Source organism: Engystomops pustulosus, chromosome 4 (genome assembly GCF_040894005.1).
Source record: "Engystomops pustulosus chromosome 4, aEngPut4.maternal, whole genome shotgun sequence".
Taxonomy (NCBI): Eukaryota; Metazoa; Chordata; class Amphibia; order Anura; family Leptodactylidae; genus Engystomops; species Engystomops pustulosus.
Window position 1 is genome coordinate 822753 of NC_092414.1, and position 144179 is coordinate 966931.

At 52.7% G+C, this 144179-nt stretch overlaps 1 protein-coding gene across 2 annotated transcripts; it reads right to left on the reverse strand.

The window, feature by feature from the left end:
• Positions 1 to 7789: 7789 nt before the first annotated feature.
• On the reverse strand, positions 7790 to 71530 carry LOC140125885 (solute carrier organic anion transporter family member 1B3-like). 2 transcript variants are annotated; one of them, XM_072144770.1, is made up of 16 exons: positions 71472 to 71530; positions 60414 to 60487; positions 46222 to 46349; positions 39334 to 39475; positions 39128 to 39260; positions 38931 to 39046; positions 38471 to 38617; positions 38235 to 38333; positions 37852 to 38067; positions 37549 to 37713; positions 33639 to 33834; positions 33402 to 33567; positions 23954 to 24138; positions 22470 to 22534; positions 22204 to 22321; positions 7790 to 8044 (listed from the first exon to the last, which is right to left on the reverse strand). In XM_072144770.1, exons 3-16 carry the CDS (start codon positions 46333 to 46335, stop codon positions 7855 to 7857), a joined length of 2052 nt encoding a protein of 683 aa, XP_072000871.1. In that variant the 5' UTR covers positions 46336 to 46349; positions 60414 to 60487; positions 71472 to 71530; the 3' UTR covers positions 7790 to 7854. The 2 variants fall into 2 exon arrangements, with proteins under 2 accessions (XP_072000871.1, XP_072000870.1); XM_072144769.1 differs by lacking the exon at positions 71472 to 71530 and adding an exon at positions 67587 to 67709.
• Positions 71531 to 144179: the final 72649 nt, after the last annotated feature.

The window sequence follows — 144179 nt, forward strand, 5'->3', positions numbered from 1 at the left end:
ATGCTCGTTCCCGCGAGTTGCTACCTTTGGGATTCTGGGCCTGATCCCGATTTCGCTAGATGATAGATTAAAAAGTGACTTGGCCCTGAAGACTATTTTCCTCGCAAGACTAGTATTAGTGAAACATTGGCTAGATGAGAAGCCCCCTTCTGTGAATGAATGGTGCAATTTAGTTAAGCGTATAAAATCATACGAATGTGCGTTTGAGAAACGTTATAGGAAGGGCAACAGACTTAAGGATATGTGGTCTCAGTGGAGCTTATAGAGGGCTCTCTGTAGGCCATTGTGTACGGTTTGTGTCCATTCAGCGTCTTCAGCATCGGTAGAGGGTGGGGAGGGAGGGGGGTTTGGGGGGGGATTATTCGTATTTATATTTGGACATGTCTTTTTTTTTTTTTTTTGCGACAAGATGTTAACTGTTTGTGGAAGGGAGCCTATGTACAGGATGTTACTTACACCATGTCATGTAATGTAGGAATGTACTATGGACTGTATGTCGCAAAAAATCTCTTGTAATATTTAAAAAAAAAAAATAAAAAAAAAAAATAAAAAATAAAAAAAAAATGATATTGTATCACAGGGGTCCAGGGGGAGGAGCAATGACTGTAACACTGTGTATGATATTGTATCACAGGGGTCCAGGGGGAGGAGCAATGACTGTAACACTGTGTATGATATTGTATCACAGGGGTCCAGGGGGAGGAGCAATGACTGTAACACTGTGTATGATATTGTATCACAGGGGTCCAGGGGGAGGAGCAATGACTGTAACACTGTGTATGATATTGTATCACAGGGGTCCAGGGGGAGGATCAATGACTGTAACACTGTGTATGATATTGTATCACAGGGGTCCAGGGGGAGGAGCAATGACTGTAACACTGTGTATGATATTGTATCACAGGGGTCCAGGGGGAGGAGCAATGACTGTAACACTGTGTATGATATTGTATCACAGGGGTCCAGGGGGAGGATCAATGACTGTAACACTGTGTATGATATTGTATCACAGGGGTCCAGGGGGAGGAGCAATGACTGTAACACTGTGTATGATATTGTATCACAGGGGTCCAGGGGGAGGAGCAATGACTGTAACACTGTGTATGATATTGTATCACAGGGGTCCAGGGGGAGGAGCAATGACTGTAACACTGTGTATGATATTGTATCACAGGGGTCCAGGGGGAGGAGCAATGACTGTAACACTGTGTATGATATTGTATCACAGGGGTCCAGGGGGAGGAGCAATGACTGTAACACTGTGTATGATATTGTATCACAGGGCAGCCCAGCGAGGGGCTCAGAGGCTGTCAAGGGGTTAAATGTGAATGAAGCAAAATCAATGGCACCTGAAGGTCCAGTGTGTTCTGTTCAGGCCCAGAGTGAAGGAGTGACTGTGTCTGCTCCAGAGAGTAAAGTGTTAATGACTCCTGCGGTACACGCCTGTTCACACCTGACCCCAGTGACTGTGGAGAGAGCAGAGACTGCAGTGACCCCAGGAATAGAGCCTGAGACTACATGTAATAGACCTCAAGTGGACTTGCAGTTGTCTGTAGACCAGGAGGATGATATGGAGGTCACAGATCCAACAGAGGTCGCTAGTGCCAGTATACAGCCACCGGTAGAGGATGAGGGCCCTAGGCACTAGTTCCGGCACACAGGCTCCAGCAGGGGGCACTAGTTCGAGCATACAGGCTCCAGCAGGGGGCACTAGCTCCGGCACACAGGCTCCAGCAGGGGGCACTAGTTCCGGCACACAGGCTCCAGCAGGGGGCACTAGTTCCGGCACACAGGCTCCAGCAGGGGGCACTAGTTCCGGCACACAGGCTCCAGCAGGGGGCACTAGTTCCGGCACACAGGCTCCAGCAGGGGGCACTAGTTCCGGCACACAGGCTCCAGCAGGGGGCACTAGTTCCGGCACACAGGCTCCAGCAGGGGGCACCAGTTGCGGCACACAGGCTCCAGCAGGGGGCACCAGTTCCGGCACACAGGCTCCAGCAGGGGGCACCAGTTCCGGCACACAGGCTCCAGCAGGGGGCACCAGTTCCGGCACACAGGCTCCAGCAGGGGGCACCAGTTCCGGCACACAGGCTCCAGCAGGGGGCACCAATCCCGGCATGGAGAATCTAGCTGGGGGAGCGGTTTCTGGTGCGCAATTGTCGTGGTCACGGAGATCAAGTGCCCAGAGCACCATAGACTCTAATAGTGGAAGACCGCAGAGAAGACTATTCTCAAGTGTGACAAATGCCGCCCCCCAGAGGAGGAATGCCGTGCGGATTAAATACATCGGTCCTGAGGAGGGGATCCCAACACGACAGTTTATTGGGAAAGATCTTCTGAAAGGATTTATGAAGTTCGATGCATTAGAGGTCTATGCGCTGATCCATGTGCCAACCACGAGGATCTATGACATCAGCTTCAAGCTGCCACGAAGCCTCGACCAATTCTGGGAGATCTATAACGCCACAAGAGACAACAGTATCTGGAAGTATCTCCAGGTCATCCAGCTGTCCAAGCCTCTGACCGTGGTGGTGACCATCCTTCTCCAGTCTGAGGTGGTGGCTCTGGGGGACGTGCTGCACTGGTGGTGGCTCTGGGGGACGTGCTGCACTGGTGGTGGCTCTGGGGGACGTGCTGCACTGGTGGTGGCTCTGGGGGACGTGCTGCACTGGTGGTGGCTCTGGGGGACGTGCTGCACTGGTGGTGGCTCTGGGGGACGTGCTGCACTGGTGGTGGCTCTGGGGGACGTGCTGCACTGGTGGTGGCTCTGGGGGACGTGCTGCACTGGTGGTGGCTCTGGAGGACGTGCTGCTCTGGTGGTGGCTCTGGGGGACGTGCTGCTCTGGTGGTGGCTCTGGGGGACGTGCTGCTCTGGTGGTGCCTCTGGGTGACGTGCTGCTCTGGTGGTGCCTCTGGGTGACGTGCTGCTCTGGCGGTGGCTCTGGGTGACGTGCTGCTCTGGCGGTGGCTCTGGGTGACGTGCTGCACTGGCGGTGGCTCTGGGTGACGTGCTGCACTGGTGGTGGCTCTGGGGGACGTGCTGCACTGGTGGTGGCTCTGGGTGACGTGCTGCACTGGCGGTGGCTCTGGGTGACGTGCTGCACTGGTGGTGGCTCTGGGTGACGTGCTGCACTGGTGGTGGCTCTGGGGGACGTGCTGCTCTGGGGGACGTGCTGCTCTGGTGGTGGCTCTGGGGGACGTGCTGCTCTGGTGGTGGCTCTGGGGGACGTGCTGCACTGGTGGTGGCTCTGGGGGACGTGCTGCACTGGTGGTGGCTCTGGGGGACGTGCTGCACTGGTGGTGGCTCTGGGGGACGTGCTGCTCTGGTGGTGGCTCTGGGGGACGTGCTGCACTGGTGGTGGCTCTGGGGGACGTGCTGCTCTGGTGGTGGCTCTGGGGGACGTGCTGCTCTGGTGGTGGCTCTGGGGGACGTGCTGCTCTGGTGGTGCCTCTGGGTGACGTGCTGCTCTGGTGGTGGCTCTGGGTGACGTGCTGCTCTGGCGGTGGCTCTGGGTGACGTGCTGCTCTGGCGGTGGCTCTGGGTGACGTGCTGCACTGGCGGTGGCTCTGGGTGACGTGCTGCACTGGTGGTGGCTCTGGGGGACGTGCTGCACTGGTGGTGGCTCTGGGTGACGTGCTGCACTGGCGGTGGCTCTGGGTGACGTGCTGCACTGGCGGTGGCTCTGGGTGACGTGCTGCACTGGTGGTGGCTCTGGGGGACGTGCTGCTCTGGGGGACGTGCTGCTCTGGTGGTGGCTCTGGGGGACGTGCTGCTCTGGTGGTGGCTCTGGTGGACGTGCTGCTCTGGTGATGGCTCTGGGGGACGTGCTGCACTGGTGGTGGCTCTGGGGGACGTGCTGCTCTGGTGGTGGCTCTGGGTGACGTGCTGCACTGGTGGTGGCTCTGGGTGACGTGCTGCACTGGTGGTGGCTCTGGGTGACGTGCTGCTCTGGTGGTGGCTCTGGGTGACGTGCTGCTCTGGCGGTGGCTCTGGGTGACGTGCTGCACTGGCGGTGGCTCTGGGTGACGTGCTGCACTGGCGGTGGCTCTGGGTGACGTGCTGCACTGGCGGTGGCTCTGGGTGACGTGCTGCACTGGCGGTGGCTCTGGGTGACGTGCTGCACTGGCGGTGGCTCTGGGTGACGTGCTGCACTGGCGGTGGCTCTGGGTGACGTGCTGCACTGGCGGTGGCTCTGGGTGACGTGCTGCACTGGCGGTGGCTCTGGGTGACGTGCTGCACTGGCGGTGGCTCTGGGTGACGTGCTGCACTGGCGGTGGCTCTGGGTGACGTGCTGCACTGGCGGTGGCTCTGGGTGACGTGCTGCACCGGCGGTGGCTCTGGGTGACGTGCTGCACCGGCGGTGGCTCTGGGTGACGTGCTGCTCTGGCGGTGCCTCTGGGTGACGTGCTGCTCTGGTGGTGGCTCTGGGTGACGTGCTGCTCTGGCGGTGGCTCTGGGTGACGTGCTGCTCTGGCGGTGGCTCTGGGTGACGTGCTGCACTGGCGGTGGCTCTGGGGGACGTGCTGCACTGGTGGTGGCTCTGGGGGACGTGCTGCACTGGTGGTGGCTCTGGGTGACGTGCTGCACTGGCGGTGGCTCTGGGTGACGTGCTGCACTGGCGGTGGCTCTGGGTGACGTGCTGCACTGGTGGTGGCTCTGGGGGACGTGCTGCACCGGCGGTGGCTCTGGGTGACGTGCTGGGCTCGCTTTATGGACATACTTTTCTGGATTGTCCAGACGCTCAGCATAATAAGACCTGTGAGCCGCCAGGTGAGGAGACGGCAAAGGAAGGAAGAGGAGAAGGAGGAGGAGGAGGAGGAGATATACCTGCAGAAGAAGACCTCACACAGGATATACAGGCAGGGGGCGGGGCTGTGACTACCTCTCACACAGGATATACAGGCAGGGGGCGGGGCTGTGTCTACCATCACACAGGAAATACAGGCAGGGGGCGGGGCTGTGTCTACCATCACACAGGATACACAGGCAGGGGGCGGGGCTGTGACTACCTCTCACACAGGATATACAGGCAGGGGGCGGGGCTGTGACTACCTCTCACACAGGATATACAGGCAGGGGGCGGGGCTGTGACTACCATCACACAGGATATACAGGCAGGGGGCGGGGCTGTGACTACCTCTCACACAGGATATACAGGCAGGGGGCGGGGCTGTGTCTACCATCACACAGGATACACAGGCAGGGGGCGGGGCTGTGTCTACCATCACACAGGATATACAGGCAGGGGGCGGGGCTGTGACTACCTCTCACACAGGATATACAGGCAGGGGGCGGGGCTGTGACTACCTCTCACACAGGATATACAGGCAGGGGGCGGGGCTGTGACTACCATCACACAGGATATACAGGCAGGGGGCGGGGCTGTGACTACCTCTCACACAGGATATACAGGCAGGGGGCGGGGCTGTGACTACCTCTCACACAGGATATACAGGCAGGGGGCGGGGCTGTGTCTACCATCACACAGGATACACAGGCAGGGGGCGGGGCTGTGACTACCATCACACAGGATATACAGGCAGGGGGCGGGGCTGTGACTACCACTCACACAGGATATACAGGCAGGGGGCGGGGCTGTGTCTACCATCACACAGGATATACAGGCAGGGGGCGGGGCTGTGACTACCATCACACAGGATATACAGGCAGGGGGCGGGGCTGTGACTACCTCTCACACAGGATATACAGGCAGGGGGCGGGGCTGTGACTACCATCACACAGGATATACAGGCAGGGGGCGGGGCTGTGACTACCTCTCACACAGGATATACAGGCAGGGGGCGGGGCTGTGACTACCTCTCACACAGGATATACAGGCAGGGGGCGGGGCTGTGACTACCTCTCACACAGGATATACAGGCAGGGGCGGGGCTGTGACTACCTCTCACACAGGATATACAGGCAGGGGGCGGGGCTGTGACCACCTCTCACACAGGATATACAGGCAGGGGGCGGGGCTGTGACTACCTCTCACACAGGATATACAGGCAGGGGGCGGGGCTGTGACTACCTCTCACACAGGATATACAGGCAGGGGGCGGGGCTGTGACTACCTCTCACACAGGATATACAGGCAGGGGGCGGGGCTGTGACTACCTCTCACACAGGATATACAGGCAGGGGGCGGGGCTGTGACTACCTCTCACACAGGATATACAGGCAGGGGCGGGGCTGTGACTACCTCTCACACAGGATATACAGGCAGGGGGCGGGGCTGTGACTACCTCTCACACAGGATATACAGGCAGGGGGCGGGGCTGTGACTACCTCTCACACAGGATATACAGGGGGCGGGGCTGTGACTACCTCTCACACAGGATATACAGGCAGGGGGCGGGGCTGTGACTACCTCTCACACAGGATATACAGGCAGGGGGCGGGGCTGTGACTACCCATCACACAGGATATACAGGCAGGGGGCAGGGCTGTGACTACCTCTCACACAGGATATACAGGCAGGGGGCGGGGCTGTGACTACCTTTAACACAGGATATACAGGCAGGGGGCGGAGCTGTGACTACCTCTCACACAGGATATACAGGCAGGGGGCGGGGCTGTGACTACCTCTCACACAGGATATACAGGCAGGGGGCGGGGCTGTGACTACCTCTCACACAGGATATACAGGCAGGGGCGGGGCTGTGACTACCTCTCACACAGGATATACAGGCAGGGGGCGGGGCTGTGGCTACCTCTCACACAGGATATACAGGCAGGGGGCGGGGCTGTGACTACCTCTCACACAGGATATACAGGCAGAGGGCGGGGCTGTGGCTACCTCTCACACAGGATATACAGGCAGGGGGCGGGGCTGTGGCTACCTCTCACACAGGATATACAGGCAGGGGGCGGGGCTGTGACTACCTCTCACACAGGATATACAGGCAGGGGGCGGGGCTGTGACTACCTCTCACACAGGATATACAGGCAGGGGGCGGGGCTGTGGCTACCTCTCACACAGGATATACAGGCAGGGGGCGGGGCTGTGACTACCTCTCACACAGGATATACAGGCAGGGGGCGGGGCTGTGACTACCTCTCACACAGGATATACAGGCAGGGGGCAGGGCTGTGACTACCTCTCACACAGGATATACAGGCAGGGGGCAGGGCTGTGACTACCTCTCACACAGGATATACAGGCAGGGGGCGGGGCTGTGACTACCTCTCACACAGGATATACAGGCAGGGGGCGGGGCTGTGGCTACCTCTCACACAGGATATACAGGCAGGGGGCGGGGCTGTGGCTACCTCTCACACAGGATATACAGGCAGGGGGCGGGGCTGTGACTACCTCTCACACAGGATATACAGGCAGGGGGCGGGGCTGTGACTACCTCTCACACAGGATATACAGGCAGGGGGCGGGGCTGTGACTACCTCTCACACAGGATATACAGGCAGGGGGCGGGGCTGTGACTACCTCTCACACAGGATATACAGGCAGGGGGCGGAGCTGTGACTGCCTCTCACACAGGATATACAGGCAGGGGGCGGGGCTGTGACTACCTCTCACACAGGATATACAGGCAGGGGGCGGGGCTGTGACTACCTCTCACACAGGATATACAGGCAGGGGGCGGGGCTGTGACTACCTCTCACACAGGATATACAGGCAGGGGGCGGGGCTGTGACTACCATCACACAGGATATACAGGCAGGGGGCGGGGCTGTGACTACCTCTCACACAGGATATACAGGCAGGACTTATAGAGACGTGAGGCAGCTGTGGATATATTTTATTAGATCTGTACATTGTGTGAGCAGTCATGTGACCAGAACCTATCAGGATCCTTGTACCAGGACTTCTCATGATTTTTGGGTGGGGGTCACTATATAAAAGTCTGTTTCTCTATTTCGGGGGCATCGCTCGCCCCTTTCCCACCATCTTCGGAGGGCTCCGGTCTCTTGGCCTCGTTCCCTTTCTTCGCTGGATACTTCTTCTTCACCATAAATATAAAGCAGAGGAATAAGAGGAAGGACGGGGCCCGGATCCCAACAGTGAGGCCCAGGAAGGTGTTCCTGCAGGAGAGGAGGAATCACGTCATATTATGAACAGTTTGTATCCCCACTTCAATCAGGATTAAATTATAACACATTGGGGAACATTTAATAAGAGCAGTGCAGAGTGTACTAAGTTCAAGGGGTGTACTATGTACTATGGATGTATCAGTGACTATGGATGTATCGGTGACTATGGATGTATCGGTGACTATGGATGTATCAGTGACTATGGATGTATCAGTGACTATGGATGTATCGGTGACTATGGATGTATCAGTGACTATGGATGTATCGGTGACTATGGATGTATCGGTGACTATGGATGTATCAGTGACTATGGATGTATCAGTGACTATGGATGTATCGGTGACTATGGATGTATCAGTGACTATGGATGTATCGGTGACTATGGATGTATCAGTGACTATGGATGTATCGGTGACTATGGATGTATCAGTGGCTATGGATGTATCAGTGGCTATGGATGTATCAGTGACTATGGATGTATCGGTGGCTATGGCTGTATCGGTGACTATGGATGTATCAGTGACTATGGATGTATCAGTGACTATGGCTGTATCAGTGGCTATGGATGTATCAGTGGCTATGGATGTATCGGTGACTATGGATGTATCGGTGACTATGGATGTATCGGTGACTATGGATGTATCAGTGACTATGGATGTATCAGTGACTATGGATGTATCGGTGGCTATGGATGTATCGGTGACTATGGATGTATCAGTGGCTATGGATGTATCAGTGACTATGGATGTATCAGTGACTATGGATGTATCGGTGGCTATGGATGTATCGGTGACTATGGATGTATCGGTGACTATGGCTGTATCGGTGACTATGGATGTATCGGTGACTATGGATGTATCGGTGGCTATGGATGTATCGGTGGCTATGGATGTATCGGTGGCTATGGATGTATCGGTGACTATGGATGTATCGGTGACTATGGCTGTATCGGTGACTATGGATGTATCGGTGACTATGGCTGTATCGGTGACTATGGATGTATCAGTGACTATGGATGTATCAGTGACTATGGATGTATCGGTGGCTATGGATGTATCGGTGACTATGGCTGTATCGGTGACTATGGATGTATCAGTGACTATGGATGTATCGGTGACTATGGATGTATCAGTGACTATGGATGTATCAGTGGCTATGGATGTATCAGTGACTATGGATGTATCAGTGACTATGGATGTATCGGTGACTATAGATGTATCAGTGGCTATGGATGTATCAGTGACTATGGATGTATCAGTGACTATGAATGTATCGGTGGCTATGGATGTATCGGTGGCTATGGATGTATCAGTGACTATGGATGTATCAGTGACTATGAATGTATCGGTGACTATGGATGTATCAGTGACTATGGATGTATCAGTGACTATGGATGTATCAGTGGCTATGGATGTATCGGTGACTATGGATGTATCGGTGACTATGGATGTATCAGTGGCTATGGCTGTATCAGTGACTATGGATGTATCGGTGACTATGGATGTATCAGTGACTATGGATGTATCAGTGGCTATGGCTGTATCAGTGACTATGGATGTATCAGTGACTATGGATGTATCGGTGACTATGGATGTATCGGTGACTATGGATGTATCGGTGACTATGGATGTATCGGTGACTATGGATGTATCAGTGGCTATGGCTGTATCAGTGACTATGGATGTATCGGTGACTATGGATGTATCAGTGACTATGGATGTATCAGTGGCTATGGCTGTATCAGTGACTATGGATGTATCAGTGACTATGGATGTATCGGTGACTATGGATGTATCGGTGACTATGGATGTATCGGTGGCTATGGATGTATCGGTGTCTATGGATGTATCGGTGTCTATGGATGTATCAGTGGCTATGGATGTATCAGTGACTATGGATGTATCGGTGACTATGGATGTATCGGTGTCTATGGATGTATCAGTGACTATGGATGTATCGGTGGCTATGGATGTATCGGTGGCTATTGATGTATCGGTGGCTATGGATGTATCGGTGGCTATGGATGTATCGGTGACTATGGATGTATCGGTGACTATGGATGTATCGGTGGCTATGGATGTATCAGTGGCTATGGATGTATCGGTGACTATGGATGTATCGGTGGCTATGGATGTATCAGTGACTATGGATGTATCGGTGGCTATGGATGTATCAGTGGCTATGGATGTATCAGTGACTATGGATGTATCAGTGACTATGGATGTATCAGTGACTATGGATGTATCGGTGGCTATGGATGTATCGGTGGCTATGGATGTATCGGTGACTATGGATGTATCGGTGGCTATCCCTGTATCGGTGACTATGGATGTATCGGTGGCTATCCCTGTATCGGTGGTAGAGATGAGCGAACATACTCGTCCGAGCTTGATGCTGGTTGGAGCATTAGCGTACTCGAAACTGCTCGTTGCTCGGACGAATACTTCGCCCGCTCGAGAAAATGGCAGCTCCCGCCGTTTTGCTTTTTGGCGGCCAGAAACAGAGCCAATCACAAGCCAGGAGCCTCTGCACTCCACCCAGCATGACGTGGTACCCTTACACGTGGATAGCAGTGGTTGGCTGGCCAGATCAGGTGACCCTGGGATAGACTAGCCGCTGGCCGCGCTGCTCGGATCATTCTGTGTCTGGATGCCGCTAGGGAGAGAGCTGCTGCTGGTCAGGGAAAGCGTTAGGGTGTTCTATTAGAATAGTGTTAGGCAGGAGTGATTCTACAAGAACCCAACAGCCCTTCTTAGGGCTACAATAACGTTATACTTTTTTTTTTTTTTATTTGCTTGTGGCTGGGCTTGCTGGCACTAGTAGTGCAGCTAGTACTATATTGTGAGGAATTAGCAGGGGGACTTGCTACCGTTGTGTTTAGCTCTTAGTGACACACATATCCACCTCAAACACCGAAGTGGGACAATTTATTAGGGGTTGGATTTCAATTAGGCAGAGTCTGCCAGTTTCTTTTTATTTTACGTTTATTTTGTTTAATAACTCAGCGTCATCTCATCTGGCATAGTAGTGTGCTTTCATACTTGGCTAGAAAATAGCCATAGCAATAGGATAGCATCGTTTGGTTTTAAAAACTAAAAAACACAAAAAAACACAAAAAAAAGTTAAAAAAAAATTAAAGTTATAACTTTCATTTTCAAAATGTTTAACCCGAGGGCTAGGGGTAGAGGACGAGGGCGGGGACGTGGGCGTCCAACTACTGCAGGGGTCAGAGGCCGTGGTCCTGGGCGGGGTGAGACACCACCTGCTGATGAGGGAGCAGGGGAACGCCGCAGAGCTACACTCCCTAGGTTCATGCCTGAAGTTACTGGGACTCGTGGTAGAGCACTGTTGAGGCCAGAACAGTGCGAACAGGTGATGTCGTGGATTGCCGACAATGCTTCGAGCAATTTGTCCACCAGTCAGTCTTCCACGCAGTCCACCCATGTCACCGAAATCGGCACTCCTCCAGCTCCTGCACCTCAGCCTCCTCCCCCCCAGTCTGCCCCCTCCCAGGAAAATTTGGCATTTGAACCGGCATACTCTGAGGAACTGTTTTCTGGACCCTTCCCACAGTCACAAACCACTTGTCCGGTTGCTGCTGAGCAATTTTCCGATGCCCAGGTTTTCCACAGTCGCAGTCTGTGGGTGATGATGACCTTCTTGACGTAGTGGAAGTGTGTAAAGAGGTGTCCGACGATGAGGAGACACGGTTGTCAGACAGTGGGGAAGTTGTTGTCAGGGCAGGAAGTCCGAGGGGGGAGCAGACTGAGGGATCGGAGGATGATGAGGTGACAGACCCAAGCTGGGTTGATAGGCCGGGTGAACACAGTGCTTCTGAGACAGAGGCGAGTCCTATAGCAGAACAGGTTGGAAGAGGCAGTGGTGGGGCCAGACGGAGAGGCAGGGCCAGAGCTGGTGCATCAGCGCCAAATGTGTCACGTAGTGAAGCTCCCGTGGCGAGGGCTCCCGCGGCGAGGGCTAGATTTTCAGAAGTCTGGAGGTTCTTTAAGGAAACACCGGATGACCGACAGACTGTGGTGTGCCACATTTGCCAAACCAGGATCAGCAGGGGTTCCACCACTACTAGCTTAACTACCACCAGTATGCGCAGGCATATGAATGCTAAACACCCCACTCAGTGGCACCAAGCCCGTTCACCTCCGGCCGTGCACACCACTGCTCCTTCCCCTGTGTCAGCTGATAGTCAGCCCCCTGCCCAGGACCCTGCTACAAAAACCCCATCGTCGCCTCCACGATCCTCCACAGCATCCACCAGCGTTCAGCTCTCCATACCCCAGACGCTGGAGCGGAAACGGAAATATAGTGCAACCCACCCGCACGCCCAAGCCCTTAATGTCCACATCTCCAGATTGCTTAGCCTGGAGATGCTGCCCTATAGGCTAGTAGAGACTGAGGCCTTTCGCAACCTCATGGCGGCGGCCGCCCCTCGGTATTCGGTCCCCAGCCGCCACTACTTTTCCCGATGTGCCGTCCCAGCCCTGCACCAGCACGTGTCAGACAACATCATCCGTGCCCTGACCAACGCCGTTTCTGACAAGGTCCACCTGACCATGGACACAAGGACGAGTGCTGCCGGGCAGGGCCACTATATATCGCTGACGGCACATTGGGTTAACTTGGTGGAGGCTGGGACCGAGTCTGACCCTGCGGCTGGTCATATACTGCCGACGCCGAGGATTGCGGGGCCTACCTCAGTCCAGGTCTTTCAGGCCTACTATACCTCCTCCTCCTCCCACCCCTCCTCCACCTCCTCCTCCGAACTACCATCCGTGGGCATGGCGCCATCAGTCGCTAGCTTTAGCAGCACAGCAGCAGTGCCGTCGCTAAGCGACAGCAGGCGGTGCTCAAACTGCTGAGCCTAGGCGATAAAAGGCACACCGCCCAAGAACTATTACAGGGCATCACGGCGCAGACTGATCTGTGGCTGGCACCGCTGAACCTGAAGCCAGGCATGGTTGTGTGTGACAACGGCCGTAACCTGGTGGCGGCTCTGCAACTCGGCAGACTGACACATGTGCCATGCCTGGCCCATGTGTTAAATCTCATAGTTCAGCGTTTCCTCAAGACATTCCCCAATCTGTCTGATTTGCTCACGAAGGTGCGCCGCATCTGTGCGCATTTCAGGAAGTCCAGCACAGATGCTGCCACTCTCAGGGCAGCGCAGCGCCGCCTCCAACTGCCCGCTCACCGACTGTTGTGCGACGTGCCCACGAGGTGGAATTCAACATTAACCATGTTATCCAGAGTTTACCAGCAGCGCAGGGCGATTGTAGACTGCCAGATGTCAACTTCCACCAGAACTGGTAGTCAGGTCAGTCAGCTTCCTCAAGTCTACAATGAGGAGTGGACGTGGATGTCTGATATCTGTCAGGTGCTGAGTAACTTTGAGGAGTCAACACAGATGGTCAGTGGCGATGCCGCCATTCTCAGCCTCACCATCCCGCTGCTTGGCCTGTTGAAAAACTCTCTGGTCAGCATGAAGTCGGAAGCTTTGTGCTCGTCACAAGAGACGGGGGAAGAAGATTCCCTTGTTGATAGCCAAAGCACCCTCAGGTCTGTTTCTCAGCGCATATCGGTGGAGGTGGAGGAGGAGGAAGAGGAGAATGTTGGCGAGACAGAAGAGGGGACCATTGTTCAGTCCTTCACTGTTCAGCGTGTATGGGCAGAAGAAGAGGAGTTGAAGGAGTTGGAGGAGGAGGAAATGGACAGTCAGGCCAGTGAGGGGAGTGAATTCTTGCGCGTTGGGACTCTGGCGCATATGGCAGATTTCATGCTAGGCTGCCTATCCCGTGACCCTCGCGTTCAAAGAATTTATTCCAGCACCGATTACTGGGTATTCACTCTCCTGGACCCACGGTACAAGCAAAATCTTTCCACTCTCATCCCTGCAGAGGAAAGGAGTGTGAGAATGCATGAATACCAGCAGGCCCTGGTGCACAAGCTGAAACAGTATTTCCCTTCTGACAGCGCTAGCGGCAGAGTGCGTAGTTCTGCGGGACAAGTAGCGAGGGAGAGTAGGCGAGCAGGCAGCTTGTCCAGCACTGGCAGGGGTACGCTTTACAAGGCTTTTGCCAGCTTTATGTCACCCCAGCAAGACACTGTCACCTGTCCCCAGTCTCGGCAGAGTAGGGCTGATCTTTACAGAAAGATGGTGAGGGAGTACGTAGCTGACCATACCATCGTCCTAAATGATCACACAGCTCCCTACAACTACTGGGTTTCAAAGCTGGACATTTGGCACGAACTGGCGCTGTACGCCTTGGAGGTTCTTGCCTGCCCTGCCGCTAGCGTCTTGTCCGAGCGGGTTTTCAGTGCAGCTGGTGGCATCATCACCGATAAGCGTACATGCCTGTCGACTGACAGCGCTGACAGGCTGAGGCTTATCAAGATGAATAAAGCCTGGATTTCTCAGGATTTCCATTCTCCACCAGGTGAAAGAAGCTCAACCTGAATAATGTATGCACTCCTCCTCCTCATTTTCCTCCTCCTCCTCCTCTTTGTACACTAAAGCAGAGGAAACTGGCTATTTTTTGCCAGGGCCAACTGGCTCTAGCTATAGTACTTTATGCATTTAATTTTTCTGGAGGGCCACCTACCTGCTCCTCTGGTTTGAAAACTTTTTTGGACTGCCACATACAGGCACTATCCAAATTAAATTGTCTCCATAGCAGCCTCCACACGTTGTCTCCATTGCTACCTCCAAAAGTCGTCCATATAGCTGCCTCCATACATCGTCCCCTTATCAAACGAGGTGTGTCAGGCAGAAATTTGGGTTGTTTTCATGGATTCCACATCAAAGTTGTTAACTTTGTCGCCACCCAGCTGTGTTATCCACAAAATATACTGGCAAACTTTTACCATTTATGGATATTATTTCAGCGCTTCTTGCGCATCTGTTTACATTCCCCTCACCCGCCATATCCCAAACTTATAAGAACGCTACTACACTTAACTTGGTGCAGGCTGGGACCGAGTCTGACCCTGGGGCTGGTCATATACTGCCGACGCAGAGGATTGCGGGGCCTACCTCGGTCCAGGTCTCAAAGGCCTACTATGCCTCCTCCTCCTCCCACCCCTCCTCCACCTCCTCCTCCTCCGAATTACCATCCGTGGGCATGGCGCCATCAGTCACTAGCTCTAGGCACAGCAGCAGTGCCGTCGCTAAGCGACAGCAGGCGGTGCTCAAACTGCTGAGCCTAGGCGATAAAAGGCACACTGCCCAAGAGCTATTACAGGGCATTCCACATCAAACTTGTTAACTTTGTCGCCACCCTGCTGTGTAATCCACAAAATATACTTGCAAACTTTTACCATTTAGGGATATTATTTCAGCGCTTCTTGCGCATCTGTTTACATTCCCCTCACCCGCCATATCCTAAACTTATAAGAACGCTACTACACTTGATCTTATACAAAAGGTTCTTAGAAGTGCTGTTTGGGGAGTAGCCTAGAGACAGGGGCTTGGATTGGCGAAAGCTCGCCTGGCAGCGGAGCGCCAGCTCCATCCCAAGATCCAACTAACATAGTTTTAACTGCAGCACCTTTAATCTACTACTAGTTCACTGCCTCCATAATAATAATAATAATCTTTATTTATATAGCGTCATCATATTCTGTAGCGCTTTACAAATCATAGGAAACAAATACAAATGTAATGTAACAGAGCACAACATTTGTATGGAACAACAGGAGTGAGGTCCCTGCTCGCCAGAGCTTACGGTTTATGAAGATGATGGGGTAACACGAGGTAAAAGAATTTTTAATGGTCAAGCCATTCTTCTTAGGGAATAGAACAAAATATAATAAATGGAATTGCTGTCGCTTGAACCACTCAGCCGTCATCTTATATACCAGGTCCAGGGTGAATGGGACTGCAGAGAAGTCTGGTGCCTGTTGGTTGCTGGATAACAGATGGGAGGACGACACAGGACGGGTTAGTAGAAGAGTTAAAACTTCATGCAGTTAATGAGTGTTATAGGCTTGCCTAAAGAAATGGGTTTTAAGAGCACGTTTGAAACTTTGGAGGTTAGGAATTAGTCTGATAGTCCAGGGCAGAGCATTCCATAGAATTGGTGCAGCTCTAGAGAAGTCTTGGAGACGCGAGTGGGAGGTCCGCACTAGGGTAGAGGTTAATCTAAGATCACTGGCGGATCTAAGAGCACGGGTTGGGCGATAGACTGAGATAAGAGAGGAGAGGTAGGGGGGTGCAGCATTATACAGAGCTTTATGGATGAGGGTTATTATTTTAAACTATTCGAAAGGAGACTGGCAGCCAGTGCAGCTACTGGCATGAACTGTAAGCATACATGGTCCCCTTATCAAACGAGCTGTGTCAGGCAGAATTTTGGGTTGTTTTCATGGCTTCCACAACAAACTTGTTAACTTTGTCGCCACCCAGCTGTGTAATCCACAAAATATACTGGCAAACTTTTATCATTTACCGATATTATTTCAGCGCTTCTTGCGCATCTGTTTACATTCCCCTCACCCGGCATATCCTAAACTTATAAGAACGCTACTACACTTGATCTTATACAATAGGTTCTTAGAAGTGCTGTTTGGGGAGTAGCCTAGAGACAGGGGCTTGGATTGGCGAAAGCTCGCCTGGCAGCGGAGCGCCAGCTCCATGCCAAGATCCAACTAACATAGTTTTAACTGCAGCACCTTTAATCTACTACTAGTTCACTGCCTCCATACATGGTCCCCTTATCAAACGAGCTGTGTCAGGCAGAATTTTCAGGTGTTTCACCAGATACATAGTGGAACTCGGCCCATCTGTCGCCGCCATGCTGGAGACCTGAAGTTGCAATCATAGCAGCGCAATATGGATGCCCCATACTGTCGCTCTTAATCATGGAACCATTTCCGTAAAAACAATTAAAAATAGAACCACTATGCTATTCCATTATTCCTAGGTGAAATATTCAAACGACCCGGCCTGCTTTGAAAATTATAATTTTTACAAAGTAAACGCTTCTGGCCCCCAGGCCCATTTTGGGTGGGGAGGAGCCGAGAGACAGGGGCTTGGACAGGCGAAAGCTCGCCTGGCAGTGGACCGCCAGCTCCATCCCAAGATTAGGCAGCCTCAGAGGCATCCATGCATGCTGCCCCTGCTGTTTTCTGTCCATTTTGCCTCCTCGATCCTCCACAGTGTCCACCAATGTCTCATTTCAACTCTCTATACCCCAGACGCTGGAGCAAGAGAGGATATGCAGCACATCATCCCCTTATCAAACGAGCTGTGTCAGGCAGAATTTTCAGGTGTTTCACCAGATACATAGTGGAACTCGGCGCGTCTGTCGCCGCCATGCTGGAGACCTGAAGTTGCAATCATAGCAGCGCAATATGAATGCCCCATACTGTCGCTCTTAATCATGGACGTCGTCTCCATGGCTGCCTCCACATGTCGTCCCCTTATCAAAAGAGCTGTGTCAGGCTCATTTTTCGGGTGTTTCACCAGATACGTTATGGAACTTGGTCACTATGTCGCCACCATGCTGTGTTATCGACTAAATATACCGTCAACCTTTTGTTCACATAGGAAATCATTTCACCTCCTTTGGTGAAGCCTGAGTCCATTTGGGGTATGTCGCCATGCCACTCTCTAGCCTGCTGCCGCTGCCTCTGCATGCCGTCCCCTATAGTGTCAGGGTCAATTATTGGATGTTTTAGATGCTATCTAGCCTCATTCTGTCACTCTGTCATGGCCATGCTGTTGCCCATAATTTTGGCATAATGGTGCGATTAAGCAGCCTCAGAGGCATCCATGCATGCTGCCCCTGCTGTTTCCTGTCCATTTCCGTGGTGGTTCCATCCTTTTCTGAGGTTCCCAGGTGTTTGGCCAAGCTCTTCCCTGTGCAGAGCCTTGGTCCCCTTGAAAAATCCTCGAGTCTCCCATTGACTTCAATGGGGCTCGTTATTCGAGACGAGCACTCGAGCATCGGGAAAAGTTCGTCTCGAATAACGAGTACCCGAGCATTTTAGTGCTCGCTCATCTCTAATCGGTGGCTATCCCTGTATCATGTATCGGTGACTATGGATGTATCGGTGACTATGGATGTATCGGTGACTATGGATGTATCGGTGACTATGGATGTATCGGTGGCTATCCCTGTATCATGTATCGGTGGCTATGGATGTATGGGTGGCTATGGATGTATCGGTGACTATGGCTGTATCGGTGACTATGGATGTATCGGTGGCTATCCCTGTATCGGTGACTATGGATGTATCGCTGGCTATGGATGTGTCAGTGACTATGGATGTGTCAGTGACTATGGATGTATCGGTGACTATGGATGTATCGGCGACTATGGATGTATCGGTGGCTATCCCTGTATCATGTATCGTGGCTATGGAGGTATCGGTGGCTATGGATGTATCGGTGGCTATCCCTGTATCATGTATCGGTGGCTATGGATGTATCGGTGGCTATGGATGTATCGGTGGCTATGGATGTATCGGTGGCTATGGATGTATCGGTGGCTATGGATGTATCGGTGGCTATGGCTGTATCGGTGGCTATCCCTGTATCATGTATCGGTGACTATGGATGTATCGGTGACTATGGATGTATCGGTGACTATGGATGTATCGGTGGCTATCCCTGTATCGGTTACTATGGATGTATCGGTGACTATGGATGTATCGGTGGCTATCCCTGTATCATGTATCGGTGGCTATGGATGTATCGGTGGCTATGGATGTATCAGTGACTATGGATGTATCAGTGGCTATGGATGTATCGGTGGCTATGGATGTATCGGTGACTATGGATGTATCAGTGACTATGGATGTATCAGTGGCTATGGATGTATCGGTGACTATGGATGTATCGGTGGCTATGGATGTATCGGTGGCTATGGATGTATCAGTGACTATGGATGTATCGGTGACTATGGATGTATCGGTGACTATGGATGTATCGGTGACTATGGATGTATCAGTGACTATGGATGTATCGGTGACTATGGATGTATCGGTGGCTATCCCTGTATCGGTTACTATGGATGTATCGGTGACTATGGATGTATCGGTGGCTATCCCTGTATCATGTATCGGTGGCTATGGATGTATCGGTGGCTATGGATGTATCAGTGACTATGGATGTATCAGTGGCTATGGATGTATCGGTGGCTATGGATGTATCGGTGACTATGGATGTATCAGTGACTATGGATGTATCAGTGGCTATGGATGTATCGGTGACTATGGATGTATCGGTGGCTATGGATGTATCGGTGGCTATGGATGTATCGGTGGCTATGGATGTATCGGTGGCTATGGATGTATCGGTGGCTATGGATGTATCGGTGGCTATGGATGTATCGGTGACTATGGATGTATCGGTGGCTATCCCTGTATCGGTGACTATGGATGTATCAGTGACTATGGATGTATCAGTGGCTATGGCTGTATCAGTGACTATGGATGTATCAGTGACTATGGATGTATCAGTGACTATGGATGTATCAGTGACTATGGATGTATCAGTGGCTATGGATGTATCGGTGACTATGGATGTATCGGTGACTATGGATGTATCAGTGGCTATGGCTGTATCAGTGGCTATGGATGTATCAGTGGCTATGGATGTATCGGTGACTATGGATGTATCAGTGACTATGGATGTATCGGTGACTATGGATGTATCAGTGACTATGGATGTATCGGTGACTATGGATGTATCGGTGACTATGGATGTATCGGTGACTATGGATGTATCGGTGGCTATCCCTGTATCAGTGACTATGGATGTATCAGTGACTATGGATGTATCGGTGGCTATCCCTGTATCGGTGACTATGGATGTATCGGTGGCTATCCCTGTATCATGTATCGGTGACTATGGATGTATCGGTGACTATGGATGTATCAGTGACTATGGATGTATCGGTGACTATGGATGTATCGGTGACTATGGATGTATCGGTGGCTATGGAGGTATCGGTGACTATGGAGGTATCGGTGGCTATGGCTGTATCAGTGGCTATGGCTGTATCAGTGGCTATGGATGTATCAGTGGCTATGGATGTATCAGTGACTATGGGTGTATCAGTGACTATGGGTGTATCGGTGACTATGGATGTATCGGTGGCTATCCCTGTATCGGTGACTATGGATGTATCGGTGACTATCCCTGTGTCATGTATTGGTGGCTATGGATGTATCAGTGGCTATGGATGTATCGGTGACTATGGATGTATCGGTGGCTATCCCTGTATCGGTGACTATGGATGTATCGGTGGCTATCCCTGTATCATGTATCGGTGACTATGGATGTATCGGTGACTATGGATGTATCGGTGACTATCCCTGTATCGGTGACTATGGATGTATCGGTGGCTATCCCTGTATCGGTGACTATGGATGTATCGGTGACTATGGATGTATCGGTGGCTATCCCTGTATCGGTGACTATGGATGTATCGGTGACTATGGATGTATCGGTGACTATCCCTGTATCATGTATCGGTGGCTATGGATGTATCAGTGGCTATGGATGTATCGGTGACTATGGATGTATCGGTGGCTATCCCTGTATCGGTGACTATGGATGTATCGGTGGCTATCCCTGTATCATGTATCGGTGACTATGGATGTATCGGTGACTATGGATGTATCAGTGACTATGGATGTATCGGTGGCTATGGATGTATCGGTGACTATGGATGTATCGGTGACTATGGATGTATCAGTGACTATGGATGTATCGGTGGCTATGGATGTATCAGTGACTATGGATGTATCAGTGACTATGGATGTATCAGTGACTATGGATGTATCAGTGACTATGGATGTATCAGTGACTATGGATGTATCAGTGACTATGGATGTATCGGTGACTATGGATGTATCAGTGACTATGGATGTATCAGTGACTATGGATGTATCGGTGGCTATGGATGTATCGGTGGCTATGGATGTATCGGTGACTATGGATGTATCAGTGGCTATGGGTGTATCAGTGACTATGGGTGTATCGGTGACTATGGATGTATCGGTGACTATAGATGTATCAGTGACTATGGATGTATCGGTGACTATGGATGTATCGGTGACTATGGATGTATCAGTGACTATGGATGTATCGGTGACTATGGATGTATCGGTGACTATGGATGTATCAGTGACTATGGATGTATCAGTGACTATGGATGTATCGGTGACTATGGATGTATCAGTGGCTATGGATGTATCAGTGGCTATGGATGTATCGGTGACTATGGATGTATCAGTGACTATGGATGTATCGGTGGCTATCCCTGTATCATGTATCGGTAGCTATCCCTGTATCATGTATCGGTGGCTATCCGTTTATCATGTATCGGTGGCTATGGATGTATCAGTGGCTATGGATGTATCAGTGGCTATGGATGTATCGGTGACTATGGATGTATCGGTGGCTATCCCTGTATCGGTGACTATGGATGTATCGGTGGCTATCCCTGTATCATGTATCGGTGACTATGGATGTATCGGTGACTATGGATGTATCAGTGACTATGGATGTATCGGTGGCTATGGATGTATCAGTGGCTATGGATGTATCAGTGACTATGGATGTATCGGTGACTATGGATGTATCAGTGGCTATGGATGTATCAGTGACTATGGATGTATCAGTGGCTATGGATGTATCGGTGGCTATGGATGTATCGGTGGCTATGGATGTATCGGTGGCTATGGATGTATCGGTGGCTATGGATGTATCGGTGACTATGGATGTATCAGTGACTATGGATGTATCGGTGGCTATCCATGTATCATGTATCGGTAGCTATCCCTGTATCATGTATCGGTGGCTATCCGTTTATCATGTATCGGTGGCTATCCGTTTATCATGTATCGGTGGCTATGGCCGTATCGGTGGCTATCCGTTTATCATGTATCGGTGGCTATGGCCGTATCGGTGGCTATCCATGTATCATGTATCGGTGGCTACGGCCGCATGGCTGGTGAATACACACAGTTTTACTGCACATCTCTGTTAATGCGCCTCACCTCCTGAGCTCTGCTCCCCTTTGCTCCCCATCTGGAGTTGCAGATAGGACAGTCTCCTTGTGTGGAGAGCCCCCCCCCCCCCCATGGCTGTGGTCAGATCCATCACTCGGGGGTCTCAGACTTACCTGAGGGAGTGGGTGTCATACAAGCGACAAGCCCCCCGCCCTCCGCAGAGCCTTGTCCCCCACATCAGGCAGGTTCTGTCGATTAGAGCCCCAAAGTAAATCGGAGCCGGGATTCCAGCTGAGGAAGAACAGGACACGGGGTTAAAATGAAGGTAACCCCTCCTATTACAGGGTCACACCCCCTACAAAATATCGAGGGGCTGTCCCTGGGGACTCCACTGTTATGGGGGCTTTGGAGCTTTCAGTTTTTTCGGGTCCCTCCTCACCTGTCACTCTTATGAGTAACATGTAGACACCGACCCCCAGCGCCTTCAGCTCCGGAGAGACGCACCTGCAGGGGGACAGAGACAAAAAACAGTCACTAGTCATCCGTGTCCTCCTCCTCCTCAGTCCCGCTGCCTTCTCCCTCCTCCTCCTCCTCAGTCCCGCTGCCTTCTTCCTCTTCTTCCTCTTCCTCCTCCTCTTCTTCCTCTTCCTCTTCCTCTTCTTCCTCTTCCTCCTCCTCCGTCCCGCTGTCTTCTCTCTCCTCCTTCTCCCTCCTCCTCCTCAGTCCCGCTGTCTTCTCCCTCCTCCTCCTCCTCCTCCTCTGCCTCAGTCCCGCTGTCTCCTCCCTCCTCCTTCTCCCTCCTCCTCCTCCTCCTCCGCCTCAGTCCCGCTGTCTCCTCCCTCCTCCTTCTCCCTCCTCCTCCTCCTCCGCCTCAGTCCCGCTGTCTCCTCCCTCCTCCTTCTCCCTCCTCCTTCTCCCTCCTCCTCCTCCCTCCTCCTCCTCCCTCCTCCTCCTCCCTCCTCCTCCTCCTCCTCCGCCTCAGTCCCGCTGTCTCCTCCCTCCTCCTTCTCCCTCCTCCTCCTCCTCCTCCGCCTCAGTCCCGCTGTCTCCTCCCTCCTCCTTCTCCCTCCTCCTCCTCCTCCTCCGCCTCAGTCCCGCTGTCTCCTCCCTCCTCCTTCTCCCTCCTCCTCCTCCTCCTCCGCCTCAGTCCCGCTGTCTCCTCCCTCCTCCTTCTCCCTCCTCCTCCTCCTCCTCCGCCTCAGTCCCGCTGTCTCCTCCCTCCTCCTTCTCCCTCCTCCTCCGCCTCAGTCCCACTGTCTCCTCCTTCTCCCTCCTCCTTCTCCCTCCTCCTTCTCCCTCCTCCTTCTCCCTCCTCCTTCTCCCTCCTCCTTCTCCCTCCTCCTTCTCCCTCCTCCTCCTCCTCCTCCTCCTCCGCCTCAGTCCCGCTGTCTTCTCCCTCCTCCTTCTCCCTGATAATCCCTGATGCCTTCAGCTGACAGGATGGAGGGGACACATTGTCATTCTGTACCATGAAACACAGTTCTGCTGTCATTTTAAAGAGGAGATTGTCTTTCTAAGGGCAACACATCCCTACAGAGCTCCTACTGGGATCTTACTATGAAAACCACTCTCCAGCCCAACGTCATCCGTGGATAAAACCAGTTCTGTGGCATCCAAATACACAATCCAGGAGATTCTCCTGTTTAAAATGACACCAGAACTCTGTATTTCGGTGACACATTTTAGTTTATATAGCCGTGTGCTATCCAGTATCTGACCATCTAGTGATGACCTTGATATGAGATTCTGTCACAGGTCAATACTAAGGCAACAGCATTAATGTAAAAAACACAAAAGGAATGATTTCAACACTAATTGACAATTTTATGAAAATAATGACATTTGAAAGAAGCCGAAGGATCACATCTCCACAGCACAAGAGGATTGTGGGTACGTCCGGAGCTTGGACACAATGAGACTCACCACAAGACTATGACGTACGCAGCCGACCCCCCGATGGCAAAGATAAAAGTGGTAAAGATTTGGGAGATGACGTAGATGAGGAACATCCGCTCACAGCCGTCACTGCGAGGACACAAGCCGAGGACCACGGAGGAATTTACTGAGGGGAAACCCATGGACTCAATGCAGGAGCAGCTCTGATAAACCTGTAATAACCCAGAGACATCACTGATTATAATGTACAAGACCCTGATTATTACACATCCCACTGCAGAGTGAGCAGTAAGAGGGGAAGACTGTACAGAGAGCAGGCAGAGGAGAGAGACAGTACATAGAAGTGTCCTGTGTAGCAGGATAGAAGAGCAGGGAGAGGGGGAGAGACAGTACAGAGAAGTGTCCTGTGTAGCAGGATAGAAGAGCAGAGAGAGGGGGAGAGACAGTACAGAGAAGTGTCCTGTGTAGCAGGATAGAAGAGCAGGGAGAGGGGGAGAGACAGTACAGAGAAGTGTCCCGTGTAGCAGGATAGAAGAGCAGGGAGAGGGGGAGAGACAGTACAGAGAAGTGTACCTGTGTAGCAGGATAGAGCAGGCAGAGGGGGAGAGTAAGTATAGATAAGTGTGCCCATGTAGCAGGCTAGAAGCTCAGGCAGAGGGGAGAGACAGTACAGAGAAGTGTCCTGTGTAGCAGGATAGAAGAGCAGGGAGAAGGGGAGAGACAGTACAGAGAAGTGTCCCTGTGTAGCAGGATAGAAGAGCAGGGAGAGGGGGAGAGACAGTACAGAGAAGTGTCCCTGTGTAGCAGGATAGAAGAGCAGGGAGAGGGGGAGAGACAGTACAGAGAAGTGTCCTGTGTAGCAGGATAGAAGAGCAGGGAGAGGGGAGAGACAGTACAGAGAAGTGTCCCTGTGTAGCAGGATAGAAGAGCAGGGAGAGGGGGAGAGACAGTACAGAGAAGTGTCCTGTGTAGCAGGATATAAGAGCAGGGAAAGGGGGAGAGACAGTACAGAGAAGTGTCCTGTGTAGCAGGATAGAAGAGCAGGGAGAGGGGGAGAGACAGTACAGAGAAGTGTCCTGTGTAGCAGGATAGAAGAGCAGGGAGAGGGGGAGAGACAGTACAGAGAAGTGCCCTGTGTAGCAGGATAGAAGATCAGGGAGAGGGGGAGAGACAGTACAGAGAAGTTTCCTGTGTAGCAGGATAGAAGAGCGGGGGGAGGCGGAGAGACAGTACAGCGAAGTGTCCTGTGTAGCAGGATAGAAGAGCAGGGACAGGGGGAGAAACAGGACCGAGAATTGTCCTGCGTATCAGGATAGAAGAGCAGAAAGATGGGGTAGAGACAGTACAGTGAAGTGTCCTGCGTATCAGCATAGAAGAGCAGTGAGAGGAGAGAGACAGTACAGAGAAGTGTCCCCCTGTAGTAGGCTTAAAGAGAAGGGAGAGGGGGAGAATAAGTATAGATAAGTGTCCCCATGTAACAGGATAGAAGCTCAGGCAGAGGGGAGAGACAGTACAGAGAAGTGTCCCATGCAGCAGGATAGAAGAGTATAGAGAGGGGGAGAAACAGATCAGATAATTGTCCTGTGTAGCAGGATAATAGAGGAGGGAGAGGGGAGAGATAGTTCAGAGAAATGTCCTGTGTAGCAGGATTGAAGAGCAGAGAGAGGGAGAGGGACAGTACAAACAAGTGTCTCGTGTAGTAGGATAGAAGAGCAGGGGGAGGTGGAGAGACAGTACAGAGAAGTGTCCTGTGTAGCAGAATAGAACAGCAGAGAGAGTGGGAAGACAGTACAGAAAAGTGTCCTGTGTAGCAGGATAGAAGAGCAGGGAGAGACGGTACAGAGAAGTGTCCCATGTAGCAGGATAGAAGAGCAGTGAGAGAGGAGAGACAGTACAGAGAAGTGTCCTGTGTAGCAGCATAGAAGAGCAGTGAGAGGAGGAGAGACAGTACAGAGAAGTGTCCTGTGTAGCAGGATAGAAGAGCAGGGAGAGGGGGAGAGACAGTACAGAGAAGTGTCCCCATGTAGCAGGATAGAAGATCAGGGAGAGGTGGAGAGACCGTACAGAGAAGTGTCCCCCTGTAGTAGGCTTAAAGAGCAGGGAGAGGGGGAGGGTAAGTATAGATAAGTGTCCCCATGTAACAGGATAGAAGCTCAGGCAGAGGGGAGAGACAGTACAGAGAAGTGTCTTGTATAGCAGGATAGAAGAGCAGGGAGAGGGGGAGAGACAGTACAGAGAAGTGTCCTCTGTAGCAGGATAGAAGAGCAGGGAGAGATGGTACAGAGAAGTGTCCCATGTAGCAGGATAGAAGAGGAGGGAGAGGGGGAGAGACAGTACAGAGAAGTGTCCTGTGTAGCAGGATAGAAGAGCAGGGAGAGAGGGAAAGACAGTACAGAGAAGTGTCCTGTGTAGCAGGATAGAAGAGCAGGGAGAGGGGGAGAGACAGAACAGATAATTGTCCTGTGTAGCAGGATAATAGAGGAGGAAGAGGGGAGAGATAGTTCAGAGAAATGTCCTGTGTAGCAGGATAGAAGAGCAGAGAGAGGGAGAGGGACAGTACAAACAAGTGTCTCGTGTAGTAGGATAGAAATGCAGGGGTGAGGGGAGTGACAGTACAGAGAAGTGTCCTGTGTAGCAGTATAGAAGAGCAGGGAGAGGGGAGACAGTACAGAGAAGTGTCCCTGTGTAGCAGGATAGAAAAACAGGTAGAGGGGGAGAGACAGTACAGAGAAGTGTCCTGTGTAGCAGGATAGAAGAGCAGGGAGAGGGGAGAGACAATACAGAGAAGTGTCCTGTGTAGCAGGATAGAAGAGCAGGGAGAGGAGGAGAGACAGTACAGAGAAGTGTCCTGTGTAGCAGGATAGAAGAGCAGGGAGAGGGAGGAGAGACAGTACAGAGAAATGTCCTGTGTAGCAGGATAGAAGAGCAGGGAGAGGGGGAGAGACAGTACAGAGAAATGTCCTGTGTAGCAGGATAGAACAGCAGAGAGAGGGGGAGAGACAGTAGAGAGAAGTGTCCCATGTAGCAGGATAGAAGAGCAGGGAGAGACAGTACAGAGAAGTGTCCCCATGTAGCAGGATAGAAGCTCAGGCAGAGGGGAGAGACAGTACAGAGAAGTGTCCTGTGTAGCAGCATAGAAGAGCAGGGAGAGAGGGAGAGACAGTACAGAGAAGTGTCCCTGTGTAGCAGCATAGAAGAGCAGGGAGAGAGGGAGAGACAGTACAGAGAAGTGTCCCAGTGTAGCATGATAGAAGAGCAGGGAGAGACAGTACAAAGAAGTGTCCCAGTGTAGCAGGATAGAAGAGCAGGGAAAGGGGGAGAGACAGTACAGAGAAGTGTGCCTGTGTAGCAGGATAGAAGAGCAGGGAAAGACAGTACAGAGAAGTGTCCCAATGTAGCAGGATAGAAGAGCAGAGAGAGGGGGAGAGACAGTACAAAGAAGTGTCCTATGTAGCAGGATAGAAGACCAGTGAGAGGGTGCAGACAGGACAGAGAAGTGTCCCAGTGTAGCAGGATAGAAGAGCAGGGGTAGGTGGAGAGACAGTACAGAGAAGTGTCCCTGTTTAGCAGGATAGAAGAGCAGGGAAAGACAATACAAAGAAAAGTCCCATGTAGCAGGATAGAAGAGCAGGGAGAGGGAGAGAGACATTACAGAGAAATGTCTTGTGTAGCTGGATATAAAAGCAGAGAGAGGGCGAAAGACAGTACAGAGAAGTGTCGTTATGTATCAGGATAGAAAAGCAGGGAGAGGGGGAGATACAGTACAGAGAAGTGTCCTGTGTAGCAGGATAGTAGAGCAGGGACAGGGGAGAGACAGTACAGAGAAGTGTCCTGTGTAGCCAGATAGAAGAGCAGGGAGAGGAGGAGAGACAGTACAGAGAAGTGTCCCGTGTATCAGGATAGAAGAGCAGGGAGAGGGGGAGAGACAGTACAGAGAAGTGTCCTGTGTAGGAGGATAGAAGAGCAGGGGGAGGGGGAGAGACAGTACAGAGAAGTGTCCCGTGTATCAGGATAGAAGAGCAGGGAGAGGGGGAGAGGCAGTACAGAGAAGTGTCCCGTGTATCAGGATAGAAGAGCAGGGGGAGGGGGAGAGACAGTACAGAGAAGTGTCCTGTGTAGCAGTATAGAAGAGCAGGGGGATGGGGGAGAGACAGTACAGAGAAGTTTCCTGTGTATCAGGATAGAAGAGCAAGGAGAGGGTGAGAGACAGTACAGAGAAGTGTCCCCATGTACCAGGTTAGAAGTGGAGGGAGAGGTACAGAGTCAGTACAGAGAAGTGTCCCGTGTATCAGGATAGAAGAGCAGGGAGAGGGGGAGAGGCAGTACAGAGAAGTGTCCCGTGTATCAGGATAGAAGAGCAGGGGGAGGGGGAGAGACAGTACAGAGAAGTGTCCTGTGTAGCAGTATAGAAGAGCAAGGAGAGGGGGGAGACAGTACAGAGAAGTGTCCTGTGTATCAGGATAGAAGAGCAAGGAGAGGGTGAGAGACAGTACAGAGAAGTGTCCCCATGTACCAGGTTAGAAGTGGAGGGAGAGGTACAGAGTCAGTACAGAGAAGTGTCCCCATGTACTAGGACAAAAGTGGAGGGAGAGGTGCAGAGACTATACACAATTGTCCGCATGTTGTGGGATAAAGGAACAGGGAAAGGAGGAGGAACATTACATAGTAGTGTCCCTGTGAAGCAGAAAGAAGAGCAGGGAGAAGGGGAAAGATATTACAGAGAAGTGTCCCCATATAACAAATTGAAGAGCAGATAGAGCGGCTGGGACAGCACAGAAAAACTGTCCCGTTGAGCAGGATAGAAGAGCAGGAGGAAAGATAGAACAGAAAAGTGTCCCTGTGTACATGAATAGAAAAGCAGGGAGAGGGGTAGAAACAGTACAGAAAAGTCTCCCTATGTCACAGGATAAAAAACAGGGATACTGGGACGGACAGAACAGAGAAGAGAAGTGTCCTTTGTAAAAGAATAGAAGAGGAGAGACAGTACAGAGAAGTGTCCTCATGTGGGAGGATAGAAGAGCAGGGAGATGGGGGAGAGACAGCACTGAGAAGTGTCGTCATTTAGCAGGAGAGAAGAGCAGGGAGAAGGGGAGAGACAGTACAGAGAAGTGTCCCTGTGTAGCAGGAGAGAAGAGCATGGACAGGTGGAGAGACAGTACCGAGAAGTCACCCCCTGTAGAAGGAATGAGGAGCAGAGAGAGAGGGAAGGAAAGTACAGAGAAAAGTCCCTGTCTAGCAGGATTGAAGAGCAGAAGGAAAGACAGTACAGAAAAGGTCCCTGTGTACCTGGATAGAAAATCAGGAAGTGGGCTAGAGAAAGTACAAACAAGTCTCTCTATGCCGCAGGATAAAAGAGAAGGGATACTGGGATGGACAGTACAGAGAAGTGTCAGAGGATAGGAGGACAGGGAGAGACAGTAGAGAGAATTGTCCCTGTGTCAAGGAATGAAAGATAGAAGAAAAGACGAAGGGGGAGAGACAGTACAGAAAAGTGTCCCCATGTAGCAGGATAGAAGGGTAGGGAGAGAGGGAGAGACAGTACAGAGAAGTGTCCCCATGCAGCAGGATAGAAGCTCAGGGAGAGACAATGCACAATTGTCTGCGTGTCTCGTATAGAGTAGGGACAGGAGGAGGGACAGTACAGAATAGTGTACTATGTAGCAAGATAGAAGAGCAGAGAGAGGGGGAGAGACAGTACAGATAAGTGTCCCCATGTAGCAGGATAGAGGAGCAGGGAGGGGAGAAGGAAAAGAACAGAGAAGTGTCTGCATGTTACAGGATTGAAGTGACAGAGAGACAGTACAAAGAAATTTCCCTGTGTATCAGGATGGAAGAGAAGGGAGAGAGGAAGGGACAGTACAGAGAAGTGTCCTGTGTAGCAGGATAGAAGAGCAGGGAGAGGGGGAGAGACAGTACAGAGAAGTGTTCATGGTACAGGATAGAAGAGCAGGGAGAGGGAGAGAGACAGTACAGAGAAGTGTCCCTGTGTAGCAGTATAGAAGAGCAGAGAGAGGAGGGGAGACAGAACAGAGAAGTGTCCTGTGTAGCAGGATAGAAGAGCAGGGAGAGGGAGAGAGACAGTACAGAGAAGTGTCCCCGTGAAGCAGGATAGAAGAGCAGGGAGAGGGGGAGAGACAGTACAGAGAAGTGTCCCCGTGAAGCAGGATAGAAGAGCAAGGAGAGGAGGAGAATCAACACACAATTGTCCAGATGTCACTTTACAGAGGATCAGGGAAAGGAGGAGGGACAGTACAGAGAAGATTCCGTTTATAGTAGTATAAAAGACCAGAGAGAAGAGAGACAATTGAGAAAAGTGTCCCAGGTAAGCAGGATAAAAGCAGAGAAAGGGGAGAGACAGTGTAGAGAAGTGTCCCAATGTAGCAGGATAGAAGAGGAGGGACAGGGGGAGTGACAGAACAGAGAGATGTTTTCACTTACAGTAGTATAAAAGACCAGGGAGCGGAGGAAAGACAGTACAGAGAAGTGTCCCCATGTTACAGCAAAGAAGCGCATAAGTTTCCCCATGTAGCAGGATAGAAGCACAGGGAGAGGGGGAGAGACAATACACAATTGTCTGCGTGTCTCGTATAGAGTAGAGACAGGAGGAGGGACAGTACAGATAAGTATCCCCGTGTAGCAGGATAGAAGAGCAGTGGGAGGGGGAGAGACAGTAATAAATATTTACACAATAAATACACAATTGTCCACATGTCACTTTACAGAGGATCAGGGAAAGGGGGAGGGACAGTACAGAGAAGATTCCGTTTATAGTAGTAAAAAAGACCAGAGAGAAGAGGAGAGACAATATATAGAAGTGTCCCAGTATACCAGGATAAAAGAGCAGGGAAAGGGGAGAGACAGTACAGAGAAGGGTCCTGTGTAGCAGGATAGAAGAGCAGAGAGAGGGGGAGAGACAGTACAGAGAAGTGTCCCCATGTAGAAGGATAGAAGAGGAGGGACAGGGGGAGACAGTGCTGGGAAGTGTCTTGTGTAGGAGGATAGAAGAGCAGGGAGAGGGCGAAAGACAGTACAGAGAAGTGTCTTCGAGATACAGGATAGAAGAGAAGACAAAGCGGGAGAGACAGTACAGAGAAGTGTACTGTGTAGCAGGATAGAAGAGAAGACAAAGGGGGAGAGACAGGACAGAGAAGTGTCCCCATGTAGCAGGATAGAAGAGCAGGGAGAGGGGGAGAGACAGTGCAGAGAAGTGTACTGTGTAGCAGGATAGAAGAGAAGACAAAGGGGGAGAGACAGTACTAAAAAGTGTCCCCATGTAGCAGGATAGAAGAGCAGGGAGAGGGGGATAGACAGTACAGAGAAGTATCCCTGTGTACCATGATAGAAGAGTTGGGAGAAGCGAAAGACAGTACAGAGAAGTGTCTTTGTGATACAGGATAGAAGAGAAGACAAAGCGGGAGAGACAGTACAGAGAAGTGTCGTGTGTAGCAGGATAGAAGAGAAGACAAAGGGGGAGAGACAGTACAGAAAAGTGTCCCCATGTAGCAGGATAGAAGAGCAGGGAGAGAGACAGTACAGAAAAGTGTCCCCATGTAGCAGGATAGAAGAGCAGGGAGAGAGACAGTACAGAGAAGTGTCCCCGTGTAGCAGGATACAAGTGTAGTGAGAGAAGGAGAGACAGTACGGGGAAGTCTTCCCGTGTAGCAGGATAGAAGAGCAGGGAGAGAGGCTGAGAGAGACAGTACAGAGAAGTGTCCCGTGTAGCAGGATAGAAGAGGAGGGACAGGGGGAGACAGTGCAGGGAAGTGTCCTGTGTAGGAGGATAGAAGAGCAGGGAGAGGAGGAGAGACAGGACAGAGGAGTATATCTGTGTAGCAGGATAGAAGAGCAGGGAGAGGGCGAAAGACAGCACAGAGATGTGTCCTGTGTAGCAGGACAGTAGACCAGGGTGATGGGGAGAGACAGTGCAGAGAAGTGTCCCCGTGTAGCAGAATAGTAGAGCAGGGAGAGGCAGTACAGAGAAATGCCCTGTGTAGCACGATAGAATAGAAGACAAAGGGGGAGAGACAGTACAGAGAAGTGTCCCTGTGTAGCAACATAAAAGACCAAGCATAGTGGAAGAAACAGTACAGAGAAGTGTCCTGTGTAGCAGGATACAAGAGTAGTGAGAGAAGGAGAGACAGTACGGAGAAGTCTCCCCGTGGAGCAGGATAGAAGAGCAGGGAGAGGGAGAGAGACAGTACAGAAAAGTGTCCTCATGTAGCAGGATACAAGAGTAGTGAGAGAATGAGAGATAGTATGGAGAAGTCTCCCTGTGTAGCAGGATAGAAGAGCAGGGAGAGGAGGAGAATAAATACACAACTGTCCAGATGTCACTTTACAGAGGATCAGGGAAAGTGGGAGGGACAGTACAGAGAAGACTCAGTTTATAGTAGTAAAAAAGACCAGAGAGAAGAGGAGAGACAATATATAGAAGTGCCCCATAGAAGTGCAGGATAAAAGAGCAGGGAGCAGGAGAGAGACAGTACAGAGAAGTGTCCCCATGTAGATGGATAGAAGAGGAGGGACAGGGGGAGACAGTGCAGGGAAGTGTGCTGTGTAGGAGGATAGAAGAGCAGGGAGAGGGGGAGAGACAGTACAGATAAGTGTCCTGTGTAGCAGGATTGAAGAGAAGACAAAGGGGAGAGACAGTACAGAAAAGTTTCCCCATATAGCAGGATAGAAGAGCAGAGAGAGGGAGAGAGACAGTACAGAGAAGTGTCCCAGTGTAGCATTATAAAAGACTAGGCATAGTGGAAGAAACAATACAGAGAAGTGTGCCCATGTAGCAGGAGAAGAGAGGGGGAGAGGGGTTGACAACACAGAGAAGTGTCCCTGTGTTACACGATAGTAGAGCATGGAGAGGTGGAGAGACAGTACAGAGAAGTGTCCTGTGTAGCAGGATAGAAGAGAAGGGAGAGAGTACAGAGAAGTCTCCCCATGTAGCAGGATAAAAGAGTAGTGAGAGAAGGAGAGACAGTACGGAGAAGGTTCCCCGTGTATCAGGATAGAGGAGCAGGGAGAGGGAGAGAGACAGTACAGAGAAGTGTCCCCGTGTAGCATTATAAAAGACCAGGCATAGTGGAAGAAACAGTACAGAGAAGTGTGCCCATGTAGCAGGATAAGAGAGGGGGAGAAGGGTTGACAGCACAGAGAAGTGTTCCTTTGATACACGTTAGTAGAGTATGGAGAGGTGGAGAGACAGTTCAAAGAGTGTCCTGTGTAGCAGGATAGAAGAGAAGGAAGAGGAGGAGAGAGTACAGAGAAGTGTCTCCGTGTAGCAGGATACAAGAGTAGTGAGAGAAGGAGAGACAATACGGAGAAGTCTCCCAGTGTAGCAGGATAGAAGAGCAGGGAGAGGGAGAGAGACATTACAGAGAAGTGTTCCCGTGTAGCAGGATACAAGTGTAGTGAGAGAAGGAGAGACAGTACGGAGAAGTCTTCCCGTGTAGCAGGATGTTCTCCCCCTCTCACTCACAATGTGCTTTCCGGATCCTGTGGAGGACTTGCAGCCGGCCAGACACGCGGACAAGTAGGTGATGTTATTGGCTCCGCACACGGGATCCCACTGCTGGGAGGAGCAGCTGCAGTCGGCGTTACAGGAGGAGAGGAGCTGCTGCTTTCCCCAGGTCTCCACTTTGCTCCTGTGATAGAATACAACTCAGCGACCCCTCATTATCTGCCCCCTCATGTATATAATAACCCCAGGACTCACCCGTTATAAGACACCGTGATCCCCGCCACATCACCGTTCTCACAGCCCAACATGAAGACGGACATATTCATGATGAAGGCCACAAAGGACGAAATGAAGACCAACTTAGATGCCGACAGTAGCCCCATCTTGTACCTCTTCATCAGGAGACCCCCCAGGAACATCCCCAGAGCTGCTGCTGGGAGGGTTGAAGCTCCTGCACATAGTAACATTAGTATTTAAAGGGATTTTAGTCTCTTATCTTTTCTAGATTTGTGGAGCCTAAATTTGTTTGTGGGTTTGTTTAGGGCTGATTTCCTTTTAAGGTTTGGTCTGGAGACTAAATTTATTCATGGGTCCGTTTTGGGTGTTGAATATCTGTTTTGGGTGTTGAATATCTTTATACTGCCTTTCTCTTAAAAATACGCCCTAGTTGCATATGGCTATATCTTCTAAAGCACACGTGGTACCACCAGGTCGTTCCTCAGATGCGAATTGTCCGCGATGGCCACCAAGGTTGTGGTACAAAATCGAAAGGCAATCTCATGGTCGGGGACAGGCAGATGGTCAAGGCAGGCGGCAACAATTGAGGGTCAGGGAGCAGAGGGTCAGGGCAGGCAGCGGAGGAGCGAAAAATGGGAACAGGTCCAGGGTCACAACAGGGAATCCAATTACAAGCACTAGGCACAGGACAAAGCTTTTTTGACGGCATATAGCATGAAGATCCGGCAGGAAATGCTGGGACACTTCGAGCTTTATCCATTTCCTGAAAAGGGCCAACACCAATTAGCGGTGCCCTGGCCCTTTAAATCTTCTGAAGCTGGCGCACACACCGTGGGAGACGGGGATGCAGGAGCACAGCCGCCGGAAGGGAATCAGGAACGGGGAGAGGTAAGACACAGTGGAGGGGCGCAGGGGCACACTCAGGATCACGGGTGAGCCCACGACTTGAAATTTGGGTCACGGGAGCACCCAAGACAGTACCCCCCTTTGGCCTCCCCTCTTCTTTGGCTGGAAGAACCTCTGCAGGAGACTGCAGTCCAGAATGTTATCCTTAGCTTCCCAGGATCTCTCCTCCAGCCCGAACCCCTCCCAGTCAACCAAGAAGAACCGCTTCCCTTTCACCGTGTTCATATCTAGGACCTCCCTTATCTCAAAGACGTAGGTGGAATCAGCCTCAGGAGCAGGAGGAGACACTTGCCGGGAGAAGCAGTTCAGGATCACTGGATTGAGTAAAGAGACATGGAAGAAGTTCAGGATGCGCATGGTGGGAGGAAGGCGCAACTGGATTGTAGGCCACTGGATTGATGTGAGTGAGCCCCCCGAAGGGACCTAGGAAACTAGGGCCAAGTATATAGTCAGGGATCTTTAGTCAGACATACCTGGAGGACAACCAGACTTTGTCACCTAGAGAAAAGACAGGAGGAGACCTGCGTTTCTGCTCCCAAATGGACTTTAGATCCTGTACCAATTCTTAAACCACAGAGACATCTGAGGACACAGATAGAGGAAGAGGAGGGCATGGATGCAGTCTATAGATGATGAAAGGTGTTGAGCCGACAGATGCAGAATCCAGGGAGTTCTAGGAAAACTCTGCCCATGGCAACAGAGAGGAACAGTCGTCCTGATGGGCTGAAACAAAATGGCGAAGATACCAGCCCAGAGTCTGGTTCACTCATTCCACCTGACCATTAGACTGTGGGTGATGGGTGGAAGAGAATTCCAACTTTACTTGTAGCTGGTTACACAGAGAACGGCAGAATTTGGAGACTAATTGAACCCCTCAATCAGAAACAATGTGCTGGGGAAGTCCATGGAGCCGGAAGATGTGATGGAAGAAGAGACTGGCAAGACGTGGAGAAGACGTCTGACCTGGGAGAGGGACAAAATGGGACATTTTGGAAAAATAGTCTGTTACCACCCAGATGACAGCATTGCCTGAGGAAGGCGGAAGGTCCATGATGAAGTCCATAGCCACGTGAGACCACGGGCATCTTGGTATTGGCAATGGCAGAAGGAGACCAGCAAGCTTGAGACGCGATGGCTTATTCCGGGCACAGGAAGTGCAGGAAGCCACATAGTCCTGAACATTCTTGACCAGAACTGGCCACCAGTAGGATCGGGACACGAGGGCGACAGAACGCTGCACCCCAGGGAGCCCAGCCACATTTGAGCAATGTCCCCACATCAGAATTTTCTTCCGTAGAGATGGTCTGACATAGATCTTGCCAGGAGGTAGTTGACAAAGATCCACTGGAGCAGCAACAACCAGCTTTTCAGGAGAAATAATGTGCCAAGGAGCTGGTTCCCCTCCTATGACATCAGAGGCACAGGAAAGGGCATCAGCCTTGATATTCTTCTCAGCAGGACAGAAGTGAATCAGGAGTTTGAAGTGAGAGAAGAAGACAGACCAACGGGCTTGCCTAGGGTTGAGACATTGAGCTGTCTGGAGATACAGGAGATTTTTATTGTCTGTATATACGCAGACCAGATGGTGAGCTCCCTCCAGAAGATATTGCCATTCTTCCAGGGCAAGATTGATGGCCAAAAGTTCTCTGTCACCTATGGAGTAATTCCTCTCAGCAGCGGTGAAAGTGTGCGTTCGGCCTTTAGGCTCTTTCTGGGTGAGCACCGCCCTGCACCCACAGAGGGTGCATCAACTTCCAGATGAAAAGGCTTTTCTGTACTAGGCCTAGTGAGAAGTGGGGATGAGGCAAAGGCGGATTTCAACCTTGAGAAGGCTTCCTCAGCCGCCGAAGACCATAGGCGGGGATTAGCACCCTTCTTGGTGAGCACCACAATGGGGGATACAAGAGTGGAGAAATGCGGGATAAACGGACGGTAATAGTTCACAAAACCCAGAAACCTCTGTATGCCAGAGGCATCTAAAGAGATTACTGGTGGGATGGTTGAGTCTAACCTGGACCCGAATCCAAGCTTCTGACTGAAGTCGAGATCACTCAACACTTTCTGGGATCCAAAATAACAATAGCGGTCTGGGGTCTGTATTAGTCTTGAGGTATGGGAGTTTAGTAACTTTTGGGATCAGGTTTGTGGTCTGTATTAATCTTGTGGTATGGAGTCTTAGTAAGTGTATGGTATAATCTGGGGTCTTAGTAACTTTAAGGGTCTGTTCTGGGGTCTGTATTGGTCTTGAGGTGTGGGGTCCTAGTAAGTTTATGGTCTGGTCTGGGGTCTGTATTAGTCTTGAGGTATCGCGTCTTAGTAAGTTTTGGGGTCTGGTCTATGACTTGCATTAGTCTTGAGGTCTGGGGTCTTAGTAAGTTTAGGGATCTGGTCTGGGGTCTGTATTAGTCTTGAGCTATGGGGTCTTAGTTTAGGAGTCTGGTCTATGGTCTGAATTAGTCCTGAAGTGTGGGGTCTTAGAAAGTTTTTGGTCTGGTCTGGGGTCTGCATTAGTCTTGAGGTATGAGGTCTTAGTAGGTTTAGGGATCTGGTCTGGGGTCTGTATTAGTCTTGAGCTATGGGATCTTACTTTAGGAATCTAGTCCCATTTAGGAGTCTGGTCTATGGTCTGCATTAGTCCTGAAGTGTGGGGACTTGGTAAGTTTATGGTCTGGGGTCTGTATTAGTCTTGAGCTATGGGGTTAAGAGTCTGGTAAAGTTTAGGAGTCTGGTCTATGGTCTGCATTAGTCTTGAGGTGTGGGGTCTTAGGAAGTTTATGGTCTGGGGTACTTGTTAGTCTTGAGGTGTGGGGTCTTCGTAAGTTTAGGGGTATCATCTGGGGTGTTGATCTATTAAGGTATCTGGTTTGCTTTGGTTGCGGTTCTGAAACTAACATTTTACCATCTTTGTGACGTTGTACTATAGATTACTTTTTCTTACTTCCCCACTTAAACCCCAAACCCAGATAAATGAATCTTCCCATGACACAAGGTTAAAGTCATGTGACCTGCATTGACCACTCACCGGTGATGAAGTTGGACTTGGCGATGGACTGGCCGTACTGCTGCTCCATGTATTTAGGTTTGTAAGTTATGAACCCCAGGAAGCTGTTCATTTGTAGAATAGTGATGACCATCAATATGAAGTAGAGGCGGTTACAGGCCAGAGACTTGAGGGCGAGGAAGAAGCCTGCGGGAGAGGGGAGAGTCATTATCTCCCTTGTACAGACACAAGACATTAATCTGTGGATCATGGACTACAACCCTCAGTGGTGGCAGCCAGTCCATGCTAGGGGCTGTGATCTACAGTCCTCTAGGACAGTCTCACCTTTAACCGTGACTTTGTTTTGAGGCTCTTTGAGTGACGTCTCCATCTCTTTAAGCTTCTGTTCATCGGGGGAGCTCTGCACCTCTTTCCTCTTCATTGCCTTAGGCATGAAGCAGAATGGGATCCCCGAAATCAGTGTGACGGCTCCAGCCAACAGGAACCCGAGCCACCAGGCACCCACCCAACGGGTGTCTTGTGGTGTAATAGTCACAGTGTCTACAGGAGAAGAACGCATGGTCATGGGACTGGAGAATGACGAGAAAGGCAGTGGGACATCCAGAAGCCTCTCCCTCCCCTGAGTATTATGTTGTATACAACGTCCTGAGGATCATTATGATGTGGCTTCTGCTCCATCTCACTACCAGTGACAAATATGAACTCACCCAAATCCACAAATCCAATATCAACGTAAAGCCTCGCGAAAAATGAACCAAGCATAAAGCCGGCCATCGGACCAAGCAATGCCACAGTGTGCAGAAAAGCTGCGGAGAGAGGAGAGCCACAAGGGTTAATTCCATCAATGCACTACAGACTACATTGTTATTAACCAGCTCCTCGGGGGCAGGCCCAAGTGTATTAGCCAGTTATGCCACGCCCACTCCTGATATCCACTTATTACCTATATACAATGGAGTGCTCCCTGGCTCAGCAAAGTCATCGATATAGGAGACCCCCAGAGGAGTGATGGGCGTCTCTCCAATTCCTCGTAGCATATTCCCAACCATGACGTAAACCCACATGTGTGAGCTTGTCTCCTTCACACACCCTGAAAATACAAAAAAGTTACTTCTAGCTGATGAGTCACCTTTGGAGGAGATAAGACTGCACGGGGCATCTTCCTGGTGTTCAATGTTCTTGTTCTGAAGGAATTAGTAACCCACCCAGTCTGACAGACATTGCTTGGTGGGAAATCATGAAAATGAACCTTCATCCAGGAGAGGGATGACAATAGTAGGTGACAGCATGAAGACCAGAGGTCACAGAAGGATCTGGTGGAGCTACCAGTAATGCACATATGTAAGAGCCTGGTGAAGTTGATAAAAAATGGAATTTCCCTTACACTTGCTCCATTTTCTTACCCGGTCTGATGTCCTCGGTCAGTGTCCTGTTGGCCAGACATGGAGAGATGCTGTCGGCGGAGCCTGTTAGATTGTTGTGCAGAGCTACATGTGATCTCACTGTTTCATATTTATAACTGTGAATAGACAATCATGGGGTGAGGACCACACTGGGGACGTGGTCAGGATATTACGGAGTGCGATGGCGCGGTACATACGGCCCCATGAAGAAGTGCGGCATGGCCGAAAGGAAACTGCCTAACGCCATCACAAAGCAGCCGGCTGCGATAATCCGTGGTCTGTGAAGCTTCGCCCCAAAGTAACTGACAAAGACGATGACCAGAAGGTTTCCTGTGTGCAGAAAAAAGTGTGAAAAAACGTAAAACGCAAAAAAAAACTAAAAATGAGGGGAAGTCATATTCACCGAGCTCGAAGCTTCCATCCACCAAACCAACCGTAGAAGAGGAAAGGTCAAAGCGTCGCTCAATCTGCGTGATGGAGCTCTTCATGTAACTCCCCGAGAATGCCTTGGCGAAGTAAGAGAAGCAGAGGGCCACAAGGAAGGTCTGTGGAGAAGAAAGAGGAGGATGAGGAGGAAGAAGACGAAGAGGAGGAAGACGAAGAGGATGATGAGGAGAAGGAAGATAAAGAGAAGGATGAGAAGGTTGAAGATGAAGCGGAGGATGAGGAGGAAGAAGATGAAGAGGAGGACGACAAAGAGAAGAATGATAAGGAGAAGGAAGACTAAGAGGAGGATGAGAAGTAAGAAGATGAAGAAGAGGATGAGGAGGAGGAAGACGAAGAGGAGGATGAGAAGGAAGAAGATGAAGAAGAGGATGAGGAGGAGGAAGACGAAGAGGAGGATGAGGAGTGGGAAGACGAAGAGGAGAATGAGGGGAAAGAAGATGAAGAGGAGGAGGACGACGATGAAGAAGAGGATGATAAGGAGAAGGAAGACAAAGAGAAGGATGAGAAGGAAGAAGATGAAGAGGAGAACGAAGACTAAGAGGAGGAGGACGACGATGAAGAAGAGGATGATAAGGAGAAGGAAGACAAAGAGAAGGATGAGAAGGAAGAAGATGAAGAAGAGGATGAGGAGGAGGAAGACAAAGAGGAGGATAATAAGGAGAAGGAAGACAAAGAGGAGGATGAGGAGGAAGAAGAGGAGGAGGAGGACGATAAGGAGAAGAAAGACGAAGAGGAGGATGAGAAGGAAGAAGATGAAGAAGAGGATGAGGAGGAGGAAGACGAAGAGGAGGATGAGGAGTGGGAAGACGAAGAGGAGAATGAGGGGAAAGAAGATGAAGAGGAGGACGACAACGATGAAGAAGAGGATGATAAGGAGAAGGAAGACAAAGAGAAGGATGAGAAGGAAGAAGATGAAGAGGAGGATGAGGAGAACGAAGACTAAGAGGAGGAGGACGACGACAAAGAGGAAGATAAGGAGAAGGAAGACCAAGAGGAGGATGATGAGGAAGAAGATGAAGAGGAGGATGAGGAGGAAGAATTACATTGGAGGATGATAAGGAGAAGAAAGATAAAGAGGAGGATGAGGAGGAAGAAGATGAAGAGCCGATCATGTATTTTCCCAGATTAAAGTGTATTATAAGAGGTTATGTGACTTCGTGGTGATCTCCTGCAAGCAGCCAGACTGAACGTGTTGGACCTTATTAAGGGTTTAATAAATGTAGTAGGTTCTGGAAGGTAGAAGAAACAGGAAGGGCCTTACAACACATAAGAAAGAAAACTCTGGCAGACAGTGACACAGCTACAGAAGGACAACCCCACACCACCAGGGGGTGCACAGAGCTGCACAGAGGAAACCCCATACAATCAGGGGGTGCACAGAGCTGCACAGCTACAGAGAGACAACCCCACACCACCAGGGGGTGCACAGAGCTGCACAGAGGAGACCCCACACCACCAGGGGGGCACAGAGCTGCACAGAGGAAACCCCACACCACCAGGGGGTGCACAGAGCTGCACAGAGGAAACCCCACACCACCAGGGGGTGCACAGAGCTACACAGCTACAGAGAGACAACCCCACACCACCAGGGGGTGCACAGAGCTGCACAGCTACAGAAGGACAACCCCACACCACCAGGGGGGCACAGAGCTGCACAGAGGAAACCCCACACCACCAGGGGGTGCACAGAGCTACACAGCTACAGAGAGACAACCCCACACCACCAGGGGGTGCACAGAGCTGCACAGCTACAGAAGGACAACCCCACACCACCAGGGGGTGCACAGAGCTGCACAGAGGAAACCCCACACCACCAGGGGGGCACAGAGCTGCACAGAGGAAACCCCATACAACCAGGGGGTGCACAGAGCTGCACAGAGGAAACCCCACACCACCAGGGGGTGCACAGAGCTGCACAGAGGAAACCCCATACAACCAGGGGATGCACAGAGCTGCACAGAGGAAACCCCACACCACCAGGGGGTGCACAGAGCTGCACAGAGGAAACCCCACACCACCAGGGGGTGCACAGAGCTGCACAGAGGAAACCCCATACCACCAGGGGGTGCACAGAGCTGCACAGAGGAAACCCCACACCACCAGGGGGTGCACAGAGCTGCACAGAGGAAACCCCACACCACCAGGGGGTGCACAGAGCTGCACAGAGGAAACCCCACACCACCAGGGGGTGCACAGAGCTGCACAGAGGAAACCCCACACCACCAGGGGGTGCACAGAGCTGCACAGAGGAAACCCCACACCACCAGGGGGTGCACAGAGCTGCACAAAGGAGACCCCACACCACCAGGGGGTGCACAGAGCTGCACAGAGGAAACCCCACACCACCAGGGGGTGCACAGAGCTGCACAGAGGAAACCCCATACCACCAGGGGGTGCACAGAGCTGCACAGAGGAAACCCCACACCACCAGGGGGTGCACAGAGCTGCACAGAGGAAACCCCACACCACCAGGGGGTGCACAGAGCTGCACAGAGGAAACCCCATACAACCAGGGGATGCACAGAGCTGCACAGAGGAAACCCCACACCACCAGGGGGTGCACAGAGCTGCACAGAGGAAACCCCACACCACCAGGGGGTGCACAGAGCTGCACAGAGGAAACCCCATACCACCAGGGGGTGCACAGAGCTGCACAGAGGAAACCCCACACCACCAGGGGGTGCACAGAGCTGCACAGAGGAAACCCCACACCACCAGGGGGTGCACAGAGCTGCACAGAGGAAACCCCACACCACCAGGGGGTGCACAGAGCTGCACAGAGGAAACCCCACACCACCAGGGGGTGCACAGAGCTGCACAGAGGAAACCCCACACCACCAGGGGGTGCACAGAGCTGCACAGCTACAGAGAGACAACCCCACACCACCAGGGGGTGCACAGAGCTGCACAGAGGAAACCCCACACCACCAGGGGGTGCACAGAGCTGCACAGAGGAAACCCCATACCACCAGGGGGTGCACAGAGCTGCACAGAGGAAACCCCACACCACCAGGGGGTGCACAGAGCTGCACAGAGGAAACCCCACACCACCAGGGGGTGCACAGAGCTGCACAGAGGAAACCCCACACCACCAGGGGGTGCACAGAGCTACACAGAGGAAACCCCACACCACCAGGGGGTGCACAGAGCTGCACAGAGGAGACCCCACACCACCAGGGGGTGCACAGAGCTGCACAGAGGAAACCCCACACCACCAGGGGGTGCACAGAGCTGCACAGAGGAAACCCCATACCACCAGGGGGTGCACAGAGCTGCACAGAGGAAACCCCACACCACCAGGGGGTGCACAGAGCTGCACAGAGGAAACCCCACACCACCAGGGGGTGCACAGAGCTGCACAGAGGAAACCCCACACCATCAGGGGGTGCACAGAGCTGCACAGAGGAGACCCCACACCACCAGGGGGTGCACAGAGCTGCACAGAGGAAACCCCATACCACCAGGGGGTGCACAGAGCTGCACAGAGGAAACCCCACACCACCGGGGGGGGCACAGAGCTGCACAGGGGAAACCCCACACCACCAGGGGGTGCACAGAGCTGCACAGAGGAAACCCCATACCACCAGGGGGTGCACAGAGCTGCACAGAGGAAACCCCACACCACCAGGGGGTGCACAGAGCTGCACAGAGGAAACCCCACACCACCAGGGGGTGCACAGAGCTGCACAGAGGAAACCCCACAACACCAGGGGGTGCACAGAGCTGCACAGAGAAAACCCCACACCACCAGGGGGTGCACAGAGCTGCACAGAGGAAACCCCACACCACCAGTCGGTGCACAGAGCTGCACAGAGGAAACCCCACACCACCAGGGGGTGCACAGAGCTGCACAGAGGAAACCCCACACCACCAGGGGGTGCACAGAGCTGCACAGAGGAGACCCCACACCACCAGGGGGTGCACAGAGCTGCACAGAGGAAACCCCACACCACCAGGGGGGCACAGAGCTGCACAGAGGAAACCCCACACCACCAGTCGGTGCACAGAGCTGCACAGAGGAAACCCCACACCACCAGGGGGTGCACAGAGCTGCACAGAGGAAACCCCACACCACCAGGGGGTGCACAGAGCTGCACAGAGGAAACCCCACACCACCAGGGGGTGCACAGAGCTGCACAGCTACAGAGAGACAACCCCACACCACCAGTCGGTGCACAGAGCTGCACAGAGGAAACCCCACACCACCAGGGGGTGCACAGAGCTGCATAGAGGAAACTCCACACCACCAGGGGGTGCACAGAGCTGCACAGAGGAAACCCCACACCACCAGGGGGTGCACAGAGCTGCACAGAGGAAACCCCACACCACCAGGGGGTGCACAGAGCTGCACAGAGGAAACCCCACACCACCAGTCGGTGCAGAGAGCTGCACAGAGGAAACCCCACACCACCAGGGGGTGCACAGAGCTGCACAGAGGAAACCCCACACCACCAGGGGGTGCACAGAGCTGCACAGAGGAAACCCCACACCACCAGGGGGTGCACAGAGCTGCACAGAGGAAACCCCACACCACCAGGGGGTGCACAGAGCTGCACAGAGGAAACCCCACACCACCAGGGGGTGCACAGAGCTGCACAGAGGAAACCCCACACCACCAGGGGGTGCACAGAGCTGCACAGAGGAAACCCCACACCACCAGGGGGTGCACAGAGCTGCACAGCTACAGAGAGACAACCCCACACCACCAGGGGGTGCACAGAGCTGCACAGAGGAAACCCCACACCACCAGGGGGTGCACAGAGCTGCACAGAGGAAACCCCATACCACCAGGGGGTGCACAGAGCTGCACAGAGGAAACCCCACACCACCAGGGGGTGCACAGAGCTGCACAGAGGAAACCCCACACCACCAGGGGGTGCACAGAGCTGCACAGAGGAAACCCCACACCACCAGGGGGTGCACAGAGCTACACAGAGGAAACCCCACACCACCAGGGGGTGCACAGAGCTGCACAGAGGAGACCCCACACCACCAGGGGGTGCACAGAGCTGCACAGAGGAAACCCCACACCACCAGGGGGTGCACAGAGCTGCACAGAGGAAACCCCATACCACCAGGGGGTGCACAGAGCTGCACAGAGGAAACCCCACACCACCAGGGGGTGCACAGAGCTGCACAGAGGAAACCCCACACCACCAGGGGGTGCACAGAGCTGCACAGAGGAAACCCCACACCATCAGGGGGTGCACAGAGCTGCACAGAGGAGACCCCACACCACCAGGGGGTGCACAGAGCTGCACAGAGGAAACCCCATACCACCAGGGGGTGCACAGAGCTGCACAGAGGAAACCCCACACCACCGGGGGGGGCACAGAGCTGCACAGGGGAAACCCCACACCACCAGGGGGTGCACAGAGCTGCACAGAGGAAACCCCACAACACCAGGGGGTGCACAGAGCTGCACAGAGAAAACCCCACACCACCAGGGGGTGCACAGAGCTGCACAGAGGAAACCCCACACCACCAGTCGGTGCACAGAGCTGCACAGAGGAAACCCCACACCACCAGGGGGTGCACAGAGCTGCACAGAGGAAACCCCACACCACCAGGGGGTGCACAGAGCTGCACAGAGGAGACCCCACACCACCAGGGGGTGCACAGAGCTGCACAGAGGAAACCCCACACCACCAGGGGGGCACAGAGCTGCACAGAGGAAACCCCACACCACCAGTCGGTGCACAGAGCTGCACAGAGGAAACCCCACACCACCAGGGGGTGCACAGAGCTGCACAGAGGAAACCCCACACCACCAGGGGGTGCACAGAGCTGCACAGCTACAGAGAGACAACCCCACACCACCAGTCGGTGCACAGAGCTGCACAGAGGAAACCCCACACCACCAGGGGGTGCACAGAGCTGCATAGAGGAAACCCCACACCACCAGGGGGTGCACAGAGCTGCACAGAGGAAACCCCACACCACCAGGGGGTGCACAGAGCTGCACAGAGGAAACCCCACACCACCAGGGGGTGCACAGAGCTGCACAGAGGAAACCCCACACCACCAGTCGGTGCAGAGAGCTGCACAGAGGAAACCCCACACCACCAGGGGGTGCACAGAGCTGCACAGAGGAGACCCCACACCACCAGGGGGTGCACAGAGCTGCACAGAGGAAACCCCACACCACCAGGGGGTGCACAGAGCTGCATAGAGGAAACCCCACACCACCAGGGGGTGCACAGAGCTGCACAGAGGAAACCCCACACCACCAGGGGGTGCACAGAGCTGCACAGAGGAAACCCCACACCACCAGGGGGTGCACAGAGCTGCACAGAGGAAACCCCACACCACCAGGGGGTGCACAGAGCTGCACAGAGGAGACCCCACACCACCAGGGGGTGCACAGAGCTGCACAGAGGAAACCCCACACCACCAGGGGGTGCACAGAGCTGCACAGAGGAAACCCCACACCACCAGGGGGTGCACAGAGCTGCATAGAGGAAACCCCACACCACCAGTCGGTGCAGAGAGCTGCACAGAGGAAACCCCACACCACCAGTCGGTGCAGAGAGCTGCACAGAGGAAACCCCACACCACCAGGGGGTGCACAGAGCTGCACAGAGGAGACCCCACACCACCAGGGGGTGCACAGAGCTGCACAGAGGAAACCCCACACCACCAGGGGGTGCACAGAGCTGCACAGCTACAGAGAGGGGTGTTGGACTTATTGGTGAGGGGTTCTTGAGAGAGGGGTCAACGATTGAATTGGTGAGGGGTAAATAGTCACTTGTGACTTTGAAGATCTGACCTTTGCCCCCTCTTATCTCCAGTAAACATCCCGGGGTCTCATCCCTCCAGGGGCCCCCTCTCCTGTATGAGTTACCTTTATGGAATCACAGCAGGACACTGCCTTCTTCCTCTTCTGGGGGGCCGGGGTGACCCCATCCTGGGGGGCTGTGCTGGGGGTCATGTTGAGTGCGCTGCTCTCCTCCGCCATATTACACAATTATTCTGAGGATAAGGAGCTTTGTTATACTAGACCCTCAGTGCCGCCCTGTACTCCAGTCACATCCAGAGCTGCACAGTCTTTATATGACGCTATAGACGCAGGGGCTCAGTTACTAAGGTCCTGCGCCACTTTTCTGTTGGACTTTGTGCGTTATTTCTGGTGTAACCTGCTGCACAGGTGGAAACGTATAATAATATAATATATATGTATCCGCACATCTGTGTCACATGACCCTGTTGTGTCACGGCCGCTCTATTCTTCATGTCAGATGGACCGAGCGCCACATTTATCATGTACAGTCCAACAGGAAAGTGTCACACGCCCCATGTTACAGGTGCACCAGAAAAACATGGCTGCAGGGGGCGCCAGATTCATGAAGAACCGGCACCAGAAATCCTGAATCCATACACAGGACACTGCACATAGTACACACTGCACATAGTACACACTACACATAGTACACAGGACACTGCACATAGTACACAGGACACTGCACATAGTACACACTGCACATAGTACACACTACACATAGTACACACTGCACATAGTACACAGGACCCTGCACATAGTACACACTGCACATAGTACACACTGCACATAGTACACACTACACATAGTACACACTGCACATAGTACACAGGACCCTGCACATAGTACACACTGCACATAGTACACAGGACACTGCACATAGTACACACTGCACATAGTACACAGGACACTGCACATAGTACACACTGCACATAGTACACAGGAAACTGCACATAGTACACACTGCACATAGTACACAGGACACTGCACATAGTACACAGGACACTGCACATAGTACACACTGCACATAGTACACAGGACACTGCACATAGTACACACTGCACATAGTACACAGGAAACTGCACATAGTACACACTGCACATAGTACACAGGACACTGCACATAGTACACACTGCACATAGTACACAGGACCCTGCACATAGTACACAGGACCCCTGCACATAGCACACAGGACCCCTGCACATAGCACACAGGACCCCTGCACATAGTACACAGGACCCCTGCACATAGCACACAGGACCCCTGCACATAATACACAGGACCCTGCACATATTATACACTGCACATAGTACACAGGACCCCTGCACAAAGTACACAGGACACTGCACATAGTACACAGGACCCCAGCACATAGTACACAGGACCCCTGCACATAGTACACACTGCACATAGTACACAGGACCCTGCACATAGTACACATGACCCTGCACATAGTACACAGGACACTGCACATAGTACACAGGACCCTGCACATAGTACACAGGACCCTGCACATAGTACACACTGCACATAGTACACAGGACAATGCACATAGTACACAGGACACTGCACATAGTACACAGGACACCCTGCACATAGTACACAGGACACTGCACATAGTACACAGGACACTGCACATAGTACACACTACACATAGTACACAGGACCCTGCACATAGTACACAGGACCCTGCACATAGTACACAGGACCCTGCACATAGTACACACTGCACATAGTACACAGGACAATGCACATAGTACACAGGACACTGCACATAGCACACAAGACCCTGCACATAGTACACACTGCACATAGTACACAGGACCCTGCACATAGTACACAGGACACCTGCACATAGCACACAGGACCCTGCACATAGCACACAGGACCCCTGCACATAGTACACAGGACACTGCACATAGTACACAGGACCCTGCACATAGTACACAGGACACTGCACATAGTACACAGGACACCCTGCACATAGTACACAGGACCCTGCACATAGTACACAGGACACTGCACATAGTACACAGGACCCTGCACATAGTACACAGGACACCCTGCACATAGTACACAGGACCCCTGCACATAGTACACAGGACACTGCACATAGTACACAGGACCCTGCACATAGTACACAGGACACTGCACATAGTACACAGGACACTGCACAAAGTACACAGGACACTGCACATAGTACACAGGACACTGCACATAGTACACAGGACCCTGCACATAGTACACAGGACACCTGCACATAGTGCACAGGACCCTGCACATAGAACACAGGACACTGCACATAGTACACAGGACCCTGCACATAGTACACACTGCACATAGTACACAGGACAATGCACATAGTACACAGGACACTGCACATAGTACACAGGACACTGCACATAGTACACAGGACACTGCACATAGTACACACTACACATAGTACACAGGACCCTGCACATAGTACACAGGACCCTGCACATAGTACACACTGCACATAGTACACAGGACAATGCACATAGTACACAGGACACTGCACATAGCACACAAGACCCTGCACATAGTACACAGGACACCTGCACATAGCACACAGGACCCTGCACATAGCACACAGGACCCTGCACATAGTACACAGGACCCTGCACATAGTACACAGGACCCTTCACATAGTACACAGGACACTGCACATAGTACACAGGACACTGCACATAGTACACAGGACACCCTGCACATAGTACACAGGACCCCTGCACATAGTACACAGGACACTGCACATAGTACACAGGACCCTGCACATAGTACACAGGACACTGCACATAGTACACAGGACCCTTCACATAGTACACAGGACACTGCACATAGTACACAGGACCCTGCACATAGTACACAGGACACTGCACATAGTACACAGGACACTGCACATAGTACACAGGACACCCTGCACATAGTACACAGGACCCCTGCACATAGTACACAGGACCCTGCACATAGTACACAGGACCCTGCACATAGTACACACTGCACATAGTACACAGGACACTGCATATAGTACACAGGACACTGCACATAGTACACAGGACCCTGCACATAGTACACAGGACACTGCACATAGTACACAGGACCCCTGCACATAGTACACAGGACCCTGCACATAGCACACAGGACCCTGCACATAGTACACACTGCACATAGTACACAGGACACTGCATATAGTACACAGGACACTGCACATAGTACACAGGACCCTGCACATAGTACACAGGACACTGCACATAGTACACAGGACACTGCACAAAGTACACAGGACACTGCAGATAGTACACAGGACACTGCACATAGTACACAGGACCCTGCACATAGTACACAGGACACCTGCACATAGTACACAGGACCCTGCACATAGAACACAGGACACTGCACATGGTACACAGGAACCTGCACATAGTACACAGGACCCTGCAAATAGTACACACCCTACACATAGTACACACTACACATAGTACACAGGACCCTGCACATAGTACACAGGACCCTGCACATAGTACACAGGACCCCTGCACATAGTACACAGGACACTGCACATAGTACACAGGACACTGCACATAGTACACAGGACACTGCACATAGTACACAGGACCCTGCACATAGTACACAGGACACTGCACATAGTACACACTGCACATAGTACACAGGACACTGCACATAGTACACAGGACCCCTGCACATAGTACACAGGACACTGCACATAGTACACCCCCTGCACATAGTACACCCCCTGCACATAGTACACACTGCACATAGTACACACTGCACATAGTACACAGGACACTGCACATAGTACATACTGCACAAGGTACACAGAAACCTGCACATAGTACACAGGACCCTGCACAAAGTACACCCCCTGCACATAGTACACCCTGCACATAGCACACAGGCCCCTGCACATAGTACACAGGACACTGCACATAGTACACACTGCACATAGTACACACTGCACATAGTACACAGGACACTGCACATAGTACACACTGCACATAGTACACAGGACCCTGCACATAGTACACAGGACACTGCACATAGTACACACTGCACATAGTACACAGGACCCTGCACATAGTACACAGGACCCTGCACATAGTACACAGGACCCCTGCACATAGCACACAGGACCCCTGCACATAGTACACAGGACCCCTGCACATAGCACACAGGACCCCTGCACATAGCACACAGGACCCCTGCACATAGTACACAGGACACTGCACATAGTACACAGGACACTGCACATAGTACACACCCTGCACATAGTACACACTACACATAGTACACAGGAACCTGCACATAGTACACAGGACCCTGCACATAGTACACACTGCACATAGTACACAGGACAATGCACATAGTACACAGGACACTGCACATAGTACACAGGACACTGCACATAGTACACAGGACACTGCACATAGTACACACTACACATAGTACACAGGACCCTGCACATAGTAGACAGGACCCTGCACATAGTACACACTGCACATAGTACACAGGACAATGCACATAGTACACAGGACCCTGCACATAGTACACAGGACACCTGCACATAGCACACAGGACCCTGCACATAGCACACAGGACCCTGCACATAGTACACAGGACCCTGCACATAGTACACAGGACCCCTGCACAAAGTACACAGGACACTGCACATAGTACACAGGACCCCAGCACATAGTACACAGGACCCCTGCACATAGTACACACTGCACATAGTACACAGGACCCTGCACATAGTACACATGACCCTGCACATAGTACACAGGACACTGCACATAGTACACAGGACACTGCACATAGTACACACCCTGCACATAGTACACACTACACATAGTACACAGGACCCTGCACATAGTACACAGGACCCTGCACATAGTACACACTGCACATAGTACACAGGACAATGCACATAGTACACAGGACACTGCACATAGTACACAGGACACTGCACATAGTACACAGGACACTGCACATAGTACACACTACACATAGTACACAGGACCCTGCACATAGTACACAGGACCCCTGCACATAGTACACAGGACACTGCACATAGCACACAAGACCCTGCACATAGTACACAGGACACCTGCACATAGCACACAGGACCCTGCACATAGCACACAGGACCCTGCACATAGTACACAGGACCCTGCACATAGTACACAGGACACTGCACATAGTACACAGGACACTGCACATAGTACACAGGACACCCTGCACATAGTACACAGGACCCCTGCACATAGTACACAGGACACTGCACATAGTACACAGGACCCTGCACATAGTACACAGGACACTGCACATAGTACACAGGACCCTGCACATAGTACACAGGACCCTGCACATAGCGCACAGGACCCTGCACATAGCACACAGGACCCTGCACATAGTACAAAGGACCCTGCACATAGTACACAGGACCCTGCACATAGTACACAGGACACTGCACATAGTACACAGGACACTGCACATAGTACACAGGACCCCTGCACATAGTACACAGGACACTGCACATAGTACACAGGACCCTGCACATAGTACACAGGACACTGCACATAGTACACAGGACACTGCACAAAGTACACAGGACACTGCACATAGTACACAGGACACTGCACATAGTACACAGGACCCTGCACATAGTACACAGGACACCTGCACATAGTACACAGGACCCTGCACATAGAACACAGGACACTGCACATAGTACACAGGACCCTGCACATAGTACACAGGACCCCTGCACATAGTACACAGGACACTGCACATAGTACACAGGACACTGCACATAGTACACAGGACCCTGCACATAGTACACAGGACACTGCACATAGTACACAGGACACTGCACATAGTACACAGGACACTGCACATAGTACACAGGACCCCTGCACATAGTACACAGGACACTGCACATAGTACACCCCCTGCACATAGTACACCCCCTGCACATAGTACACACTGCACATAGTACACACTGCACATAGTACACAGGACACTGCACATAGTACATACTGCACAAGGTACACAGAAACCTGCACATAGTACACAGGACCCTGCACAAAGTACACCCCCTGCACATAGTACACCCTGCACATAGCACACAGGCCCCTGCACATAGTACACAGGACACTGCACATAGTACACACTGCACATAGTACACACTGCACATAGTACACAGGACACTGCACATAGTACACACTGCACATAGTACACAGGACCCTGCACATAGTACACAGGACACTGCACATAGTACACACTGCACATAGTACACAGGACCCTGCACATAGTACACAGGACCCTGCACATAGTACACAGGACCCCTGCACATAGCACACAGGACCCCTGCACATAGTACACAGGACCCCTGCACATAGCACACAGGACCCCTGCACATAGCACACAGGACCCCTGCACATAGTACACAGGACACTGCACATAGTACACAGGACACTGCACATAGTACACACCCTGCACATAGTACACACTACACATAGTACACAGGACCCTGCACATAGTACACAGGACCCTGCACATAGTACACACTGCACATAGTACACAGGACAATGCACATAGTACACAGGACACTGCACATAGTACACAGGACACTGCACATAGTACACAGGACACTGCACATAGTACACACTACACATAGTACACAGGACCCTGCACATAGTAGACAGGACCCTGCACATAGTACACACTGCACATAGTACACAGGACAATGCACATAGTACACAGGACCCTGCACATAGTACACAGGACCCTGCACATAGTACACAGGACACCTGCACATAGCACACAGGACCCTGCACATAGCGCACAGGACCCTGCACATAGTACACAGGACCCTGCACATAGTACACAGGACCCTGCACATAGTAAACAGGACACTGCACATAATACACAGGACCCTGCACATAGTACACAGGACACCCTGCACATAGTACACAGGACCCTGCACATAGTACACAGGACACTGCACATAGTACACAGGACCCTGCACATAGTACACAGGACCCCTGCACATAGTACACAGGACCCCTGCACATAGTACACAGGACACTGCACATAGTACACAGGACCCTGCACATAGTACACAGGACACCTGCACATAGCACACAGGACCCTGCACATAGCACACAGGACCCTGCACATAGTACACAGGACCCTGCACATAGTACACAGGACCCTGCACATAGTACACAGGACCCTGCACATAGTACACAGGACACTGCACATAGTACACAGGACCCTGCACATAGTACACAGGACACGTGAACATAGTACACAGGACCCTGCACATAGTACACAGGACCCTGCACATAGTACACACTGCACATAGTACACAGGACACTGCACATAGTACGCAGGACCCCTGCACATAGTACACAGGACCCTGCACATAGTACACAGGACACTGCACATAGTACACAGGACACACTGCACATAGTACACAGGACACTGCACATAGTACACAGGACACTGCACATAGTACACACTGCACATAGTACACCCCCTGCACATAGTACAGACTGCACATGGTACAAAGAACCCTGCACATAGTACACACTGCACAAAGCACACCCCCTGCACATAGTACACCCTGCACATAGCACACAGGCCCCTGCACATAGTACACAGGACACTGCACATAGTACACGCTGCACATAGTACACACTGCACAAAGCACACACTGCACGTAGTACACAGGACCCTGCACATAGTACACAGGACCCCTGCACATAGCACACAGGACCCCTGCACATAGTACACAGGACCCTGCACATAGTACACAGGACCCCTGCACATAGTACACAGGACACTGCACATAGTACACACTGCACATAGTGCACAGGACACTGCACATAGTACACCCCCTGCACATAGTACACCCTGCACATAGCACACAGGCCCCTGCACATAGTACACAGGACACTGCACATAGTACACACTGCACATAGTACACACTGCACATAGCACACACTGCACATAGTACACAGGACACCCTGCACATAGTACACACTGCACATAGTACACACTGCACATAGTACACAGGACACTGCACATAGTACACAGGACACTGCACATAGCACACACTGCACATAGTACACACTGCACATAGTACACAGGACACTGCACATAGCACACACTGCACATAGTACAAAGGACCCTGCACATAGTACACACTGCACATAGCACAAAGGACCCTGCACATAGTACACACTGCACATAGTACACAGGACACTGCACATAGTACACACTGCACATAGTACACAGGACACTGCACATAGTACACACTGCACATAGCACACAGGACCCTGCACATAGTACACACTGCACATAGTACAAAGGACCCTGCACATAGTACACACTGCACATAGTACACAGGACACTGCACATAGTACACACTGCACATAGCACACAGGACCCCTGCACATAGCACACAGGACCCCTGCACATAGCACACAGGACCCTGCACATAGTACACAGGACACCCTGCCCATAGTACACAGGACACCCTGCACATAGTACACAGGACACTGCACATAGTACACAGGACACTACATATAGTACACAGGACACTGCACATAGTACACACTGCACATAGTACACAGGACCCTGCACATAGTACACAGGACCCCGCACATAATACACAGGACCCTGCACATAGTACACATGACACTGCACATAGTATACAGGATACTGCACATAGTACATACTGCACATAGTACACAGGGCACTGCACATAGTACACAGAACCCTGCACATAGCACACACTGCACATAGTACACAGGACACTGCACATAGTACACCCTGCACATAGCACACAGGACCCTGCACATAGTACACACTGCACATAGTACACAGGACCCTGCACATAGTACACAGGACCCTGCACATAGCACACAGGACCCCTGCACATAGTACACAGGACCCTGCACATAGTACACAGGACACTGCACATAGTACACACTGCACATAGTACATAGGACCCCGCACATAGTACACACTGCACATAGTACACAGGACACTGCACATAGTACACACTGCACATAGTACACAGGACACTGCACATAGTACACAGGACACTGCACATAGTACACACTGCACATAGTACACAGGACCCTGCACATAGTATACACTGCACATAGTACACTGGACCCTGCACATAGTACACACTGCACATAGCACACAGGACACTGCACATAGCACACACTGCGCATAGTACACACTGCACATAGCACACAGGACCCTGCACATAGTACACACTGCACATAGCACACAGGGCACTGCACATAGCACACACTGCACATAGTACACACTGCACATAGCACACAGGACCCCGCACATAGTACACACTGCACATAGTACACAGGACACTGCACATAGTACACACTGCACATAGTACACAGGACACTGCACATAGTACACAGGACACTGCACATAGTACACACTGCACATAGTACACACTGCACATAGTACACAGGACACTGCACATAGTACACACTGCACATAGTACACAGGACCCTGCACATAGTACACACTGCACATAGCACACAGGACACTGCACATAGTACACACTGCACATAGCACACAGGACCCTGCACATAGTACACACTGCACATATTACACTGGAACCTGCATATAGTACACAGGACCCTGCACATAGTACACAGGACCCTGCACATAGTACACAGGACCCTGCACATAGTACACACTTCTCATAGTACACAGGACCCCTGCACATAGTACACACTGCTCATAGTACAGAGGACCCCTGCACATAGTACACACTGCTCATAGTACACAGGACCCTGCACATAGTACACAGGACCCTGCACATAGTACACAGGACCCTGCACATAGTACACACTGCACATAGTACACACCCCCTGCACATATTATACACTGCACATAGTACACACTGCACATAGTACACAGGACCCTGCAAGTAGAACACAGGACCCTGCACGTAGTACACAGAACCCTGCACGTAGTACACAGGACCCCTGCACATAGTACACAGGACCCTGCACATAGTACACCCTGCACATAGTACACAGGACCCTGCACATAGTACACAGGACCCTGCACATAGTACACACTGCACATAGTACACACTGCACATAGTACACACACTGCACATAGTACACAGGACACTGCACATAGTGCATACTGCACATAGTACACACTGCACCTAGTACACAGGACCCTGCACATAGTACACAGGACCCTGCACATAGCACACAGGACCCCTGCACATAGTACACAGGACCCTGCACATAGTACACAGGACACTGCACATAGTACACACTGCACATAGTGCATAGGACCCCGCACATAGTACACACTGCACATAGTACACAGGACACTGCACATAGTACACACTGCACATAGTACACAGGACACTGCACATAGTACACAGGACACTGCACATAGTACACACTGCACATAGTACACAGGACCCTGCACATAGTACACACTGCACATAGCACACAGGGCACTGCACATAGCACACACTGCACATAGTACACACTGCACATAGCACACAGGACCCCGCACATAGTACACACTGCACATAGTACACAGGACACTGCACATAGTACACACTGCACATAGTACACAGGACACTGCACATAGTACACACTGCACATAGTACACACTGCACATAGTACACAGGACACTGCACATAGTACACACTGCACATAGTACACAGGACCCTGCACATAGTACACACTGCACATAGCACACAGGACACTGCACATAGCACACACTGCACATAGCACACAGGACCCTGCACATAGTACACACTGCACATATTACACTGGAACCTGCATATAGTACACAGGACCCTGCACAGAGTACACAGGACCCTGCACATAGTACACAGGACCCTGCACATAGTACACAGGACCCTGCACATAGTACACACTGCTCATAGTACACAGGACCCCTGCACATAGTACGCACTGCTCATAGTACACAGGACCCCTGCACATAGTACACACTGCTCATAGTACACAGGACCCTGCACATAGTACACAGGACCCTGCACATAGTACACACTGCACATAGTACACACCCCCTGCACATATTATACACTGCACATAGTACACACTGCACATAGTACACAGGACCCTGCACATAGAATACAGGACCCTGCACGTAGTACACAGAACCCTGCACGTAGTACACAGGACCCCTGCACATAGTACACAGGACCCTGCACATAGTACACCCTGCACATAGTACACAGGACCCTGCACATAGTACACACTGCACATAGTACACACTGCACATAGTACACACACTGCACATAGTACACAGGACACTGCACATAGTACACACTGCACCTAGTACACAGGACCCTGCACATAGTACACACTGCACATAGTACACAGGACACTGCACATAGTACACACTGCACATAGTGCACAGGACACTGCACATAGTACACACTGCACATAGTACACAGGACACTGCACATAGTACACACTGCACATAGTACACAGGACACTGCACATAGTACACAGAACACTGCGCATAGTACACAGAACACTGCACATAGTAAACAGGACACACTGCACATAGTACACAGGACCCCGCACATAATACACAGGACCCCGGAAATAGTACACAGGACCCTGCACATAGTACACCCTGCACATAGTACACAGGACACTGCTCATAGTACACACTGCATATAGTACAATCCTGGCACATAGTACACACCTTGCAGATAGCACACAGGACACTGTACATAGTACACACCCTGCACATAGCACACACCCTGCACATAGTACACAGGACACTGCACATAGTACACCCTGCACATAGTACACAGGACACTGCACATAGTACACAGGACCCTGCACATAGTACACAGGACACTGCACATAGTACACACTGCACATAGTACACAGGACACTGCACATAGTACACAGGACACTGCACAAAGCAAACTGGACCCTGCACATAGTACACAAGACTCTGCACATAGGACACAGGACCCTGCACATAGGACACAGGACCCTGCACATAGTACATCATTGCACATAGTACACAGGATACTGCAGATAGTACACACTGCACATAGTACACAGGACCCTGCACATAGTACACCCTGCACATAGTACACAGGACCCTGCACATAGTACACAGGACCCTGCACATAGTACACACTGCACATAGTACACACTGCACATAGTACACACACTGCACATAGTACACAGGACACTGCACATAGTGCATTCTGCACATAGTACACACTGCACCTAGTACACAGGACCCTGCACATAGTACACACTGCACATAGTACACAGGACACTGCACATAGTACACACTGCACATAGTGCACAGGACACTGCACATAGTACACACTGCACATAGTACACAGGACACTGCACATAGTACACACTGCACATAGTACACAGGACACTGCACATAGTACACAGGACACTGCACATAGTACACAGAATACTGCACATAGTAAACAGGACACACTGCACATAGTACACAGGACACTGCACATAGTACACAGGACCCCGCACATAATACACAGGACCCCGGAAATAGTACACAGGACCCTGCACATAGTACACCCTGCACATAGTACACAGGACACTGCTCATAGTACACACTGCATATAGTACAATCCTGGCACATAGTACACACCTTGCAGATAGCACACAGGACACTGTACATAGTACACACCCTGCACATAGCACACACCCTGCACATAGTACACAGGACACTGCACATAGTACACCCTGCACATAGTACACAGGACACTGCACATAGTACACAGGACCCTGCACATAGTACACAGGACACTGCACATAGTACACACTGCACATAGTACACAGGACACTGCACATAGTACACAGGACACTGCACAAAGCAAACTGGACCCTGCACATAGTACACAAGACTCTGCACATAGGACACAGGACCCTGCACATAGGACACAGGACCCTGCACATAGTACATCATTGCACATAGTACACAGGATACTGCACATAGTACACACTGCACATAGTACACAGGACCCTGCACATAGTACACACTGCACATAGTACACAGGACCCTGCACATAGTACACAGGACCCTGCACATAGTACACACTGCACATAGTACACAGGACCCTGCACATAGCACACAGGACACTGCACATAGTACACACTGCACATAGTACACAGGACCCTGCACATAGTACACACTGCACATAGTACACAGGACACTGCACATAGTACACAGGACCCTGCACATAGCACACAGGACACACTGCACATAGTACACAGGACACACTGCACATAGTACACAGGACACCCTGCACATAGTACACCCCTTGCACATATAACACAGGACCCTGCACATAGCACACAGGACACTGCACATAGTACACACTGCACATAGTACACAGGACCCTGCACATAGTACACAGGACCCTGCACATAGTACACAGGACACTGCACATAGTACACACTGCACATAGTACACACTGCACATAGTACACAGGACACTGCACATAGTACACACTGCACATAGTACACAGGACCCTGCACATAGTACACAGGACCCTGCACATAGTACACACTGCACATAGTACACAGGACACTGCACATAGTACACACTGCACATAGTACACAGGACCCTGCACATAGTACACAGGACCCCTGCACATAGTACACAGGACCCTGCACATAGTACACACTGCACATAGTACACAGAACACTGCACATAGCACACACTGCACATAGTACACAGGACCCTGCACATCGTACACCCTGCACATAGCACACAGGACCCAGCACATAGTACACACTGCACATAGTACACAGGACACTGCACATAGTACACACTGCAAATAGTACACAGGACCCTGCACATAGTACACACTGCACATAGTACACAGGACACTGCACATAGTACACACTGCACATAGTACACAGGACACTGCACATAGTATACACTGCACATAGTACACAGGACCCTGCACATAGTACACAGGACCCTGCGCATAGTACACAGGACACTGCACATAGTACACACTGCACATAGTACACAGGACACTGCACATAGTACACAGGACACTGCACATAGTACACACTGCACATAGTACACACTGCACTGCTCTTAGTAAATGTGCCCCAAATGTAATGAACCCAAGTACCGCAGCAGGAGTCACTTACTCATTACATAAAGAATGTTGGATTGTAGAGGGTCTCGTTGTCATGGGCCTCCAAATGTGCTGGCTCCACCTTCTCTGCACCCAACAGAATCAGAAAAGAATGTGATTACCTCAAAGAAGTTCAGGGGCCTCCATTCATAGTGTTTCAATCCTCACACTGCACCCCAGGAAATCTCCTCACACTGCACCCCAGGATATCCCCTCACCCTGCACCCCAGGATATCCCCTCACCCTGCACCCCAGGATATCCCCTCACCCTGCACCCCAGGATATCTCCTCACACTGCACCCCAGGATATCTCCTCACACTGCACCCCAGGATATCCCCTCACACTGCACCCCAGGATATCCACTCAAACTGCACCCCAGGATATCCCCTCACACTGCACCCCAGGATATCCCCTCACCCTGCACCCCAGGATATCCCCTCACCCTGCACCCCAGGATATCCCCTCACCCTGCACCCCAGGATATCTCCTCACACTGCACCCCAGGATATCCCCTCACACTGCACCCCAGGATATCCACTCACACTGCACCCCAGGATATCCCCTCACACTGCACCCCAGGATATCCCCTCACCCTGCACCCCAGGATATCCACTCACCCTGCACCCCAGGATATCCACTCACACTGCACCCCAGGATATCCCCTCACCCTGCACCCCAGGATATCCACTCACACTGCACCCCAGGATATCCCCCCACACTGCACCCCAGGATATCCCCTCACACTGCACCCCAGGATATCCCCTCACACTGCATCCCAGGAAATCTCCTCACACTGCACCCCAGGATATCCCCTCACACTGCACCCCAGGATATCCCCTCACCCTGCACCCCAGGATATCCCCTCACACTGCACCCCAGGATATCCCCCCACACTGCACCCCAGGATATCCCCTCACACTGCACCCCAGGATATCCGCTCACACTGCACCCCAGAATATCCGCTCACACTGCACCCCAGGATATCTCCTCACACTGCACCCCAGGATATCCCCTCACACTGCACCCCAGGATATCCCCTCACACTGCACCCCAGGATATCTCCTCACACTGCACCCCAGGATATCCCCTCACACTGCACCCCAGGATATCTCCTCACACTGCACCCCAGGATATCTCCTCACACTGCACCCCAGGATATCTCCCCACACTGCACCCCAGGATATCCCCTCACACTGCACCCCAGGATATCTCCTCACACTGCACCCCAGGAAATCTCCTCACACTGCACCCCAGGATATCCACTCACACTGCACCCCAGGATATCCCCTCACACTGCACCCCAGGATATCTCCTCACACTGCACCCCAGGATATCCCCTCACACTGCACCCCAGGATATCCCCTCACCCTGCACCCCAGGATATCCCCTCACACTGCACCCCAGGATATCCCCTCACACTGCACCCCAGGATATCCCCTCACACTGCACCCCAGGATATCCCCTCACACTGCACCCCAGGATATCCCCTCACCCTGCACCCCAGGATATCCACTCACACTGCACCCCAGGATATCTCCTCACACTGCACCCCAGGATATCCACTCACACTGCACCCCAGGATATCTCCTCACACTGCACCCCAGGATATCCCCTCACACTGCACCCCAGGATATCTCCCCACACTGCACCCCAGGATATCTCCTCACACTGCACCCCAGGATATCCACTCACACTGCACCCCAGGATATCCGCTCACACTGCACCCCAGGATATTCCCTCACCCTGCACCCCAGGATATCCCCTCACACTGCACCCCAGGGTATCCACTCACACTGCACTCCAGGATATCCCCTCACACTGCACCCCAGGATATCTCCTCACACTGCACCCCAGGATATCCCCTCACACTGCACCCCAGGGTATCCACTCACACTGCACTCCAGGATATCCCCTCACACTGCACCCCAGGATATCCACTCACACTGCACCCCAGGATATCCACTCACACTGCACCCCAGGATATCCCCTCACACTGCACCCTAGGATATCCACTCACACTGCACCCCAGGATATCCCCTCACACTGCACCCCAGGATATCCCCTCACACTGCACCCCAGGATATCTCCTCACACTGCACCCCAGGATATCCCCCCACACTGCACCCCAGGATATCCAATCACCCTGCACCCCAGGATATCCACTCACCCTGCACCCCAGGATATCCACTCACACTGCACCCCAGGATATCCCCTCACAGTGCACCCCAGGATATCCCCTCACACTGCACCCCAGGGTATCTCCTCACACTGCACCCCAGGATATCTCCTCACACTGCACCCCAGGATATCCCTTCACCCTGCACCCCAGGATATCCACTCACACTGCACCCCAGGATATCCCCTCACACTGCACCCCAGGATATCCGCTCACACTGCACCCCAGGATATCCCCCCATACTGCACCCCAGGATATCTCCTCACCCTGCACCCCAGGATATCCCCTCACACTGCACCCCAGGATATCCCCTCACACTGCACCCCAGGATATCCCGCCACACTGCACCCCAGGATATCTCCTCACCCTGCACCCCAGGATATCCCCCCACACTGCACCCCAGGATATCCCCTCACACTGCACCCCAGGATATCCCCTCACACTGCACACCAGGATATCCCCTCACACTGCACCCCAGGATATCCGCTCACACTGCACCCCAGGATATCTCCCCACACTGCACCCCAGGATATCCACTCACACTGCACCCCAGGATATCCACTCACACTGCACCCCAGCATATCTCCTCACACTGCACCCCAGGATATCCACTCACACTGCACCCCAGGATATCCACTCACACTGCACCCCAGGATATCCGCTCACACTGCACCCCAGGATATCTCCTCACACTGCACCCCAGGATATCCCCCCACACTGCACCCCAGGATATCTCCTCACACTGCACCCCAAGATATCTCCTCACACTGCACCCCAGGATATCCCTTCACCCTGCACCCCAGGATATCCACTCACACTGCACCCCAGGATATCCCCTCACACTGCACCCCAGGATATCCGCTCACACTGCACCCCATGATATCCCCCCATACTGCACCCCAGGATATCTCCTCACACTGCACCCCAGGATATCCCCTCACACTGCACCCCAGGATATCTCCTCACACTGCACCCCAGGATATCCCCTCACACTGCACCCCTGGATATCCCCCCACACTGCACCCCAGGATATCTCCTCACACTGCACCCCAGGATATCTCCTCACCCTGCACCCCAGGATATCCGCCCACACTGCACCCCAGGATATCTCCTCACACTGCACCCCAGGATATCCCCTCACACTGCACCCCAGGATATCCCCTCACACTGCACCCCAGGATATCCGCTCACACTGCACCCCAGGATATCCCCTCACACTGCACCCCTGGATATCCGCTCACACTGCACCCCAGGATATCTCCTCACACTGCACCCCAGGATATCTCCTCACCCTGCACCCCAGGATATCCCCCCACACTGCACCCCAGGATATCTCCTCACCCTGCACCCCAGGATATCCCCCCACACTGCACCCCAGGATATCCCCTCACACTGCACCCCAGGATATCCGCTCACAATGCACCCCAGGATATCCCCTCACACTGCACCCCAGGATATCCCCTCACACTGCACCCCAGGATATCCGCTCACACTGCACCCCAGGATATCTCCCCACACTGCACCCCAGGATATCCACTCACACTGCACCCCAGGATATCCACTCACACTGCACCCCAGGATATCTCCTCACACTGCACCCCAGGATATCCACTCACACTGCACCCCAGGATATCCGCTCACACTGCACCCCAGGATATCCCCCCACACTGCACCCCAGGATATCCCCTCACACTGCACCCCAGGATATCCCCTCACACTGCACCCCAGGATATCCCCTCCTACTGCACCCCAGGATATCACCTCCTACTGCACCCTAGGATATCCCCTCACACTGCACCCCAGAATATCCCCTCACACTGCACCCAGGGATATCCGCTCACACTGCACCCCAGGATATCTCCTCACACTGCACCCCAGGATATCCCCTCACACTGCACCCCAGGATATTCCCCCACACTGCACCCCAGGATATCCCCTCACACTGCACCCCAGGATATCCCCACACACTGCACCCCAGGATATCTCCTCACACTGCACCCCAGGATATCCCCTCACACTGCACCCCAGGATATCCCCCCACACTGCACCCCAGGATATCCCCTCACACTGCACCCAAGGATATCCCCTCACACTGCACCCCAGGATATCTCCTCACACTGCACCCCAGGATATCCGCTCACACTGCACCCCAGGATATCCCCTCACACTGCACCCCAGGATATCTCCTCACACTGCACCCCAGGATATCCCCTCACACTGCACCCCAGGATATCTCCTCACACTGCACCCCAGGATATCCCCTCACACTGCACCCCTGGATATCCCCCCACACTGCACCCCAGGATATCTCCTCACACTGCACCCCAGGATATCTCCTCACCCTGCACCCCAGGATATCCGCTCACACTGCACCCCAGGATATCCGCTCACACTGCACCCCATGATATCCCCCCACACTGCACCCCAGGATATCCCCTCACACTGCACCCCAAGATATCCCCTCACACTGCACCCCAGGATAGCCTCTCACACTGCACCCCAGGATATCCCCTCACACTGCACCCCAGGATATCCCCCCACACTGCACCCCAGGATATCCGCTCACACTGCACCCCAGGATATCCCCCCACACTGCACCCCAGGATATCCCCCCACACTGCACCCCAGGATATCCCCCCACACTGCACCCCAGGATATCTCCTCACACTGCACCCCAGGATATCTCCTCACACTGCACCTCAGGATATCCCCTCACACTGCACCCCAGGATAGCCTCTCACACTGCACCCCAGGATTTCTCCTCACACTGCACCCCAGGATATCCCCTCACACTGCACCCCAGGATATCACCTCCTACTGCACCCTAGGATATCCCCTCACACTGCACCCCAGAATATCCCCTCACACTGCACCCCAGGATATCCGCTCACACTGCACCCCAGGATATCTCCTCACACTGCACCCCAGGATATCCCCTCACAATGCACCCCAGGATATCCCCCCACACTGCACCCCAGGATATCCCCCCACACTGCACCCCAGGATATCCCCTCACACTGCACCCCAGGATATCCCCTCACACTGCACCCCAGGATATCCCCTCACACTGCACCCCAGGATATCTCCTCACACTGCACCCCAGGATATCCCCCCACACTGCACCCCAGGATATCCGCTCACACTGCACCCCAGGATATCCCCCCACACTGCAACCCAGGATATCCCCCCACACTGCACCCCAGGATATCTCCTCACACTGCACCCCAGGATATCTCCTCACACTGCACCTCAGGATATCCCCTCACACTGCACCCCAGGATATCCCCTCACACTGCACCACAGGATATCCCCTCACACTGCACCCCAGGATATCCCCTCCTACTGCACCCCAGGATATTCCCTCACACTGCACCCCAGGATATTCCCTCACACTGCACCCCAGGATAGCCTCTCACACTGCACCCCAGGATTTCTCCTCACACTGCACCCCAGGATATCCCCTCACACTGCACCCCAGGATAGCCCCTCACACTGCACCCCAGGATAGCCCCTCACACTGCACCCCAGGATATCTCCTCACACTGCACCCCAGGATAGCCCCTCACACTGCACCCCAGGATAGCCCCTCACACTGCACCCCAGGATAGCCCCTCACACTGCACCCCAGGATATCTCCTCACACTGCACCCCAGGATATCTCCTCACACTGCACCCCAGGATATCCCCTCACACTGCAGCCCAGGATATCCGCTCACACTGCACCCCAGGATATCCGCTCACACTGCACCCAGGATATCTCCTCACATTGCACCCCAGGATATCCACTCACACTGCACCCCAGGATATCTCCTCACACTGCACCCCAGGATATCCGCTCACACTGCACCCCAGGATATCCGCTCACACTGCACCCCAGGATATCCCCCCACACTGCACCCCAGGAAATCTCCTCACACTGCACCCCAGGATATCTCCTCACACTGCACCTCAGGATATCCCCTCACACTGCACCCCAGGATATCCGCTCACACTGCACCCCAGGATATCCCCCCACACTGCATCCCAGGAAATCTCCTCACACTGCACCCCAGGATATCTCCTCACACTGCACCCCAGGATATCCACTCACACTGCACCCCAGGATATCCCCTCACACTGCACCCCAGCATATCCCCTCACACTGCACCCCAGGATATCCCCTCACACTGCACCCCAGGATATCTCCCCACACTGCACCCCAGGATATCTCCTCACACTGCACCCCAGGATATCCCCTCACCCTGCACCCCAGGATATCCCCTCACCCTGCACCCCAGGATATCCCCTCACACTGCACCCCAGGATATCTCCTCACACTGCACCCCAGGATATCCCCTCACACTGCACCCCAGGATATCCCCCCACACTGCACCCCAGGATATCTCCTCACCCTTCACCCCAGGATATCCCCCCACACTGCACCCCAGGATATCCCCTCACACTGCACCCCAGGATATCTCCTCACCCTGCACCCCAGGATATCCCCCCACACTGCACCCCAGGATATCCCCCCACACTGCACCCCAGGATATCTCCTCACCCTGCACCCCAGGATATCCGCTCACACTGCACCCCATGATATCCCCCCACACTGTACCCCAGGATATCCCCTCACACTGCACCCCAGGATATCCCCTCACCCTGCACCCCAGGATATCCCCTCACACTGCACCCCAGGATATCTCCTCACACTGCACCCCAGGATATCCGCTCACACTGCACCCCAGGATATCCGCTCACACTGCACCCCAGGATATCTCCTCACCCTGCACCCCTGGATATCCGCTTACACTGCACCCCATGATATCCCCCCACACTGTACCCCAGGATATCCCCTCACACTGCACCCCAGGATATCCCCCCACACTGCACCCCAGGATATCCCCTCACACTGCACCCCAGGATATCCCCCCACACTGCACCCCAGGATATCCCCCCACACTGCACCCCAGGATATCCCCTCACACTGCACCCCAGGATTTCCCCAGGCTTTGTAGACGGGTCCTTACCTCGGTCCTGGCTCCATGCAGTGTCTCCCCCAGGACCAGGAGATCAGAGCTGTTGTAATCTGGTGTCATCAATCATTAACTCATGAGTATCCACCCCGAGCTCCGCTCCTCAGGGATCCTTCTCATATCATGCAGCGGTTTGTCAGTTTACCAGAAAAATTATTGGTGGTAACCAGGGATCCATAATAGGGGGCGGGGTTGGGGGGACCCTAATAATTCGCTTCAGCACCTTATAATACACAAGACCCTAACATAGATCCCACTGATTGCAGATCACAGCCCGACAGACCCAGTCATTGCCCACAATCCCTGCCCCCTACACAGGACCCCACAGATGGCTGCTCCCTACACCCAGACCCCCACAATCTCTGCCCCCTACACCAGGACCCCCACAGATGACTGCTCCCTACACCAGGACCCCCACAATCTCTGCCCCCTACACAGGACCCCCACAGATGACTGCTCCCTACACCCAGACCCCCACAATCTCTGCCCCCTACACCAGGACCCCCACAGATGACTGCTCCCTACACCAGGACCCCCACAATCTCTGCCCCCTACACCAGGACCCCCACAGATGACTGCTCCCTACACCAGGACCCCCACAATCTTTGCCCCCTACACCAGGACCCCCACAGATGACTGCTCCCTACACCAGGACCCCCACAATCTTTGCCCCCTACACCAGGACCCCCACAGATGGCTGTTCCCTACACCAGGACCCCCACAATCTCTGCCCCCTACACCAGGACCCCCACAGATGACTGCTCCCTACACCAGGACCCCCACAATCTTTGCCCCCTACACCAGGACCCCCACAGATGACTGCTCCCTACACCAGGACCCCCACAATCTCTGCCCCCTACACCAGGACCCCCACAGATGACTGCTCCCTACACCAGGACCCCCACAATCTCTGCCCCTTACACCAAGACCCCCACAGATGACTGCTCCCTACACCCAGACCCCCACAATCTCTGCCCCTTACACCAAGACCCCCACAGATGACTGCTCCCTACACCAGGACCCCCACAATCTCTGCCCCCTATACAGGACCCCCACAGATGACTGCTCCCTACACCCAGACCCCCACAATCTCTGCCCCCTACACCAGGACCCCCACAGATGACTGCTCCCTACACCAGGACCCCCACAATCTCTGCCCCCTACACCAGGACCCCCACAGATGACTGATCCCTACACCCAGACCCCCACAATCACTGCCCTATACACCAGGACCCCCAGAGATGACTGCTCCCTACACCAGGACCACCACAATCTCTGCCCCCTACACTAGGACCCCCAGAGATGACTGCTCCCTACACCAGGACCCCCACAATCACTGCCCCCTACACCAGGACCCCCACAGATGACTGCTCCTTACACCAGGACCCCCACAATCTCTGCCCCCTACACAGGACCCCCACAGATGACTGCTCCTTACACCAGGACCCTCACAATCTCTGCCCCCTACACAGGACCCCCACAGATGACTGCTCCTTACACCAGGACCCCCACAATCACTACCCCCTACACCAGCACCCCCACTCCTTACCCCGAGTCTGTAATAAATGTGCAACATCCCCCCCTAGCCTTTCTTGGGGCCTGGAGACAACTGTGAGATGACCGTGGCCCCTGCTCCAAAGCCAGAAGCCACCCCTCAGGTACCGGAGCCTCCAGAAGAACAGCACCAAGTCCTGGATGTCATCCCACCTGTGGTGGCTCCCGCCAAGCCCCTACCAGGCTCAAGCCTGATGCTCCGGAGACACACCCAGCACCTAAGCACCTGGCTGCGGTGAAACACTCCACAGGAACCCCTAGGACGCCATCTTAGACCTGCGTCAGCTAGAGCAGGTGCCACTAAAGGTGCCTGGGTCCAGCGGGGCCGTACAACTGGGCAAGTACAGGCCATTGATATATGAAAAAGGTTTTTGGGTTCGCCATCGAGGACTATACCAGACGGGAGCTGTTCATTCCCCACCGTTCCGTGAAGTGACCAGACCTCCCGGAGCAACTCCATAACCTCAAGCCTGGAGAGTGGCCCGGGGCCACGGGGGCCCTGGACTGCCGGAGTTACCCAACCACTCTCCAGAGAACTTATGGCTGGAATCTCCCATCCCTTCTCAGGCTGCAACTCCCCAGGCGCTGACCCATGTACAGGCTTGGTCCAGGGGAGCACCCCAGCCCTTGCTCCAGCCACCAGTGTTGCCATATCCCTGGATTCCTCCGTGGCGAGAGATGGTCCGGTGGATGAGCCTCCTTCGCGTTCCCCAGCAGGAGACCTTCGTCCGGTGGCTTCCTACCAGTGGGGTGATGACCCGGCCCCGGAAGACCTGGGGGATGCGGAGGGAGCTATGGCGCTGCCACAAGCTCCCATCTTCTTGTTTCTGAACCCTGTTATGGCTGCCGGCCTCACAGAATGACCGGCTGGTGAGGCAGAGATTCCTGAGGCCAGCGTTTCTGCTCCTGAACCTCAGAAGACCAGTGAGGACACAGCTGGGGATCTGCGGTTCCCAAGATCACCACCCGGCATCCACAGCCGGCTGCAGCCCCATGGCAGGATCCAGATCTGGATACTTTATACTCAGACGGTGAATAGCACCCTGATGGGCCGAAGCCCATTATCTGCCGTGTTCGTATGGCTTTTTAATAGCTTCTCTCCCAGTTGGGCTGGGCCCATTACACTAAGAGCCAGAGACTTTCCTGGACTTTATTTTTTTTTTAAAGTCAGGAGACTTTCCTTGAACTTTTTCCCCAGTTGTGTTTTGAAAGCTCCCCTCTCTGCTGACTGCAGAGCACCAACTGCTTCCTCCAAGGGTGTGTCCCTCACATTAATGGGGGATCATTGCACCCAGAGGATGGACTCTAATGTATGCGAGCTCTCCGAGAGACTGTTAGTCGATGCGCTTTAAGGAAAAAGTTTATTTTTGTGCACTTTATGCCTTCCCTTGTAGAAAAAAAGACATTAATGCTATGTGCCCATTGCGCTTTCAGGTTAAAAGAACTCTCTACCGATATATTGCTACTATGCATGTCATGCCTTTCTTTTTCAGGAAATGGACATGGTGATATGTGATTGTCCAATGATGTTCCTGTTATACAAGCTGGAAGGTGATTGGAGAGGTGCTACCACCTGACTAGGGGTGATATAAACCCCTGCAGGGTGGAAGCACAGGAGTCAGTTCAGTCAACAGAGGCTGCAGACAGTACCAGACCTCAGGGTCCGTCTGTCACACAGAGCTGCCTTATCTCAGAGATCCACCACCCGGACTCAGCTCCATCTGCACCAGCCCAGGCTGCACCTACTACCAGGCTGCGTGTAACCTTCCTGTGCACCGGCTCTCCATGACTCTTCCAGCTTAAGAATCTGCTGTTATCGTTGTTGGCTGATGTCTGCTGTTCAATAACGAAGTGTAAGTTGATTTGTACAACGTTGCCTCCGTCTGATCCCTGGATATGGCTGTTACCACTACGGGCTCAGGGGTTGCCCCAGGAAGCACCAGTACACAAGCCTCTCCCTCCATATTTCTTGCACACACCACCTGCTGGAGAGCTGCCAGGGTGTAGGACAGCTTTCCGGTCCCCCATACCAAACACCGGGACATCAGCGTGCCCTAGACTGCAACCACCAGCCACTCCGGTATCCCAGGCCCCGGCTGCCTCCAGGCCCCAAGAAAAGGCCCCGTGGGGGATGTTGCAAATGATGGCTATGCCCCTATCAGGGCACATGACTGTGCCACATTCCCAGGTCATCCTCTCTCCTTCCCCGCGCTTCTTTCCAATCATTGTGCAATCACTGATGAGGACAGAGACCAAAGCGCATTGTGGGGGAACTTCAGAATAACCTCCACCCAAAATATGTAAGAAAGTACAAGTGTGAATCACCTGCTCGCGGTGCGGCGGATTCCGGGCCCTCGCAGGACATGTCACTGGACAGCGCGTTGGAAGGCAGCAGAACACAGCAGGGTGAGCACAGAAACTCAACTAATCCCAGCACAAAAGAGTCGCAGCAAGACGTCTCCACCACATTCCTGGCCCTGGCTGGAGGAGGGGGAGTAATCCGGGTACAATAACCACCGAATAATGGAGAGTCATCCATAAATACTGCCCTCGAAATCTGCTGCCTGGCGCTCATCACTACATGTTATCCGTGGAATTTCATAGGACTGCTGGATCCTGTGCTGAAGAAATGGATTATCTGATGTGGCCCCTTCTCTCCTCCTGGTCCAGGTTGTGTCTATCCTCACACTGTGACCCCCTTCCATCCTCCTGTATCTCACCCTCACACTGGGGCCCCAGGCTGTGTCTCGCCCCTATTTGTTGATCTCCTGGTCTAGATGGTGTCTTGCCCTCACACATTGTACTCCTTCTATCCTCCTGTATCTCACCCTCACACTGGGGCCCTTTCCATCCACCATATTTGGAGATATCCTGGTCCAAGCTGTGCTTCTATCTCAAGCTTTAACCCCTGTACGTGGACCATATTTGGAAACATCCTGGTCCAGGTTATGGCTCACCCTCATTTTGTTGATCTCCACGGTCCAGGCTGTGTCTCACGCTGTGACCCCTTCCATCCTCCTGTACCTCAAACTCACACTGGGACCCCTTCAGACCACAATATTTGTTGCTCTCCTTGTCCAGGTTGTGTCTAGCCCTCACATGGTGACCCCCTTCTATCTACCATGTTTGGTGATGTCCTGGCCCAGGCTGTGTCTTGCCCTTACACTGTGTACACTTTCCATCCTCTTGTATCTCGCCCTCACACTGAGACACTTCATTCCACCATATTTGGAGATATCCTTGTCCAGGCTGTGTCTCTATCTCAAGCTGTGACCCCCTTCCATCCACTATGTTTAGTAATGTCCTGGCCCAGGCTGTGTCTCTCCCTCATGCTGTGGACCCCTTCTATCCACCATATTTGTTGATCTCCTGGTCTGGGTGGTGTCTTGCCCTCACACTGTGATCACCTTCCATCACCATGTTTAGTAATGTCCTGGTCCAGGCTGTGTCTCGCCCCTATTTGTTGATCTCCTGGTGTGGGTTGTGTCTTGCCCTCACACATTGTACCCCTTCGATCCTCCTGTGTCTTGCCCTCACATGGTGACCCCTTCCATCCACCATGTTTAGTAATGTCCTGGCCCAGGCTGTGTCTCGCCCTCACACATTGTACTCCTTCGATCCTCCTGTATCTCGCCCTCACACTGGGACCCCATTTCATCCACCATGTTTGGAGATATCCTGGTCCAAGCTGTGCTTCTCTCTCAAGCTTTAACCCCTTTCCATGGACAATATTTGGAGATCTCCTGGTCCCGCCCTCATTTTGTGATCCCCTTCCATCCACCATATTTGTTGATCTCCTGGTCTGGGTTGTGTCTCACCTGAACACCGTGACCCTCTCTGTAAATATTGGCTAGGATAAAGGTGAGGAGCGTGTACACAGGACACACGAGATAACCCTTCGGTGGGGGGTTGGGTGCCGCGGTCGGTGATTGTTTAAATTTCTTTCATGTGACAGAAACAGAAATGTAACAAATAAAACAAGACGAGTAACGCTACACAGTCATCAGAGACGTAAATGAGGGGTCACCGGGGCTCCCTCCTCTCTGGACACATCTTCTGCTCCTGGTTAAACTCTGCTGTCACCTTGAGATTTCTAGATTAAGACCCTCAATCTGTACATTGGTTCCTCCGACCTTGTATAAGCGAGAATCCTGAATGATAACTAAGAGCATTCAGCTCCAGCTCGGGGACGACAAAGTCAGCGCTCGGGGACGACAAAGTCAGCGCTCGGGGACGACAAAGTCAGCGCTCGGGGACGACAGGTCTGTAGGAGGGCGAAGAGAGGGGGATCCAACCGTTATTGCCAAAAATAAAAAACTTTCAGACGCCAAACCTCTAGAGAAATCTACAACCAATCAGCACAGAAGGTCATTGCCCGACAATGTATAAAAGCAAAAACTAGAAGGAGGAGCTCAAAGGCTACAGGATGGTGCACGAAGACGTAATTTATAAAATGCCGACATGATAATCCCACCTCCGTCCCCACCTAGGTCTCAGCGAGTCACGCCTTTATCTGGGGCGGCCCAGTACAACATCCCCCACCAGGGCCTTTTCTTGGGGCCTGGCGGCAGAAAGGGCCCAGAATACTGGAGTGGCTGGCGGTTGCAGCCTAGGCACGCTAGTGTCCCGGTGTTTGGTATGGGGGACCGGAGGGCTGTCCTACAGCCTGGCAGCTCTCCAGCAGGTGGTGTGTGCAAGAAATATGGAGGTAGAGGCTGATGTACTAATTCTCCCTGGGGCAACCCCTGAGGTGTCTGTAAAATGAGTCCCTGGGTAATGGATGGGGAGCCCGTGGTGATAACAGCCGTAACCAGGGATCAGATGGAGGCAACGTTGTGCAAAATAACTCACGGTTCTTTATTGAACAGCAGGCAACGGCCAACCATAACAGCAGAAGGTTCAGCAGGCATAGAGCTGGTGGGAGATGGCTGGTCTACAGGAAGGTTACTCACAGCTTGGTAGTAGCTTCAGGCTGGGCTGGTAGATTTAGGCGAGTCCGGACAGTCGACCTCTGCTCTGGGGCTCGGTCTCATCACTGGCTACAGGTGTCAGGCCGCTGTCTGGGACACCTCTGCTTCCTGGCCATCTGACTTCTGCAGCACAGACAGGAGCCGTGCTCTAGGAGATGGGATACATCCACAGTCATTGATACAGCCATAGCCACCGATACAGCCGTAGCCTCCGATACAGCCGTAGCCTCCGATACAGCCGTAGCCTCCGATACGGCCGTAGCCTCCGATACGGCCGTAGCCTCCGATACAGCCGTAGCCTCCGATACAGCCGTAGCCTCCGATACAGACGTAGCCTCCGATACAGCCGTAGCCTCAGATACAGCCGTAGCCTCAGATACAGCCGTAGCCTCAGATACAGCCGTAGCCACCGATACAGTATTGTGCTCACTCTGTGTTGTCGCTGTAGTTGCTTCTCTTGGTGTAATACTGACACCCGTCGCTGTTGGTCAGAAATTGAGGCTTCAGTGGCCCAGAAGCCTGTGTGTTCCCAGTTACAGACAACTAACATGGCCGCCACAGGAAGTACCAGGGACCAGGGCTCCAGAAACCACACCCACATAGAAAAAACTTTATCAACATGAGCAGAGGGAGCGCATGTACCTCCTGACCAGCAGGTGGCAGCAGAGCACCAATATACATGACATATAAGAAGAGCGGAGGCAGAACACAATGCAGTAATGTGAACAGCGGCATAACAAGATATATAACTGAGGAGGGCGGCACCGGGGCCAGAGGACACCGACAGGGGAGTCACCGGGTGATGGAGGGGGACAGAGGACACTGACAGGGGAGTCACCGGGTGATGGAGGGGGACAGAGGACACCGACAGGGAGTCACCGGGTGATAGAGGGGGACAGAGGACACCGACAGGGGAGTCACCGGGTGATGGAGGGGGACAGAAGAAACCATGGGAGACGATGCTAGCACTGCCGGAACCAGTCTGGAGGTCCTGGATGACCCACTGCGCTCCTGGTGCTGCCGTGCACCGCGACATGGACCAAGCCTCGCTGAGGGGCTCCATGAACCTCCTGGAGATGGCGGAGAGCGTCACCTCAACTCCTGGATCTCCGCTGAGTCCTGGATGACCTGGAGCGGACACTGTGCTGCAAGAAATGCTCCGCAGCGACTGCACTGGCTTCCTTGGCCCCGTAGCCTCCTCTGATCTTCCTACTATGATCCTCTGGTAGCTGCGCTTACTCTCCGCGCTCTGTGTAGACCCTTTATATACAGAGCCGGGGGCTGCACGTACTCGTTATTTACAACGGGGCACATTTACTTACCCGGTCCAGTCGCGATCCAGCGGCGCGTTCTCCAACGCTGATTCGGGTTCTGCCGGGATTCACTGAGGTTGTGCACCCGATATCCGCAAGGTGTCGCTGCTGTGTCGAGGTCCGCCGGAGTTCACCTTCTTCTTCCTGGTAGATGTGAGTTCAGCGCAAATCGGAAAGATTCGGGAAACCCGACGAAAATGTGCAATTCGGACTCTTAGTAAATGAGCCCCAGTAACTCTGGCTTCAGGACTGAGTATGAGCAGCCGCCGGCTCCAGGGAGGCGCAGAGGCTGAAGATCAGAGGAGGCTTCGAGGCCATGGAGCACCTGCACCGAGAAGCTTCAGCTCCGGCTGCTCCGCCCCCCAGTGGACACTTTCACATTTGCATATTAGGTGATAAAACTTTTCAAAACTAAAAACGGCTCCCAGGATATTTATTAGATGAACCTTCCCCCCCAAATCTACCTTAACGGGTAGGAACCAGATAGTAGGTGTCCTTCAAAGGCTCTGGGACTTGTGTATCCGGGAATGAGATGTTCCCTGTGCTTGTTGCATCACAAGGGGTCATCCGTGGCGCTGCGCCATGTGGAGGTGAAAGGTGACGCTGTGCCACGTGCTGCCCTGTTTACTCAGGAGAAGGATCAATGCAATACAGAGCGTGGGGACGGAGGAGGTCACTCACACACCAGCAAGTGCCAAGGAGGCGGAGCCATAGCTGTATACATCAAAATTGCCCGACCCAACAAATACAACGGGAGGAATAGAATCAGAGAAAATCCTGCGCTGACAGGGAAGTAACTAACAAACAAGTCCCAGATTACCAGCAGAGCAAGAAACATCCCGACTTGTGGTGGTGTATAATGTGTATGTAGTGATCTCCCCCTAGTGGTGGTGTATAATGTGTATGTAGTGATCTCCCCCTAGTGGTGGTGTATAATCTGTATGTAGTGATCTCCTCCTAGTGGTGGTGTATAATGTGTATGTAGTGATCTCCTCCTAGTGGTGGTGTATAATGTGTATGTAGTGATCTCCTCCTAGTGGTGGTGTATAATGTGTATGTAGTGATCTCCCCCTAGTGGTGGTGTATAATGTGTATGTAGTGATCTCCTCCTAGTGGTGGTGTATAATCTGTATGTAGTGATCTCCCCCTAGTGGTGGTGTATAATGTGTATGTAGTGATCTCCTCCTAGTGGTGGTGTATAATGTGTATGTAGTGATCTCCTCCTAGTGGTGGTGTATAATGTGTATGTAGTGATCTCCCCCTAGTGGTGGTGTATAATGTGTATGTAGTGATCTCCCCCTAGTGGTGGTGTATAATCTGTATGTAGTGATCTCCTCCTAGTGGTGGTGTATAATGTGTATGTAGTGATCTCCTCCTAGTGGTGGTGTATAATGTGTATGTAGTGATCTCCTCCTAGTGGTGGTGTATAATGTGTATGTAGTGATCTCCCCCTAGTGGTGGTGTATAATGTGTATGTAGTGATCTCCTCCTAGTGGTGGTGTATAATGTGTATGTAGTGATCTCCCCCTAGTGGTGGTGTATAATGTGTATGTAGTGATCTCCTCCTAGTGGTGGTGTATAATGTGTATGTAGTGATCTCCTCCTAGTGGTGGTGTATAATGTGTATGTAGTGATCTCCTCCTAGTGGTGGTGTATAATCTGTATGTAGTGATCTCCTCCTAGTGGTGGTGTATAATGTGTATGTAGTGATCTCCTCCTAGTGGTGGTGTATAATGTGTATGTAGTGATCTCCCCCTAGTGCTGGTGTATAATCTGTATGTAGTGATCTCCCCCTAGTGGTGGTGTATAATGTGTATGTAGTGATCTCCTCCTAGTGGTGGTGTATAATGTGTATGTAGTGATCTCCTCCTAGTGGTGGTGTATAATCTGTATGTAGTGATCTCCCCCTAGTGGTGGTGTATAATGTGTATGTAGTGATCTCCTCCTAGTGGTGGTGTATAATGTGTATGTAGTGATCTCCTCCTAGTGGTGGTGTATAATGTGTATGTAGTGATCTCCTCCTAGTGGTGGTGTATAATGTGTATGTAGTGATCTCCTCCTAGTGGTGGTGTATAATGTGTATGTAGTGATCTCCTCCTAGTGGTGGTGTATAATCTGTATGTAGTGATCTCCTCCTAGTGGTGGTGTATAATGTGTATGTAGTGATCTCCCCCTAGTGCTGGTGTATAATCTGTATGTAGTGATCTCCCCCTAGTGGTGGTGTATAATGTGTATGTAGTGATCTCCTCCTAGTGGGGATGTATAATGTGTATGTAGTGATCTTTCCCTAGTGGTGGTGTATAATGTGTATGTAGTGATCTCCCCCTAGTGGTGGTGTATAATCTGTATGTAGTGATCTCCTCCTAGTGGTGGTGTATAATGTGTATGTAGTGATCTCCCCCTAGTGGTGGTGTATAATGTGTATGTAGTGATCTCCCCCTAGTGGTGGTGTATAATGTGTATGTAGTGATCTCCCCCTAGTGGTGATGTATAATGTGTATGTAGTGATCTCCTCCTAGTGGTGGTGTATAATGTGTATGTAGTGATCTCCTCCTAGTGGTGGTGTATAATGTGTATGTAGTGATCTCCTCCTAGTGGTGGTGTATAATCTGTATGTAGTGATCTCCTCCTAGTGGTGGTGTATAATGTGTATGTAGTGATCTCCTCCTAGTGGTGGTGTATAATGTGTATGTAGTGATCTCCTCCTAGTGGTGGTGTATAATGTGTATGTAGTGATCTCCTCCTAGTGGTGGTGTATAATGTGTATGTAGTGATCTCCTCCTAGTGGTGGTGTATAATCTGTATGTAGTGATCTCCCCCTAGTGGTGGTGTATAATGTGTATGTAGTGATCTCCCCCTAGTGGTGGTGTATAATCTGTATGTAGTGATCTGCCCCTAGTGGTGGTGTATAATGTGTATGTAGTGATCTCCTCCTAGTGGTGGTGTATAATGTGTATGTAGTGATCTCCCCCTAGTGGTGGTGTATAATGTGTATGTAGTGATCTCCTCCTAGTGGTGGTGTATAATCTGTATGTAGTGATCTCCTCCTAGTGGTCGTGTATAATGTGTATGTAGTGATCTCCTCCTAGTGGTGGTGTATAATGTGTATGTAGTGATCTCCCCCTAGTGGTGGTGTATAATGTGTATGTAGTGATCTCCCCCTAGTGGTGGTGTATAATGTGTATGTAGTGATCTCCTCCTAGTGGTGGTGTATAATCTGTATGTAGTGATCACCCCCTAGTGGTGGTGTATAATCTGTATGTAGTGATCTCCCCCTAGTGGTGGTGTATAATGTGTATGTAGTGATCTCCCCCTAGTGGTGGTGTATAATGTGTATGTAGTGATCTCCTCCTAGTGGTGGTGTATAATCTGTATGTAGTGATCTCCCCCTAGTGGTGGTGTATAATGTGTATGTAGTGATCTCCCCCTAGTGGTGGTGTATAATGTGTATGTAGTGATCTCCCCCTAGTGGTGGTGTATAATGTGTATGTAGTGATCTCCTCCTAGTGGTGGTGTATAATCTGTATGTAGTGATCACCCCCTAGTGGTGGTGTATAATCTGTATGTAGTGATCTCCCCCTAGTGGTGGTGTGTAATCTGTATGTAGTGATCTCCCCCTAGTGGTGGTGTGTAATCTGTATGTAGTGATCTCCTCCTAGTGGTCGTGTATAATGTGTATGTAGTGATCTCCTCCTAGTGGTGGTGTATAATGTGTATGTAGTGATCTCCCCCTAGTGGTGGTGTATAATCTGTATGTAGTGATCACCCCCTAGTGGTGGTGTATAATCTGTATGTAGTGATCTCCCCCTAGTGGTGGTGTGTAATCTGTATGTAGTGATCTCCCCCTAGTGGTGGTGTGTAATCTGTATGTAGTGATCTCCCCCTAGTGGTGGTGTATAATCTGTATGTAGTGATCTCCCCCTAGTGGTGGTGTATAATGTGTATGTAGTGATCTCCCCCTAGTGGTGGTGTATAATGTGTATGTAGTGATCTCCCCCTAGTGGTGGTGTATAATCTGTATGTAGTGAGCTCCCCCTAGTGGTGGTGTATAATGTGTATGTAGTGATCTCCTCCTAGTGGTGGTGTATAATCTGTATGTAGTGATCTCCCCCTAGTGGTGGTGTATAATGTGTATGTAGTGATCTCCTTCTATTGGTGGTGTATAATGTGTATGTAGTGATCTCCCCCTAGTGGTGGTGTATAATCTGTATGTAGTGATCTCCTCCTAGTGGTGGTGTATAATGTGTATGTAGTGACCTCCTCCTAGTGGTGGTGTATAATCTGTATGTAGTGACCTCCTCCTAGTGGTGGTGTATAATCTGTATGTAGTGTTCTCCCCCTAGTGGTGGTGTATAATCTGTATGTAGTGATCTCCTCCTAGTGGTGGTGTATAATCTGTATGTAGTGATCTCCCCCTAGTGGTGGTGTATAATGTGTATGTAGTGATCTCCCCCTAGTGGTGGTGTATAATGTGTATGTAGTGATCTCCCCCTAGTGGTGGTGTATAATCTGTATGTAGTGATCTGCCCCTAGTGGTGGTGTATAATCTGTATGTAGTGATCTCCCCCTAGTGGTGGTGTATAATGTGTATGTAGTGATCACCCCCTAGTGGTGGTGTATAATGTGTATGTAGTAATCTCCCCCTAGTGGTGGTGTATAATCTGTATGTAGTGATCACCCCCTAGTGGTGGTGTATAATCTGTATGTAGTGATCTCCTCCTAGTGGTGGTGTATAATCTGTATGTAGTGATCTCCCCCTAGTGGTGGTGTATAATGTGTATGTAGTGAGCTCCCCCTAGTGGTGGTGTATAATGTGTATGTAGTGAGCTCCCCTTAGTGGTGGTGTATAATCTGTATGTAGTGATCTCCCCCTAGTGGTGGTGTATAATCTGTATGTAGTGATCTCCCCCTAGTGGTGGTGTATAATGTGTATGTAGTGATCTCCCCCCTTGTGGTGGTGTATAATCTGTATGTAGTGATCTCCTCCTAGTGGTCGTGTATAATGTGTATGTAGTGATCTCCTCCTAGTGGTGGTGTATAATCTGTATGTAGTGATCTCCCCCTAGTGGTGGTGTATAATGTGTATGTAGTGATCTCCTCCTAGTGGTGGTGTATAATGTGTATGTAGTGATCTCCTCCTAGTGGTGGTGTATAATGTGTATGTAGTGATCTCCTCCTAGTGGTGGTGTATAATGTGTATGTAGTGATCTCCCCCTAGTGGTGGTGTATAATGTGTATGTAGTGATCTCCTCCTAGTGGTGGTGTATAATGTGTATGTAGTGATCTCCTCCTAGTGGTGGTGTATAATGTGTATGTAGTGATCTCCTCCTAGTGGTGGTGTATAATGTGTATGTAGTGATCTCCTCCTAGTGGTGGTGTATAATGTGTATGTAGTGATCTCCTCCTAGTGGTGGTGTATAATGTGTATGTAGTGATCTCCTCCTAGTGGTGGTGTATAATGTGTATGTAGTGATCTCCTCCTAGTGGTGGTGTATAATGTGTATGTAGTGATCTCCCCCTAGTGCTGGTGTATAATCTGTATGTAGTGATCTCCCCCTAGTGGTGGTGTATAATGTGTATGTAGTGATCTCCTCCTAGTGGGGATGTATAATGTGTATGTAGTGATCTTTCCCTAGTGGTGGTGTATAATGTGTATGTAGTGATCTCCCCCTAGTGGTGGTGTATAATCTGTATGTAGTGATCTCCTCCTAGTGGTGGTGTATAATGTGTATGTAGTGATCTCCCCCTAGTGGTGGTGTATAATGTGTATGTAGTGATCTCCCCCTAGTGGTGGTGTATAATGTGTATGTAGTGATCTCCTCCTAGTGGTGGTGTATAATGTGTATGTAGTGATCTCCTCCTAGTGGTGGTGTATAATGTGTATGTAGTGATCTCCTCCTAGTGGTGGTGTATAATCTGTATGTAGTGATCTCCCCCTAGTGGTGGTGTATAATGTGTATGTAGTGATCTCCCCCTAGTGGTGGTGTATAATCTGTATGTAGTGATCTGCCCCTAGTGGTGGTGTATAATGTGTATGTAGTGATCTCCTCCTAGTGGTGGTGTATAATGTGTATGTAGTGATCTCCCCCTAGTGGTGGTGTATAATGTGTATGTAGTGATCTCCTCCTAGTGGTGGTGTATAATCTGTATGTAGTGATCTCCTCCTAGTGGTCGTGTATAATGTGTATGTAGTGATCTCCTCCTAGTGGTGGTGTATAATGTGTATGTAGTGATCTCCCCCTAGTGGTGGTGTATAATGTGTATGTAGTGATCTCCTCCTAGTGGTGGTGTATAATCTGTATGTAGTGATCACCCCCTAGTGGTGGTGTATAATCTGTATGTAGTGATCTCCCCCTAGTGGTGGTGTGTAATCTGTATGTAGTGATCTCCCCCTAGTGGTGGTGTGTAATCTGTATGTAGTGATCTCCTCCTAGTGGTCGTGTATAATGTGTATGTAGTGATCTCCTCCTAGTGGTGGTGTATAATGTGTATGTAGTGATCTCCCCCTAGTGGTGGTGTATAATCTGTATGTAGTGATCACCCCCTAGTGGTGGTGTATAATCTGTATGTAGTGATCTCCCCCTAGTGGTGGTGTGTAATCTGTATGTAGTGATCTCCCCCTAGTGGTGGTGTGTAATCTGTATGTAGTGATCTCCCCCTAGTGGTGGTGTATAATCTGTATGTAGTGATCTCCCCCTAGTGGTGGTGTATAATGTGTATGTAGTGATCTCCCCCTAGTGGTGGTGTATAATGTGTATGTAGTGATCTCCCCCTAGTGGTGGTGTATAATCTGTATGTAGTGAGCTCCCCCTAGTGGTGGTGTATAATGTGTATGTAGTGATCTCCTCCTAGTGGTGGTGTATAATCTGTATGTAGTGATCTCCCCCTAGTGGTGGTGTATAATGTGTATGTAGTGATCTCCTTCTAGTGGTGGTGTATAATGTGTATGTAGTGATCTCCCCCTAGTGGTGGTGTATAATCTGTATGTAGTGATCTCCTCCTAGTGGTGGTGTATAATGTGTATGTAGTGACCTCCTCCTAGTGGTGGTGTATAATCTGTATGTAGTGACCTCCTCCTAGTGGTGGTGTATAATCTGTATGTAGTGTTCTCCCCCTAGTGGTGGTGTATAATCTGTATGTAGTGATCTCCTCCTAGTGGTGGTGTATAATCTGTATGTAGTGATCTCCCCCTAGTGGTGGTGTATAATGTGTATGTAGTGATCTCCCCCTAGTGGTGGTGTATAATGTGTATGTAGTGATCTCCCCCTAGTGGTGGTGTATAATCTGTATGTAGTGATCTGCCCCTAGTGGTGGTGTATAATCTGTATGTAGTGATCTCCCCCTAGTGGTGGTGTATAATGTGTATGTAGTGATCACCCCCTAGTGGTGGTGTATAATGTGTATGTAGTGATCTCCCCCTAGTGGTGGTGTATAATCTGTATGTAGTGATCACCCCCTAGTGGTGGTGTATAATCTGTATGTAGTGATCTCCTCCTAGTGGTGGTGTATAATCTGTATGTAGTGATCTCCCCCTAGTGGTGGTGTATAATGTGTATGTAGTGAGCTCCCCCTAGTGGTGGTGTATAATGTGTATGTAGTGAGCTCCCCTTAGTGGTGGTGTATAATCTGTATGTAGTGATCTCCCCCTAGTGGTGGTGTATAATCTGTATGTAGTGATCTCCCCCTAGTGGTGGTGTATAATGTGTATGTAGTGATCTCCCCCCTTGTGGTGGTGTATAATCTGTATGTAGTGAGCTCCCCCTAGTGGTGGTGTATAATCTGTATGTAGTGAGCTCCCCCTAGTGGTGGTGTATAATGTGTATGTAGTGATCTCCCCCTAGTGGTGGTGTATAATCTGTATGTAGTGATCTCCCCCTAGTGGTGGTGTATAATCTGTATGTAGTGATCTCCCCCTAGTGGTGGTGTATAATCTGTATGTAGTGATCTCCCCCTAGTGGTGGTGTATAATGTGTATGTAGTGATCTCCTCCTAGTGGTGGTGTATAATGTGTATGTAGATATCTCCTCCTAGTGGTGGTGTATAATGTGTATGTAGTGATCTCCCCCTAGTGGTGGTGTATAATCTGTATGTAGTGATCTCCTCCTAGTAGTGGTGTATAATCTGTATGTAGTGATCTCCCCCTAGTGGTGGTGTATAATGTGTATGTAGTGAGCCCCTTCTAGTGGTGGTGTATAATGTGTATGTAGTGATCTCCTCCTAGTGTTGGTGTATAATGTGTATGTAGTGAGCTCCTCCTACTGGTGGTGTATAATCTGTATGTAGTGATCTCCCCCTAGTGGTGGTGTATAATGTGTATGTAGTGATCTCCCCCTAGTGGTGGTGTATAATGTGTATGTAGTGATCTCCTCCTAGTGGTGGTGTATAATGTGTATGTAGTGATCTCCTCCTAGTGGTGGTGTATAATGTGTATGTAGTGATCTCCTCCTAGTGGTGGTGTATAATGTGTATGTAGTGATCTCCTAGTGGTGGTGTATAATGTGTATGTAGTGATCTCCCCCTAGTGGTGGTGTATAATGTGTATGTAGTGATCTCCTCCTAGTGGTGGTGTATAATGTGTATGTAGTGATCTCCCCCTAGTGGTGGTGTATAATATGTATGTAGTGATCTGCCCCTAGTGGTGGTGTATAATCTGTATGTAGTGATCTCCCACTAGTGGTGGTGTATAATGTGTATGTAGTGATCTCCTCCTAGTGGTGGTGTATAATCTGTATGTAGTGATCTCCCCCTAGTGGTGGTGTATAATCTGTATGCAGTGATCTCCTCCTAGTGGTGGTGTATAATGTGTATGTAGTGATCTCCTCCTAGTGGTGGTGTATAATGTGTATGTAGTGATCTCCTCCTACTGGTGGTGTATAATGTGTATGTAGTGAACTCCCCCTAGTGGTGGTGTATAATGTGTATGTAGTGATCTCCCCCTAGTGGTGGAGTATAATCTGTATGTAGTGACCTCCCCCTAGTGGTGGTGTTTAATCTGTATGTAGTGATCTCCCCCTAGTGGTGATGTATAATGTGTATGTAGTTATCTCCCCCTAGTGGTGGTGTATAATGTGTATGTAGTGAGCTCCCCCTAGTGGTGGTGTATAATCTGTATGTAGTGATCTCCTCCTAGTGGTGGTGTATAATGTGTATGTAGTGATCTCCTCCTAGTGGTGGTGTATAATGTGTATGTAGTGATCTCCCCCTAGTGGTGGTGTATAATGTGTATGTAGTGATCTCCCCCTAGTGGTGGTGTATAATGTGTATGTAGTGATCTCCTCCTAGTGGTGGTGTATAATGTGTATGTAGTGATCTCCCCCTAGTGGTGGTGTATAATGTGTATGTAGTGATCTCCCCCTAGTGGTGGTGTATAATCTGTATGTAGTGATCTCCCCCTAGTGGTGGTGTATAATGTGTATGTAGTGATCTCCCCCTAGTGGTGGTGTATAATGTGTATGTAGTGATCTCCCCCTAGTGGTGGTGTATAATCTGTATGTAGTGATCTCCTCCTAGTGGTGGTGTATAATGTGTATGTAGTGATCTCCTCCTAGTGGTGGTGTATAATGTGTATGTAGTGATCTCCCCCTAGTGGTGGTGTATAATGTGTATGTATTGATCTCCCCCTAGTGGTGGTGTATAATCTGTATATAGTGATCTCCCACTAGTGGTGGTGTATAATGTGTATGTAGTGATCTCCCCCTAGTGGTGGTGTATAATGTGTATGTAGTGATCTTCCCTTAGTGGTGGTGTATAATGTGTATGTAGTGATCTCCCCCTAGTGGTGGTGTATAATGTGTATGTAGTGATCTCCTCCTAGTGGTGGTGTATAATCTGTATGTAGTGATCTCCCCCTAGTGGTGGTGTATAATGTGTATGTAGTGATCTCCTCCTAGTGGTGGTGTATAATCTGTATGTAGTGAGCTCCTCCTAGTGGTGGTGTATAATGTGTATGTATTGATCTCCCCCTAGTGGTGGTGTATAATCTGTATATAGTGATCTCCCCCTAGTGGTGATGTATAATCTGTATGTAGTGATCTCCTCCTAGTGGTGGTGTATAATGTGTATGTAGTGATCTCCCCCTAGTGGTGGTGTATAATCTGTATGTAGTGATCTCCTCCTAGTGGTGCTGTATAATGTGTATGTAGTGATCTCCCCCTAGTGGTGGTGTATAATGTGTATGTAGTGATCTCCCCCTAGTGGTGGTGTATAATGTGTATGTAGTGATCTCCCCCTAGTGGTGGTGTATAATGTGTATGTAGTGATCTCCTCCTAGTGGTGGTGTATAATCTGTATGTAGTGATCTCCCCCTAGTGGTGGTGTATAATGTGTATGTAGTGATCTCCCCCTAGTGGTGGTGTATAATGTGTATGTAGTGATCTCCCCCTAGTGGTGGTGTATAATGTGTATGTAGTGATCTCCCCCTAGTGGTGGTGTATAATGTGTATGTAGTGATCTCCCCCTAGTGGTGGTGTATAATGTGTATGTAGTGATCTCCTCCTAGTGGTGGTGTATAAAGTGTATGTAGTGATCTCCCCCTAGTGGTGGTGTATAATGTGTACGTAGTGATTTCCTCCTAGTGGTGGTGTATAATCTGTATGTAGTGATCTCCTCCTAGTGGTGGTGTATAATGTGTATGTAGTGATCTCCTCCTAGTGGTGGTGTATAATGTGTATGTAGTGATCTCCCCCTAGTGGTGGTGTATAATGTGTATGTAGTGATCTCCTCCTAGTGGTGGTGTATAATCTGTATGTAGTGATCTCCTCCTAGTGGTGGTGTATAATGTGTATGTATTGATCTCCCACTAGTGGTGGTGTATAATGTGTATGTAGTGATCTCCCCCTAGTGGTGGTGTATAATGTGTATGTAGTGATCTCCTCCTAGTGGTGGTGTATAATCTGTATGTAGTGATCTCCCCCTAGTGGTGGTGTATAATGTGTATGTAGTGATCTCCTCCTAGTGGTGGTGTATAATCTGTATGTAGTGAGCTCCTCCTAGTGGTGGTGTATAATGTGTATGTATTGATCTCCCCCTAGTGGTGGTGTATAATCTGTATATAGTGATCTCCCCCTAGTGGTGATGTATAATCTGTATGTAGTGATCTCCTCCTAGTGGTGGTGTATAATTTGTATGTAGTGATCTCCCCCTAGTGGTGGTGTATAATGTGTATGTAGTGATCTCCCCCTAGTGGTGGTGTATAATGTGTATGTAGTGATCTCCCCCTAGTGGTGGTGTATAATGTGTATGTAGTGATCTCCCCCTAGTGGTGGTGTATAATGTGTATGTAGTGATCTCCTCCTAGTGGTGGTGTATAATGTGTATGTAGTGATCTCCCCCTAGTGGTGGTGTATAATGTGTATGTAGTGATCTCCCCCTAGTGGTGGTGTATAATGTGTATGTAGTGATCTCCTCCTATTGGTGGTGTATAATCTGTATGTAGTGATCTCCCCCTAGTGGTGGGGTATAATGTGTATGTAGTGATCTCCTCCTAGTGGTGGTGTATAATCTGTATGTAGTGATCTCCTCCTAGTAGTGGTGTATAATCTGTATGTAGTGATCTCCTCCTAGTGGTGGTGTATAATGTGTATGTAGTGATCTCCCCCTAGTGGTGGTGTATAATCTGTATGTAGTGAGCTCCCCCTAGTGGTGGTGTATAATCTGTATGTAGTGATCTCCTCCTAGTGGTGGTGTATAATCTGTATGTAGTGAGCTCCCCCTAGTGGTGGTGTATAATGTGTATGTAGTGATCTCCTCCTAGTGGTGGTGTATAATCTGTATGTAGTGAGCTCCCCCTAGTGGTGGTGTATAATCTGTATGCAGTGAGCTCCCCCTAGTGGTGGTTTATAATCTGTATGTAGTGATCTCCCCCTAGTGGTGGTGTATAATGTGTATGTAGTGATCTCCTCCTAGTGGTGGTGTATAATCTGTATGTAGTGATCTCCCCCTAGTGGTGGTGTATAATGTGTATGTAGTGATCTCCTCCTAGTGGTGGTGTATAATCTGTATGTAGTGATCTCCTCCTAGTGGTGGTGTATAATGTGTATGTAGTGATCTCCCCCTAGTGGTGGTGTATAATGTGTATGTAGTGATCTCCCCCTAGTGGTGGTGTATAATGTGTATGTAGTGATCTCCTCCTAGTGGTGGTGTATAATCTGTATGTAGTGATCTCCCCCTAGTGGTGGTGTATAATCTGTATGTAGTGATCTCCCCCTAGTGGTGGTGTATAAAGTGTATGTAGTGATCTCCTCCTAGTGGTGGTGTATAATCTGTATGTAGTGATCTCCCCCTAGTGGTGGTGTATAATCTGTATGTAGTGATCTCTCCCTAGTGGTGGTGTATAATCTGTATGTAGTGATCTCTCCCTAGTGGTGGTGTATAATGTGTATGTAGTGATCTCTCCCTAGTGGTGGTGTATAATGTGTATGTAGTGATCCCCCCCTAGTGGTGGTGTATAATGTGTATGTAGTGATCTCCTCCTAGTGGTGGTGTATAATCTGTATGTAGTGATCTCCTCCTAGTGGTGGTGTATAATCTGTATGTAGTGATCTCCCCCTAGTGGTGGTGTATAATGTGTATGTAGTGATCTCCTCCTAGTGGTGGTGTATAATGTGTATGTAGTGATCTCCTCCTAGTGGTGGTGTATAATGTGTATGTAGTGATCTCCTCCTAGTGGTGGTGTATAATGTGTATGTAGTGATCTCCCCCTAGTGGTGGTGTATAATGTGTATGTAGTGATCTCCTCCTAGTGGTGGTGTATAATGTGTATGTAGTGATCTCCCCCTAGTGGTGGTGTATAATGTGTATGTAGTGATCTCCCCCTAGTGGTGGTGTATAATGTGTATGTAGTGATCTCCTCCTATTGGTGGTGTATAATCTGTATGTAGTGATCTCCCCCTAGTGGTGGGGTATAATGTGTATGTAGTGATCTCCTCCTAGTGGTGGTGTATAATCTGTATGTAGTGATCTCCTCCTAGTAGTGGTGTATAATCTGTATGTAGTGATCTCCTCCTAGTGGTGGTGTATAATGTGTATGTAGTGATCTCCCCCTAGTGGTGGTGTATAATCTGTATGTAGTGAGCTCCCCCTAGTGGTGGTGTATAATCTGTATGTAGTGATCTCCTCCTAGTGGTGGTGTATAATCTGTATGTAGTGAGCTCCCCCTAGTGGTGGTGTATAATGTGTATGTAGTGATCTCCTCCTAGTGGTGGTGTATAATCTGTATGTAGTGAGCTCCCCCTAGTGGTGGTGTATAATCTGTATGCAGTGAGCTCCCCCTAGTGGTGGTTTATAATCTGTATGTAGTGATCTCCCCCTAGTGGTGGTGTATAATGTGTATGTAGTGATCTCCTCCTAGTGGTGGTGTATAATCTGTATGTAGTGATCTCCCCCTAGTGGTGGTGTATAATGTGTATGTAGTGATCTCCTCCTAGTGGTGGTGTATAATCTGTATGTAGTGATCTCCTCCTAGTGGTGGTGTATAATGTGTATGTAGTGATCTCCCCCTAGTGGTGGTGTATAATGTGTATGTAGTGATCTCCCCCTAGTGGTGGTGTATAATGTGTATGTAGTGATCTCCTCCTAGTGGTGGTGTATAATCTGTATGTAGTGATCTCCCCCTAGTGGTGGTGTATAATCTGTATGTAGTGATCTCCCCCTAGTGGTGGTGTATAAAGTGTATGTAGTGATCTCCTCCTAGTGGTGGTGTATAATCTGTATGTAGTGATCTCCCCCTAGTGGTGGTGTATAATCTGTATGTAGTGATCTCTCCCTAGTGGTGGTGTATAATCTGTATGTAGTGATCTCTCCCTAGTGGTGGTGTATAATGTGTATGTAGTGATCTCTCCCTAGTGGTGGTGTATAATGTGTATGTAGTGATCCCCCCCTAGTGGTGGTGTATAATGTGTATGTAGTGATCTCCTCCTAGTGGTGGTGTATAATCTGTATGTAGTGATCTCCTCCTAGTGGTGGTGTATAATCTGTATGTAGTGATCTCCCCCTAGTGGTGGTGTATAATGTGTATGTAGTGATCTCCTCCTAGTGGTGGTGTATAATGTGTATGTAGTGAGCTCCTCCTAGTGGTGGTGTATAATGTGTATGTAGTGATCTCCTCCTAGTGGTGGTGTATAATGTGTATGTAGTGATCTCCTCCTAGTGGTGGTGTATAATGTGTATGTAGTGATCTCCCCCTAGTGGTGGTGTATAATGTGTATGTAGTGATCTCCTCCTAGTGGTGGTGTATAATCTGTATGTAGTGATCTCCCCTAGTGGTGGTGTATAATCTGTATGTAGTGATCTCCTCCTAGTGGTGGTGTATAATGTGTATGTAGTGATCTCCCCCTAGTGGTGGTGTATAATGTGTATGTAGTGATCTCCCCCTAGTGGTGGTGTATAATGTGTATGTAGTGATCTCCTCCTAGTGGTGGTGTATAATCTGTATGTAGTGATCTCCCCCTAGTGGTGGTGTATAATCTGTATGAAGTGATCTCCCCCTAGTGGTGGTGTATAATCTGTATGTAGTGATCTCCCCCTAGAGGTGTAGTGTATAATGTGTATGTAGTGATCTCCCCCTAGTGGTGGTGTATAATCTGTATGTAGTGATCTCCTCCTAGTGGTGGTGTATAATGTGTATGTAGTGATCTCCTCCTAGTGGTGGTGTATAATCTGTATGTAGTGATCTCCCCCTAGTGGTGGTGTATAATGTGTATGTAGTGATCTCCCCTAGTGGTGGTGTATAATCTGTATGTAGTGATCTCCCCCTAGTGGTGGTGTATAATCTGTATGCAGTGATCTCCCCCTAATGCTGGACTGCAGTATTGGGTTACAGGTTATGCCTCCTTTCTCTGCTGTGGCTGCTGGTACTCACTGTGACTCCTCTGCTGCGGCTCTTCTTGCTTTGTACCTCTAGGTATCGGCTCACGGACGTTGGTCGCTTTCTTGACCGATCAATCGCCCCCCACATCCATGCCGTTTTTCATTGTCCGTGTATAATGCGCTGTGCGGGGAGTCACTAAGATCGTGCTCCCGATATCCTGCATGTGTCGATTCCCCGCTCAGGTCCCCGGAGTTCACCTTCTTCTTCCTGGTGCATGTAAGTGCATTGTCCGTGTATAATGTGCTGTGCAGGGAGTCACTAAGATCCTGCACCCGATATCCTGCATGTGTCACTTCCCCGCTCAGGTCCCTGGAGTTCACCTTCTTCTTCCTGGTGCATGTAAGTGCATTGTCCGTGTATAATGCGCTGTGCGGGGAGTCACTAAGATCCTGCCCCCGATATCCTGCATGTGTCGCTTCCCCACTCAGGTCCCCGGAGTTCACCTTCTTCTTCCTGGTGCATGTAAGTGCATTGTCCGTGTATAATGCGCTGTGCGGGGAGTCACTAAGATCCTGCCCCCGATATCCTGCATGTGTCACTTCCCCGCTCAGGTCCCTGGAGTTCACCTTCTTCTTCCTGCTGCATGTAAGTGCATTGTCCGTGTATAATGCGCTGTGCGGGGAGTCACTAAGATCCTGCCCCCGATATCCTGCATGTGTCACTTCCCCGCTCAGGTCCCCGGAGTTCACCTTCTTCTTCCTGGTGCATGTAAGTGCATTGTCCGTGTATAATGCGCTGTGCGGGGAGTCACTAAGATCCTGCCCCCGATATCCTGCATGTGTCGCTTCCCCGCTCAGGTCCCCGGAGTTCACCTTCTTCTTCCTGGTGCATGTAAGTGCATTGTCCGTGTATAATGTGCTGTGCGGGGAGTCACTAAGATCCTGCGCCCGATATCCTGCATGTGTCGCTTCCCCGCTCAGGTCCCAGGAGTTCACCTTCTTCCTGGTGCATGTAAGTGCATTTTCCGTGTATAATGGGCTGTGCGGGGAGTCACTAAGATACTGCCCCGATATCCTGCATGTGTCGCTTTCCCGCTCAGGTCCCCGGAGTTCACCTTCTTCTTCCTGGTGCATGTAAGTGCATTGTCCGTGTATAATGCGATGTTCAGGGAGTCACTAAGATCCTGTGCCCGATATCCTGCATGTGTCGCTTCACCGCTCAGGTCCCCGGAGTTCACCTTCTTCTTCCTGGTGCATGTAAGTGCATTGGTTGCGACACAGTTTGAAAGTTAAATCCCGCAGTCAGTCCGAATCAGACAACAGCCCCCTGATTTGTGTCACATGAAAGCTGGCGCTGCAGCACCAAATTCCGATGACATGCGACACAATCCCCAGTTAATTGACCACAAGCAAGAGACTGGAGCCATGGACCATAAGACACCAGAGACTATGGTCATAGGTCATGAGAAAACAAAGACTGGGGCAATAAACCATACGACACCAGAGACTGGGGCTATAGACCATGAGACAGTAGAGACTGGGGACAGAGAATATGATACACCGGAAAATTGGGACATAGATCCTTGAGACACCAGAGACAGGGGCCATAGACCATGAGACACCAGGGACTGGGACAAAAGACCATGAGACACAAGAGACTGAGGCTAAGGACCATAAGAACTCAGAGAATGGGGACATAAACCACGAGACACCAGAGACTGGGGCAATAGACCATGAAACACCAGAGACTGGGGCAATAGACCATGATACACTAGAGACTGGGGCTATAGGCTATAAGACACCAGAGACCGGAGCCATATACCATGAGACATCACAGCCTGTGGTAATAAATCATATGAAACCAGAGACTGGGGCTATAGACCATATGAAACCAGAGACAGGGACAATAGACCATGAGACACATGAGAATTGGGCTGAAGACCATAAGAATCAAGTGAATGGAGGAGTAGACCACGAGCACAAGAGACTGGGGAAAAAGACTAAGACTATGAGACAGCATAGACTGGTGCAATAAACCATGACACACCTGAGACTGGGGCCATAGACCAATGGACACCAGAGAAAGGGGCCAAAGACCAATGGAAACCAGAGACTGGGTCCATGGAGCAATGCAAACCAGTAACTGGGGTAATGGACTGTGGAAAACCAAAGACTGGGACCGTAGACCATGAGACACTTGAGACTGGGACCATAGACCATGAGACACCATAGACTGGGGACATAGACCATGAGACACCAGAGACTGGGGCCATAGATCATGAGACACCAGAGACTGGGGCCATAGATCATGAGACACCAGAGACTGAGGCAATAGATTATGAGCAACCAGAGAATTGGGGCAATAGACCATGAAACACCAAAGACTTTTTGCCATAGACAATGAGACACTAGGGACTGGGGCCATAGACCATGAGACACCAGAGACTGGGGCCATAAATCATGAGACACCAGAGACTGAGGCCATAGACCATGAGACACCAGAGACTGTGGCAGTAGAAAATGATACAAAAGAAACTGGGGCCATAGACCCTGAGACACCAGAGATTGGGGCAATAGGCCATGAGATACCAGGGACTGGGGCCATAGACCAAATGACACCTTAGAATGGGGCCATAGACCATAAGACTCCAGGGACTGGGGCTGTAGACCATGAGACAGAAGAGACTGGGGCCATAGACCATGAGACACCAGAGACTGGGGCAATAGATCATGAGACACCAAAGACTGGGGCCATAGACCATGAAACACCAGAGACTGGGGCCATAGGCCGTGAGATACCAGAAATTGGGGTCATAGACCATGAGACACAAGAGACTGGGGCTAAAGACCATAAGAAACCAAATAATGGGGGCGTAGACCACGAGACACAAGACACTGGGGAAACAGACAAAGAGACACCAGAAACTGGGACAATAGTCCATAAGATACCAGATAATGGTGCCAGAGATCATAAGAATCCAGAGACTGGGGCCGTAGACCATGATACACCAGAAAATGGGGCCATAGACCATGAGACACCAGAGACTGGGGCAATAGACCATGAGACACCAGAGACTGGAGCCATAGACCATGAGACACCAGAGATTGCGACAATAGACCATGAGACACCAAAGACTGGGGCCATAGACCAAATGACACCATAGAATGAGGCCATAGACCATAAGATTCAAGGGACTGGGGCTGTAGACCATGAGACAGAAGAGACTGGGGCCATAGACCATGAGACACCAGAGACTGAGGCCATAGAACATAAGACACCAGTTACTGGGGCCATAGAACATGAGACACCATATACTGGGGACATAGACCATGAGACACCATATACTGGGGACATAGACCATGAGACACCATATACTGGGGACATAGACCATGAGACACCATATACTGGGGACATAGACCATGAGACACCATATACTGGGGACATAGACCATGAGACACCATATACTGGGGACATAGACCATGAGACACCATATACTGGGGACATAGACCATGAGACACCATATACTGGGGACATAGACCATGAGACACCATATACTGGGGACATAGACCATGATACACCAGAAACTTGGGACATAGATCCTTGAGACACCAGAGACTGGGGCAATAAATCATGAGACAGCAGAGACTGAGGCCATAGAACATGAGACACCAGATACTGGGGCTATAGACCATAATACACCAGAGACTGGGGCCATAGATTATGAGCAACCAGTGAATTGGGGCAATAGACCATGAAACACTAAAGACTTTTTGCCATAGACCTTGAGAACTCAGAGAATGGGGCCATAGACATTGAGACAACAGGGACTGGGGCCATAGACCACGAGAAGCCAGAGACTGGGACAATAGACCATGGGACACAAGAGACTGGGGCTAATGACCATGAAACATCAGAGACTGGGGCCATAGACCATCAGACACCAGAAACTGGGGCCATAGACCATCAAACGTTAGGGACTGGGGTTATAGAACATGAGAAACCAGAGACTGGGGCGATAGACCATGAGACACCAGAGACTGGGGCCATAGACCATGAGACACCAGAGACTGGGGCCATAGACCATGAGACACCAGATACCGGGGCCATAGACCACGAGACACCAGAGACTGGAGCAATAGACCATGAGACACCAGAGACTGCGGCAGTAGAAAATGATACAAAAGAGACTGGGGCCATAGACCCTGAGACACCAGAGATTGGGGCAATAGACCATGAGACAACAGAGGCTGGAGCCATATACCATGAGACACCAGAGACTGTGGCAGTAGAAAATGATACAAAAGAAACTGGGGCCATAGACCCTGAGACACCAGAGATTGGGGCAATAGGCCATGAGATACCAGGGACTGGGGCCATAGACCAAATGACACCTTAGAATGGGGCCATAGACCATAAGACTCCAGGGACTGGGGCTGTAGACCATGAGACAGAAGAGACTGGGGCCATAGACCATGAGACACCAGAGACTGGGGCAATAGATCATGAGACACCAAAGACTGGGGCCATAGACCATGAAACACCAGAGACTGGGGCCATAGGCCGTGAGATACCAGAAATTGGGGTCATAGACCATGAGACACAAGAGACTGGGGCTAAAGACCATAAGAAACCAAATAATGGGGGCGTAGACCACGAGACACAAGACACTGGGGAAACAGACAAAGAGACACCAGAAACTGGGACAATAGTCCATAAGATACCAGATAATGGTGCCAGAGACCATAAGAATCCAGAGACTGGGGCCGTAGACCATGATACACCAGAAAATGGGGCCATAGACCATGAGACACCAGAGACTGGGGCAATAGACCATGAGACACCAGAGACTGGGGCCATAGACCATGAGACACCAGAGATTGCGACAATAGACCATGAGACACCAAAGACTGGGGCCATAGACCAAATGACACCATAGAATGAGGCCATAGACCATAAGATTCCAGGGACTGGGGCTGTAGACCATGAGACAGAAGAGACTGGGGCCATAGACCATGAGACACCAGAGACTGAGGCCATAGAACATGAGACACCAGTTACTGGGGCCATAGAACATGAGACACCATATACTGGGGACATAGACCATGAGACACCATATACTGGGGACATAGACCATGAGACACCATATACTGGGGACATAGACCATGAGACACCATATACTGGGGACATAGACCATGAGACACCATATACTGGGGACATAGACCATGAGACACCATATACTGGGGACATAGACCATGAGACACCATATACTGGGGACATAGACCATGAGACACCATATACTGGGGACATAGACCATGAGACACCATATACTGGGGACATAGACCATGATACACCAGAAACTTGGGACATAGATCCTTGAGACACCAGAGACTGGGGCAATAAATCATGAGACAGCAGAGACTGAGGCCATAGAACATGAGACACCAGATACTGGGGCTATAGACCATAATACACCAGAGACTGGGGCCATAGATTATGAGCAACCAGTGAATTGGGGCAATAGACCATGAAACACTAAAGACTTTTTGCCATAGACCTTGAGAACTCAGAGAATGGGGCCATAGACATTGAGACAACAGGGACTGGGGCCATAGACCACGAGAAGCCAGAGACTGGGACAATAGACCATGGGACACAAGAGACTGGGGCTAATGACCATGAAACATCAGAGACTGGGGCCATAGACCATCAGACACCAGAAACTGGGGCCATAGACCATCAAACGTTAGGGACTGGGGTTATAGAACATGAGAAACCAGAGACTGGGGCGATAGACCATGAGACACCAGAGACTGGGGCCATAGACCATGAGACACCAGAGACTGGGGCCATAGACCATGAGACACCAGATACCGGGGCCATAGACCACGAGACACCAGAGACTGGAGCAATAGACCATGAGACACCAGAGACTGCGGCAGTAGAAAATGATACAAAAGAGACTGGGGCCATAGACCCTGAGACACCAGAGATTGGGGCAATAGACCATGAGACAACAGAGGCTGGAGCCATATACCATGAGACACCAGAGACTAGGGCCATAGACCATGAGACAACAGAGGCTGGAGCAGTAGAAAATGATACAAAAGAGACTGGGGCAATAGACCAAATGACACCTTAGAATGGGGCCATAGACCATAAAAATCCAGGGACTGGGGCTGTAGACCATGAGACAGAAGAGACTGGGGCCATAGACCATGAGACACCAGAGACTGGGGCAATAGATCATAAGACACCAGAGACTGGGTCATATGCTGTGAGATACCAGAAATTGGGGTCATAGACCATGAGACACAAGAGACTGGAGCTAAAGACCATAAGAAACCAAATAATGGGGGCATAGACCATGAGACACAAGACACTGGGGAAAAAGACAAAGAGACACCAGAAACTGGGACAATAGACCATGAGATACCAGTTAATGGGGCCAGAGACCATAAGAATCCAGAGACTGGGGCCGTAGACCATGATACACCAGAAAATGGGGCCATAGACCATGATCCACCAGAGACTGGGGCAGCAGACCATGAGACACGAGAGACTGGGGCAATAGACCATCAGACACCAGAAACTGGGGCCATAGACCATGAGGCATCAGAGACTGGGGTAATACACCATGAGATACCAGTGACTGGGGCCATAGACCATCAGACACCAGAAACTGGGGCCATAGACCAAAAAAACGTTAGAGACTGGGGCTATAGACCATGAGACACCAGAGACTGGGCGATAGACCATGAGACACCAGATACCGGGGCCATAGACCATGAGACACCAGAGACTGGGGCAATAGACCATAAGACACCAGAGACTGGGGCAGTAGAAAATGATACAAAAGAGACTGGGGCCATAGACCCTGAGACACCAGAGACTGGGGTCATAGACCAAATGACAACATAGAATGGGGCCATAGACCATAAGATTCCAGGGACTGGGGCTGTAGACCATGAGACAGAAGAGACTGGGGCTGTAGACCATGAGACAGAAGAGACTGGGGTCATAGACCATGAGACACCAGAGACTGGGGCCATAGACCATGAGACACCAGAGACTGGGGCCAGAGACCATGAGACACCAGAGACTGGGGCCAGAGACCATTAGACACCAGAGACTGGGGCCAGAGACCATGAGACACCAGAGACTGGGGCCAGAGACCATGAGACACCAGAGACTGGGGCCAGAGACCATAAAAATCCAGAGACTGGGGCCAGAGACCATAAGAATCCAGAGACTGGGGCCATAGACCATGATCCACCAGAGACTGGGGCCATAGACCATGATCCACCAGAGACTGGGGCAGCAGACCATGAGACATGAGAGACTGGGGCAGCAGACCATGAGACATGAGAGACTGGGGCAGCAGACCATGAGACATGAGAGACTGTGGCGATAGACCATGAGACACCAAAGACTGGGGCCATAGACCATGAGACACCAGAAACTGGGGCCAGAGACCTTAAGAATCCAGAGACTGGGGCCGTAGACCATGATACACCAGAAAATGGGGCCATAGACCATGAGACACCAGAGACTGGGGCAGCAAACCATGAGACATGAGAGACTGGGGCAGCAGACCATGAGACATGAGAGACTGGGGCGATAGACCATGAGACACCAAAGACTGGGGCCATAGACCATGAGACACCAGAGACTGGGGCCAGAGACCTTAAGAATCCAGAGACTGGGGCCGTAGACCATGAGACACCAGAAAATGGGGCCATAGACCATGAGACACGAGAGACTGGGGCAGCAGACCATGAGACACGAGAGACTGGGGCGATAGACCATGAGACACCAAAGACTGGGGCCGTAGACCATGATACACCAGAAAATGGGGCCATAGACCATCAGACACCAGAAACTGTGGCCATAGCACATGAGACACCAGAGACTGGGCGATAAACCATGAGACACCAGATACTAGGGCCATAGACCATGAGACACCAGAGACTGGGGCAATAGACCATGAGACACCAGAGACTGGGGCCATAGACCAAATGACACCATAGAATGGGGCCATAGACCATAAGATTCCAGGGACTGGGTCTGTAGACCATGAGACAGAAGAAACTGAGGCCATAGACCATGGGACACCAGAGACTGGGGCACTAGATCATGAAACACCAAAGACTGGGGCCATAGACCATGAGACACCAGAGACTGGGGCCATAGGCCGTGAGATACCAGAGATTGGGGTCATAGACAATGAGACGCAGGAGACTGGGGCTAAAGACCATAAGAAACCAAATAATGGGGGCGTAGTCCATGAGGCACAAGACACTGGGGAAACAGACAAAGAGACACCAGAAACTGGGGCCATAGACCATGAGGCATCAGAGACTGGGGTCATACACCATGAGATACCAGTGACTGGGGCCGTAGACCATAAGAATCCAAAGACTGGGACCGTAGACCATAACACACCAGCGACTGGGGCAATAAACCATGAGACGCAAGAAACTGGGGCCATAGACCATGAGACACCAGAGACTGGGGCAATAGACAATGAGTCACAAGAAACTGGGACAATAGACCATGAGATGCAAGATAATGGGGCCAGAGACCATCAGAATCCAACGACTGGGGCCGTAGACCATGATACACCAGAAAATGAGGCCATAGACCATGATCAACCAAACTGGGGCAGCAGACCATGAGACACCAGAGACTGGGGCCATAGACCATGAGACACCAGAGACTGCGGCCATAGGCCATAAAACATCAGAGACTGGAGCCATAGACCATCAGAAACCAGAAACTGGGGCCATAGACCATCAAACATTAGAGACTGGGGCTATAGAACATGAGACACCAGATACTGGGGCCATAGACCATATGAAACCAGAGACTGGGGCAATAGATCATGAGACACCGGAGACTGGGGCAGTAGAAAATGATACAAAAGAGACTATGGCCATAGACCCTTAGACACCAGAGATTGTGGCCATAGACCAAATGACACCATAGAATGGGGCCATAGACCATAAGATTCCAGGGACTGGGGCCATAGACCATGAGACACCAGAGACTAGGGCAATAGATCATGAGATACCAAAGACTGGGGCCATGGATCATGAGACAACAGAGACTGGGGCCATAGGCCGTGAGATACCAGAGATTGAGGTCATAGACCATGAGATGCAGGAGACTGGGGCTAAAGACCATAAGAAACCAGATAATGGGGCCGTAGACCATAACACACCAGCGACTGGGGCAATAAACCATGAGACACAAGAGACTGGGGCCATAGACCATGAGATACCAGAGACTTGGGCAATAGATAATGAGACACCAGAGACTGGGGCCATGGACCATGATACACCAGAGACTGGGGCCATAGACCATGATACACCAGAGACTGGGGCAATAAACCATGAGACACAAGAGACTGGGGCAATAAACCATGAGACAAAAGAGACTGGGGCCATAGACCATGAGACACCAGAGAACATCGACCATGATACACCAGAGACTGGGGCAGTAGACCATGAGACAACAGAGACTGGTGCTAAGGACCATAAGAACTCAGAGAATGGGGGCATAGACCACTAGACACCAAAGACTGGGGCAATAGACAATGAGTCACAAGAAACTGAGACAATGGACCATGAGATACCAGATAATGGGGCCAGAGACCATAAGAATCCAGAGACTGGGGCTGTAGACCAATATACACCAGAAAATGGGGCGATAGACCATGAGACACCAGAGACTGGGGCCATAGACCATGAGACACCAGAGACTGGGGCCATAGACCATGAGACACCAGAGACTGGGGCCATAGACCATGAGACACCAGAGACTGGGGCCATAGACCATGAAACATCAGAGACTGGGGCCATAGACCATGAGACACCAGAGACTGGGGTGATAGACCATGAGACACCAGAGACTGGGGCTATAGAACATGAGACACCAGAGACTGGGGCGATAGACCATGAGACACCAGAGACTGGGGCAATAGACAATGAGTCACAAGAAACTTGGGCAATAGACCATGAGATACCAGAGAATGGGGCCATAGACCATAAGAATCCAGAGACTGGGGCTGTAGACCATGAGACACCAGAGACTGGGACCGTAGACCATGAGACAGCAGAGACTGGAGAAGTAGAAAATGCTACAAAAGAGACTGGGCCATAGACTCTGAGACACCAGAGATTGGGGCAATAAACTATGAGACAACGGAGGCTGGAGCCATATACCATGAGACACCAGAGACTGGGGTCATAGACCTTAAGATTCCAGGGACTGGGGCTGTAGACCATGAGACAGAAGAGATTGGGGCCATAGACCATGATACACCAGAAACTTGGGACATAGATCCTTGAGACACCCGACAATGGGGCCATAAATCATGAGACACCAGAGACTGGGTCCATAGAACATGAGACACCAGAGATGGGGGCAATAGATTATGAACAACCATTGAATTGGGGCAATAGATCATGAAACGCCAAAGACTTTTTGCCATAGACCATGAGACACCAGGGACTGGGGCCATAGACAATGAGACACCAGGGACTGGGGCCACAGACCGTGAGACACCAGAGACTGGGACAATAGACCATGAGACACCAGAGACTGGGACTAAGGACCATAAGAACTCAGAGAATGGCGACGTAGACCACAAGACATCAGAGACTGGGGCACTAGACAATGAGACACAAGAAACTGGGGCCATAGACCATGAGACACCAGAGACTGGGGATTTAGAAAATGCTACAAAAGAGACTGGGGCCATAGACTCTGAGACACCAGAGATTGGGGCAATAGACTATGAGACACCAGTGACTGGGGCCATAGACCAAATGACACCATAGAATGGGGCCATAGACCATAAGATTCCAGAGACTGGGGCCATAGACCATGAGACACCAGAGACTGGGCCATAGGCTGTCAGATACCAGAAATTGGGGCCATAGACCATGAGACACAAGAAACTGGGGCAATAGACCATCATCAGAGACTGGGGTCATACATCATGAGATACCAGTGACTTGGGCCATAGACCATAAGAAACCAGAGACTGGGGCAATAGATCATGAGATACCAGATAATGGGGCCAGAGACCATAAGAATCGAGAGACTGGGGCCGTAGACCATGATACACCATAGACTGGGGCCATAGACCATGAGACACCAGATACTAGGGCCATAGACCATGAGACACCAGAAACTGGGGCCATAGACCATGAGGCACCAGAGACTGGGGCCATAGACCATGAGGCACCAGAGACTGGGGCCATAGACCATGAGACACCAGAGACTGGGGCCATAGACCATGAGACACCAGAGACTGGGGCCATAGACCATGAGACACCAGAGACTGGGGCCATAGACCATGAGACACCAGAGACTGGGGCCATAGACCATGAGACACCAGAGACTGGGGCCATAGACCATGAGACACCAGAGACTGGGGCCATAGACCATGAGACACCAGAGACTGGGGCCATAGACCATGAGACACCAGAGACTGGGGCCATAGACCATGAGACACCAGAGACTGGGGCCATAGACCATGAGACACCAGAGACTGGGGCCATAGACCATGAGACACCAGAGACTGGGGCCATAGACCATGAGACACCAGAGACTGGGGCCATAGACCATGAGACACCAGAGACTGGGGCCATAGACCATGAGACACCAGAGACTGGGGCCATAGACCATGAGACACCAGAGACTGGGGCCATAGACCATGAGACACCAGAGACTGGGGCCATAGACCATGAGACACCAGAGACTGGGGCCATAGACCATGAGACACCAGAGACTGGGGCCATAGACCATGAGACACCAGAGACTGGGGCCATAGACCATGAGACACCAGAGACTGGGGCCATAGACCATGAGACACCAGAGACTGGGGCCATAGACCATGAGACACCAGAGACTGGGGCCATAGACCATGAGACACCAGAGACTGGGGCCATAGACCATGAGACACCAGAGACTGGGGCCATAGACCATGAGACACCAGAGACTGGGGCCATAGACCATGAGACACCAGAGACTGGGGCCATAGACCATGAGACACCAGAGACTGGGGCCATAGACCATGAGACACCAGAGACTGGGGCCATAGACCATGAGACACCAGAGACTGGGGCCATAGACCATGAGACACCAGAGACTGGGGCCATAGACCATGAGACACCAGAGACTGGGGCCATAGACCATGAGACACCAGAGACTGGGGCCGTAGACCATGAGACACCAGAGACTGGGGCCGTAGACCATGAGACACCAGAGACTGGGGCCGTAGACCATGAGACACCAGAGACTGGGGCCGTAGACCATGAGACACCAGAGACTGGGGCCGTAGACCATGAGACACCAGAGACTGGGGCCGTAGACCATGAGACACCAGAGACTGGGGCCGTAGACCATGAGACACCAGAGACTGGGGCCGTAGACCATGAGACACCAGAGACTGGGGCCGTAGACCATGAGACACCAGAGACTGGGGCCGTAGACCATGAGACACCAGAGACTGGGGCCGTAGACCATGAGACACCAGAGACTGGGGCCGTAGACCATGAGACACCAGAGACTGGGGCCGTAGACCATGAGACACCAGAGACTGGGGCCGTAGACCATGAGACACCAGAGACTGGGGCCGTAGACCATGAGACACCAGAGACTGGGGCCGTAGACCATGAGACACCAGAGACTGGGGCCGTAGACCATGAGACACCAGGGACTGGGGCCGTAGACCATGAGACACCAGAGACTGGGGCCATAGACCATGAGACACCAGAGACTGGGGCTGTAGACCATGAGACACCAGAGACTGGGGCCGTAGACCACGAGACACCAGAGACTGCCCCTTGGGGTAAATAACGAGAGACCGGATACGGTTGTGGTGAAATAGAATTTCATGTCTTTATTAGGTCTCGGCTCTGGCACCATCGGGGGCAATACTAGGGTGCTGCCATTATAAGGTACAGCTGGCGCCCCCTCCTGTCCAACATATCCTGAGATGCAACTTTATATATTATGCAAAACGACTACAAGAACGAAGCTCAGTGATTGGCTACTTACATCGCTCCTCCTAATAAATACCCCCCCCCCCCGAAAGACGCATGGAAATCCGAGACCCCAGTAATGCCCTGTGTGCAAGACGGACACCAGAGGGCAGCAATGAGTCCTCGGTTATGTGACACCAGGGGGCAGCAGTGCGTCCTCGGTTATGTGACACCAGGAGGCAGCAGTGAGTCCTCGGTTATGTGACACCAGGGGGCAGCAGTGAGTCCTCGGTTATGTGACACCAGGGGGCAGCAGTGAGTCCTCGGTTATGTGACACCAGGGGGCAGCAGTGAGGTCTCGGTTATGTGACACCAGGGGGCAGCAGTGAGGTCTCGGTTATGTGACACCAGGAGGCAGCAGTGAGGTCTCAGTTATGTGACACCAGGGGGCAGCAGTGAGGTCTCTGATATGTGACACCAGGAGGCAGCAGTGAGATCACTGATATGTGACACCAGGGGGCAGCAGTGAGGTCTCTGATATGTGACACAAGGAGGCAGCAGTGAGATCACTGATATGTGACACCAGGGGGCAGCAGTGAGGTCTCTGATATGTGACACCAGGGGGCAGCAGTGAGGTCTCGGTTATGTGACACCAGGGGGCAGCAGTGAGGTCTCGGTTATGTGACACCAGGGGGCAGCAGTGAGGTCTCGGTTATGTGACACCAGGGGGCAGCAGTGAGGTCTCGGTTATGTGACACCAGGGGGCAGCAGTGAGGTCTCAGTTATGTGACACCAGGGGGCAGCAGTGAGGTCTCTGATATGTGACACCAGGGGGCAGCAGTGAGGTCTCTGATATGTGACACCAGGAGGCAGCAGTGAGATCACTGATATGTGACACCAGGGGGCAGCAGTGAGGTCTCGGTTATGTGACACCAGGGGGTAGCAGTGAGATCCCGATTATGTGACACCAGGGGGCAGCAGTGAGTCCTCGGTTATGTGACACCAGGAGGCAGCAGTGAGGTCTCGGTTATGTGACACCAGGGGGCAGCAGTGAGATCTCGGTTATGTGACACCAGGGGGCAGCAGTGAGATCTCAGTTATGTGACACCAGGGGGCAGCAGTGAGATCTCGGTTATGTGACACCAGGGGGCAGCAGTGAGGTCTCGGTTATGTGACACCAGGGGGCAGCAGTGAGGTCTCGGTTATGTGACACCAGGGGCAGCAGTGAGATCTCTGATATGTGACACCAGGGGCAGCAGTGAGATCTCGGTTATGTGACACCAGGGGGCAGCAGTGAGGTCTCGGTTATGTGACACCAGGGGGCAGCAGTGAGGTCTCGGTTATGTGACACCAGGGGGCAGCAGTGAGGTCTCTGATATGTGACACCAGGGGGCAGCAGTGAGGTCTCTGATATGTGACACCAGGGGGCAGCAGTGAGGTCTCGGTTATGTGACACCAGGGGGCAGCAGTGAGGTCTCGGTTATGTGACACCAGGGGGCAGCAGTGAGATCTCGGTTATGTGACACCAGGGGGCAGCAGTGAGGTCTCGGTTATGTGACACCAGGGGGCAGCAGTGAGATCTCGGTTATGTGACACCAGGGGGCAGCAGTGAGATCTCGGTTATGTGACACCAGGGGGCAGCAGTGAGGTCTCGGTTATGTGACACCAGGGGGCAGCAGTGAGGTCTCGGTTATGTGACACCAGGGGGCAGCAGTGAGGTCTCTGATATGTGACACCAGGGGGCAGCAGTGAGGTCTCTGATATGTGACACCAGGGGGCAGCAGTGAGGTCTCTGATATGTGACACCAGGGGGCAGCAGTGAGGTCTCGGTTATGTGACACCAGGGGGCAGCAGTGAGGTCTCTGATATGTGACACCAGGGGGCAGCAGTGAGGTCTCGGTTATGTGACACCAGGAGGCAGCTGTGAGGTCTCAGTTATGTGACACCGGGAGGCAGCAGTGAGGTCTCTGACATGTGACACCAGGGGGCAGCAGTGAGGTCTCAGTTATGTGACACCAGGGGGCAGCAGTGAGGTCTCTGATATGTGACACCAGGAGGCAGCAGTGAGGTCTCGGTTATGTGACACCAGGGGGCAGCAGTGAGATCTCGGTTATGTGACACCAGGGGGCAGCAGTGAGGTCTCGGTTATGTGACACCAGGGGGCAGCAGTGAGGTCTCGGTTATGTGACACCAGGGGGCAGCAGTGAGGTCTCAGTTATGTGACACCAGGGGGCAGCAGTGAGATCTCTGATATGTGACACAAGGAGGCAGCAGTGAGATCTCTGATATGTGACACCAGAGGCAGCAGTGAGATCTCGGTTATGTGACACCAGGGGCAGCAGTGAGATCTCTGATATGTGACACCAAAGGCAGCAGTGAGATCTCTGATATGTGACACCAGGGGGCAGCAGTGAGGTCTCTGATATGTGACACCAGGGGGCAGCAGTGAGGTCTCGGTTATGTGACACCAGGGGGCAGCAGTGAGATCTCGGTTATGTGACACCAGGGGGCAGCAGTGAGATCTCGGTTATGTGACACCAGGGGGCAGCAGTGAGGTCTCGGTTATGTGACACCAGGGGGCAGCAGTGAGGTCTCGGTTATGTGACACCAGGGGCAGCAGTGAGATCTCGGTTATGTGACACCAGGAGGCAGCATTGAGGTCTCTGATATGTGACACCAGGGGGCAGCAGTGAGGTCTCGGTTATGTGACACCGGGAGGCAGCAGTGAGATCTCGGTTATGTGACACCAGGAGGCAGCAGTGAGATCTCTGATATGTGACACCAGGGGGCAGCAGTGAGGTCTCGGTTATGTGACACCAGGGGGCAGCAGTGAGATCTCGGTTATGTGACACCAGGGGGCAGCAGTGAGATCTCGGTTATGTGACACCAGGGGGCAGCAGTGAGATCTCGGTTATGTGACACCAGGAGGCAGCAGTGAGATCTCAGTTATGTGACACCAGGGGGCAGCAGTGAGATCTCTGATATGTGACACCAGGGGGCAGCAGTGAGGTCTCGGTTATGTGACACCAGGAGGCAGCAGTGAGATCTCGGTTATGTGATACCAGGAGGCAGCAGTGAGATCACTGATACGTGACACCAGGAGGCAGCAGTGAGATCTCGGTTATGTGACACCAGGGGGCAGCAGTGAGGTCTCGGTTATGTGACACCAGGGGGCAGCAGTGAGGTCTCAGTTATGTGACACCAGGGGGCAGCAGTGAGGTCTCGGTTATGTGACACCAGGGGGCAGCAGTGAGATCTCGATTATGTGACACCAGGGGGCAGCAGTGAGTCCTCGGTTATGTGACACCAGGAGGCAGCAGTGAGTCCTCGGTTATGTGACACCAGGAGGCAGCAGTGAGGTCTCGGTTATGTGACACCAGGGGGCAGCATTGAGGTCTCGGTTATGTGACACCAGGGGGCAGCAGTGAGGTCTCTGTTATGTGACACCAGGGGGCAGCAGTGAGGTCTCAGTTATGTGACACCAGGGGGCAGCTGTGAGGTGTCGGTTATGTGACACCAGGAGACAGCAGTGAGGTCTCAGTTATGTGACACCAGGGGGCAGCTGTGAGGTGTCGGTTATGTGACACCAGGGGGCAGCAGTGAGGTCTCTGTTATGTGACACCAGGAGGCAGCAGTGAGGTGTCGGTTATGTGACACCAGGGGGCAGCAGTGAGGTGTCGGTTATGTGACACCAGGAGGCAGCAGTGAGGTCTCTGATATGTGACACCAGGGGGCAGCAGTGAGATCTCGGTTATGTGACACCAGGGGGCAGCAGTGAGATCTCGGTTATGTGACACCAGGGGGCAGCAGTGAGATCTCTGATATGTGGCACCAGGAGGCAGCAGTGAGATCTCGGTTATGTGACACCAGGGGGCAGCAGTGAGGTCTCTGATATGTGACATCAGGAGGCAGCAGTGAGGTCTCTGTTATGTGACACCAGGAGGCAGCAGTGAGGTCTCAGTTATGTGACACCAGGGGGCAGCAGTGAGGTCTCGGTTATGTGACACCAGGGGGCAGCAGTGAGGTCTCGGTTATGTGACACCAGGGGGCAGCAGTGAGATCTCGGTTATGTGACACCAGGGGGCAGCAGTGAGGTCTCTGATATGTGACACCAGGGGGCAGCAGTGAGGTCTCTGATATGTGACACCAGGGGGCAGCAGTGAGATCTCGGTTATGTGACACCAGGGGGCAGCAGTGAGATCTCGGTTATGTGACACCAGGGGGCAGCAGTGAGATCTCGGTTATGTGACACAAGGGGGCAGCAGTGAGATCTCGGTTATGTGACACCAGGAGGCAGCAGTGAGATCTCTGATATGTGACACCAGGAGGCAGCAGTGAGGTCTCTGATATGTGACACCAGGGGGCAGCAGTGAGATCTCTGATATGTGACACCAGGGGGCAGCAGTGAGATCTCTGATATGTGACACCAAGGGGCAGCAGTGAGATCTCTGATATGTGACACCAGGGGGCAGCAGTGAGGTCTTTGATATGTGACACCAGGAGGCAGCAGTGAGGTCTAGGTTATGTGATACCAGGGGCAGCAGTGAGGTCTCTGTTATGTGACACCAGGGGCAGCAGTGAGGTCTCGGTTATGTGACACCAGGGGGCAGCAGTGAGGTCTCGGTTATTTGACACCAGGGGGCAGCAGTGAGGTCTCGGTTATGTGACACCAGGGGGCAGCAGTGAGGTCTCGGTTATGTGACACCAGGGGGCAGCAGTGAGATCTCTGATATGTGACACCAGGGGGCAGCAGTGAGATCTCTGATATGTGACACCAGGGGGCAGCAGTGAGGTCTCGGTTATGTGACACCAGGGGCAGCAGTGAGATCTCTGATATGTGACACCAGAGGCAGCAGTGAGATCTCGGTTATGTGACACCAGGGGACAGCAGTGAGATCTCTGTTATGTGACACCAGGGGCAGCAGTGAGGTCTCGGTTATGTGACACCAGGGGGCAGCAGTGAGGTCTCGGTTATTTGACACCAGGGGGCAGCAGTGAGGTCTCGGTTATGTGACACCAGGGGGCAGCAGTGAGGTCTCGGTTATGTGACACCAGGGGGCAGCAGTGAGATCTCTGATATGTGACACCAGGGGGCAGCAGTGAGATCTCTGATATGTGACACCAGGGGGCAGCAGTGAGGTCTCGGTTATGTGACACCAGAGGCAGCAGTGAGATCTCTGATATGTGACACCAGAGGCAGCAGTGAGATCTCGGTTATGTGACACCAGGGGGCAGCAGTGAGGTCTCGGTTATGTGACACCAGGAGGCAGCAGTGAGATCTCTGATATGTGACACCAGGGGGCAGCAGTGAGATCTCGGTTATGTGACACCAGGGGGCAGCAGTGAGGTCTCGGTTATGTGACACCAGAGGCAGCAGTGAGATCTCTGATATGTGACACCAGGGGGCAGCAGTGAGATCTCGGTTATGTGACACCGGGAGGAAGCAGTGAGATCTCGGTTATGTGACACCAGGGGGCAGCAGTGAGATCTCTGATATGTGACACCAGGGGGCAGCAGTGAGGTCTCGGTTATGTGACACCAGGGGGCAGAAGTGAGGTCTCTGATATGTGACACCAGGAGGCAGCAGTGAGATCTCGGTTATGTGACACCAGGAGGCAGCAGTGAGATCTCGGTTATGTGACACCAGGGGCAGCAGTGAGATCTCGGTTATGTGACACCAGGAGGCAGCAGTGAGATCTCGGTTATGTGACACCAGGAGGCAGCAGTGAGATCTCGGTTATGTGACACCAGGAGGCAGCAGTGAGATCTCTGATATGTGACACCAGAGGCAGCAGTGAGATCTCGGTTATGTGACACCAGGGGGCAGCAGTGAGGTCTCGGTTATGTGACACCAGGGGGCAGCAGTGAGGTCTCGGTTATGTGACACCAGGGGCAGCAGTGAGATCTCTGATATGTGACACCAGAGGCAGCAGTGAGATCTCGGTTATGTGACACCAGGAGGCAGCAGTGAGATCTCGGTTATGTGACACCAGGAGGCAGCAGTGAGATCTCGGTTATGTGACACCAGGAGGCAGCAGTGAGATCTCGGTTATGTGACACCAGGAGGCAGCAGTGAGATCTCGGTTATGTGACACCAGGAGGCAGCAGTGAGATCTCGGTTATGTGACACCAGGGGCAGCAGTGAGATCTCTGATATGTGACACCAGAGGCAGCAGTGAGATCTCGGTTATGTGACACCAGGGGGCAGCAGTGAGGTCTCGGTTATGTGACACCAGGGGGCAGCAGTGAGGTCTCGGTTATGTGACACCAGGGGCAGCAGTGAGATCTCTGATATGTGACACCAGAGGCAGCAGTGAGATCTCGGTTATGTGACACCAGGGGGCAGCAGTGAGGTCTCGGTTATGTGACACCAGGAGGCAGCAGTGAGATCTCTGATATGTGACACCAGGGGGCAGCAGTGAGATCTCGGTTATGTGACACCAGGGGGCAGCAGTGAGGTCTCGGTTATGTGACACCAGAGGCAGCAGTGAGATCTCTGATATGTGACACCAGGGGGCAGCAGTGAGATCTCGGTTATGTGACACCGGGAGGCAGCAGTGAGATCTCGGTTATGTGACACCAGGGGCAGCAGTGAGATCTCTGATATGTGACACCAGAGGCAGCAGTGAGATCTCGGTTATGTGACACCAGGAGGCAGCAGTGAGATCTCGGTTATGTGACACCAGGGGCAGCAGTGAGATCTCTGATATGTGACACCAGAGGCAGCAGTGAGATCTCGGTTATGTGACACCAGGGGGCAGCAGTGAGGTCTCGGTTATGTGACACCAGGGGGCAGCAGTGAGGTCTCGGTTATGTGACACCAGGGGCAGCAGTGAGATCTCTGATATGTGACACCAGAGGCAGCAGTGAGATCTCGGTTATGTGACACCAGGGGGCAGCAGTGAGGTCTCGGTTATGTGACACCAGGAGGCAGCAGTGAGATCTCTGATATGTGACACCAGGGGGCAGCAGTGAGATCTCGGTTATGTGACACCAGGGGGCAGCAGTGAGGTCTCGGTTATGTGACACCAGAGGCAGCAGTGAGATCTCTGATATGTGACACCAGGGGGCAGCAGTGAGATCTCGGTTATGTGACACCGGGAGGCAGCAGTGAGATCTCGGTTATGTGACACCAGGGGGCAGCAGTGAGATCTCTGATATGTGACACCAGGGGGCAGCAGTGAGGTCTCGGTTATGTGACACCAGGGGGCAGAAGTGAGGTCTCTGATATGTGACACCAGGAGGCAGCAGTGAGATCTCGGTTATGTGACACCAGGAGGAAGCAGTGAGATCTCGGTTATGTGACACCAGGGGGCAGCAGTGAGGTCTCTGATATGTGACACCAGGAGGCAGCAGTGAGGTCTCGGTTATGTGACACCAGGGGGCAGCAGTGAGATCTCGGTTATGTGACACCAGGAGGCAGCAGTGAGATCTCGGTTATGTGACACCAGGGGGCAGCAGTGAGGTCTCGGTTATGTGACACCAGGGGGCAGCAGTGAGGTCTCAGTTATGTGACACCAGGGGGCAGCAGTGAGGTCTCGGTTATGTGACACCAGGGGGCAGCAGTGAGTCCTCGGTTATGTGACACCAGGGGGCAGCAGTGAGGTCTCAGTTATGTGACACCAGGGGGCAGCAGTGAGGTCTCGGTTATGTGACACCAGGGGGCAGCAGTGAGATCTCGATTATGTGACACCAGGGGGCAGCAGTGAGTCCTCGGTTATGTGACACCAGGGGGCAGCAGTGAGATCTCTGATATGTGACACCAGGGGGCAGCAGTGAGTTCTCGGTTATGTGACACCAGGGGGCAGCAGTGAGGTCTCTGATATGTGACACCAGGAGGCAGCAGTGAGATCTCGGTTATGTGACACCAGGGGGCAGCAGTGAGGTCTCGGTTATGTGACACCAGGGGCAGCAGTGAGGTCTCTGATATGTGACACCAGGGGGCAGCAGTGAGGTCTCTGTTATGTGACACCAGGGGGCAGCAGTGAGGTCTCTGTTATGTGACACCAGGAGGCAGCAGTGAGGTCTCGGTTATGTGACACCAGGGGGCAGCAGTGAGGTCTCGGTTATGTGACACCAGGGGGCAGCAGTGAGGTCTCAGTTATGTGACACCAGGGGGCAGCTGTGAGGTGTCGGTTATGTGACACCAGGGGGCAGCAGTGAGGTGTCGGTTATGTGACACCAGGGGGCAGCAGTGAGGTCTCGGTTATGTGACACCAGGAGGCAGCAGTGAGGTGTCGGTTATGTGACACCAGGGGGCAGCAGTGAGGTCTCGGTTATGTGACACCAGGAGGCAGCAGTGAGGTCTCTGATATGTGACACCAGGGGGCAGCAGTGAGATCTCGGTTATGTGACACCAGGGGGCAGCAGTGAGATCTCGGTTATGTGACACCAGGGGCAGCAGTGAGGTCTCTGATATGTGACACCAGGGGGCAGCAGTGAGATCTCGGTTATGTGACACCAGGGGGCAGCAGTGAGATCTCGGTTATGTGACCCCAGGGGGCAGCAGTGAGATCTCTGATATGTGGCACCAGGAGGCAACAGTGAAATCTCTGATATGTGACACCAGGGGGCAGCAGTGAGGTCTCTGATATGTGACACCAGGGGGCAGCAGTGAGATCTCTGATATGTGACACCAGGAGGCAGCAGTGAGGTCTCGGTTAAGTGACACCAGGGGGCAGCAGTGAGGTCTCTGATATGTGACACCAGGGGGCAGCAGTGAGATCTCTGATATGTGACATCAGGGGGCAGCAGTGAGATCTCTGATATGTGACACCAGGAGGCAGCAGTGAGGTCTGGGTTAAGTGACACCAGGGGGCAGCAGTGAGATCTCGGTTATGTGACACCAGGGGGCAGCAGTGAGGTCTCGGTTATGTGACACCAGGGGGCAGCAGTGAGATCTCTGATATGTGACACCAGGGGGCAGCAGTGAGGTCTCGGTTATGTGACACCGGGGGGCAGCAGTGAGATCTCTGATATGTGACACCAGGGGGCAGCAGTGAGATCTCAGTTATGTGACACCAGGGGGCAGCAGTGAGGTGTCGGTTATGTGACACCAGGAGGCAGCTGTGAGGTCTCAGTTATGTGACACCAGGGGGCAGCAGTGAGATCTCTGATATGTGACACCAGGGGCAGCAGTGAGGTCTCTGATATGTGACACCAGGGGGCAGCAGTGAGATCTCTGATATGTGACACCAGGGGGCAGCAGTGAGGTCTCTGTTATGTGACACCAGGGGCAGCAGTGAGATCTCTGATATGTGACACCAGGGGCAGCAGTGAGGTCTCTGATATGTGACACCAGGGGGCAGCAGTGAGATCTCTGATATATGACACCAGGGGGCAGCAGTGAGATCTTTGTTATGTGACACCAGGAGGCAGCAGTAAGGTCTCAGTTATGTGACACCAGGGGCAGCAGTGAGAACTCTGTTATGTGACACCAGGAGGCAGCAGTGAGATCTCTGATATGTGACACCAGGGGGCAGCAGTGAGGTGTCAGTTATGTGACACCAGGGGGCAGCAGTGAGATCTCTGTTTTGTGACACCAGGGGCAGCAGTGAGATCTCTGATATGTGACACCAGGGGCAGCAGTGAGGTCTCTGATATGTGACACCAGGGGGCAGCAGTGAGATCTCTGATATGTGACACCAGGGGGCAGCAGTGAGATCTCTGTTATGTGACACCAGGAGGCAGCAGTGAGATCTCGGTTATGTGACACCAGGGGGCAGCAGTGAGGTCTCTGATATGTGACACCAGGGGGCAGCAGTGAGATCTCTGATATGTGACACCAGGGGGCAGCAGTGAGGTCTCTGTTATGTGACACCAGGGGGCAGCAGTGAGGCCTCTGATATGTGACACCAGGGGGCAGCAGTGAGGTCTCGGTTATGTGACACCAGGGGGCAGCAGTGAGGTCTCTGATATGTGACACCAGGGGCAGCAGTGAGGTCTCGGTTATGTGACACCAGGGGGCAGCAGTGAGGTCACGGTTATGTGACACCAGGGGGCAGCAGTGAGATCTCGGTTATGTGACACCAGGAGGCAGCAGTGAGATCTCGGTTATGTGACACCAGGGGGCAGCAGTGAGGTCTCGGTTATGTGACACCAGGGAGCAGCAGTGAGATCTCAGTTATGTGACACCAGGGGGCAGCAGTGAGGTCTGGTTATGTGACACCAGGGGGCAGCAGTGAGATCTCGGTTATGTGACACCAGGAGGCAGAAGTGAGGTCTCGGTTATGTGACACCAGGGGGCAGCAGTGAGATCTCTGATATGTGACACCAGGGTGCAGCAGTGAGTCCTCGGTTATGTGACACCAGGGGGCAGCAGTGAGATCTCGGTTATGTGACACCAGGGGGCAGCAGTGAGATCTCTGATATGTGACACCAGGGGGCAGCAGTGAGATCTCAGTTATATGACACCAGGGGGCAGCGGTGAGATCTTTGTTATGTGACACCAGGGGGCAGCAGTGAGGTCTCGGTTATGTGACACCAGGGGGCAGCAGTGAGATCTCGGTTATGTGACACCAGGGGGCAGCAGTGAGTCCTCGGTTATGTGACACCAGGGGGCAGCAGTGAGATCTCTGATATGTGACACCAGGGGGCAGCAGTGAGATCTCGGTTATGTGACACCAGGGGGCAGCAGTGAGGTCTCGGTTATGTGACACCAGGGGGCAGCAGTGAGATCTCTGATATGTGACACCAGGGGGCAGCAGTGAGATCTCTGATATGTGACACCGGGAGGCAGCAGTGAGGTCTCGATTATGTGACACCAGGAGGCAGCAGTGAGGTCTCGGTTATGTGACACCAGGGGGCAGCAGTGAGATCTCTGATATGTGACACCAGGGGCAGCAGTGAGATCTCGGTTATGTGACACCAGGGGGCAGCAGTGAGGTCTCAGTTATGTGACACCAGGGGGCAGCAGTGAGGTCTCGGTTATGTGACACCAGGGGGCAGCAGTGAGATCTCGGTTATGTGACACCAGGAGGCAGAAGTGAGGTCTCGGTTATGTGACACCAGGGGGCAGCAGTGAGATCTCTGATATGTGACACCAGGGTGCAGCAGTGAGTCCTCGGTTATGTGACACCAGGGGGCAGCAGTGAGATCTCGGTTATGTGACACCAGGGGGCAGCAGTGAGATCTCTGATATGTGACACCAGGGGGCAGCAGTGAGATCTCAGTTATATGACACCAGGGGGCAGCGGTGAGATCTTTGTTATGTGACACCAGGGGGCAGCAGTGAGGTCTCGGTTATGTGACACCAGGGGGCAGCAGTGAGATCTCGGTTATGTGACACCAGGGGGCAGCAGTGAGTCCTCGGTTATGTGACACCAGGGGGCAGCAGTGAGATCTCTGATATGTGACACCAGGGGGCAGCAGTGAGATCTCGGTTATGTGACACCAGGGGGCAGCAGTGAGGTCTCGGTTATGTGACACCAGGGGGCAGCAGTGAGATCTCTGATATGTGACACCAGGGGGCAGCAGTGAGATCTCTGATATGTGACACCGGGAGGCAGCAGTGAGGTCTCGATTATGTGACACCAGGAGGCAGCAGTGAGGTCTCGGTTATGTGACACCAGGGGGCAGCAGTGAGATCTCTGATATGTGACACCAGGGGCAGCAGTGAGATCTCGGTTATGTGACACCAGGGGGCAGCAGTGAGGTCTCAGTTATGTGACACCAGGGGGCAGCAGTGAGGTCTCGGTTATGTAACACCAGGGGGCAGCAGTGAGATCTCGATTATGTGACACCAGGGGGCAGCAGTGAGATCTCGGTTATGTGACACCAGGGGGCAGCAGTGAGATCTCGGTTATGTGACACCAGGGGGCAGAAGTGAGGTCTCTGTTATGTGACACCAGGGGGCAGCAGTGAGATCTCGATTATGTGACACCAGGGGGCAGCAGTGAGTCCTCGGTTATGTGACACCAGGGGGCAGCAGTGAGGTCTCAGTTATGTGACACCAGGGGGCAGCAGTGAGGTCTCGGTTATGTGACACCAGGGGGCAGCAGTGAGTCCTCGGTTATGTGACACCAGGGGGCAGCAGTGAGATCTCGATTATGTGACACCAGGGGGCAGCAGTGAGGTCTCGGTTATGTGACACCAGGGGCAGCAGTGAGATCTCTGATATGTGACACCAGGGGGCAGCAGTGAGATCTCTGATATGTGACACCAGGGGGCAGCAGTGAGATCTCTGATATGTGACACCAGGAGGCAGCAGTGAGGTCTCGGTTAAGTGACACCAGGGGGCAGCAGTGAGGTCTCGGTTATGTGACACCAGGGGGCAGCAGTGAGATCTCAGTTATGTGACACCAGGGGGCAGCAGTGAGATCTCGGTTATGTGACACCAGGAGGCAGCTGTGAGGTCTCAGTTATGTGACACCAGGGGCAGCTGTGAGGTCTCTGATATGTGACACCAGGGGGCAGCAGCGAGGTCTCTGATATGTGACACCAGGGGGCAGCAGTGAGATCTCTGTTATGTGACACCAGGGGCAGCAGTGAGGTCTCTGATATGTGACACCAGGGGGCAGCAGTGAGGTCTCTGATATGTGACACCAGGGGGCAGCAGTGAGATCTCTGATATGTGACACCAGGGGGCAGCAGTGAGATCTCTGATATGTGACACCAGGGGGCAGCAGTGAGATCTCTGTTATGTGACACCAGGGGCAGCAGTGAGGTCTCTGATATGTGACACCAGGGGGCAGCAGTGAGATCTCTGATATGTGACACCAGGGGGCAGCAGTGAGATCTCTGTTATGTGACACCAGGGGCAGCAGTGAGGTCTCAGTTATGTGACACCAGGGGCAGCAGTGAGGTCTCAGTTATGTGACACCAGGGGGCAGCAGTGAGATCTCGGTTATGTGACACCAGGTGGCAGCAGTGAGGTCTCTGATATGTGACACCAGGGGGCAGCAGTGAGGTCTCAGTTATGTGACACCAGGGGGCAGCAGTGAGATCTCAGTTATGTGACACCAGGGGGCAGCAGTGAGGTCTCAGTTATGTGACACCAGGGGGCAGCAGTGAGATCTCGGTTATGTGACACCAGGGGGCAGCAGTGAGGTCTCAGTTATATGACACCAGGAGGCAGCAGTGAGATCTCTGATATGTGACACCAGGGAGCAGCGGTGAGATCTTTGTTATGTGACACCAGGGGGCAGCAGTGAGATCTCGGTTATGTGACACCAGGGGGCAGCAGTGAGGTCTCGGTTATGTGACACCAGGGGGCAGCAGTGAGTCCTCAGTTATGTGACACCAGGGGGCAGCAATGAGATCTCTGATATGTGACACCAGGGGCAGCAGTGAGGTCTCTGATATGTGACACCAGGGGGCAGCAGCGAGGTCTCTGATATGTGACACCAGGGGGCAGCAGTGAGATCTCTGTTATGTGACACCAGGGGCAGCAGTGAGGTCTCTGATATGTGACACCAGGGGGCAGCAGTGAGGTCTCTGATATGTGACACCAGGGGGCAGCAGCGAGGTCTCTGATATGTGACACCAGGGGGCAGCAGTGAGATCTCTGTTATGTGACACCAGGGGCAGCAGTGAGGTCTCTGATATGTGACACCAGGGGGCAGCAGTGAGGTCTCTGATATGTGACACCAGGGGGCAGCAGTGAGATCTCTGATATGTGACACCAGGGGGCAGCAGTGAGATCTCTGATATGTGACACCAGGGGGCAGCAGTGAGATCTCTGTTATGTGACACCAGGGGCAGCAGTGAGGTCTCTGATATGTGACACCAGGGGGCAGCAGTGAGATCTCTGATATGTGACACCAGGGGGCAGCAGTGAGATCTCTGTTATGTGACACCAGGGGCAGCAGTGAGGTCTCAGTTATGTGACACCAGGGGGCAGCAGTGAGGTCTCAGTTATGTGACACCAGGTGCAGCAGTGAGTCCTCGGTTATGTGACACCAGGGGGCAGCAGTGAGATCTCGGTTATGTGACACCAGGTGGCAGCAGTGAGGTCTCTGATATGTGACACCAGGGGGCAGCAGTGAGGTCTCAGTTATGTGACACCAGGGGGCAGCAGTGAGATCTCAGTTATGTGACACCAGGGGGCAGCAGTGAGGTCTCAGTTATGTGACACCAGGGGGCAGCAGTGAGATCTCGGTTATGTGACACCAGGGGGCAGCAGTGAGGTCTCAGTTATATGACACCAGGGGGCAGCGGTGAGATCTTTGTTATGTGACACCAGGGGGCAGCAGTGAGATCTCGGTTATGTGACACCAGGGGGCAGCAGTGAGGTCTCGGTTATGTGACACCAGGGGGCAGCAGTGAGTCCTCGGTTATGTGACACCAGGGGGCAGCAGTGAGATCTCTGATATGTGACACCAGGGGGCAGCAGTGAGATCTCAGTTATGTGACACCAGGGGGCAGCAGTGAGATCTCTGATATGTGACACCAGGGGGCAGCAGTGAGATCTCGGTTATGTGACACCAGGGGGCAGCAGTGAGATCTCTGATATGTGACACCAGGGGGCAGCAGTGAGATCTCTGATATGTGACACCAGGGGGCAGCAGTGAGGTCTCTGATATGTGACACCAGGGGGCAGCAGTGAGGTCTCGGTTATGTGACACCAGGAGGCAGCAGTGAGGTCTCTGATATGTGACACCAGGAGGCAGCAGTGAGATCTCGGTTATGTGACACCAGGGGGCAGCAGTGAGATCTCAGTTATGTGACACCAGGGGGCAGCAGTGAGTCCTCGGTTATGTGACACCAGGAGGCAGCAGTGAGATCTCAGTTATGTGACACCGGGAGGCAGCAGTGAGGTCTAGGTTATGTGACACCAGGAGGCAGCAGTGAGGTCTCGGTTATGTGACACCAGGGGGCAGCAGTGAGATCTCTGATATGTGACACCAGGGGCAGCAGTGAGATCTCGGTTATGTGACACCAGGGGGCAGCAGTGAGATCTCGGTTATGTGACACCAGGGGGCAGCAGTGAGGTCTCTGATATGTGACACCAGGGGGCAGCATTGAGGTCTCAGTTATGTGACACCAGGGGGCAGCAGTGAGATCTCTGTTATGTGACACCAGGGGCAGCAGTGAGATCTCTGTTATGTGACACCAGGGGGCAGCAGTGAGGTCTCTGTTATGTGACACCAGGGGGCAGCAGTGAGGTCTCGGTTATGTGACATCAGGAGGCAGCAGTGAGATCTCTGATATGTGACACCAGGGGGCAGCAGTGAGGTCTCGGTTATGTGACACCAGGGGGCAGCAGTGAGATCTCAGTTATGTGACACCAGGTGCAGCAGTGAGATCTCGGTTATGTGACACCAGGGGCAGCAGTGAGATCTCAGTTATGTGACACCAGGGGGCAGCAGTGAGGTCTCGGTTATGTGACACCAGGGGGCAGCAGTGAGGTCTCGGTTATGTGACACCAGGGGGCAGGGGCGCACCTGCCATGAGGCGAGTTGAGCATCTCGTCTCAGGCGGCGCGCCTCCTGCTCAACGAGGGGGCGGCACCGGACGGCACTGAGCTCCCGGGCCGCACGCCGGACGGGACCGCGTTGCAGCCCACCTTGCTCCCCGACGCCGCCGGCACCTTGCGCCCGCCCCCCGACGCCGCCGGCACCGAGCTTCCGCCCCCCTGCCTGCATCAAACTCCCCCACTCCCCGTATACTTTCGGTCCCGCCCATAACTCCGCTCCCGGCTCCCCCTCCATTCCCTTCTCAACCCCGCTGCGCTCATGTCTCCCCTCCCCCCTCCAGGCTCCCTGCTTCTCCCGCCCCCGCTCAAGTTCCAGGCTCCGTTACCGCTCTCCCCCACCGCAAGGCTCTCGGCTCCCCCTCCATCCCGTCTGAACCCCCGCTCACGCCCCCCCCCCTCTTCCCCGCTCCTGGCTCTCGACCTACCCGCTCCCGGCTCCCGCACTGCGCCACCGCCGCTGCAGGACAAGGCCCCGAACTTTCCAAGAACAGGTAAGGTTACTTTATATTTATATATTTATATATATGTGTGTGTAATATGTATATATATGTGTAACATGTGTTTATATATGTGTAACATGTGTTTATATGTGTAATATGTGTGTGTATATATATATATGTAATATGTGTGTGTGTGTATATATATATATATATGTATGTAATATGTGTGTGTGTGTATATGTATATGTATATGTGTATATATGTTTGTGTGTGTATATGCCAGGGCCGGCTCCAGGTTTTAGTGGGCCCCTGGGCGACAGAGCCCTAGTGGGCCCCTTTATGGGAAGCCCTCCAGTAGTCACACTGCCCCCCCCCATCCCCGTGTATACACACTGCCCCCCTTCCTGTATACACACTTTGCCCCCCCCCCCTGTATACACACTGCCCCTGTATACACACTGCCCCCTGTATACACACTGCCCCCCTCCTCCAGTGTACACACTGCCCCCCTCCTCCAGTGTACACACTGCCCCCCTCCTCCAGTATACACACTGCCCCCCTCCTCCAGTGTACACACTGCCCCCCTCCTCCAGTGTACACACTGCCCCCCTCCTCCAGTGTACACACTGCCCCCCTCCTCCAGTGTACACACTGCCCCCCTCCTCCAGTGTACACACTGCCCCCCTCCTCCAGTATACACACTGCCCCCCTCCTCCTGTATACACACTGCCCCCCTCCTCCTGTATACACACTGCCCCCCTCCTCCTGTATACACACTGAACCCCTCCTGTATACACACTGCCCCCCCCTCCTCCTGTATACACACTGCCCCCCTCCTCCAGTGTACACACTGCCCCCCTCCTCCAGTATACACACTGCCCCCCTCCTCCAGTATACACACTGCCCCCCTCCTCCAGTGTACACACTGCCCCCCTCCTCCAGTGTACACACTGCCCCCCTCCTCCAGTATACACACTGCCCCCCTCCTCCAGTATACACACTGCCCCCCTCCTCCAGTGTACACACTGCCCCCCTCCTCCAGTGTACACACTGCCCCCCTCCTCCAGTATACACACTGCCCCCCTCCTCCAGTATACACACTGCCCCCCTCCTCCAGTGTACACACTGCCCCCCTCCTCCAGTATACACACTGCCCCCCTCCTCCAGTGTACACACTGCCCCCCTCCTCCAGTATACACACTGCCCCCCTCCTCCAGTATACACACTGCCCCCCTCCTCCAGTATACACACTGCCCCCCTCCTCCAGTATACACACTGCCCCCCTCCTCCAGTGTACACACTGCCCCCCTCCTCCAGTATACACACTGCCCCCCTCCTCCAGTATACACACTGCCCCCCTCCTCCAGTATACACACTGCCCCCCTCCTCCAGTGTACACACTGCCCCCCTCCTCCAGTGTACACACTGCCCCCCTCCTCCAGTGTACACACTGCCCCCCTCCTCCAGTGTACACACTGCCCCCCTCCTCCAGTGTACACACTGCCCCCCTCCTCCAGTATACACACTGCCCCCCTCCTCCTGTATACACACTGCCCCCCTCCTCCTGTATACACACTGCCCCCCTCCTCCTGTATACACACTGAACCCCTCCTGTATACACACTGCCCCCCCCTCCTCCTGTATACACACTGCCCCCCCCCTCCTCCTGTATACACACTGACACCCCTCCTCCTGTATACACACTGACCCCCCTCCTCCTGTATACACACTGAACCCCTCCTGTATACACACTGCCCCCCCCTCCTCCTGTATACACACTGCCCCCCCCCTCCTCCTGTATACACACTGACACCCCTCCTCCTGTATACACACTGACACCCCTCCTCCTGTATACACACTGACCCCCCTCCTCCTGTATACACACTGCCTCCCTCCTCCTGTATACACACTGCCCCCCCCTCCTCCTGTATACACACTGCCCCCCTCCTCCAGTGTACACACTGCCCCCCTCCTCCAGTATACACACTGCCCCCCTCCTCCAGTATACACACTGCCCCCCTCCTCCAGTGTACACACTGCCCCCCTCCTCCAGTGTACACACTGCCCCCCTCCTCCAGTATACACACTGCCCCCCTCCTCCAGTATACACACTGCCCCCCTCCTCCAGTATACACACTGCCCCCCTCCTCCAGTGTACACACTGCCCCCCTCCTCCAGTATACACACTGCCCCCCTCCTCCAGTATACACACTGCCCCCCTCCTCCAGTATACACACTGCCCCCCTCCTCCAGTGTACACACTGCCCCCCTCCTCCAGTGTACACACTGCCCCCCTCCTCCAGTGTACACACTGCCCCCCTCCTCCAGTGTACACACTGCCCCCCTCCTCCAGTGTACACACTGCCCCCCTCCTCCAGTATACACACTGCCCCCCTCCTCCTGTATACACACTGCCCCCCTCCTCCTGTATACACACTGCCCCCCTCCTCCTGTATACACACTGAACCCCTCCTGTATACACACTGCCCCCCCCTCCTCCTGTATACACACTGCCCCCCCCCTCCTCCTGTATACACACTGACACCCCTCCTCCTGTATACACACTGACCCCCCTCCTCCTGTATACACACTGAACCCCTCCTGTATACACACTGCCCCCCCCTCCTCCTGTATACACACTGCCCCCCCCCTCCTCCTGTATACACACTGACACCCCTCCTCCTGTATACACACTGACACCCCTCCTCCTGTATACACACTGACCCCCCTCCTCCTGTATACACACTGAACCCCTCCTGTATACACACTGCCCCCCCCTCCTCCTGTATACACACTGCCCCCCCCCTCCTCCTGTATACACACTGACACCCCTCCTCCTGTATACACACTGACACCCCTCCTCCTGTATACACACTGACCCCCCTCCTCCTGTATACACACTAACCCCCTCCTGTATACACACTGACCCCCTCCCTGGCCCCTGTCATGTCTCCCCCTCACCTGATGCAGCTCTCTCCGTGTTGTTACTGCTTTCCCCGGCATGTCATGTGACCATGACATCATCAAAGGTCCTTCAGCCTTCAGCAGTGAGTGCAAATGCTCTCATCGCGATCTGTGTCCGGAGGACACAGATCGCAATGAGAGAGGAAAGGAATCTCCCGGGCAGCGGGGCAGATGTCGTGCCGACCCGGGAGATCCATGGGCCCCTCCAGTACCCCGGGGCCCCGGCACTTGCCCGGGTTAGCCGGGTGCTGGCGCCGGGCCTGGTATATGCTGTATCTACTGTTTGTTTATGTGTATATATGCTGTATGTATATGCAGCATTTGTACTACATGGTGGTATTCTGTATGCATTTTATACTACTTGGTGGCACGCTGGATGCATTTTATACTACATGGCGGCACGCTAGATGCATTTTATACTACATGGTTGTACGCTGGATGCATTTTATACTACATGGCTGTACTCTGGATGCATTTTATACTACATGGCGATATGCTGTATGCATTTTATACTACTTGGTGGCACGCTGGATGCATTTTATACTACATGGCGGCACGCTAGATGCATTTTATACTACATGGCGGTACGCTGGATGCATTTTATACTACATGGCTGTACTCTGGATGCATTTTATACTACATGGCGATATGCTGTATGTATTTTATACTACATGGCGATACGCTGTATGCATTTTATACCACATGGTGATAAGCTGTATGCATTTTATACCACTTGGTGATAAGCTGTATGCATTTTATACCACATGGGGGGAGGCTGTATGCATTTTATACTACATGGTTATACGCTGTATGCATTTTATACTACATGGTTATACGCTGTATGCATTTTATACTACATGGCTGTACGCTGGATGCATTTTATACTACATGGCTGTACTCTGGATGCATTTTATACTACATGGCGATATGCTGTATGTATTTTATACTACATGGCGGTATGCTGTATGCATTTTATAGTACATGACGGTACGCTGTATGCATTTTATAGTACATGGCGATACGCTGTATGCATTTTATACCACATGGTGATAAGCTGTATGCATTTTATACCACATGGCGGTACGCTGTATGCATTTTATACTATATGGCGGTACGCGGTATGCATTTTATACTACATGGTGTTACGCTGTATGCATTTTGCATTGCTTTATTTTTACACCAAACCAATATGATGGATCTGGTCCTGACACTCCCTGATATATCACATATATTGGCAGGGGGGGGGGGGGCGTCTCTCTATGGCTCGCCTCAGGCAGCAGACAGGCTTGGTACACCCCTGCCAGGGGGCAGCAGTGAGGTCTCGATTATGTGACACCAGGGGGCAGCAGTGAGGTCTCTGATATGTGACACCAGGGGGCAGCAGTGAGGTCTCGGTTATGTGACACCAGAGGGCAGCAGTGAGGTCTCGGTTATGTGACACCAGAGGGCAGCAGTGAGATCTCGGTTATGTGACACCACGGGGCAGCAGTGAGATCTCTGATATGTGACACCAGGGGGCAGCAGTGAGATCTCTGATATGTGACACCAGGGGGCAGCAGTGAGATCTCTGTTATGTGACAAAAGGGGCAGCAGTGAGGTCTCTGATATGTGACACCAGGGGGCAGCAGTGAGATCTCTGATATGTGACACCAGGGGGCAGCAGTGAGATCTCTGTTATGTGACACCAGGGGCAGCAGTGAGGTCTCAGTTATGTGACACCAGGGGGCAGCAGTGAGGTCTCAGTTATGTGACACCAGGTGCAGCAGTGAGTCCTCGGTTATGTGACACCAGGGGGCAGCAGTGAGATCTCGGTTATGTGACACCAGGTGGCAGCAGTGAGGTCTCTGATATGTGACACCAGGGGGCAGCAGTGAGGTCTCAGTTATGTGACACCAGGGGGCAGCAGTGAGATCTCAATTATGTGACACCAGGGGGCAGCAGTGAGGTCTCAGTTATGTGACACCAGGGGGCAGCAGTGAGATCTCGGTTATGTGACACCAGGGGGCAGCAGTGAGGTCTCAGTTATATGACACCAGGGGGCAGCGGTGAGATCTTTGTTATGTGACACCAGGGGGCAGCAGTGAGATCTCGGTTATGTGACACCAGGGGGCAGCAGTGAGGTCTCGGTTATGTGACACCAGGGGGCAGCAGTGAGTCCTCGTTTATGTGACACCAGGGGGCAGCAGTGAGATCTCTGATATGTGACACCAGGGGGCAGCAGTGAGATCTCAGTTATGTGACACCAGGGGGCAGCAGTGAGGTCTCAGTTATGTGACACCAGGGGGCAGCAGTGAGGTCTCGGTTATGTGACACCAGGAGGCAGCAGTGAGGTCTCTGATATGTGACACCAGGAGGCAGCAGTGAGATCTCGGTTATGTGACACCAGGAGGCAGCAGTGAGGTCTCGGTTATGTGACACCAGGGGGCAGCAGTGAGATCTCTGATATGTGACACCAGGGGCAGCAGTGAGATCTCGGTTATGTGACACCAGGGGGCAGCAGTGAGATCTCGGTTATGTGACACCAGGGGGCAGCAGTGAGGTCTCTGATATGTGACACCAGGGGGCAGCATTGAGGTCTCAGTTATGTGACACCAGGGGGCAGCAGTGAGATCTCTGTTATGTGACACCAGGGGCAGCAGTGAGATCTCTGTTATGTGACACCAGGGGGCAGCAGTGAGGTCTCTGTTATGTGACACCAGGGGGCAGCAGTGAGGTCTCTGATATGTGACACCAGGGGGCAGCAGTGAGGTCTCGGTTATGTGACATCAGGAGGCAGCAGTGAGATCTCTGATATGTGACACCAGGGGGCAGCAGTGAGGTCTCTGATATGTGACACCAGGGGGCAGCAGTGAGGTCTCGGTTATGTGACACCAGGGGGCAGCAGTGAGATCTCAGTTATGTGACACCAGGTGCAGCAGTGAGATCTCGGTTATGTGACACCAGGGGCAGCAGTGAGATCTCGGTTATGTGACACCAGGGGGCAGCAGTGAGGTCTCGGTTATGTGACACCAGGGGGCAGCAGTGAGGTCTCGGTTATGTGACACCAGGGGGCAGCAGTGAGGTCTCGATTATGTGACACCAGGGGGCAGCAGTGAGGTCTCTGATATGTGACACCAGGGGGCAGCAGTGAGGTCTCGGTTATGTGACACCAGAGGGCAGCAGTGAGGTCTCGGTTATGTGACACCAGAGGGCAGCAGTGAGATCTCGGTTATGTGACACCAGGGGGCAGCAGTGAGATCTCTGATATGTGACACCAGGGGGCAGCAGTGAGATCTCTGATATGTGACACCAGGGGGCAGCAGTGAGGTCTCTGATATGTGACACCAGAGGGCAGCAGTGAGATCTCGGTTATGTGACACCAGGGGGCAGCAGTGAGATCTCTGATATGTGACACCAGGGGGCAGCAGTGAGATCTCTGATATGTGACACCAGGGGGCAGCAGTGAGATCTCAGTTATGTGACACCAGGGGCAGCAGTGAGATCTCGGTTATGTGACACCAGGGGGCAGCAGTGAGGTCTCGGTTATGTGACACCAGGGGGCAGCAGTGAGGTCTCGGTTATGTGACACCAGGGGGCAGCAGTGAGGTCTCGGTTATGTGACGCCAGGGGGCAGCAGTGAGGTCTCGGTTATGTGACACCAGGGGGCAGCAGTGAGGTCTCGGTTATGTGACACCAGGGGGCAGCAGTGAGGTCTCGGTTATGTGACACCAGGGGGCAGCAGTGAGATCTCGGTTATGTGACACCAGGGGGCAGCAGTGAGATCTCGGTTATGTGACACCAGGGGGCAGCAGTGAGATCTCGGTTATGTGACACCAGGGGGCAGCAGTGAGATCTTGGTTATGTGACACCAGGGGGCAGCAGTGAGGTCTCTGATATGTGACACCAGGGGGCAGCAGTGAGGTCTCAGTTATGTGACACCAGGGGGCAGCAGTGAGGTCTCAGTTATGTGACACCAGGAGGCAGCAGTGAGATCTCAGTTATGTGACACAAGGGGGCAGCAGTGAGGTCTCAGTTATGTGACACCAGGGGGCAGCAGTGAGGTCTCTGATATGTGACACCAGGGGCAGCAGTGAGGTCTCTGATATGTGAGACCAGGGGGCAGCAGTGAGATCTCGGTTATGTGACACCAGGGGCAGCAGTGAGGTCTCTGATATGTGACACCAGGGGCAGCAGTGAGGTCTCTGATATGTGACACCAGGGGGCAGCAGTGAGATCTCGGTTATGTGACACCAGGGGGCAGCAGTGAGGTCTCTGATATGTGACACCAGGGGCAGCAGTGAGGTCTCTGATATGTGACACCAGGGGGCAGCAGTGAGGTCTCAGTTATGTGACACCAGGGGGCAGCAGTGAGGTCTCGGTTATGTGACACCAGGGGGCAGCAGTGAGGTCTCGGTTATGTGACACCAGGGGGCAGCAGTGAGATCTCGGTTATGTGACACCAGGGGGCAGCAGTGAGATCTCGGTTATGTGACACCAGGGGGCAGCAGTGAGATCTCTGATATGTGACACCAGGGGGCAGCAGTGAGGTCTCGGTTATGTGACACCAGGGGCAGCAGTGAGGTCTCTGATATGTGACACCAGGGGCAGCAGTGAGGTCTCTGATATGTGACACCAGGGGGCAGCAGTGAGGTCTCAGTTATGTGACACCAGGGGGCAGCAGTGAGGTCTCGGTTATGTGACACCAGGGGGCAGCAGTGAGGTCTCTGATATGTGACACCAGGGGGCAGCAGTGAGGTGTCGGTTATGTGACACCAGGGGGCAGCAGTGAGGTCTCAGTTATGTGACACCAGGGGGCAGCAGTGAGGTCTCTGATATGTGACACCAGGAGGCAGCAGTGAGATCTCGGTTATGTGACACCAGGAAGCAGCAGTGAGGTCTCGGTTATGTGACACCAGGAGGCAGCAGTGAGATCTCGGTTATGTGACACCAGGAAGCAGCAGTGAGGTCTCTGATATGTGACACCAGGAGGCAGCAGTGAGATCTCTGATATGTGACACCAGGGGGCAGCAGTGAGATCTCGGTTATGTGACACCAGGAGGCAGCAGTGAGGTCTCTGATATGTGACACCAGGGGGCAGCAGTGAGGTCTCGGTTATGTGACACCAGGGGGCAGCAGTGAGATCTCGGTTATGTGACACCAGGGGGCAGCAGTGAGGTCTCTGATATGTGACACCAGGGGGCAGCAGTGAGGTCTCTGATATGTGACACCAGGAAGCAGCAGTGAGGTCTCTGATATGTGACACCAGGGGGCAGCAGTGAGATCTCTGATATGTGACACCAGGGGGCAGCAGTGAGGTCTCTGATATGTGACACCAGGGGGCAGCAGTGAGATCTCTGATATGTGACACCAGGGGGCAGCAGTGAGGTCTCTGATATGTGACACCAGGGGGCAGCAGTGAGATCTCAGTTATGTGACACCAGGGGCAGCAGTGAGATCTCAGTTATGTGACACCAGGGGGCAGCAGTGAGATCTCAGTTATGTGACACCAGGGGGCAGCAGTGAGATCTCGGTTATGTGACACCAGGGGGCAGCAGTGAGGTCTCTGATATGTGACACCAGGGGGCAGCAGTGAGTCCTCGGTTATGTGACACCAGGGGCAGCAGTGAGATCTCAGTTATGTGACACCAGGGGCAGCAGTGAGATCTCAGTTATGTGACACCAGGGGCAGCAGTGAGATCTCAGTTATGTGACACCAGGAGGCAGCAGTGAGGTCTCGGTTATGTGACACCAGGAGGCAGCAGTGAGGTCTCTGATATGTGACACCAGGAGGCAGCAGTGAGGTCTCGGTTATGTGACACCAGGGGGCAGCAGTGAGATCTCTGATATGTGACACCAGGGGGCAGCAGTGAGGTCTCTGTTATGTGACACCAGGGGGCAGCAGTGAGATCTCTGATATGTGACACCAGGGGGCAGCAGTGAGGTCTCTGTTTTGTGACACCAGGGGGCAGCAGTGAGGTCTCTGATATGTGACACCAGGGGGCAGCAGTGAGATCTCGGTTATGTGACACCAGGGGGCAGCAGTGAGGTCTCGGTTATCTGACACCAGGGGGCAGCAGTGAGGTCTCGGTTATGTGACACCAGGGGGCAGCAGTGAGATCTCTGATATGTGACACCAGGGGGCAGCAGTGAGGTCTCGGTTATGTGACACCAGGGGGCAGCAGTGAGGTCTCGGTTATCTGACACCAGGGAGCAGCAGTGAGGTCTCGGTTATGTGACACCAGGGGGCAGCAGTGAGTTCTCTGATATGTGACACCAGGGGGCAGCAGTGAGATCTCGGTTATGTGACACCAGGGGGCAGCAGTGAGATCTCTGATATGTGACACCAGGGGGCAGCAGTGAGGTCTCGGTTATGTGACACCAGGGGGCAGCAGTGAGGTCTCGGTTATGTGACACCAGGGGGCAGCAGTGAGATCTCGGTTATGTGACACCAGGGGGCAGCAGTGAGTTCTCGGTTATGTGACACCAGGGGCAGCAGTGAGATCTCTGATATGTGACACCAGGGGGCAGCAGTGAGGTCTCGGTTATGTGACACCAGGGGGCAGCAGTGAGATCTCGGTTATGTGACACCAGGAGGCAGCAGTGAGGTCTCGGTTATGTGACACCAGGGGGCAGCAGTGAGGTCTCTGATATGTGACACCAGGGGGCAGCAGTGAGGTCTCGGTTATGTGACACCAGGAGGCAGCAGTGAGATCTCGGTTATGTGACACCAGGGGGCAGTAGTGAGTCCTCGGTTATGTGACACCAGGGGGCAGCAGTGAGGTCTCTGATATTTGACACCAGGGGGCAGCAGTGAGGTCTCGGTTATGTGACACCAGGAGGCAGCAGTGAGATCTCTGATATGTGACACCAGGGGGCAGCAGTGAGGTCTCGGTTATGTGACACCAGGAGGCAGCAGTGAGGTCTCGGTTATGTGACACCAGGGGCAGCAGTGAGATCTCTGATATGTGACACCAGGGGGCAGCAGTGAGGTGTCGGTTATGTGACACCAGGGGGCAGCAGTGAGTTCTCGGTTATGTGACACCAGGGGCAGCAGTGAGGTCTCGGTTATGTGACACCAGGGGGCAGCAGTGAGGTCTCTGATATGTGACACCAGGGGGCAGCAGTGAGGTCTCGGTTATGTGACACCAGGGGGCAGCAGTGAGGTCTCTGATATGTGACACCAGGGGGCAGCAGTGAGGTCTCGGTTATGTGACACCAGGGGGCAGCAGTGAGGTCTCTGATATGTGACACCAGGGGGCAGCAGTGAGGTCTCGGTTATGTGACACCAGGGGGCAGCAGTGAGATCTCTGATATGTGACACCAGGGGGCAGCAGTGAGATCTCGGTTATGTGACACCAGGGGGCAGCAGTGAGGTCTCGGTTATGTGACACCAGGAGGCAGCAGTGAGGTCTCGGTTATGTGACACCAGGGGGCAGCAGTGAGATCTCGGTTATGTGACACCAGGGGGCAGCAGTGAGATCTCTGATATGTGACACCAGGGGGCAGCAGTGAGGTCTCGGTTATGTGACACCAGGGGGCAGCAGTGAGATCTTGGTTATGTGACACCAGGGGGCAGCAGTGAGGTCTCAGTTATGTGACACCAGGGGGCAGCAGTGAGATCTTGGTTATGTGACACCAGGGGGCAGCAGTGAGATCTCTGATATGTGACACCAGGGGGCAGCAGTGAGATCTTGGTTATGTGACACCAGGGGGCAGCAGTGAGGTCTCGGTTATGTGACAGCAGGGGGCAGCAGTGAGGTCTCAGTTATGTGACACCAGGGGGCAGCAGTGAGATCTCTGATATGTGACACCAGGAGGCAGCAGTGAGGTCTCGGTTATGTGACACCAGGGGGCAGCAGTGAGGTCTCGGTTATGTGACACCAGGGGGCAGCAGTGAGTCCTCGGTTATGTGACACCAGGGGGCAGCAGTGAGATCTCGGTTATGTGACACCAGGGGGCAGCAGTGAGTTCTCGGTTATGTGACACCAGGGGCAGCAGTGAGGTCTCGGTTATGTGACACCAGGGGGCAGCAGTGAGGTCTCAGTTATGTGACACCAGGGGGCAGCAGTGAGATCTCTGATATGTGACACCAGGAGGCAGCAGTGAGGTCTCGGTTATGTGACACCAGGGGGCAGCAGTGAGGTCTCGGTTATGTGACACCAGGGGGCAGCAGTGAGTCCTCGGTTATGTGACACCAGGGGGCAGCAGTGAGATCTCGGTTATGTGACACCAGGGGGCAGCAGTGAGTTCTCGGTTATGTGACACCAGGGGCAGCAGTGAGGTCTCGGTTATGTGACACCAGGGGGCAGCAGTGAGGTCTCTGATATGTGACACCAGGGGGCAGCAGTGAGTCCTCGGTTATGTGACACCAGGGGGCAGCAGTGAGATCTCTGATATGTGACACCAGGAGGCAGCAGTGAGGTCTCGGTTATGTGACACCAGGGGGCAGCAGTGAGGTCTCTGATATGTGACACCAGGGGGCAGCAGTGAGGTCTCGGTTATGTGACACCAGGGGCAGCAGTGAGATCTCTGATATGTGACACCAGGGGGCAGCAGTGAGATCTCTGATATGTGACACCAGGGGGCAGCAGTGAGGTCTCTGATATGTGACACCAGGGGGCAGCAGTGAGATCTTGGTTATGTGACACCAGGGGGCAGCAGTGAGATCTCTGATATGTGACACCAGGGGGCAGCAGTGAGATCTTGGTTATGTGACACCAGGAGGCAGCAGTGAGGTCTCAGTTATGTGACACCAGGGGGCAGCAGAGAGGTGTCGGTTATGTGACACCAGGGGGCAGCAGTGAGGTCTCTGATATGTGACACCAGGGGGCAGCAGTGAGATCTCTGATTTGTGACACCAGGGGGCAGCAGTGAGTTCTCGGTTATGTGACACCAGGGGGCAGCAGTGAGGTCTCCGTTGTGTGACACCAGGGGGCAGCAGTGAGGTCTCGGTTATGTGACACCAGGGGGCAGCAGTGAGGTCTCGGTTATGTGACACCAGGGGGCAGCAGTGAGGTCTCTGATATGTGACACCAGGGGGCAGCAGTGAGATCTCTGATATGTGACACCAGGGGGCAGCAGTGAGGTGTCGGTTATGTGACACCAGGGGGCAGCAGTGAGTTCTCGGTTATGTGACACCAGGGGCAGCAGTGAGGTCTCGGTTATGTGACACCAGGGGGCAGCAGTGAGTTCTCGGTTATGTGACACCAGGGGCAGCAGTGAGGTCTCGGTTATGTGACACCAGGGGCAGCAGTGAGGTCTCTGATATGTGACACCAGGGGGCAGCAGTGAGATCTCTGTTATGTGACACCAGGGGGCAGCAGTGAGGTCTCTGTTATGTGACACCAGGGGGCAGCAGTGAGATCTCGGTTATGTGACACCACGGGGCAGCAGTGAGATCTCTGATATGTGACACCAGGAGGCAGCAGTGAGGTCTCTGATATGTGACACCAGGGGGCAGCAGTGAGATCTCGGTTATGTGACACCAGGGGGCAGCAGTGAGGTCTCGGTTATGTGACACCAGGGGGCAGCAGTGAGTCCTCGGTTATGTGACACCAGGGGGCAGCAGTGAGATCTCTGATATGTGACACCAGGGGGCAGCAGTGAGATCTCAGTTATGTGACACCAGGGGCAGCAGTGAGATCTCAGTTATGTGACACCAGGGGCAGCAGTGAGATCTCAGTTATGTGACACCAGGAGGCAGCAGTGAGGTCTCGGTTATGTGACACCAGGAGGCAGCAGTGAGGTCTCTGATATGTGACACCAGGGGGCAGCAGTGAGGTCTCGGTTATGTGACACCAGGGGGCAGCAGTGAGATCTCTGATATGTGACACCAGGGGGCAGCAGTGAGGTCTCTGTTATGTGACACCAGGGGGCAGCAGTGAGATCTCTGATATGTGACACCAGGGGGCAGCAGTGAGGTCTCTGTTTTGTGACACCAGGGGGCAGCAGTGAGGTCTCTGATATGTGACACCAGGGGGCAGCAGTGAGATCTCTGATATGTGACACCAGGGGGCAGCAGTGAGGTCTCTGATATGTGACACCAGGGGGCAGCAGTGAGGTCTCGGTTATGTGACACCAGGGGGCAGCAGTGAGATCTCTGATATGTGAAACCAGGGGGCAGCAGTGAGGTCTCGGTTATGTGACACCAGGAGGCAGCAGTGAGGTCTCGGTTATGTGACACCAGAGGGCAGCAGTGAGGTCTCGGTTATGTGACACCAGGGGGCAGCAGTGAGATCTCGGTTATGTGACACCACGGGGCAGCAGTGAGATCTCTGATATGTGACACCAGGAGGCAGCAGTGAGGTCTCTGATATGTGACACCAGGGGGCAGCAGTGAGATCTCGGTTATGTGACACCAGGGGGCAGCAGTGAGGTCTCGGTTATGTGACACCAGGGGGCAGCAGTGAGATCTTGGTTATGTGACACCAGGGGGCAGCAGTGAGGTCTCGGTTATGTGACACCAGGGGGCAGCAGTGAGTCCTCGGTTATGTGACACCAGGGGGCAGCAGTGAGATCTCTGATATGTGACACCAGGGGGCAGCAGTGAGATCTCAGTTATGTGACACCAGGGGCAGCAGTGAGATCTCAGTTATGTGACACCAGGGGCAGCAGTGAGGTCTCAGTTATGTGACACCAGGGACAGCAGTGAGATCTCAGTTATGTGACACCAGGAGGCAGCAGTGAGGTCTCTGATATGTGACACCAGGAGGCAGCAGTGAGGTCTCGGTTATGTGACACCAGGGGGCAGCAGTGAGATCTCTGATATGTGACACCAGGGGGCAGCAGTGAGGTCTCTGTTATGTGACACCAGGGGGCAGCAGTGAGGTCTCTGTTATGTGACACCAGGGGGCAGCAGTGAGATCTCTGATATGTGACACCAGGGGGCAGCAGTGAGGTCTCTGTTTTGTGACACCAGGGGGCAGCAGTGAGGTCTCTGATATGTGACACCAGGGGGCAGCAGTGAGATCTCTGATATGTGACACCAGGGGGCAGCAGTGAGGTCTCTGATATGTGACACCAGGGGGCAGCAGTGAGGTCTCGGTTATGTGACACCAGGGGGCAGCAGTGAGATCTCTGATATGTGAAACCAGGGGGCAGCAGTGAGGTCTCGGTTATGTGACACCAGGAGGCAGCAGTGAGGTCTCGGTTATGTGACACCAGAGGGCAGCAGTGAGGTCTCGGTTATGTGACACCAGGGGGCAGCAGTGAGATCTCGGTTATGTGACACCACGGGGCAGCAGTGAGATCTCTGATATGTGACACCAGGAGGCAGCAGTGAGGTCTCTGATATGTGACACCAGGGGGCAGCAGTGAGATCTCGGTTATGTGACACCAGGGGGCAGCAGTGAGGTCTCGGTTATGTGACACCAGGGGGCAGCAGTGAGATCTTGGTTATGTGACACCAGGGGGCAGCAGTGAGGTCTCGGTTATGTGACACCAGGGGGCAGCAGTGAGTCCTCGGTTATGTGACACCAGGGGGCAGCAGTGAGATCTCTGATATGTGACACCAGGGGGCAGCAGTGAGATCTCAGTTATGTGACACCAGGGGCAGCAGTGAGATCTCAGTTATGTGACACCAGGGGCAGCAGTGAGATCTCAGTTATGTGACACCAGGGGCAGCAGTGAGATCTCAGTTATGTGACACCAGGAGGCAGCAGTGAGGTCTCGGTTATGTGACACCAGGAGGCAGCAGTGAGATCTCTGATATGTGACACCAGGAGGCAGCAGTGAGGTCTCGGTTATGTGACACCAGGGGGCAGCAGTGAGATCTCTGATATGTGACACCAGGGGGCAGCAGTGAGGTCTCTGTTATGTGACACCAGGGGGCAGCAGTGAGATCTCTGATATGTGACACCAGGGGGCAGCAGTGAGGTCTCTGTTTTGTGACACCAGGGGGCAGCAGTGAGGTCTCTGATATGTGACACCAGGGGGCAGCAGTGAGATCTCGGTTATGTGACACCAGGGGGCAGCAGTGAGGTCTCGGTTATCTGACACCAGGGGGCAGCAGTGAGATCTCGGTTATGTGACACCAGGGGGCAGCAGTGAGGTCTCTGATATGTGACACCAGGGGGCAGCAGTGAGGTCTCAGTTATGTGACACCAGGGGGCAGCAGTGAGGTCTCGGTTATGTGACACCAGGGGGCAGCAGTGAGGTCTCTGATATGTGACATCAGGAGGCAGCAGTGAGGTCTCGGTTATGTGACACCAGGGGGCAGCAGTGAGATCTCTGATATGTGACACCAGGGGGCAGCAGTGAGGTCTCGGTTATGTGACACCAGGGGGCAGCAGTGAGGTCTCGGTTATCTGACACCAGGGAGCAGCAGTGAGGTCTCGGTTATGTGACACCAGGGGGCAGCAGTGAGTTCTCTGATATGTGACACCAGGGGGCAGCAGTGAGATCTCGGTTATGTGACACCAGGGGGCAGCAGTGAGATCTCTGATATGTGACACCAGGGGGCAGCAGTGAGGTCTCAGTTATGTGACACCAGGGGGCAGCAGTGAAGTCTCGGTTATGTGACACCAGGGGGCAGCAGTGAGGTCTCGGTTATGTGACACCAGGGGGCAGCAGTGAAGTCTCTGATATGTGACACCAGGGGGCAGCAGTGAGGTCTCGGTTATGTGACACCAGGGGGCAGCAGTGAGATCTCGGTTATGTGACACCAGGAGGCAGCAGTGAGGTCTCGGTTATGTGACACCAGGGGGCAGCAGTGAGGTCTCTGATATGTGACACCAGGGGGCAGCAGTGAGGTCTCGGTTATGTGACACCAGGAGGCAGCAGTGAGATCTCGGTTATGTGACACCAGGGGGCAGTAGTGAGTCCTCGGTTATGTGACACCAGGGGGCAGCAGTGAGGTCTCTGATATTTGACACCAGGGGCAGCAGTGAGATCTCAGTTATGTGACACCAGGAGGCAGCAGTGAGGTCTCAGTTATGTGACACCAGGGGCCAGCAGTGAGGTCTCAGTTATGTGACACCAGGGGGCAGCAGTGAGATCTCAGTTATGTGACACCAGGGGCAGCAGTGAGGTCTCTGATATGTGACACCAGGGGGCAGCAGTGAGATCTCTGTTATGTGACACCAGGGGGCAGCAGTGAGGTCTCGGTTATGTGACACCAGGAGGCAGCAGTGAGATCTCTGATATGTGACACCAGGGTGCAGCAGTGAGGTCTCTGATATGTGACACCAGGGGGCAGCAGTGAGGTCTCGGTTATGTGACACCAGGAGGCAGCAGTGAGGTCTCGGTTATGTGACACCAGGGGCAGCAGTGAGATCTCTGATATGTGACACCAGGGGGCAGCAGTGAGGTGTCGGTTATGTGACACCAGGGGGCAGCAGTGAGTTCTCGGTTATGTGACACCAGGGGCAGCAGTGAGGTCTCGGTTATGTGACACCAGGGGGCAGCAGTGAGGTCTCTGATATGTGACACCAGGGGGCAGCAGTGAGGTCTCGGTTATGTGACACCAGGGGGCAGCAGTGAGGTCTCTGATATGTGACACCAGGGGGCAGCAGTGAGGTCTCGGTTATGTGACACCAGGGGGCAGCAGTGAGATCTCTGATATGTGACACCAGGGGGCAGCAGTGAGATCTCGGTTATGTGACACCAGGGGGCAGCAGTGAGGTCTCGGTTATGTGACACCAGGAGGCAGCAGTGAGGTCTCGGTTATGTGACACCAGGGGGCAGCAGTGAGATCTCGGTTATGTGACACCAGGGGGCAGCAGTGAGATCTCTGATATGTGACACCAGGGGGCAGCAGTGAGGTCTCGGTTATGTGACACCAGGGGGCAGCAGTGAGATCTTGGTTATGTGACACCAGGGGGCAGCAGTGAGGTCTCAGTTATGTGACACCAGGGGGCAGCAGTGAGATCTTGGTTATGTGACACCAGGGGGCAGCAGTGAGATCTCTGATATGTGACACCAGGGGGCAGCAGTGAGATCTTGGTTATGTGACACCAGGGGGCAGCAGTGAGGTCTCGGTTATGTGACAGCAGGGGGCAGCAGTGAGGTCTCAGTTATGTGACACCAGGGGGCAGCAGTGAGATCTCTGATATGTGACACCAGGAGGCAGCAGTGAGGTCTCGGTTATGTGACACCAGGGGGCAGCAGTGAGGTCTCGGTTATGTGACACCAGGGGGCAGCAGTGAGTCCTCGGTTATGTGACACCAGGGGGCAGCAGTGAGATCTCGGTTATGTGACACCAGGGGGCAGCAGTGAGTTCTCGGTTATGTGACACCAGGGGCAGCAGTGAGGTCTCGGTTATGTGACACCAGGGGGCAGCAGTGAGTCCTCGGTTATGTGACACCAGGGGGCAGCAGTGAGATCTCTGATATGTGACACCAGGAGGCAGCAGTGAGGTCTCGGTTATGTGACACCAGGGGGCAGCAGTGAGGTCTCTGATATGTGACACCAGGGGGCAGCAGTGAGGTCTCGGTTATGTGACACCAGGGGCAGCAGTGAGATCTCTGATATGTGACACCAGGGGGCAGCAGTGAGATCTCTGATATGTGACACCAGGGGGCAGCAGTGAGGTCTCTGATATGTGACACCAGGGGGCAGCAGTGAGATCTTGGTTATGTGACACCAGGGGGCAGCAGTGAGATCTCTGATATGTGACACCAGGGGGCAGCAGTGAGATCTTGGTTATGTGACACCAGGAGGCAGCAGTGAGGTCTCAGTTATGTGACACCAGGGGGCAGCAGTGAGGTGTCGGTTATGTGACACCAGGGGGCAGCAGTGAGGTCTCTGATATGTGACACCAGGGGGCAGCAGTGAGATCTCTGATTTGTGACACCAGGGGGCAGCAGTGAGTTCTCGGTTATGTGACACCAGGGGGCAGCAGTGAGGTCTCCGTTGTGTGACACCAGGGGGCAGCAGTGAGGTCTCGGTTATGTGACACCAGGGGGCAGCAGTGAGGTCTCGGTTATGTGACACCAGGGGGCAGCAGTGAGGTCTCTGATATGTGACACCAGGGGGCAGCAGTGAGATCTCTGATATGTGACACCAGGGGGCAGCAGTGAGGTGTCGGTTATGTGACACCAGGGGGCAGCAGTGAGTTCTCGGTTATGTGACACCAGGGGCAGCAGTGAGGTCTCGGTTATGTGACACCAGGGGGCAGCAGTGAGGTCTCTGATATGTGACACCAGGGGGCAGCAGTGAGGTCTCGGTTATGTGACACCAGGGGGCAGCAGTGAGGTCTCTGATATGTGACACCAGGGGGCAGCAGTGAGGTCTCGGTTATGTGACACCAGGGGGCAGCAGTGAGATCTCTGATATGTGAAACCAGGGGGCAGCAGTGAGGTCTCGGTTATGTGACACCAGGAGGCAGCAGTGAGGTCTCGGTTATGTGACACCAGGGGGCAGCAGTGAGATCTCGGTTATGTGACACCACGGGGCAGCAGTGAGATCTCTGATATGTGACACCAGGAGGCAGCAGTGAGGTCTCTGATATGTGACACCAGGGGGCAGCAGTGAGATCTCGGTTATGTGACACCAGGGGGCAGCAGTGAGGTCTCGGTTATGTGACACCAGGGGCAGCAGTGAGATCTCGGTTATGTGACACCAGGGGGCAGCAGTGAGGTCTCGGTTATGTGACACCAGGGGGCAGCAGTGAGATCTTGGTTATGTGACACCAGGGGGCAGCAGTGAGGTCTCGGTTATGTGACACCAGGGGGCAGCAGTGAGTCCTCGGTTATGTGACACCAGGGGGCAGCAGTGAGATCTCTGATATGTGACACCAGGGGGCAGCAGTGAGATCTCAGTTATGTGACACCAGGGGCAGCAGTGAGATCTCAGTTATGTGACACCAGGAGGCAGCAGTGAGGTCTCGGTTATGTGACACCAGGAGGCAGCAGTGAGGTCTCTGATATGTGACACCAGGAGGCAGCAGTGAGGTCTCGGTTATGTGACACCAGGGGGCAGCAGTGAGATCTCTGATATGTGACACCAGGGGGCAGCAGTGAGGTCTCTGTTATGTGACACCAGGGGGCAGCAGTGAGATCTCTGATATGTGACACCAGGGGGCAGCAGTGAGGTCTCTGTTTTGTGACACCAGGGGGCAGCAGTGAGGTCTCTGATATGTGACACCAGGGGGCAGCAGTGAGATCTCTGATATGTGACACCAGGGGGCAGCAGTGAGGTCTCTGATATGTGACACCAGGGGGCAGCAGTGAGGTCTCGGTTATGTGACACCAGGGGGCAGCAGTGAGATCTCTGATATGTGAAACCAGGGGGCAGCAGTGAGGTCTCGGTTATGTGACACCAGGAGGCAGCAGTGAGGTCTCGGTTATGTGACACCAGAGGGCAGCAGTGAGGTCTCGGTTATGTGACACCAGGGGGCAGCAGTGAGATCTCGGTTATGTGACACCACGGGGCAGCAGTGAGATCTCTGATATGTGACACCAGGAGGCAGCAGTGAGGTCTCTGATATGTGACACCAGGGGGCAGCAGTGAGATCTCGGTTATGTGACACCAGGGGGCAGCAGTGAGGTCTCGGTTATGTGACACCAGGGGGCAGCAGTGAGATCTTGGTTATGTGACACCAGGGGGCAGCAGTGAGGTCTCGGTTATGTGACACCAGGGGGCAGCAGTGAGTCCTCGGTTATGTGACACCAGGGGGCAGCAGTGAGATCTCTGATATGTGACACCAGGGGGCAGCAGTGAGATCTCAGTTATGTGACACCAGGGGCAGCAGTGAGATCTCAGTTATGTGACACCAGGGGCAGCAGTGAGATCTCAGTTATGTGACACCAGGAGGCAGCAGTGAGGTCTCTGATATGTGACACCAGGAGGCAGCAGTGAGGTCTCGGTTATGTGACACCAGGGGGCAGCAGTGAGATCTCAGTTATGTGACACCAGGGGCAGCAGTGAGGTCTCTGATATGTGACACCAGGAGGCAGCAGTGAGGTCTCGGTTATGTGACACCAGGGGCAGCAGTGAGATCTCAGTTATGTGACACCAGGGGCAGCAGTGAGGTCTCTGATATGTGACACCAGGGGGCAGCAGTGAGGTCTCGGTTATGTGACACCAGGGGGCAGCAGTGAGATCTCGGTTATGTGACACCAGGAGGCAGCAGTGAGGTCTCTGATATGTGACACCAGGGGGCAGCAGTGAGGTCTCGGTTATGTGACACCAGGGGGCAGCAGTGAGGTCTCTGATATGTGACACCAGGGGGCAGCAGTGAGGTCTCTGATATGTGACACCAGGAGGCAGCAGTGAGGTCTCGGTTATGTGACACCAGGGGGCAGCAGTGAGATCTCTGATATGTGACACCAGGGGGCAGCAGTGAGGTCTCTGTTATGTGACACCAGGGGGCAGCAGTGAGGTCTCTGTTATGTGACACCAGGGGGCAGCAGTGAGATCTCTGATATGTGACACCAGGGGGCAGCAGTGAGGTCTCTGTTTTGTGACACCAGGGGGCAGCAGTGAGGTCTCTGATATGTGACACCAGGGGGCAGCAGTGAGATCTCTGATATGTGACACCAGGGGGCAGCAGTGAGGTCTCTGATATGTGACACCAGGGGGCAGCAGTGAGGTCTCGGTTATGTGACACCAGGGGGCAGCAGTGAGATCTCTGATATGTGAAACCAGGGGGCAGCAGTGAGGTCTCGGTTATGTGACACCAGGAGGCAGCAGTGAGGTCTCGGTTATGTGACACCAGAGGCAGCAGTGAGGTCTCGGTTATGTGACACCAGGGGGCAGCAGTGAGATCTCGGTTATGTGACACCACGGGGCAGCAGTGAGATCTCTGATATGTGACACCAGGAGGCAGCAGTGAGGTCTCTGATATGTGACACCAGGGGGCAGCAGTGAGGTCTCGGTTATGTGACACCAGGGGGCAGCAGTGAGATCTTGGTTATGTGACACCAGGGGGCAGCAGTGAGGTCTCGGTTATGTGACACCAGGGGGCAGCAGTGAGTCCTCGGTTATGTGACACCAGGGGGCAGCAGTGAGATCTCTGATATGTGACACCAGGGGGCAGCAGTGAGATCTCAGTTATGTGACACCAGGGGCAGCAGTGAGATCTCAGTTATGTGACACCAGGGGCAGCAGTGAGATCTCAGTTATGTGACACCAGGGGCAGCAGTGAGATCTCAGTTATGTGACACCAGGAGGCAGCAGTGAGGTCTCTGATATGTGACACCAGGAGGCAGCAGTGAGGTCTCGGTTATGTGACACCAGGGGGCAGCAGTGAGATCTCTGATATGTGACACCAGGGGGCAGCAGTGAGGTCTCTGTTATGTGACACCAGGGGGCAGCAGTGAGGTCTCTGTTATGTGACACCAGGGGGCAGCAGTGAGATCTCTGATATGTGACACCAGGGGGCAGCAGTGAGGTCTCTGTTTTGTGACACCAGGGGGCAGCAGTGAGGTCTCTGATATGTGACACCAGGGGGCAGCAGTGAGATCTCTGATATGTGACACCAGGGGGCAGCAGTGAGGTCTCTGATATGTGACACCAGGGGGCAGCAGTGAGGTCTCGGTTATGTGACACCAGGGGGCAGCAGTGAGATCTCTGATATGTGAAACCAGGGGGCAGCAGTGAGGTCTCGGTTATGTGACACCAGGAGGCAGCAGTGAGGTCTCGGTTATGTGACACCAGAGGGCAGCAGTGAGGTCTCGGTTATGTGACACCAGGGGGCAGCAGTGAGATCTCGGTTATGTGACACCACGGGGCAGCAGTGAGATCTCTGATATGTGACACCAGGAGGCAGCAGTGAGGTCTCTGATATGTGACACCAGGGGGCAGCAGTGAGATCTCGGTTATGTGACACCAGGGGGCAGCAGTGAGGTCTCGGTTATGTGACACCAGGGGGCAGCAGTGAGATCTTGGTTATGTGACACCAGGGGGCAGCAGTGAGGTCTCGGTTATGTGACACCAGGGGGCAGCAGTGAGTCCTCGGTTATGTGACACCAGGGGGCAGCAGTGAGATCTCTGATATGTGACACCAGGGGGCAGCAGTGAGATCTCAGTTATGTGACACCAGGGGCAGCAGTGAGATCTCAGTTATGTGACACCAGGGGCAGCAGTGAGATCTCAGTTATGTGACACCAGGGGGCAGCAGTGAGATCTCTGATATGTGACACCAGGGGGCAGCAGTGAGATCTCAGTTATGTGACACCAGGGGCAGCAGTGAGATCTCAGTTATGTGACACCAGGGGCAGCAGTGAGATCTCAGTTATGTGACACCAGGGGCAGCAGTGAGGTCTCTGATATGTGACACCAGGGGGCAGCAGTGAGATCTCAGTTATGTGACACCAGGAGGCAGCAGTGAGGTCTCGGTTATGTGACACCAGGAGGCAGCAGTGAGGTCTCTGATATGTGACACCAGGAGGCAGCAGTGAGATCACTGATATGTGACACCAGGGGGCAGCAGTGAGGTCTCTGATATGTGACACAAGGAGGCAGCAGTGAGATCACTGATATGTGACACCAGGAGGCAGCAGTGAGATCTCGGTTATGTGACACCAGGGGGCAGCAGTGAGATCTCGGTTATGTGACACCAGGGGGCAGCAGTGAGGTCTCTGTTATGTGACACCAGGGGGCAGCAGTGAGGTCTCGGTTATGTGACACCAGGAGGCAGCAGTGAGGTCTCGGTTATGTGACACCAGGGGGCAGCAGTGAGATCTCTGATATGTGACACCAGGGGGCAGCAGTGAGGTCTCTGTTATGTGACACCAGGGGGCAGCAGTGAGGTCTCGGTTATGTGACACCAGGGGGCAGCAGTGAGGTCTCTGATATGTGACACCAGGGGGCAGCAGTGAGATCTTGGTTATGTGACACCAGGGGGCAGCAGTGAGGTCTCGGTTATGTGACACCAGGGGGCAGCAGTGAGATCTCTGATATGTGACACCAGGGGGCAGCAGTGAGGTCTCTGTTTTGTGACACCAGGGGGCAGCAGTGAGATCTCGGTTATGTGACACCAGGGGGCAGCAGTGAGGTCTCGGTTATCTGACACCAGGGGGCAGCAGTGAGGTCTCGGTTATGTGACACCAGGGGGCAGCAGTGAGATCTCTGATATGTGACACCAGGGGGCAGCAGTGAGGTCTCGGTTATGTGACACCAGGGGGCAGCAGTGAGGTCTCGGTTATCTGACACCAGGGAGCAGCAGTGAGGTCTCGGTTATGTGACACCAGGGGGCAGCAGTGAGTTCTCTGATATGTGACACCAGGGGGCAGCAGTGAGATCTCGGTTATGTGACACCAGGGGGCAGCAGTGAGATCTCTGATATGTGACACCAGGGGGCAGCAGTGAGGTCTCGGTTATGTGACACCAGGGGGCAGCAGTGAGGTCTCGGTTATGTGACACCAGGGGGCAGCAGTGAGATCTCGGTTATGTGACACCAGGGGGCAGCAGTGAGTTCTCGGTTATGTGACACCAGGGGCAGCAGTGAGATCTCTGATATGTGACACCAGGGGGCAGCAGTGAGGTCTCGGTTATGTGACACCAGGGGGCAGCAGTGAGATCTCTGTTATGTGACACCAGGAGGCAGCAGTGAGGTCTCGGTTATGTGACACCAGGGGGCAGCAGTGAGGTCTCTGATATGTGACACCAGGGGGCAGCAGTGAGGTCTCGGTTATGTGACACCAGGAGGCAGCAGTGAGATCTCGGTTATGTGACACCAGGGGGCAGTAGTGAGTCCTCGGTTATGTGACACCAGGGGGCAGCAGTGAGGTCTCTGATATTTGACACCAGGGGGCAGCAGTGAGGTCTCGGTTATGTGACACCAGGAGGCAGCAGTGAGATCTCTGATATGTGACACCAGGGTGCAGCAGTGAGGTCTCTGATATGTGACACCAGGGGGCAGCAGTGAGGTCTCGGTTATGTGACACCAGGAGGCAGCAGTGAGGTCTCGGTTATGTGACACCAGGGGCAGCAGTGAGATCTCTGATATGTGACACCAGGGGGCAGCAGTGAGGTGTCGGTTATGTGACACCAGGGGGCAGCAGTGAGTTCTCGGTTATGTGACACCAGGGGCAGCAGTGAGGTCTCGGTTATGTGACACCAGGGGGCAGCAGTGAGGTCTCTGATATGTGACACCAGGGGGCAGCAGTGAGGTCTCGGTTATGTGACACCAGGGGGCAGCAGTGAGGTCTCTGATATGTGACACCAGGGGGCAGCAGTGAGGTCTCGGTTATGTGACACCAGGGGGCAGCAGTGAGGTCTCTGATATGTGACACCAGGGGGCAGCAGTGAGGTCTCGGTTATGTGACACCAGGGGGCAGCAGTGAGATCTCTGATATGTGACACCAGGGGGCAGCAGTGAGATCTCGGTTATGTGACACCAGGGGGCAGCAGTGAGGTCTCGGTTATGTGACACCAGGAGGCAGCAGTGAGGTCTCGGTTATGTGACACCAGGGGGCAGCAGTGAGATCTCGGTTATGTGACACCAGGGGGCAGCAGTGAGATCTCTGATATGTGACACCAGGGGGCAGCAGTGAGGTCTCGGTTATGTGACACCAGGGGGCAGCAGTGAGATCTTGGTTATGTGACACCAGGGGGCAGCAGTGAGGTCTCAGTTATGTGACACCAGGGGGCAGCAGTGAGATCTTGGTTATGTGACACCAGGGGGCAGCAGTGAGATCTCTGATATGTGACACCAGGGGGCAGCAGTGAGATCTTGGTTATGTGACACCAGGGGGCAGCAGTGAGGTCTCGGTTATGTGACAGCAGGGGGCAGCAGTGAGGTCTCGGTTATGTGACACCAGGGGGCAGCAGTGAGGTCTCGGTTATGTGACACCAGGGGGCAGCAGTGAGTCCTCGGTTATGTGACACCAGGGGCAGCAGTGAGGTCTCTGATATGTGACACCAGGGGGCAGCAGTGAGATCTCGGTTATGTGACACCAGGGGGCAGCAGTGAGTTCTCGGTTATGTGACACCAGGGGCAGCAGTGAGGTCTCGGTTATGTGACACCAGGGGGCAGCAGTGAGTCCTCGGTTATGTGACACCAGGGGGCAGCAGTGAGATCTCTGATATGTGACACCAGGAGGCAGCAGTGAGGTCTCGGTTATGTGACACCAGGGGCAGCAGTGAGATCTCTGATATGTGACACCAGGGGGCAGCAGTGAGATCTCTGATATGTGACACCAGGGGGCAGCAGTGAGGTCTCTGATATGTGACACCAGGGGGCAGCAGTGAGATCTTGGTTATGTGACACC

What these genes read in the sequence shown, in the direction of transcription:
- LOC140125885 (XM_072144770.1), bottom strand. Translation starts at nt 46,335, where the DNA reads ATGGCGGAGGAGAGCAGCGCACTCAACATGACCCCCAGCACAGCCCCC. An exon ending in GACCGAGGACATCAGACCGG is followed by an intron (nt 38,618 to 38,930) that starts GTAAGAAAATGG and finishes TTGTATTTTCAG; the next exon opens with GGTGTGTGAAGGAGACAAGC. An exon ending in CAGGATCCGGAAAGCACATT is followed by an intron (nt 24,139 to 33,401) that starts GTGAGTGAGAGG and finishes GGGTTATTACAG; the next exon opens with GTTTATCAGAGCTGCTCCTG.